The 123,817-nt window shown below is 42.4% G+C and overlaps 2 protein-coding genes and 1 long non-coding RNA gene across 5 annotated transcripts; all 3 read left to right on the forward strand.

Annotated features, from left to right (window-relative positions):
* The first annotated feature begins 11,891 nt into the window (after window positions 1–11,891).
* Window positions 11,892–14,661, forward strand: LOC117353682. The gene is made up of 2 exons (XR_004538000.1): window positions 11,892–12,026; window positions 13,385–14,661. It is a non-coding gene; the product is annotated as an uncharacterized LOC117353682 (long non-coding RNA).
* Window positions 14,662–49,286: 34,625 nt separating this feature from the next.
* Window positions 49,287–100,141, forward strand: DNAJC19 (DnaJ heat shock protein family (Hsp40) member C19). 3 transcript variants are annotated; one of them, XM_033931762.1, is made up of 7 exons: window positions 49,287–49,382; window positions 52,174–52,242; window positions 62,327–62,378; window positions 80,231–80,304; window positions 91,207–91,283; window positions 92,448–92,518; window positions 99,662–100,141. In XM_033931762.1, exons 2-7 carry the CDS (start codon window positions 52,240–52,242, stop codon window positions 99,730–99,732), a joined length of 348 nt encoding a protein of 115 aa, XP_033787653.1. In that variant the 5' UTR covers window positions 49,287–49,382; window positions 52,174–52,239; the 3' UTR covers window positions 99,733–100,141. The 3 variants fall into 3 exon arrangements, with proteins under 3 accessions (XP_033787653.1, XP_033787654.1, XP_033787651.1); XM_033931763.1 differs by having other exon boundaries at window positions 49,353–49,432; XM_033931760.1 differs by lacking the exon at window positions 49,287–49,382 and adding an exon at window positions 49,506–49,656.
* A 9,148-nt stretch (window positions 100,142–109,289) lies between these two features.
* Window positions 109,290–121,448, forward strand: SELENON (selenoprotein N). Its single transcript, XM_033931764.1, has 2 exons — window positions 109,290–109,420; window positions 116,865–121,448. Exon 2 carries the CDS (start codon window positions 116,867–116,869, stop codon window positions 118,562–118,564), a length of 1,698 nt encoding a protein of 565 aa, XP_033787655.1. The 5' UTR covers window positions 109,290–109,420; window positions 116,865–116,866; the 3' UTR covers window positions 118,565–121,448.
* Window positions 121,449–123,817: the final 2,369 nt, after the last annotated feature.

The following is a 123,817-nucleotide window of genomic DNA, read 5'->3' on the forward strand; positions in this document are numbered from 1 at the left end:
TTCTGAAGCCTATAATACTCCCGTGGAAGCATCAAGTCCTGTTATAACACCGTGACATACTACACTTCCTGAGAAGCATCTACATGATATCATTTATTTATGATGGACTTTTTATTAGTTTCTTGCTCTGTGGGAAAGAAGTTGAAGAGGGAAAGTTCTCAGCTGCTCACACTGAGATTCCAATTATGTGAATTTAGCATTCTCGCCTATGAAAAAAAGAAAACCCAGTTTTGCAATTCAAATGGGGTGAACACGTTGAAGAAAAATGACGACAATAACATTTTTTTGAGAGCTGACACAGAGTAAATACAATGCTGCATCACTACCATTTCCTTGTGTCTTTCTGGATCTTTATGAATTCATAACTGTTTTGTCATAAGAACTTGCGTAATGTTTCCTAAAATAAAAAAAGTGCTTCATATGAAAGTGTTCGGTCTGGCTGGAATAAATAATTCATCGGACAAAAATTGCTTTTAAAATTTAATTTCCACATAAAGCTAGGTTTGCACTTTGTCCCAAGGTTCAGATCTGAATTCTGTATAGTGAGTGTGGCAACCTGATGCATGGATTTCTCCTTCTTTTTTTTTGTTTACACTGCAGACAAAGCCACGCAGCTAAGTTTCCATAAACTAGAAAAGATCACAAAAAGAGGAAGACAGGCAAAAATATCTGGAAAAGTTAAGAGAGGCTGGTTGTGTAGTCAGAAAAGCCACGATGCAAATGGAAGAGAAAATAGCTAAAACGGTAAAATGGGAGACAAGACATTAGTGATAGGAAGAAGTGCAAAAACGGCATTGTGAGACTCGAAGGTGAAAGGGAGAAATATGTAGAAGCTGATAAAGAAAAGGCCGGGTTGCTTAACAAGTTTATCAAGTTTATTAGGATTTTTTTTTATATACCGCCTATCAAGGTTATCTAAGCGGTTTTACAATCAGGTACTCAAGCATTTTCCCTATCTGTCCCGGTGGGCTCACAATCTATCTAACGTACCTGGGGCTATGGAGGATTAAGTGACTTGCCCAGGGTCACAAGGAGCAGCGTGGGGTTTGAACCCACAACCCCAGGGTGCTGAGGCTGTAGCTTCAACCACTGCGCCACACACTCCTCCTGTTCGGTGTTCACGGCTGAAGTGCTGGGAGCGGGACCGCAGAAGACAAACATGAATAGGGATCGATTTTCAAAGGGCTGTGTTCGTGAGGAGCTAGCTAAAATATAAGTACACAAAGCGATGGGGCCAGATGGTGTACATCCGAGGGTGCTGAAGGAACTTAGGGAAGTTCTGGTAGCTCCACTGACTGACCTTTTCAATGAGTCTCTAGAGTCGGGAGTGGTACCAGAGGACTGGAGAAGGGCAGATGTGGTCCCTCTCCACAAAAGTGGAAGTAAGGAAGAAGTAGGGAATTACAGGCCAGTAAGTCTGACTTCTGTGGTAAGCAAATTAATGGAAATATTTTTAAAACAGAGAATGATGATGTTTCTGGAATCCTATGGATTACAGGACCGGAGGTAACATGGATTCACTAGAGGTAGGTCTTGTCAGACAAATCTGATCAATTTCTTTGACTGGGTGACCAAGAATTGGTTAGAGGATGTGCGCTAGATGTGGTGTATTTGGAATTTAGCAAAGCCTTTGACAGTGTTACGCACAGACGTCTAATAAATAAACTGAGTTCCCTCGGGATGGATACCAAAGTGACAGGTTGAATCAAGAACTGGTTGAGTGGAAGGCGACAGAGGGTAGTGATCAATGGAGATCACTCTGAGGAAAGGGATGTTACTAGTGGTGTGCCTCAAGGTTCTGTTCTTGGTCCTGTTCATTTTAACAGTTTTATAAACGATATTGCTACAGGGCTGACGGGTAAGATTTGCCTCTTTGCGGATGAAACCAAAATCTGCAATAGAATAGACACCCAGGATGGTGTGAATAACATGAGGAAATACTTGGCCAAGCTTAAAAAATGGTCTGAAATTTGGCAGCTAAAATTTAATGCTAAGAAAGGCCATGCATCCAAGGGAACGGTACAGTTTAGGGGGTGAAGAACTTATGTGCATGACAGAAGAGCGGGACGTGGGTGTGATTGTATGTGATGATCTTAAGGTGGCCAAACAAGTTGAAAAGGTGATGGCGAAAGCTAGAAGGATGCTGGATTGCATAGGGAGAGGTATGGCCAGTAAGAAAAAGGAGGTATTGATGCCCCTGTATAAGACTTTGGTGAGACCTCATTTAGAATATTGTGTACAATTCTGGAGGCCACACCTTCAAAAAGATAGAAAAAGGACGGAATCGGTTCAGAGGAAGGCTACTAAAATGGTGTGTGGTCTTCATCATAAGGCGTATGGGGACAGACTTAAAGATCTCAATCTGTATACTTTGGAGGAAAGGCAGGAGAGGGGAGATATGATAGAGATGTTTAAATACCTACGTGGAGATAAAGAAATGTTGGCCTCTACCAGTGTATCTCAAACTGTGTGCCTCCTGAGATTTCAAGTATGCTGCGACACACTGAGGAGGAAGAGAGGCGCCTGCCAGCTGACTTCCCTACCCGGTACAGCACCAGTGCTGCCCGATTCGCAAAAGGCCTGCATGTTTCCCCCTTCTCTCTAGCGTCTTCCGGCTTCCTCCCTGGCATCCCAGTCTCACCTTTAAAGCTAATTACAGCAGTCTGCAGAGGATCACCGGTAAGTAAGATTATTTTATTTTCAATATAGTGATTGAAATGTGTCAGTTTTGAGAATTTATATCTGCTGTGTATATTGTGTGTACATGAAAAATGAATGAAAAAAATTGCATTACAATTAGTAAAGGGGACGGGATCTGGGGCAGAGCTTGGGTGGGCCTAGGGAGGTCTGCGGTTGGGGTACTCAGTTGATATTTGTTGGACTTTGGGGGTACTTAGCTTGAAGTAGTTGAGAAACACTGCTGTAGGCAATCAGCTGGCACTAGTGCCTCTCCTTCTCTCCTGCCTTCTTCCCTGCTGGCACCCCCTACTGGTATCTCAGGGCTCATCTGGAGGGCCTCTACACATGCGTGGACATCGCCGTGATGATGTCATGCATATGCGTGATGTCATCATGGCAACATCCACGCACTTCTGGGTGCCTCATGCCATGGCCACTATCTTTAGTGTGCCCTGGCTCGAGAAAGTTTTTTAAAATTTAATTTTATTTATTTATTAGTTTTCAAAATAATTTACAAATACAAAATTTAAAAAATTAAAACCACAATTCATGGTTTTAATTTTTTAATTTTGTATTTGGTTTTAGTTTGCCCCTGATGCAGCCACATAGGTGAAACATGGCCACATTGTGCATATCTTCTGTTCCTGGGAGTTTTTGAAAGAAAGACTTGGAAATTTGGATTTTATTTGGTCTCTATGTTTTCTTCTCAAGGTGGATCTAGTGGACCAGCTGCCTTCTTGTTTTACCTATACCTTCCCAATCTTTTTTCTAGACAGACAGATCAAGTTTAGAGAATGACACAGGGACAAATTTTTTCCCATCCCCGCGGGAACTCATTTCCCGTCCCCATGAGTTCTTTTCCTGTCCCTACCCTGTTCCTGCAAGCTCTGTCATCTAAGCAAGCCTCAAACACTTTAAAATCATAAGTATTTGTGGCTTGTGCGGTTAAGGCAGAGCTTACAGGAATGGGGCAGGGATAGCAACAAAACTCGTGGGACGGGACAGGGAAATTGAGTTCTTGCGGGGATGTGTAATTCTATAATAAGAACATAAGAAGTTGCCTCCGCTGAGGCAGACCAGAGGTCCATCTCGCCCAGCGGTCCGCTCCCGCGGCGGCCCATCAGGCCCATTGCCTGAGCAATGGTCCCAGACTATCCCTATAACCTACCGCTACTCTTATCTGTACCCCTCAATTCCTTTATCCTCTAGGAACCTATCCAAACCTTCTTTGAAGCCTTGTAACGTGCTCCGGCCTATCACAGCCTCCGGAAGCGCGTTCCATGTGTCCACCACCCTCTGAGTGAAAAAGAACTTTCTGGCATTTGTTTTAAACCTGTCTCCTTTTAATTTTTCCGAGTGCCCCCTTGTACTTGTGGTTCCCCGTAATCTGAAAAATCTGTCCCTGTCTACTTTTTCTATACCCTTCAGGATCTTGAAGGTTTCTATCATGTCTCCTCTAAGTCTCCGCTTTTCCAGGGAGAACAGCCCCAGCTTTTTCAGTCTGTCAGTATATGAGAGGTTTTCCCTACCTCTTATCAGTTTAGTTGCTCTTCTCTGGACTCCCTCAAGTACCGCCATGTCCTTTTTGAGGTACGGCAACCAATACTGGACATAGTACTCCAGATGCGGTCGCACCATTGCACGATACAGTGGCAGGATGACCTCCTTTGTCCTGGTCGTGATACCCTTCTTAATGATACCCAACATTTTGTTTGCTTTTCTTGAGGCTGTGGCGCACTGTACCGACGCCTTCAAAGACGTGTCCACCATCACTCCCAGGTCTCTTTCAAGGTTACTTACCCCTAGCAGTGATCCTCCCATTTTGTAGCTGAACATCGGGTTCTTTTTCCCTACATGCATGACCTTGCATTTCCCTACGTTAAAGTTCATTTGCCATTTTTTGGCCCATTCTTCTAGCGTCGTTAGGTCCCTTTGCAGATCTTCGCAGTCTTCCATGGTTTCAACCCTGCGGTAGAGTTTGGTGTCATCCGCAAATTTAATAACTTCGCAATTTGTTCCCGCCTCCAGGTCATTTATAAATATATTGAACAGGAGCGGTCCCAGCACATAATCCAGTACTTGTTTTACTCCTGTTCTTGCACTGAATTGCTCCGATTTCCCTATTTATCCATGTAGAGCTCCATTCTTTCAAAATCTAGGGCTTCAGGAAATTGCTCAGCACATGATTACTCACCAAGTTAATTGAATAAGAATAATCAAATCCTGTGTTAACAACAGCATGACTCGGAGTCCTTCACATACTTGAAAACCGAGTACATTCCACTTATGCTTTTTGCAGGACGGCTCATGCTTGGAATAGAATAATATATCATCAAACTCATTATGTTGATTGGACAGAGTTAATGTATTGAACATGCTCTGAAAAATAACATAAATAAATAATTCACATCATAGTAAATCAAAGACAAAAAGGAGTGATGGAAAACAATGTTATAAAATCATGGACAGAAGAAACCATAGGTTTGGTAATAGACACTGCATATTCTGTATATGTATGATTGGACCTGATAAATCATGCGTTTGATCTCAAGAGCTCATTTATAGAATTTTCTTATCATTGGTCCAACATTCAGAGCCAGTCTTCCAGTCTTATTAATTAAAATGTTGCTAGGAGTAGAACCTTCACCATTTTGGTTGGCTTTTTCTGGATTGCCTCAGATTATTTTTTGGATTGGAACTGGGACCTCTTTTGTTTAACTTATTCATTAATAGTTTAGAAAAGGAACCACAAGTAGTTTAAACACAGATTCCTGAAGACTTCTGTTCTGTGTTCACAGAAGAAAATCTCGGAGAAGGACCGAGATTGTGTGGCAAAGTTACATGAGAAAATGGAGTAGATTCTGCGCCGTTCACGAAGGAGAGTGTTTATGAGCAAGCTGAAAAACTGAAGGTGGACAAAGCGATCCATCCCAGGATACTGAGGGAGCTCAGAGATGTTCTGGTGGGTTCTATTAAAAACTTATTCAACAAATCTCTGGAAACGGGAGTGGTTCCCGGAGATTGGAGGAGAGCGGATGTGGTCCCTATTCACAAAAGTGGTCACAGGGATGAAGCGGGAAACTACAGGCTGGTGAACCTCACTCGGTTGTTGGAAAAATAATGGAAGTGTTACTGAAAGAAAAGATGTGTACTTCCTTGAATCTAATGGGCTACAGGAACCGAGGCAACATGGTTTTACAAAAGGTAAATTGTGCCAAACGAACCTGATTTAATTTTTTGATTGGGTGACCAGAAAGCTGGATCAAGGACATATGCTAGATGTAATTTACTTAGATTTCAGCAAAGCCTTTGATACGGTTCCTCATAGGAGGCTGTTGAACAAACCTGAAGGGCTGAAGTTAGGACCCAAAGTGGTGAACTGGGTTAAAAACTGGCTGTCAGATAGATGCCAGAGGGTGGTGGTTAATGGAAGTCGCACAGAGGAAGGAAAGGTAAGTAGTGGAGTCCCTCAGGGTTCGGTGCTGGGGCAAATACTGTTCAATATGTTCAATAAATTGAATCAGGTTGGGCAGACTGGATAGACCATTCGGGTCTTTATCTGCCGTCATCTACTATGTTACTATGACCTTGTAAAATTAGGGGACTGTGCATCTAACTGGCAGATGTAATTTAATATGTATGAATGCAAAGTGATGTAAATTTAGGAACACATAGGTAAATTCTATAAGAGATGCATAAATGTAGGTGCCTTCATTAATTAATAGATTGGCCTAATTGGCTTCAATTATGAGCTTTGTTGTTGTTGTTAGGACTCATGCTCGAGTCCTAGCAACTTGATGAATTATGGATCTAAAAAGAAATCAGCTTTATGCTAGTCTAGAAAGATCCTCCAGTGTCATCCCTATAGTTGTTTTCAACATGTCCAGTCATCTGATTGTAGGTCACCTCCTTCGATCTTCCCAAACATGATGTCCTTCTCTTCTGATGGTGTGACCAAAATAACACAGCTGTAACTTCATCAATTGGGCTTCTAGTGACATAGCCGGTTTGATCTCTTCCAGAACTGATTTGTTAGTTCTTCTGGCAGTCCACGGCACGCCTAAAATCCTTCTCCAGCATCATAGCTCAAATAAGTCAATCTTCTTTCTGTCTTGTTTCTGTAGTGTCCAGCTTTCGCATCTGTAACTGACTGCTGAAAAAATGAGTGCATGGACATGTCTGATCTTCGTTTGGAGTGTTACCTCCTTGCCTTTGAATACTTTGTTGAGAGCCTTCATTGAAGAGTGACCAAGTGCTATTCTGCGGAGTATCTCCTCCCTCCTCCCTTCTTTGTTTACAAAAGAGCCCAGGAGACTGAAATCCGTAGATGCCTATCTCTAGGTACCTACCACCAAGTAAGTGTGGTTATGGGCGGATCAGGGGCATTTTTGAAAGTTAGGCATTGCTAAGTGTCTTTAGGCATCTAATATAGGCACCTCTATTAAGGCCAAGAAAAGCCTAGTCTAAAATAGGAACACCTAAATTACGGACGCCTAACAGTGCCAAAGCACGGTGTAGGCATCGCTAGGCATGATTCTGTTAGCGACACCTACCGTAATGTATGATTGACACATCTAGGTGCCTGCAAACGTAGGCATCGTTAACAGAATCTGGCCCACAATGCTGGACTCCATTTTAGGAGTTACCATTCAGAAAAAATCCTTGAAGTCATTAGGAATAATACGTTGAAATCCTCCTCTTAGGATGTTTAGCAGAGGTCAAATACACAAACTAAATGTTAGGAATTATTCAGATAGAAATAGAGGATAAGTCTGAGGATTACATTATGTTTCTGTGTAAATGAAGCTGTAGACATAGTAGGCATTTCAGAGACCTAATGGAAAGAGGATAACCAATGGGACACTATTATACTAAGGTACAAAGCAATAACATTCACAGTGGGATGCCTCGGTGAGAGTAATTCTGCAACAGAGTATAGTATCTACTAAAGGTGCTGGTTTTGGCACCTATTTAAAGCCTAATCTATAAAGGAAAGCAGGCACTTTTATGTACCTTTCTTTATAGAATTTTAGCACAACTCAAGGAGATCATAAGATGTAACATTTACTTATTTAAAAATTTATATACCGCATATTGGCTATGTGGTTTACAGATTACCTGCAAATCAACTTATGCTCCATATACAAACAATAGTAAAACAGAGTAACAGGAAGGCATTAATATATGTACAGGCAACTTATCCAAGTGTTCATTGAAGTTCTTTATTATCAAGCCAGAGGCACCCAAAATGATAGGAAGTATTTTTGATCCTTTCTGCCACATTTTCGTAGTCTTAGACTGCATTTCTTGGAACTTCAGAATCTTCTCTATCTCTGCACTATGCTCCGAGTAATCGCTTGAGATCGACCCCCTCCCTATAATCAATGTCGTTTTCATGTTTCTCTCTTTTACCACTATATAATAATAATAATAATAATAACTTTATTCTTCTATACCGCCATAATATTGCGACTTCTAGGCGGTTTACCACTGAAGAGAGCTGGACAATCAGCGATTTACAGTATGCAGAAAAAGAAATTACAGTATACAGAATCTTAGAAATGCAGCAATTATCATATACAGTTTGTTTAGAAATTCAGAGAGGTCCTTTTTGATAAAGTGGTGAATTACATAATACTGTTTGTTTAGAATTTTTTCAGGGAGGACATATTAGGTAAAAGAAAAAGGAAAAAGAGAGAGGTGTAGTTGAAGTTTAGTTGACATATTTGTTAAATAAGGCAGTTTTTATGGTTTTTCTAAAGGCGATGTAGGTCAGTCTAGCTCCATTTATGTAGTTGTCCAGCCAGTGTTGTTGTTTGTTTGCTTGGTACTTAAAAGTTCTGTCCAGGAAGGTTTTGTATTTACAGCCGGTAATGCTTGGATATGCGAATAGATTGCAATTTCTGGTTTGTCTCGTGGAACTGTATAGTACGAAGTGTGATAATAGGTATGTGGGGGCTAGTCCCCATACTAGCTTGAAGCATATGCAAGTGAACTTGAATATTGTTCGTGCTTCGAATGGCAGCCAGTGTAGTAGTCTGTATTAGGGGCTGACATGGTCACTCTTATTTAATCCAAATAGACCGAACATTCAACGCCGGTCACTGGCAACGGCCTGGCATTGACTATCCGGGCTCAGTACTGACCACAGGAGTCAGTCCGGCTAACTCCAGCAGTCTGATCGGTCTCTTAGTGGCTAAATTTAGATCCTACGATTGAAAGGTTTCAGGAGTCCCGGTTCATGGGCTTACTGCAGTGGAGTGAATACCAAAATAGTAGAAAAATCCCCGGGTGGATGCACATGAAGCTAGTTACTCTCTGACTTCTGTGGTGATTATACGAATGAAAATACCACTATCAATCAGTTAGGAGTTGAAAACATCTTTGAAAAAATGGGTTTGTAGCTTGGATTTGAATACTGCTAGAGACGGAGCTTGACGTATTGACTCAGGCAGTCTGTTCCAGGTATGCAGTGCAGCAAGATAGAAGGGACGGAGTCTGGAGTTGGCAGTGGAGAAGAAGGGTACAGATAAGATCTGATTTTCGCATTGTGACATTTTCTAAAGTGTTATGTATGCCTGTACAAGTTTGGTAAAACTAAGCCACGTACCTTCTCAGATCCCTTTGAATATCCCCTGGCTTGCATAGCCGTCATAATCTGTCAACAAAACTAGCAATGCTCAACAGAGCAGGTAATGCTATGCTGGGAAAGTGCTGACAGAGAGAATAAATTATGACAGGAATCAAAAGGAATGCTTAGTAGAAGTGACTGTGTGGACACCAAAAACATATATTCCGTCTTCCATTGCTGATCACTAGTTGGCATTATTGTCTTATCGTTCCATCCCAAAATGGAATTTTGCAGCAACCACACATGTCTCCTGTATCATCCAATAAGCACTGAATCAGTCAAGGAACATCCTAGAGACATTCACACGGCTCTCACTGTATCTCAAAACAATATAATACTGTTCTTTAAACAACAGAATAGTGAATACCTAATTTTTAAGGTTAAAGCTTAGATGGCATTTGAATGTCATTCGTTCAGATTTGGCTCACTTATCTGCTACCTCATTGAAGGACATATTTCACTAAGGAACATAAGGTTCAGCCAACATTTAACTTCCATCAAAAGGTTTCAACAGTAGAACATCATTCCATTTGTGTTTCAAACACATTAATACAAAAGGAGTGTGAATGAGGCTCGTCTAAGGATAAGATAAATAAGTTCAGCAACAGCAATCCAACCAGATGTACAGTGAAATGATGCAAACAAGAAGCAAGAAGAGAAAACTGCAGAGTTGATGTTCGTGATGCCAGATTTACTATATCACACAACAATATAGATCTCTATATGATCAGCATAACATAACATAAATCTTTATTAATATACCGTGAAAGCCTTTCAGTTCAAGGCGGTTTACAGGAAAAATGCCTGAGGAGAATTAGTGAGCTACAGAAAAGGAGAGGAATGAAAATTGTATAGATTGGATAGAGCAGTGTCTCTCAATCTTTCTCGAGCCAGGGCACACTAAAGGTAGTGGCCATGGCTTGAGGCACCCAGAGGTGCGTGATCATCACCGTGATGACATCACACATATGCATGACATCATCATGTCAACATCCGCGCATGTGCAGAGGCCCTCCAGATGCGCCTTGAGTCGCCAGTAGGGGGTGCCAGCAGGGAAGAGGGCCAGAGAGAAGGAGAGGCACTGGCGCCAGCTTATTGCCTACAGCAGTGTTTCTCAACTACTTCAAGCTAGGTACCCCCTAAGTGTAACAACTGCAACTGCAGACCTCCCTAGGCCCACCCAAGCTCTGCCCCAGATCCTGTCCCCTTTATTAATTGTAATGCAATTTTTTCCATTCATTTTTTATAAACACACAATATACACAGCAGATATAAATTCTCAAAACTGACACATTTCAATCACTATATTGAAAATAAAATAATTTTACCTAGTAGCGATCCTCTGCAGGCTGCGGTAATTAGCTTTAAAGGTGAGTCCGGGAAGCCAAGGGGGAAGCCGTAGGATGCTAGAGAGAAGGGGGAATCTCAGGAGGCACACTAGTGTGCCTCAGCACACAGTTTGAGATACACTGGCATAGAGGGAGTTTAAGCAAGGTTTTATAAGGAGGAAGATAAATAAATAAGTAGGAATGTTCATAATCTTAGAGCAACAACACGGAATAGAGAGTCAGTGGGTCAGAGTCTAGGTTCATAGACATAATCGCGGAAAACAAAGGCGCGCACCGACAACTGAGCACAAGACGGAGGCACGCGCCAAAGAAAATTACTGTTTTTAGGGTCTCCGACTGGGGGGGGGGGGTTTGTTGGGGAGCCCCCCCACTTTACTTAATACAGATCGCGGCGGCATTGTGGGGGGTTGTAACCCCCCACATTTTACTGGAAACTTAACTTTTTCCCGAAAAACAGGGAAAAATTGAAGTTTTCAGAAAAATGTGGGGGGTTACAACCCCCCAAACCCCCCAAAACGTGGCACGATCTGTATTAAGTAAAGTGGGGAGGTTCCCCCCCATGCCCCCCCATTGGAGCCCCTAAAAACAGTAATTTTCTTCGGCGCGCACCTCCACACTGCGCTCAATTGTCTGCGCGCGCCTTTGTTCCGGCATGTTTTTTGACCTGACACCGAATCAGTGTTTTGATAAGTTTTAAATGGTTTTCTTTTATGATCTGGGTCATAAGATAACATATGGACACATAAGCTTGTCTGGTTAGCAGGACTGGTTGCACAAGCAGCAGAAGCAGATGCTGAGGAAGAGAAACTGAATTTGCTAGTTTTATAATCCATGTTAAGTATTTTTTTATATATTGTCACAGGGCTGCTCCTGTTAGTAGTAAGGAATCAAGGCCAGAGGAGGAACCTAATATTAAAAACAGTAAAAGTATTCCTAAGTCTGTTAGCCTAAAGCTCAAAGCAGCTCCCAGGAATATTCAGAAGTAAAGTCTTCCTTTATTGAAACCTTCTCAAACATTGCCCAAGACTAGGACTGGTTTAGCTTTTCCCAAACCAGCTATAAAAAATCACCAGGAGAAACTACATGTCCTAACAGTACAAGGGCTAGGGAAAGGGAAAAGCAGGGCTAGAACACACACCAATCCTAATCAGCCTGAGACTGGTTTTAACCAGACTAGAAGGTCCCAGAAACCAGGTTTCTCAAACTCACCTGCAGTGAGAACTAATCAGCTCACTGCAGGGAAAGAAAAAGGTGTAACCCTCATGAATAAGCAGTTCCAGCAACCCAGAGCACTGCAATGGGAAGGGAGCAGGCTACAGCCACTGAAAGCCCAAAAGTAGCAATCTCCTTCATGGCAGCAAGTTCAGGTAAAAGCTGCTAATGAAGAAGGTATAGAAGATAGTTTTGACTCATCTGTAAATGAAATGGCAGATGATATGAGTTCCTATGACATGGACACAGAAGTGGCTGGATTACCCAGTATTGAAACTGAAGCTATGGAAGTGAGCTAAAGGCAATTGCAGATAAGGGGCTGGATTTAAAGTAAAGGTCTGCTCGTGTCTGGTATAAAGCAAAAGGAAGTTTTGTTTTTGAACCTTAAGACATATGCCATTTGAAGGAAGTGGTTTATGCAAGAGAGCAACTAGGGCAATATAAAGCCTATTTACCAAAGAGAGAATATCTGATGCCTATTTTTCTTTTCTCCTTTTTTTTGGGCCATTCTGTTATGGTTTATGTATTGTAGGGAAGATACTGTTGGAAATGAATTCCCTCACACTACTAGGAGAATAAGGAGCACCAGGAACAGCCAAAGGCAGCCATTTTTGTCGGGATCTTGGGAGGGGATCTTTCATGCTGATCCATTGGGAAAAAATATAGGAGTAGATCCCACTCTTAGGGGATTTAATGCTGTGACCCCCCCCCCCCCCCCCATGAAGTTTTTCCTTTGAAGAAACTTTGATTGTGTGTAAAAGGCTTTTTGAGTTTTTGCTTGGATTGGATTTGTGAAGCTTATGTGAGTTGAAACATAAGGACTAGGGCGATACAAACCTGGAAGCCACTCTGGAAGTTTCTATGGGTGGTGTTTGTGAACAATAAACTGTACAAAGAATTGCGCCAGAGGTTTTGGAACGCTACCAAACAACCTCGCTCACGCTCGGCCGAGGTTTGTGTGCACTGGGTCAGGTCACTTGCTGTGTCCGGCTTGGCCGCGCCCGGTCACAATATACAGTATGCTCTTACTTAGATCCTGTTCCTTTTCTGTTACACATCTTTTAGAATGTTTGTATCTGGATACTCCTGTCTGGATATCTAATGAGTGATTGGTTTTATTAACCTGTTGGTGCCCTTGTATTTTATTTTAATTAATAGCCTTTCATATACACTTCCTGTTAACTTTTATGCACTCTAGTTTTCTTTCATTTGAAGTTTTATATATGTATACATTTATAATTTGATAATTTATTCAGAGCATGATTTTATCCGTTGTTTGAATTATATTTTAAATTCTATTGATGTTTTATTTATTATCAAAATAACTGATACCTGCTTTATCCTAACAATATTGCTTGCCCCAATGCATGCTTGTCCCTAAGCACCCCAGGAAAGGATGAAACTTGGCCAAGTCGAGCAATTGTTTTGCTATATCCCATCTGTGTTGTTATTGGAATACATTTTTATTCTTGTACTATATCGGATCACTTTTGTCTTCCTCTTATTTGCCGAGGTGCCAGTGGGTACAAAGAACTCCAGACCTGAGGAAGAGGAGCTGCAAGATGTGGCAGTATAGCTTCTTCACCCACCATCTCCGCTCTATGATGCATCTGGTGACGATGTGGAGGCTGGAGCCAATGGGCTCGGGTAGCAGCAGCCTTCAAGTAGGAGGAATCAATCAGTGGAAGCCTCCAGCAGACAGATGTAGCAAAGGAAATGAAAAATGCTGCAGCTGAGAAGCTTGATACTGCAGGAAGTGCACCGAGGTTGCCTGTGAGATCAAAATAACACTGCAGGATTTAGCACAGAATGCATCGGGCATAAGGCAGAATATATCAGGAATGATGCAACATATGTCAGGACTGCACCAGGCCCTGACAGCTGTTCTCCTGCAAAACCTGAGATCTGAGAGGGCTTTCCCCATCAATCGGCACTATCACTACCACCACAGCTCCAGCCCATTCAACAAGAGACTGCTGCATCAGGTCCAGGAGACACCGTGGCTGCTCCTACTGGGCCCACGTTCTGTATGCCAGCTACCATCAGTGGCACCTGTGGCTTCCAATGATCAAATGCAATCCCCTCAGTTTTCTGACTTCTTTAACACAGTGTGGCTGGCAGGTGTGCAGGTTGATGGCTCTGGACCCAGCACAGACACAAGTGACACAACATACAGTAGCCCTGAGCACCCTGCCACCCATGTGGTACAACAGAAGGGATGGAAAAGCCTGTAGGGGAAGGGGACAAGGTTGGGGAAATTGTGATAAGTAGGAAGCAGAAGGGAGGGAGGCGAGAGAGTGGATGTGTATCATTGTGAAGGGGTAGGGAAGTATGCATGGGCCTCTGTTTGGGGGGAGTGCATGCATGTATGTATGTGAATGTGTGTGCCATTGTGAGGGGAAAGTGTGTGAATGCCATTGTGAAGGGTAAAGAGGGGGGGGCAGTGATGTATAGCTCTGTTCTTGGCAGTATTCAAATCTAGGCAAAAAGCCCACTTTTTCAAGGTTGCTTATAACTCTTAACCTCCACTTGCTTATGAAGTACCCATATCTGAGAAAGTCCCCCTACTTTTCCTGTTTGTTTGTTTGATTAGATTGTAAGCTCTACTGAGCAGGGACTGTGTCTTGAATGTTTTAATGTACAGCGCTGCGTATGTCTAGCAGTGCTATAGAAGTAGTAGTAGTAGTAGTAAACATTTATCTAGCACAAGTATATGCACATATTTTCAGTGAAAATATGTATACCGTATAGTGGTATAGAAATATTTTTAATAAACAAACATTTCTTGCATTCAGTCCTGCATGATGGGGGTGTGATTTGTCACTGACAGTTGGCTCAGCTTCCTTTCCTTTGTGTCCCAGTAGTCTGATACTTTCACCTCTGGCATGGGCTGCCTACACCTGCCTCAAGTCCTTTCAATGAAGGACCTTGTAAGGTGGTAAGCCCTGTTAAACTGCTCCTCTGCCTCAGTCTGTGGGTCAACAATGCCCTCCTTTGCTTGTTTCCCCTCTCTCCTGTGTGGGATGAAGCAAAACATACTTCAGACAAGTGCAGCACAATCTGTCAGCTAAGGTGGATAATGAAAATAAGTGTCAATATGTGCGTACACTGTGTGTGAATGGAGAAGGAAGAAGGCCCCATGTGGAGAAACACAGGAACCAGCAACGTGAGGCAACAAACACGATGATTATTGGAACCAAAATGTTTATTACAGCCAGCGTCTAGTGGCACGTACAAGAGGACCCAATACAGCTGTGTTTCAGCAACGATGTACCTGTGTCAGGGGTCAAAACTCTCAAGATGTGTCAGTGACGAACAACACCGAAAGTGTGTCACTATATATGAACACCAATGAGTACGAACCATCAAATATGAAACCATAACCTAATGAGGTGTACAATAGCTTCTAAATAACAGCAGCAGGAGTCCTCTTACACATGGCATGTGGGGACGAGGAAAAATTTGTCCCCATGTCATTCTCTATTCTCCAACTGCATTGCTGCCAATGGGGGGAGGAGGGGGGCCTCAATACTGTGTTTTTAATTAGGGGCAGATAGGTTCCCTAAAGTCCATCAGAGGCTGGTTATAATAAGCTTATTTTGGTTCCAATGACTCATGTTCATCACCTCACAGATAATGAATGTCAGCAAGCAGTAACATTTAGAAATAAAATGTGTGCTAGAGGTTATCCATATAAGATGGTAAACAAAACTTTAAGTAGTATAGTTAAATCCTGTCTCTATAGGCTGTGAATGGTCCGCTCAATTTCTAAATTTCTGGAGCCAAAATCATTAAATATATTAATACACTCATTAATTATCACAAAACTCGATTACTGTAATTCCCTACTAACAGGCATCACATCAAATTCAGAACACTGCCATCAAACTGATCCATAATGGTAAAAAATATGACTACGTAACACCCTTTTTAGTTAAATCTCACTGGCTTCCAATAAACCGTCGAATCACTTTCAAAGTTTTACTTTTATCATTTAAAACCCTCTCTACAACTGAACCACAATTCATTGCTAAATTACTCATCCCTTACGTTCACTTCGGTCTATAATTCAAAAGCTCCTAACAGTCCCCTCTTTGAAAGTTATCGGGACACGACGACACAATATATTCTCAGTGATGGCGCCACAGCGCCATAGAGAGGAAAACAATTTGGCCCGTTTTAAAAGTAATTTAAAAAGCTTCCTTTTTAAAGATGCTTTTAATCTTTAAAAATATGTTCAGTTTTTATATAAAATTCCTTTTCTAATTGCACTTATTTTTTTCTCTCTCTTTCCTGCAGGCATAAGGGCTATTGGTGTGGTGTATATTTGGGCTTAGTAAATTTTGGGTGGGTTGTGGAGGGATCCCCCATACATTGTAAGGGAGTTATGGTGAAATGTGTACACATTTTCCCATCCTGGAGAGTTTGTTTCTTGTCCCTGTCCTATTCCAGCAAGCTCCGTCCTCATCTGCACAAGCCTCAAACACTTTAAAATCATAAGTGTTCAAGGCTTGTGCAGTTATGCAGAGCTTACAGGACAGGGACAAAACTTGTGGGAACGGGACGGGGAAAAATTTGTCCCTATATCATTCTCAATTGGAGAACTCCCGCTCAGCGGAAATGGTGACAGAAGGTGAAAGTGATGGGCACGTGGCATGTCTTCTGTAGAATATGTTGATCATTATGGTTTGGTGCAGGGGTTGTTGCTTCTCTTTTTGTGGATCATTATGTTCCAAGCACAGTAATTCTAGTATGGAGCATGAATATGATCAAAAGCGTATTTCATCTTGGCGGCCATGAACTGCTGTCAGGATCATTATGTTCCAAGCACAGTAATTCTAGTATGGAGCATGAATATGATCAAAAGCGTATTTCATCTTGGCGGCCATGAACTGCTGTCATTTTCAGTAGTTCACTTTTGGTCCCTGGACTTTGTGGCAAAGAGGAGCATCAATCGAGTGCATAGCCAGGCTCAACCCCTTTTCTTCTGCTGTTCCTAGGAAAATATGAAATCAATGGAATTCAGTGAAGTTGCTGAATCAATCATGATGATGGCTTGTTGTTCAACTTCCTTCCAATACCACTGAGTTAGATTTGTCACGTGGGAAGTTTGAGTTCCCAATACTGCAGGTGATTGTTCCTATTTTTACTTGTCCCAAACTCCCTCTCCCAGAGTTTGGACACATTTGCCTAACATAAGATTCTAAATATATTAAATATATGTTCTTAGCAATGCAGCTTCCTGTCAGTTTTCTCCTTCTTCTATAAAGTATGTACATTATTAGCTAGAAATATTTTCCTTGACTTTTTAGTTTTATTCGAATTGCAGTATGAATTATTGTTGTCCTTTGTGAACATCTTAGATAATAAATGCAGCCCTGTATAACCTTGATACACTCAAAATTCAGAAAAGACCTTGGCCAGGCCACATCTTTTCAAAGGCCTCTGAACACAAAGCTTACCAACACTGAAACATATGGCACCATGCCATTCATATCCAAGGTTTGATTTATCGCACATATTGGCAGACAATAATAAAGCCCATTGAAATGTTTCGGCATATTTTATATAGTTTTATTTGCAGATGATGTACAAACATGAATAAATTCTGAAATGATAAACAGATGTACTCCACAGAATACATTTGACCCTGACAGAAATGCAATGCCAAGGTGAAAGCTAAAACTGTTAAAAAGAAGAACAGTATCCCTTATATTCCATTTTCATTCAAAAATTCCTTAAACATTTTTTCCCCATCCCTGATGTCAGCAATGTATTTTTCACTGTTGTTCTCAGCATCCTATTAACTTTCCAGCCAATGAAACTGTACTTTTTGTTTATTCTGGAATGTTCACTTACATTTTTATCTTTAACTAGAGCACTGCTACAGGTGCGGTACCACGCTGTAGATATGGTCTAAGCCGGCACTTTTTTATTTTTAGTATTTATATACCACTTATAGCAGGGATCTCAAAGTCCCTCCTTGAGGGCTGCAATCCAGTCGGGTTTTCAGGATTTCCCCAATGAATATGCATTGAAAGCACTGCATGCCCATAGATCTCATGCATATTCATTGGGGAAATCCTGAAAACCCGACCGGATTGCAGCCCTCAAGGAGGGACTTTGAAACCCCTGACTTATAGCTAAGTTGTTTACATTCAGGTACTCGAGCATTTTTCCCTTTCTGTCCCAAAGGGCGCACACTCTACCTAATGTACCTGCTGTAATGCACTTGCGCCTATATTTGAATAGGGGAGAATTCATTAACACACAAGGGTAAAGGTGTGTGGGGGGGGGGCAATGGGAGGGAGGAAGGTGGTGCACAGCATTTTCGTCAAGCTCTGTCCTTAGCAGTGTTCAAATCCAGGCAAAAAGTCCACTTTTTCAAGGTTGCTTTTAACGCCTAACCCCATTGTATTCCTATGGGCATCTTAGCATTTAGCACATGCTAAATTGGTTAGCTAGCGCCTTTTGATGAATTCTGCCCTTAATTTTCATAATGTTTTTCCAAAGGATAGTTTGCCATCTACTAGTGAAGATGCTCAACATACATTTGGAAAATCCTCTTCCTTTTCCAAAAGGTTCTATTTATAAAGAAACATAGAAATAGAAAGAGTAACTAACGGAGAACATAAAAAGGATTCCTAAAAGCAGACTCAAAAGTTTTGTTAATTGTTCTGTTCTTGGGTACATTTGCCACTAGGGCTGTCTTTCAGAGAAATGGAAAAAGACAAATAAAGCATACAAATCAGAACTTGGGAGGTACAGAGGGGCATTTTCGGTCTACTTTAATCCAAGTTTAGACGTTTTGCGGAACACGCTCAAAAATCATAAGAACATAAGAATTGCTGCTGCTGGGTCGAGGCCCTGCATGCTCCTATTACTGCCTTGGAAATACGGCAGGTCATTCGGGATTCTCTGCTTTCTAAGGCTCCGGGACCCGATGGTCTCTCCTCTGAATTTTACAAAATCTTACAGGACCATATCGTCGGGTCTTTGGAGGCTTACTTTACTGGGGTGGGTTCCTCGGGGGCCTTCCCTGCCCACGTTAATCGGGCACATGTTGCGTTGATTCCCAAACCCGATAGGAACCTGGCTTTCGTGGACTCTTATCGTCCCATTTCCTTGATTAATTTTGAGCCTAAACTCTTGGCAAAAATTCTGGCTAATCGTCTGGCTGACTTTTTGTCGGAGCTTATTTATGTTGTTCAGGTGGGGTTTGTTCGGGGTAGGCAGGCGGTTTGGAATGTCCGGAAAATTATGGCTGCTTTGGTTCATAGCGCTACCCACTCCCTCCCTGGTCTACTGATTAGTCTGGATGCCAGTAAAGCGTTTGATTGTGTGGATTGGGAGTATTTGTTTGCGGTGCTTGAGGGCTATGGGTTGGGGGTGATTTTTTGACTATGGTTCGTCTTCTGTATCATCTTCCTAATTCGGCCATTATGGTTAATGGTGCGGTTTCTGGCTATTTTCCGTTGGAGCGGGGCATTCGTCAGGGCTGTCCCCTTTCCCCTTTCTTGTTTATTTTATCTTTGGAGCCCTTATTGCGGTGGATTTGGGAGGATGGCTTGGTATTCGGGCTGACCGTGGGGCAGGAGGAGGTGCGTTGTTTGGCCTTTGCAGACGATATATTGTTGTTGTTGACCCAGCCGGGTCGGTCTCTCACCCAGGTATTGCAATTGGTTGGTGACCATGGTAGGGTGTCTGGTTTGGAGCTGAACTTGGATAAGTCTGAGGCTATGGCTGTGGGGGGATATGCTTACGGGGATTGGCCGGATTCTTTCCCTTTGAGACAGGTGGCGCACAGACTCAAATATTTGGGGGTAAACATCACTGGCAGTCTGTCCCAGGCCTACAGGGAGAATTTTACAGTGCTTTTGAACAAGTCCAGGGACCTTTTAAGTCTTTGGGCTTGTTTTCCACTGTCCTTACGGGGTCGCATTGCCCTTTACAAAATGGTTTTGTTCCCTAAGTGGGTCTATGTGATGCAGACTTTTCCATTGTATATGACTAATAAGGATATTAATACGTTTCACACTGTACTACGTAAGTTTCTTTGGAATAATAGAAAATCTAGAATGACTCTTGCACAATTATCTTTGCCTGTGGGTCAGGGTGGACTGGCACTTCCGGACTTGAGGAGATACAATGTTGCCTGTCTCCTTCAGCATTTGGTGGATTGGATTCAGAACACACAGTTTTACACCCCTGTCACTCTTGAACAGCAGTTGATGGCTCCTACTCATCTGCTCTTTTATCTTCATGCCAAGCGTCCACACCAGATTTTTCCTACCAGGGCTCATCCTTTGCTGCGTTCAATGAGACAATGTTGGCAGTGGTTGTGTAAACACATGCAAATTGCCTTTTACTTCCACGGTTCTGTTGCCCCTGTGGGGTAACCGCGACCTGGATCCTGATGCATCTAAACTATATCTACAGCGCTGGCGGGGTTGTGGTCTCTGCTATGTGCGAGATGTTGTGTCGGAGGAGGGAGTGCCACGTTCTTTCCAGGATCTACAGGCGTCGGGTCTCTTGGAGGCTCGGGATGGCTTTTTTATCGCCATAGGTGTCTCATTATATCCGCTCCTTGGATGCTGCTATCTTGAATGAAGATCGGGCGGATATGGTGAATGAGACATTGACTTTGTCCCGTCAGACTCGGATTAGTTTATCCTTCCACCAGGTCAGTCTGGGTTGCTTCGTGGCCCCTTGGGACCCTGAGGTGGTGGCGGCTGTGTGGAATCAGGATCTCTCCCCCTCTGAACATATCACGGGCCGGGGGATTCGTCTTCTGATGAAACATCTTCCTCGACTGACCCGTTCTGTGGTGCTGCAGGAGCAGCACTTCAAGTTTCTTTTGCGGCTACATGTCTCTCCATTCCGGGCTTATGTTTCTGGATACGCTTCTCATGCACAGTGTCCTTGGTGCCAGTCTACCCCTGCAGGCTTGCTTCATATGTTCTGGTCCTGTGATCGTATCCAAGCCTTTTGGTCTTTTGTAGCATTGTACTTGCAGTCTGCTCTGCGCAAGCGGATTACCTTGCGGGCAGACATTCTGCTTTTTTCTCAGGGAGCTGCTTTGGGATTGTCCAGAGGGGTACCTGTTATTGCAGAAGGTCTCCTTGTTGGCCCGGAAATGCATTCTTTTGTTGTGGCGCCAAGCTGAAGTGCCTACCTTAACTATGTGGAGAAATGAATTGTTTACTTTGTTAAAATTTGAATATCTGGATGTTCGGAAGGGGGGGGGGAGTTTAGGAGAATATGGGATCCTGTTTGGGAGGGATTGTCCCTGAGAGCTCATAGTTCTTTACTGAACTTTTGACACTGGAGTGTGTAGGAAGGGGGTGGGGGATCTGGTGGGTTTCGGGGGGTTGATTTCTGAGGGTCTTCGTGAAGGAACATGCGAATGACCTGACTGTTTCTGCTTTTGTCTTGTTCATTTTGGTTGGTATGTTTGCACTGCTTGATTTTGTAAATTTGAAAACATTAATAAAAATGATTATAAAAAAAAACAAAACTTGGACATTTTGACTAGTGGGAAACGTAAAGTTAAAGGATATGAAATACAATTGTAAAAGAAAAGAAGACCATTAAAGGGAAGGACAAAAAGGGCCGGGAACCAGCATGTGTTTCCTTGATAGTTGGTGAACGGAGTCTGGAAATGAAGGACGTCATAGTGTAAATGCTTCTTTAAACAAATGACTTTTAAATAAACCCTTAAAACAATCAAGATTTTTTTCAGTTCTCTGTATGGGAAGCGAATTCCAGTATTGTGGTAGGACAACAGAAAAGATGGGTATTACAACCAGAACAAAGAAAGTCATCATGCCGCTGTATCGTGCGATGGTACACCTGGAGTACTGTGTCCAACATTGGTCACCGTACCTTAAGAAGGACATGGCGATACTTGAGAGGGTTCAGACGAAAATGATAAAAGGTATGGAAAATCTTTCATACGCAGACAGGTTAGAAAGGCTGGGGCTCTTCTCCCTGGAAAAGCAGAGACTCAGAGGAGACATGATAGAGACTTACAAGATCATAAAGGGCATAGAGAAGGTGGAGAGGGACAGATTCTTCAACTTATCGGGAACCACAAGAACAAGGGGGCACTCAGAGAAATTGAAAGGGGACAGGTTTAGAACCAATGCTAGGAAGTACTTTTTCACTCAGAGGGTGGACCTCTGGAATGCACTTCCGGAGGTTGTGATAGGACAGAGTACATTACGAGGTTTCAAAGAAGGATTGGATAAATTCCTGATGGATGCGGGGATTGAGGGATGCAGATAAGAGGTATAGATAGGATTATGTAAGGGCATACATAGAGGGATAAAGGGGATGAAGGGTTTTAGGCAAAGGATCACCTTACAGGTCATGGACCTGATGTGCCGCCGCGGGAGCGGACTGCTGGGCGTGATGGACCTATGGTCTGACCCAGCGGAGACAAACTTCTTATGTTCTTATGTCTTGGCGTTTGGTACTAATTATTCTTAATGGAAGGAATGGTTAGTAATCCAAGATCAGATGATCTAGGTGTTCGGGATGGTTCATAAGGAATGAGAAGTTTATCAATGAATTGGGGAGACCTTTGTTGTTAAAGTTTTTAAATGTTAATAGTGAACTTTTATAAGTCCTCTGCCTGAAGTTATGTATATGGCTTCAGTTGAGACTCTGGTGGTGGTTCAGGCTTTTCTGCCTCTGTAGGTGCGTCAAAAATGACAGTGTGAGTGTGACTATGTATGTGTGTGGGAGGGGTATGCATGATGAAAATGGACAGTAGACCTTCCAAGGATACAGCTTCCTCTAACATTTCCTTTTTAATTTTATTTCATCAGCCTTCTGTCCCATACATCCTTCAAGCACCTTCCCTAATTCTTTTGGCAACTCTTACTTATTTCAGTCAGTGGGAAATATTTCTGCCACCCAGCTCATAAGAAAATGATTACACAGAGCAATAGACTGCTGAAAAAAAGGCTGATTTCATTTATCATGGACTAGTAGTTTTGCCTCTGACATACAAATAACGTAAGTGAGGCTGCCAGCACTCATATGACCCTACTTCTGTACAATGTATATAACCCAGCAATCTCATCCTTCCAGTTACTGCTAGTAATCCATCAGCCATGCCAGTAATTTTGTTAGGTTCCCCTCAGGGATCTAAAACAATAGCACACTATGTTCAATACAGGCATTGAAAGTCATGATAATATAGCCAATGGGATGGAAGAAAATGAATGGCAGGAAAATCTGTGGGAGAGGTAGAAGAGAAAAGCAGGAGTTATTTTGCAAAGATGGAGAGAAACAAATTGGAAAGAGTAAAAATAATCGTAGAAAAGAAAAAAAAAAACCAACACAGCGGCAAAAGTAAAAGTTAGGAGAAAAACTGAGTCAACTTTCTAGTTTTCCAGTTCTTGACATTCTTAGCAATTTGGCATACAGAAAAAAAAAAAAAATCCTTAAAAAAAGGGTTAATAATAGGGTTAAACATAAAAAAATGAAGGTAGGTAAAGATCATATGACCTATCTAATCTGCCCAACCATGCCATCCACTAACCCCTTCTCTCCTTAGAGATCCAACATACTTATCAAGCTGTCTCGAATTCACATACACTCTTCGCTGTGAACAAGGCTGCCCTGTGAACTTCTAAAAGCTAAGTTAATCAGCATTTCATATTCTGCTCTTTTCACTGTTTTCAGCATTATATCTGCTTAATTTCTCTTCTCCTCCTCCCTGTTTCTTACTTTAAAAAAAAATCACACAAAAAACCCTTCTCTTTCTTTTGTTAAATCTTATTTTCTCTTTCCCTTCATAGGAATAAAGGTAAGACTTATAGTCCCACCCACCCCAGGGACCACTTTTCATATATCCCAGAGTAAAACCTATTTTATACTGCTTATCCTATCATGATCTACTCCCTTCCCACACTTTTAAGGTTTTCCCTCCCTGGTATCTTCCACCCCATGATCCCTTTCTTTAGGTCAAAGTTGGGTCTCTCTGGTCCCAGCACCCAAACTGTGCTGGAGGGAGATGACCAGGGCTGGCTAGGATAAGCAGTATAAAATAGGTTTTACTCTGAGATATTGTGACCTGGGTCAGCCACTGTTGGAAACAAGATACTGGGCTTGATAGACCTGCGATCTGTCCCAGTATGGCAGTTCTTATGCTTGCATAGGGTGGAAGCTCTGTCCTACAGAGGGATGACTAATGTTCCTCTGGTTTGGTATTATCATCTGCACTGTGAATACGAGATCGGACAATTAAGTTCATGAATTTGCCACCATGTGCTTACGTTGGCAGCACTGTACAAGCATCTCGGTAAAGTTTCATAACCTTGGTATATCAGTATCTCACAGCTGTATTCGTGTCAACATGTGGCGGTATCTTGCTGAATGGTGACCAGAGAGACCCAATTTTGACCTAAAGAAAGGGATCATGGGGTGGAAGATACCAGGGAGGGAAAACCTTAAAAGTGGGGGTAGGGAGTAGATCATGATAGGGGTAGTAGAAAGGGACAGCTCATTTTTAAAAAGGCTTCAGTGAGTAGAAGTCTTAAAGGGAAGCAGAATTATTTTTTTTTACAGGAATCGGAGAATGAAGGGTAACAAGAGGGGCCTTTTGACTTTCTTTTTAAAATATCAAGAAATGGTGGAGGAAGGAAGGAATTCTCTTATTGTGCTAGCAGCTTAAACTGGCTTCCTACGAGCACTGACTCTCATGTTTGTGGATTAATGCTCCTGAGAGAAAATTATCATCTCCCGAAGTGTTGTTAACCTGCACTCAATAATGCAGCTTTCAAAGTTTACCATAAACTGCATTATTAATTTTGTATGATAAAACATTTTGCATGCATTTGCATGTATCAGAGCTCATTAGTATTTAGCTTCCATGTTAAGCTGCATTTTTGGCAAGTAATGTATGCTTTTGCCAAGTAGCATCCATTATTGCTGCTTAATAGAAGGTTAAATGACTTGTCTAAAAGGTGTTAAGGAGTGCTGGTTGGGAAGCTGGCTTTGAACTCTCATTCCACTATTCCTCCACACATGTAATTTTATGTATTCAAATGCTGGTGTAACAAAATTGACAGGAAAGGGTGGCACCTCATATACTAAGCAAAAGAATAACAGACAAAAACTCTACAAACTGTGATCAGAAGATTAAACACCAAAAATAGAACTGCAAAAGATCCCAATCTCAAATAATTATATCTATGATGTTAAAAATATCAAAAACTAAATATCCTGGTTGTAGGTTTATATGCATACAGAGGGAAAAGACCTCAGATATCCTTCAAATCATTTTAAACAGCCAAGGCTGGTCAATTGAATGGGACATCCATTTAATCATCAGTCATTAGAAAAAAAAATACCTCTTTTTATTATATGAATAGCAAAATATAGTGCAATTTGAAAATCAAAAGACTTAGCTTGGTTGGAGGAATTCTGATTCCAATGGGACTTGTTTCACCCTAGGCTTCTTCAGGGGATCAGTAAAAGTGTTTAATTATAGAGACTGGTGTCAGGACCAGTTCCTCCTCCATCACCAACCAAATAAAGCTTCATCTAATGTGATGGAATGGCGTGGTTCAAACCTCAATGCAAACACATAATCATTATGATTAGAACAATATGAAACCTCCATTATTTGTGATGTTATACTGAGCCAATCAGGGCCAAAGGCCCCCTCCCATTGCATCCCAAGAAGCATTGGGAGGGGGAAGGCCCATCATTCTGAGCATACAGCCCTATAGACAGGAGGGAGTGAGCTTCCCTTCTGCAATTTGTCATCCGAAGATATGGGGGATGTCGGGCGGATGTCCTATTTGGGTGGTGGAGGGTGTCATGATCACTGGGGAGTAAGGGAGGGTCCAGTGGTCTTTTTGTCAGTTTGGGCATCTTTGGGGAACTTAAGATGCAACAAAAAAGGTCTGATTCCCTGTGTCTAAGTTCTGTCTAGGAAAGCTTCCGTAATTCCCTCAGGACGTCCAAGTCTATACATGCCCATAACACACCTCCCAACGTGCCCCTTTAAGCTCTGGATACATAGCAGCTTAGAAGTGCTGCTGAATGTCCAGAAAGTTACTTTTGATCAGTGTTCCCTCTAAGCGGGCGGGTGTTGTGAGCAAACTTTTTTCACCGTGAGCCAAAAATATCGGGCGCCAGCAAGTTATGAGCCAACTCGCCCGATTCTCCTCTCGCCGCCCTGCCATCTGCCGTACGCCTCTTCCGATCGTGCGCTGTGACGAGAAACGTGTGCGCTGCGATTTAATATTTTGTGCGCCAGCGCACGCCAGCGCAGCTTAGCGGGAACACTGGTTCAAATGGTTTTATTTATTTCCCCAAATTTATTTTTGTTATACGCATTGAAAATATTTGATATTGCGTTTAAATCAAAATCTCAATAAACTTGAAACGAGTGCCCGTGAGATTGTGGGAGGGTTAAATACTCAAAACTTAGAAGTTTTTGCTACGCCAGCTTTCTGGTATCTTTACATACAGTGGCGTACCTAGCATATGTAACATCCGGGGCCCATCATTTTTGGCACCCCCCCCCCATCTGTAAGAAAAACATGATTTTTAGTAACAAACCACACGTCACACATGAGTACCTAGGAAAAGGCAGCATCTTACATATTGCAGTGAGCAGTACATCAATACACCCATTGTAAAACTAAACAAGCCAGACCAGCACAGATCAATCCTACACCGTCAATCCTAACAGAAAACCATGTCTTTCGAACACACAGAACACAGAAAACACCTTCGCCTAGTAAGGAATATGTAATCACAAACTAACCCCTCCCTCTTTTACAAAACTGTAGTGTGGATTTTAGCTACGGAGGTAACAGCTCTGATGCTCATAAAATTCTGAGCATCAGAGCTGCTACCACCAAGGCTGGTGCTAAAAACGCTTCACAGTTTTGTAAAAGGGGGGATAAAATAAAAATACATAGACAAAGGTTAAATTGAACCAGCAAGAAGCTGGACTCTGCATACAATGCTTCACAGAAACAGTGACACATGTCTCCTAAAGCAATAAATAAATAGAAATTTTTTTCTACCTTTGTCTTCTGTGGTTTCTCCTTTCCTCATCTTCTTGTAACTCTCTTCCTTCCATCCACTGTCTGCCGTCTCTCTTCCCCTATATGGCATCTTCTCTCCTTCTATGCCCCTTCCAGAAACTGTATGCCTCCCCCTTCCATCTCTCCTTTCACCCCATTGGTCTGGCATCTCTCTCCTCGCCTTCCCTCTCCCACACCTCTCCTCATAGTCTGGTATCTCCCCTTACCTGATTCTCTGGCATCTCTCTCCTTTCCTTTTCTTCCATCTTTCGCTCCCCCTCCATGCTCTCACATCTCCCCCTTCCTTTTCCCTTAGACTGGCATACCTTCCTCCTACGCTCCAAGCCCTGGCATCTCCTTTAATTCCCTCCCTCATCTTCCTTCTCCCTCCAGCTGGGTACCGCAACACTCTTCCCTGCAGCTCTGCACTTCCCCACAATTGCCATGCTTCGGTTCCTCTTCTTCCTTCCTTCCTCCCCCCCCCCCGCGGGACCCTGCGGCACCATCAACTCTTACTCCCTCTAATGTCGGCCCTGCAGCTCCAGACTTCCTCGCACCTTCTCCCCTCCCCCTTTGGATCGCTATTATTTTAAATGTTATAGCCGCGGAGCTGTATCCATCAGTGGAGATGTCTAACCTCGGCCTGCCCCGGAACTCTTACTGCAACAGTGACTTCCTGTTCCTGCCTAGACGGGCGGCTGCTGCAGTAAGAGTTCCGGGGCAGGCCGAGGTTAGACATCTCCACTGATGGATACAGCTCCGCGGCTATAACATTTAAAATAATAGCGATCCAAAGGGGGAGGGGAGAAGGTGCGAGGAAGTCTGGAGCTGCAGGGCCGACATTAGAGGGAGTAAGAGTTGATGGTGCCGCAGGGTCCCGCGGGGGGGGGGGGGGGGGGGGAGGAAGGAAGGAAGAAGAGGAACCGAAGCATGGCAATTGTGGGGAAGTGCAATCCCCCCAATGCGTCCCCTTACCTTACCGACGCGTGTGTGCGCTGTGAAGAGAAACTTTGCGCTGCGATGTAATATTTTGTGCGTGAGCGCAGGCCAACGCAGCTTAGCGGGAACACTGCTTTTGATTATCAGCACTTGAACGTCCCTGCTATTAAAACACCCAAGTGCTAATTTAGGCGGGATTTTGTACGTTTCAAAGTTTTGATTATGCCCCCCACATGTTTCCATAAATTGGTTAGTCTATAAGTTGCAACCTGCCTTCCTCAACTTATTCAAAATACTATTCTTTTCTCCTTTTTTTGGCTTATATGTTGTCTCATTTCTTCACAAAAGGACTCAAAGCAGTTTTCTATGATATACAGTACAATAAAATACATCAACACAACGAAGGATAGTATCTGCCTTTAATTACTTCTTTCATGGAAAATTGAGGCTTTTACCCCCAGTAGATGAAAAAAGGGTTCTAAAAACAAGATTCCTTTTAATTGCTTGTTTAATAGACTTCCCAGCAATGAACAGATTAAAAATCAAAAAGCATTCATTCATTACCACATAATCACGTGACAAAACTGCATATTTCTAAAGAAAAATAGAGTGCTGCTCAGAAAATACAGACATACCAGCTCAAAAATGTAACAGAAATGTAGAGATATAAAAATGGAAAATTACTGTAAAGTCAGGATTATACTATACTGTATAAAGAAAAATCTAAGAAACTGAAAATATTCAACAATGGGAATCTGAAAATTTTCTGCTCTCTTTCATCGGGTTATCAATATAATTTAAATTTATTTTTCAGTTTCTCTCACTATCATCCCAAAAGCAGAGGAGAGAGTCCTAATACAAAATGAGGTTCCTGAACAAATATAGCTGTATATTGCCACCTACTGTTTTTGCAAAATACTGCTACAAAAATTCCTAAAAGTTAAGTCAAAGGAGTCCTTTTACTAGGATGTGCTAATAATTAGCATGCGCTAAATGCTAAGACACCTATTTTATCCTTATGGATGTCTTAGCATTTGGCATGTGCTAAATCAGTTACCGCACCTTAGTAACAAACCCTAAAATGTGGTATGAAATGTCTGGTTTTAAAAAATATATATCTCATTTACCAATAACATGCAACAAGGCAAAATAAGGAAATAATTAGTTAACTTCGGGTCTGGGGACTGAGACAAGCGGGTGTGATAAGCACGTGCCACAAAGGAAGACTTGATTACAGCCTTAATCCCTAAGGCCAAAGCTTCAAATTGCTGCTCGAGGAGCAAGTCCACTTTACGGTCCTGAGTATCTTTTAACATCACCAATCCTTCACTAGGCAGGGACGTTTGTTTGGTAACCTGCGCCACCAGCAAATCCACTTTTGGCTGAAACAAACAGCTGCTGGAAATCTGGCACCATCAGATACAGCTTGGCCATAGAGTTAGACACTCAAAGGAATCCCTCTGGTGACTCCCAGTGGCAGTGACCAGCTTTGTCCGGATGTGAGGGGGAAAAAAACGCAGTCGGCACCACAGATCTGCTCAGCAGAGAAGATGCAACTGGAGGAACGTCCAGCTTTAACTCTTGCAACAAGGTAAAAATAAATGTGCGAAAGCACAGAGGCCTTGAACAGCCAGCATACTGTGGAGTAGAGAATAACACAGTGACTGTTACCCGTGGCTAGCCACGGGTAACCCACAGGAACGGGGAGGAAAAAAGACTGATTGTCGCAGTACGGGGACAAGACTATTCACTGCTCCATGGAACAGTGAATGGCTTTGTCCCTGCAGTAAAGTATCTGTCCCCGCAGTAAAGTATCTCCCTTCCCACCCCTCCCGGTCAGTAGCCCTCCACACAATCACGCATCCAACATTCCCCTCTCACGATCACGTCACTTCCTCCCTCCCGATTGCCGGTGGCAAAACCCCCCAACAAATCTGTGACTAACCTGGGATGTTGGCCCCTTCATGGCTCACAGGGCGGGCCTACCAGCCTCTTCGAAGCTTCCTACAGGCAGGACTGCTACGACGGAGCAGCCCTGCCTTTAGAAGCTTTGAAGAGGTTTGTAGGCCCACCCTGGGAGTCGTGAAGAGGCCAACATAGGCAAGGTCGGCATTAGGGGAGGGCAGACAGGGCAGCTGCCCTGTACCCCATGGTCTGGGTATCTCTTCTCCTCGTGGGGCCATCTCCCTCCCTCCCTTCCCCTCACCTTCATGTGTGCTTTTCAGAGTTTTTCTCTTTCTTAGGTGTCCAGACAAGGCAACCATTCCCACAAGTCCTGCATGACTGCCCCGAAACCTCTTCTCAGACGCACCTTTCCTGTTTCCGCCTAGGCGGCTCACGTCAGAGAAGATATTTCGGGGCAGTCATGCAGGACATGTAGAAACTGTTGCCATATCCAGACACCTCAGAAAGAGAAAAACTCTGAAAAGTGCCCGCGAAGGTGAGAGAATGAGAGAGATGGCCCGATGAGGGAAAGAGGTTGAGTGGCACTGAAGATAAATGGAGAGGCGGGAGGGGAACAGACACTGAAGGGAAGTGAGGGGAGAGAGGGACGCAGATGCTAAAGGGAAGTGGAGAGAGAAGGAGGAGCAAACGCTGGATAGAAATGGGGAGGGGAGAGGGGAAAAGACACAGAAGGTAAGTGGGGAGGGGAGAGAGGGGAGCAGATGCTGGATGAGAGTGATAGAGGGGAACAGATGCTGAAGGTAAGTGGGGAGGACAAGTGGAGAGGGAGCAGGTGCTAGAAGGAAGTGGGGAAGAAAGAGAAGCAGACACTGGATGGGAGGGGATAGAGAGAAGACACTGGATGGGAGAGGGGAGCAGACATTTGAAGGAAGTGGAGAGGATAGCATATACTGGATGAAAGGAGGGGATAAAGAAAAAAAGGGCATATGCTGGATTGGGGGGGAAGAGGATAGAGTTAGCAGATACTGGAAGGGGTGAGGGAAAGAAGTGGTGAGCTGTAGGCAGACATAATGAAAGGGAAATTGAGGCCTGGAAAGTAAGAAACTAGACAAGAGGTAGAAAACAAATTGAGAAGGAAGAGAAGGAAAGGGAAAGGGAGAAGAGAGATACCGGATCATTGGGGGACGTGAAGGAGACAGATACCAGATCTGAAGGGAGGAAAGGAGATGCTAAAAACCACCTGGTGGTGGGCGTGAGAGATGGAAGAAAACATAATGCCAGTCCATGGGGGGAGTGGATGGAAGAAGGGTGCCAGACCAATGGGGGGAGGGGTATGGAAGGGAAAGTCAGACAGTTTCTGGTAGAGGAATAGAAACAGAGCAGATGCTATATGGAAGAGGCAGAGAGAAGGCAGACAGTGGATGGAAGAGAATGACAAGAAGATGAGGAAACCAGAAACCAGACAACAAAAGGTAGAAAAAAATTTCTATTTCTTTATTTTGCTTTAGGATAAAGTAGTATTGTAGCTGTGCTGATAAATGTTTATAAACAAAGCCCTACCAGCTGAAGATCTCTTCCTCTAATTCTACAGGCAGAACTCTGATTTATAAAATGACAATTGTACAGAATATTGTTTCTTTTTATACTTTTGGGTCAGACCAAATGTTCATCAAGCCCAGTAATCCGTTCTCACGGTGGCCAATCCAGGTCACTAGTACCTGGCCAAAACCCAAAGAGTAGCAACTTTCCAAGCTACTGATCCAGGGCAAGCAGAGGATTGCCCCATATTTTTCTCAATAATGGAAAAGTCCATAGGCTGTTATTGAGAAAGACATGGGGCAAGCCACTGCTTGCCCTGGATCGGTAGCATTGAATGTTGCTACTCTTTGGGTTTTGGGCAAGTACTAGTGACCTTAATTGTCCACTGTGAGTATGGGTTACTTGCCTTGATGGACCTTTGATCTGACCCAGTAAGGCCATTCTTATGAAATAAGTTCAGTATAAAACTAATCCAGGCTTGTGCGGATGGGATCAGAAAGTTTGCAGGGAGGGGACGGGGACTGATCTCACTGGGATGGGGAGGTGATAGGGATCGAGTTTGTTGGGATGGGGCAGAGACAGGGACCATGTCATTCTCTACTGTGGAGTGTTCCCCCTGATCCAGGGTCGCTACCACCTCTTGACCACTGTCCTCCTGCAAGGAAGTAGAGTTGGCCAGAGATTTCATTCTAGGAAAAAAGTGGCATGGAATTGGTCTTGTCCTAAGGCAGGGGTGTCAAACTCAAACACATAAGGGGACGAAATCTGAAAAAAAGGCTAAGTCGCGGGCTAAATTTTTTTTTTTTTTAACATACTTAGGGGTCCTTGTCTTAAGGTATGCTAACCGATTTAGCGCGCACTAAATGCATACCTTAATAAAAGAACCCCTTAGTCTTAGTAGAAGTATAGGATTACAACCTAGTTCATGCTCGCTGTCTAACCCAAGCTCTGGCGAGATACACATTTCAAATCTGACATATTGTACTGTATTTCCCCATATATAGGCCGCAGCCTATACTTGGGTTTTACAAACCTGTGTATAGGGCTGCCTATATCAAAATTTTTAAACATCCCCCCACCCTGGTACCGTTTTCAGAGCCCCCTGGACGGCGTACGGTGAATCTCCAGCGGTGCAGGGCAGCCACAATCTCTTCAGCATCTGGCCTGCCCCCACACTGCTTGCTGAGTGATTGACATCAGTTCTCGCGACCGGAAGTTAAGCTGCAGCTAATACCATGGGACAGCTTATCTTCCAGTTTTTAAACATAGGCCACCCTTTTCTGTAGCCTATATATAGATTTGGCCTATGCAGAGGGGTGGCCTATATGCGAGGAAATACGGTAATCACAAAACAGACCATAAAATTATTGACAGGGTCTCCTTTTCTCATTCTTTTCTGGAGTCCAAGGGATGGATTGAGCAGACCTGGGCTCATTTCTTCTTCTTCTTGCCCCGTGCAGCAGTGTGTGTATATAAGAGCTTCCCAGCACTGGGGATCAGCAGAGCAGTGGAAGATATTTCTGTGTCTATATAGTTCTTACTTCCAGAACAGAATTACAGCAACTAGAAACAAGTTATAAATAGAATCTGAGACACCAATTTTCTCTTTGTGGGCCTCCTTGTTCTCTCTCCTTCCCTTTAGGAAAGCCCCAAAATACCTTTCCTCAGCTGCAGGTCTGCTTGGGACCTGACTGCAGGTTCACGTCTCATCATCTGTAGGTTCACGCGGCCTGCAGAGGATCGCTGGTTGGCAGTAGCAATCCTAGCAGGCCGCCGTAACCTCAGCTGAATGTTCCCTCTGGCGTGGTCCCGTACATCAGAGGAGGGGCGGGACTACGCCAGAGGGAATGTGCAGCTGGGCTACGGCAGCCTGCTAGGATCGTTACTGCCGACCAGCAATCCTCTACAGGCTGCATGAAGCTACAGATGCAGCATGAACCTACAAACGATGCAGCACTTGTACCGGTGGGCCAGCTTTAGGGGAAATTTGAAACTGTCTGGCAGGCCAAATTTCAGTACCCCACGGGCCAGAGTTTGACATGTCTGTCCTAAGGAGATGCTGAGTGAGGATCTGCTAAGGGGAAGAAAAACTCCACTGAAATATCTTACCTGCTGGCATTCAAACTTGGGAAGAGGTAAAACTTGGGCTTCAGTAGGTTTTCATTGTCCTCTTACTTTTTAGTTCAGTCCTCTGCTTTTTCAGCAGTCAGTTTAGGCAATAGTGTAGCCTTTAGAGCAGTGATTCTTAACCTTTTTTGAGTCACAGACCTCTTTAAGAATCTGATGAAAGCTAAGGACCCCCTTCCCCAGAAATATTCACATAAACACAACTTTCCATGCAATGAATATAATGTACAGTACTTTTATTTATTGAGATTTGATTGTCTCATATATATGTGACGTATACAAAGTATTATTAAACTTTTAAACACTTTTTAAACACAATTTATAATTCTGAAATACAATCCTCTTGTGCAAATTAAAACAGATCTACTACTATGTTTTCTACTACCATTATTACATCTACTCTCTTGTTATCTGCAAGAAAATCAACAGTACCGAACTGTATAGTGAATATAAATGTTCATTTTTATCTGACCCTCAGGGAACCCCTCAAACCTATCCATGGACCCCCTAAGGGTCCACAGACCCCAGGTTAAGAACTCCTGTGTTTTTATATGAAAAGTGTTTAGTCTAGATTAGTATTTTAGGTTGCATTTCAGAGCATAAGATAGGATCTGATTAGGGCACAGATAGCAGTTAAGGAAAGTCTTTCTTTGGTGTTTTAATTCCCACCCACCCCTGGCCTGGTCTCTGCTTTATAGGCCCTTGAACCAATTAAAAGACTAAAAAAGTAATCTCTATTAGACAGTAGTAAGCTCTTAAGAAATAGTCTAAGAAATTGTGGGAGGGTAACCTACCAATTAGAACATTACAAAATAAAAATGAAACACTGCCAAGAGTCTAACATAAAAGTAGCAATCTTAGGGGACCTTAGCGCACATTTTCCATCTCTAGCAGCAACTTAACAAAGAAATCACTAATATTAAGATGCAGGCAGCAGTCCAGCAGCGAGAAGAGGGTTATCTAGTCTTTTGCACTGAGTGTCACATGTTTGATTATCTCCCAGATGATGAGAGGTCTTATGTGTGTGCTCGGTGCAAACGGCTCCTAGCACTCGGGGAATGGGTCCGATCTCTTGAACTTAGAGTAGCAGACTTGGAGGAGCTGAGGGAGACAGAGCGGTACATAGAAGAGACCTAAAGGGACACTGCACAAAAGTTCCAACTCCAGTCTGGCAGGAGGTCTTCTTAAAGGAGAGCATCACCCTAGTGAAGTAGGAGACAATCCTTTAGCCAGAACTTGCCCACCAGGGAATGCAATGTCCTCTCCGCACCAAGGATGCATCTCCAGGAGATTCTGCCCAGGAGGGAAGAGTTAGGATGGCCATTATAGTAGGAGATTTGATCATTAGGCATGTAGATAACTGGGTGGCTGGTGGGCATGAGGGTTCCTTGGTCACTTGCCTGCCTGGTGTGAAGGTGGAGAACCTCACGCATCACCCAGATAAGATTTTTGACAGTGCTGGGGAGGGCTTTGCTGTCTCGGTATATGTGGGTACCGATGACATAGAGAAATGTAGTACAGAGGTTCTGGAAGCCAAATTTAGGCTCTTAGGTAGGAAGTTAAAATCCAGAACCTACAAGGTAGTATTTTCAGAAGTGTTCCCTGTTCCACACGCAGGACCCAAGAGACAGGCAGAGCTCCGGAGTCTCAATGTGTGGATGAGGCATTGGTGCAGGGAGGAGGGTTTTAGATTAGCTAGGAACTGGGCAACATACTGGAAAAGGGGGAACCTATTTTGCAAAGATGGACTCCATCTTAACCAGGCTGCTGGCATCAACATTTAAAAAGGAGATAGAACAGCTTTTAAACTAGAAACTGGGGGAAGGCCAACAGTCGCTCAAAAGAACATGGTTTGGAAAAAGGCATCTTTAAAAGATGTTAGCATAAAAGGGAATTTGACAAAGTTGATGGAACACTAATAGTGTATACAACGTGATTATAATCAAGGGAAAAAAGACCTCAAAATACCCCTAAATTGTGATCAATGAAGTCACAAATATTTTGGGGTTAGGTATCATCACCGGTCAAAAACCCTTGAATTTTTAATGTTTTTAATTTTCATTGTTTTTAGTTATTTAAAACATTTTTTCTTTTATTGTAAATATAGTATATGTCATTTCATACTTAAATTTTTCCTTTTAAATAATTGAGCATTCAAATGACCAGCAACTGTTGGTTCAATGCCATAATAATAATTCTGCTTATATTTAAAAGATAGTAAGCACTTATCTTTGATAACCCAACGGAGGCCCGGTCCGTTTCGCTCTAATGGGCTTCTTCAGGGGTAATGAAAAGGCTTATTAAATTGCCAGTTGAACTTCCATTTTGCTCAAAGATCTTTAAACAGAAGGAAAAATGAAAAAATACATTATATACCATATTTTACTGAATAAATCATTAATAAACTACAAAAAGCACCCAGTGTACTATAATTGAAACCATGATTAAATATATGATGTTCTGCATAAATTTTCTTTGATTTGTCATGTTTAACAGTAAGATGTTATCTCATTAAATTTGTGTGTCTAAGTTGAATCAATATATCCATTGATTGAAATGTAATTTAAATGTTACAACTATGGCTGCAAGCTCAATATCTTTTTTTGTAGCAATTTAATTAAATGTATCTCAGTTAAATAAATGTATCCATTGAATGAATGTATTTTGAATGTTACAAATATGGCTGCAAGCTCAATCTCTTGTTTGCAACATTCGGGTATGTTAAAGTTTACTATCCACAGTGAATGCTGAAAATGTCTAAAAGCTTGATAATATTTATACAAACGGCAGTGATCTGAAATCTAACCACTATTACAATTAAATAATACTTGCCGTTAGTGAGACTTTCATCGACTGCACACCGAATTGTAAAAAACAAAATGGCGCTCGTGTTTAAACAGAACGCTATGAACTTGTTAACCAATCGGGACACTAATACATGAATTACCATGAAGCCGACTTAAAATTTGTCGGCGAAAAATACTACAAATATGGCTACAAGCTCAATCTTTTAGTTACAACATTCGGGTGTGTTAAAGTCTACTGTCCACAGTGAATGTTGAAAATATCTTAAAGTTTAATGATATAAACGGCAGTGATCTCAAATCTAACCATTTAACAACTGAATAATACTTGCCGCTAATGAGACTTTCATCGACTCTGCACCGAATTGTTAAAAACAAACAAAATGGCGCTCGTATTTAAACTGAATGCTGTGAACTTGTTAGCCAATCAGAACACTAATGCATGATCAATGTGTTTCTGAATATTGAATTACTTTTAGAAAATTTCTTGATAAAAATATTGATGGATATATCAAAACTTATGTTGTATACAGCAATGTCACTTAAATTGTATGCCTTGCAAAAAAGTTAAAATATACCTACAATGATGTATGCCGTCATTGAAAACGTTGCTCGATCCAAAAAAACATAAAGTTTAATTTAAAAATGGCACTGCATTTAAAGAGAAACTGCAGATCTCACAGCCAATCGGATCTGAACATATTAAATAACAAGTATTTAAACTTTGTGATTTGACTATATAAAACAATATGTTCATATTGAGTTCCGATGATATATCTGGCTGAATATGAATACACGAGACTGTGGACTTAACAATCCCATATAGAATTGAAATAATGCTTTTTTTAAAAGAAAACATGCCATTCTATTTGGCTGTTCAGTCCACAAGGTTCTAATGAATGAAGTCTCGAGATCCAAAGTTGTTCTCTTCTCAATAGAAGCTGATTGCGATCGCCCCCTCTGTTGGATTTGGGAACTTGATCAATAACCCAGCATTTAAGTTGTTGAAATTTATGTTGAAATTCATTGCAATGGGCTACCATGGGCGCTTCAATTTTTGTTCTTTTGAGATTGGACCGATGTTCATTTAATCTAATTTTCAAACTTCTGATAGTTTTACCAACATACATCTTGTTGCATGGGCATACAATGAGATAAACAACATAAGTGCTATTACAATTACTAAAGAAATTAATCTTATATTGTTTAGAATCAAACGGATTTATGAAATTATCTGATTGTATCATGATTTCACAGTTGGAACAATGTCCGCATTTGAAATGACCTTTTAATATTGGAGACTTCTTAGTACAAGATTTAAGCTCAGATGGACTTAAAAGTTCTTTAAGATTCTTGCCACGGGAATAAGCATTTCTTAGATTGATGTCTTTGAAAATATCTAAGGTCTGTATTATTTTCCAATGTTTCTTCATTACATACGAAATTCTGGAACTTGCATTGTTGTACTTGGAGACAAAGGTGCAAACATTGTCATTATGATGATGATTTTGAACTGGATTTAGCAAATATTGTCTGTTATTGAATTTTGCTCTTGTGTATGCTAAGTTGATGTTTTTTCTGTTGTACCCTCTGTTTAGGAACTTTTCTTTTAATGATTTAGATTGATGTTTGAAATCTTTCTCATCACTACATATACGTTTATATCGTAGAAATTGAGAATATGGTAAACTCGTTTTACATCCTAATGGATGACAACTAGTAGAATGTAGTAGAGTATTCCGATCTGTACTTTTGTGATGAACTCTAGTTGTAAATCCATTTGTTGTTTGCATGACTTCAACATCCAAAAAATTTATCTTGTGATAAGAATGTGTATATGTGAAGATAATATTATCATTACATGTATTTAACCATTTAAAGAAAAGAGCAAATTCCTCAGTGGTACCAGACCATAAAAGAAAAACATCATCTATGAATCTATGCCATGATTTAATTCTGCTGTTGAATGGTGATGATAATATCCATTCTTTTTCAAATAGATTCATAAAAATACAGGCAATGGAAGGAGCAAACGTCGCACCCATAGCAACTCCAGACAACTGAATATACAATTTGTCCAAAAACAAAAAATAATTTTCTTGCATCGCTAATCTTGTAAGTTGTATTAAAAAGTCAGTGGGAACGAAATGCGGACGTGGCCTAGATTCCAAAATTTGACGAATAGCTTCAATAGCTTCTGATTGAGGGATGGATGTATACAGAGAACTGATGTCAAGAGTTACCATCAAAAATAAGGTACCATCTACCATCTGTTCAGATATTGTATTCAAGATGTTCAAAAAATGCGTAGTGTCTTTAATGTATGAAAAATGACTTTCAACATGAATTCTTAGAAATTTATCGACATATGAAGATAATGCTTCTAATAAAGATCCTTTTGCAGAAATAATCGGTCTGCCCGGTGGTTTCTTCATATTTTTGTGAATTTTTGGTAGCAAATATAGAACTGGAATGGTTGGATTGACTACATTCAAATATTGATGTTCACGTTTTGTTAAATAACCATTAGATAAAGCAATTTTGGTAATTTTTGAAATGACAGTTTTTAATCTATAAGTTGGATCGAGATGTATCTCTTTGTAGATAGATGGATTGCGTAATTGGGAAAGTGCTTCTTCAATGTAGTCGGATCTGTTCATGACGACTACGGCACCCCCTTTATCTGCATTTTTAATTACTAGCTGATCATTTCTACGTAGATTCTGTAAAGCGTTGCGTTCAATCTTGGTTAAATTGTTGTTTCTGAAGGAAAACTTCATCTGGTCTATCTCTTGCAAAACTAACTCTTTAAACACAGTTAAAGTAGAATCAATGGGACCAGGTGGAACCCAACTTGATTTATTGTAAACTACTGAACGGTCAGAAATACCTTTGTCTTTGAAAAAAATTTTTAGTTGTAATGAACGTATAAATTTTTCAAAGTCTATACGGAATTGAAAAGCATTGTAATGATTTGACGGTACAAAAGATAAACCTAAAGACAAAACGTGTTCTTCTATAGAGTTAAGTTGATATGAAGATAAATTCACTACGGTCGATACAGATTCCTGTGTTGTCGTCCTTGTCGGTTGTTCCTGCCACCTCTTTGTCTTCGATAATTTTGTCTTCTTGTAGCTAAAAAATCAGCTGAAGAATCACTGCTGATAGAAGAGCTTTGTGTGGTTTGGGCACCTGGAGGTATAGAGACGGTGTTGACATCATTTTTTCTGTACATCCAAGGATATACCCGACCTGTTTCGTAATCTTTCTGATCTCTTGCTAGTTTTCTCATCTTTTGTTTTCTTACAGATTCTTTGTGTTTGTCAACTTGACTAGAAATATCTTTGAATTTAATGTCAAACTCCTGTTCTCCTAATTTTGATTTTAAATTAACAAGATCAGTGTCAAGTGAAGCTTTTTGTGTGTTAATCACTCTTTTACTACGTTCAATCACTAATAACATAATGTCCAATGAACATTTGTTCAAGATTTTGTTCCAACAGTCAATAAAATCAGTGTCGTCTTTAAACATCTGTGGTTCAAGATGAACCCTCAATCCACGTGGAATGTGTTCCTTCCTGCAGTATTCAACTAAAGCTGAACTGTTAAGTTCCAATCTGACTATCCATTTGTATTTGATAATAATGTCATTAATATCTGATGTCTCAATAGAACAAGCAGTGGTGCTCAATGTTTCAAATTCATTCATAAGTGAATTCGCTTTATCTGATGTAAAGCTAAGACCAGAAGTCCATGATTTTTTCATTTTTCCTTCTGTTTAAAGATCTTTGAGCAAAATGGAAGTTCAACTGGCAATTTAATAAGCCTTTTCATTACCCCTGAAGAAGCCCATTAGAGCGAAACGGACCGGGCCTCCGTTGGGTTATCAAAGATAAGTGCTTACTATCTTTTAAATATAAGCAGAATTATTATTATGGCATTGAACCAACAGTTGCTGGTCATTTGAATGCTCAATTATTTAAAAGGAAAAATTTAAGTATGAAATGACATATACTATATTTACAATAAAAGAAAAAATGTTTTAAATAACTAAAAATCAATGAAAATTAAAAACATTAAAAATTCAAGGGTTTTTGACCGGTGATGATACCTAACCCCAAAATATTTGTGACTTCATTGATCACAATTTAGGGGTATTTTGAGGTCTTTTTTCCCTTAATTATAATCACGTTGTATACACTATTAGTGTTCCATCAACTTTGTCAAATCATATTATTATTTGGACACTATTTTGTTTTCCATTCCTTTATTCAGCATAAAAGGGAAGACAGAGCATCCCGATAGCGAGATTGTAATACCGACCATGGCACACCAAGTTTCCTAAATACAGAGCAAGCTGACTTTAAAGATTGCAAATTATCCATGCCAACTACTAAGCAAATTGTAAACAGATATGATAAACATTGTTTGGAAATGTCTGTATGCAAATGCCAGAAGCCTAAGAAACAAAATGGAAGAGTTAGAATATATTCCACTAAATGAAGTTAGATATCTTAGGCATCTCTGAGACCTGGTGGAAAGAAGATAACCAAAGGGGCACTGTTATATCAGGACAAACTATATTGTAGTGATAGGGCGGATCGAATTGGTGGAGGCGTAGCATTATATATTAAGGAGGGCCTTGAATCAAATGGATTGAAAATTCTATAGGAGCAGAAGCACATGTGTAAAGGGGTAAAGGATAGTGATAGGAGTGTACTAATGTCTGCCTGACCAGGCTGAACGGACAGATACTGAAATGTTATCAGAAATTAGTGAAGCTTACAAATTTGGTAACACAATAATAATGGATGATTTCAACTATCCCAATATTGACCGGGTAAATGTAACATCAGGGCATGCTAGGGAGATAAAATTCCTTGATGAAATCAAGGACTGCTTTATGGAGCAGCTGGTTCAGAAACCAACAAGAGACAAAGCAATTCTAGACCTAGTTCTTAGTGGAGCGCATGAATTGGTGCAGAAGATAACAGTGCTGGGGCCACTGATAACAGTGATTATAACATGGTATAAGTTCACACAGGAAATCCAATACAACAGCATTTAATTTTAAAAAAGGAGATTATAACATGAGAAGAATGGTAAAAAAGAAACTTAAGACGAGCAGCTGCAAAAGTCAAAAATTTACATCAGGCGTGGATGTTATTCAAAAATACCATCCTGGAAGTCCAGACTAGATGTATTCCATGTATTAAAAAAGGAGGAAGGAAGACCAAATGTATGGTTAAGGAGTGAGGTGAAAAGAAAATCCTTCTAAAAATAATTGTAACAGCACAACGAATGGCAAGTTAAATGCAAGGTGCTAATAAGAAAGGCAAAGAGAGACCTTAATAAGAAGATTGTGCAGGAAGCAAAAACACACAGTAAAATATTTTTTAGGTACATTAAAAGCGAGAAAGCCGGGAAGAAAATCAGTTGGGCTGCTACACGACCGAGGGATAAAGGAGGCTATTAGGGAAGACAAGGCCATAGTGGAGAGATTAACTCCTCCTTTTACTAAGCTGCAGTAGAAGTTTGTACCATGGCCCGAAGCGCTAAATGCTTTGACGCTCATAGGAATTCTATGAGTGTCGAAACATTTAGCGCCCTGGGCCTCCATTGGTGCGCTGCTAACAGACGCTGAGGACCCTCAGCAGTTCAAATAGGCAGTGTACATAAGGCTCACAAAATCCAGGGAGAAGCCTTGTGCTGGGAGTTGCATCGATCCTTAAAGGGACCCCCTCTGCCAGTTCTCTTGGGCTCTGTGGCACCCACGCAATTGCACTTGGCCAAAACAGATTTGGAGAGTCCCGGAAAGGGTCATTTCCCTTGTAAGTAAATGCACCTCCTGAATATCCAAAGCCCTGGAGGACTCAGAGGAGGCTCAGCCCGAGACTCCAGCCCCTCCCCCACACACTACATCGAACACAGGGCATGGATGCTTCTAAGACAGCTATCCAGCAAAAACCTGGCATGATATAGGGCAGCGGTCTCAAACACGTGGCCCGCGGGCCACATGCAGCCTCCCAGGGACTATTTTGCGGCCCGCGATCTGTCCTTTCCACTTCACAAGTTTTCCGATTGTGGAGAGGACAATTGCAAACAGACCGCAACTACGACTCGCCTAAAGCAGGGGTCCCCAATCTGCTTCCCTTCCCTTCTCACTGCCCTCCCTCAAGACACCCAATTGAGGAACAGGCCAACATCGAGGTCTTAGCTTTCCCTGTTTATCTTCCCCAGCTCAGAGCCGACCAATTCTCGCCACCCAATGTCAATTCTAACGTCGGGGAGGAAGTTCCGAGCAATGGCGAGAATGTCGGCCCCACGCTGGGGAAGATAAGCAGGAAGAGCTAAGACCTCGGCGCTGGCCTGTTCCCCAATAGTGGTGGCTTGGGGGAGGGCAAGGAGAAATAAAGAAAGAAAGGGGGAGGGGACAGGGAGACAGAAAGAAAGAAGGGAGACGGGACACAGACAGAAAGGGGCATGGAGAGAGAAAGACAGAAAGGGCGGGCATGGAGAAATAAAAAAAGAAAGAAAGGGGGCACGGAGAGAGAGAGAGAGAGAGAAAGAAAGAAGGGGACAGGGTGAAAGAAATAAAAAGTTGGGGGAGGGAAGGAGACAGATGCCAGACCAGGGGAAAGGAAGGAAGGAGGGAGGGAGAGAAAGGAAAGAAAGAGATGTCAGACCATGGAAATAGGGACGGAAGAAGAGAGAGATAGAAGGGAAGGTAAGACATGGAAACGTAGATTTTGAAAAGAAAGCAGAAAAATTGAATATTAAGTTAATGCCAAAGATGGATGCAAGGCAGAAAGTGAAGACGGAGAGAAAAACAAGAAGGCCCTGGAAACAATTAAAAGCACAGAAAAATAAAGTTACCAGCCAACAAAGGTAGGGAAAATGATTTTATTTTCAATATAGTGATTGAAATGTGTCAGTTTTGAGAAAGGAAAGATATTAAACTTTAAATGTGAGGGCTGCAGAAAAAGTAGGGTACTTGGAGGACTGCAGAAAAAATAGTTAATGACAATTTTGCATAAGGTAAAACTCTTTATAGTTTATAAATCTTTCCTTTAACTGTGAAAGGAAAGATTTATAAACTATAGAGTTTTACCTCATGCAAAGTTGTCATTTTTTTAATAAGACATTAACAATTTTTTCTGCGGCCCTCCAAGTACCTACAAATCCAAAATGTGGCCCCACTAAGGGTTTGAGTTTGAGACCACTGATATAGGGATAAAAAGTCCCGAGTCCATCCTAGTTGAATTTGAGCAAAATTGAGGGGTTTTGAAGCAGATGGAGGCTAGAGAAAAAAAAGATCATTTAAAATCCAAGATGGCCACCATAAAAAAATTTGCACCAAAAACGGCCTGTGAAAACCTCCCTAAAGAAAAAGAAATGAACAGGGAAATAGGTTTTAGAGGTGGGAGCCTAGGCTCAGTGGTCAGAAACCTTCAAATTTGACTTTTGAAGACCCCCCCTCTCGATTTTCTCCAAAGACTATAATAACCTTACTTACTGTGCCATGTGATGCCTGTCTGCTTCAGCATAGAAATTCAGCTAGAACAAATGGAGAACTCTACCTCACAGATTTGCTTGACAAACCTAGTCTTCGGGCTGCCAGTTGGACTGAAGTCAGACTGAACTTCAACCCCCGGAAAACCGCACCACGAAAGGGGGTAGAATCACACAGCCGGCCCATTGTTAGTCCCAGCCAAGCCAGGAAGGAGCCAAACAGCCCATGCTCAAGCTCCTGATTAAATTAGGAATGCAAGCAGCTACGCAGGGGGATGGCCCCTGAGCTATAAAAATATAAAAGCTGGATAGCTAGGTGTCCCCAAGGACTGAGCCTGCTAGCAGCAGACTTCCGCCATGCAAGTCTGGGTCTTCTCCCAGGCAGAGATCCCACTAAGTGGGAATCTCTGGGCACCGAGCCTTCATAGAAAACTGAGAAAAAAATACCTGAAAATAATAAAACAGCAGAGCAGATTAAAAACACTTCTGAAAACCTTGCTTTCAGAAAACAAACTGAGGGAGCAGGAGCATCTTCCTGGGGAAGAAGGTGGAGCGGACATGATTGATGATTTTTTGTAAGCAACTTGCTAGTTCAGATACAATACCTAACGTTCAGGACCATTAGATACATTGCACTAGAAAAGATGGTTATTGTACAATGAATCTGTGCTCCTTTCTTCACCCAAGCCTTTAATACATAGGGTCATTGACTATACACTCATTCTGCACCAGGACTAGCTTGCCACACTAAGACTAAGGTCTCCTTTTACAAAACTGCGGTAGAGGTTTGTACTGTGGGCCGACAAGGTAAATGCTATAACACTCATATGAGAACAACCTATATTAGACAAATTTAAGAGTTCCTTGAAAACCTTTCTGTACAAGGATGCATTTGAAACCTAAAATCATTAGGCTTGGTTTATCCAATTGACAGAACGCTTAATCATCGAGTCTTATCTACTCTGCATTTGACCTGTTGCTCTTGTCCTTCCCCCATCCTATGATTTTATCCCTCATTGTTTTCCTTTCTTAAAACCATTGTAGTTCTGTCCCCTATCCCCTCGTCTCTGTTTGTCTGCTGTTTAAGTTTGTCCTTTATAGTTTTATAACATTCTTGTTTCCCTCTAATTTATTATGTACGCTGCTTAGAAATTTTTATAAGCGTTTGTATCAAATTTTAAACAAACTTTAAAAACTTGACACGTCGGAGCATTTACCTTGCCAGCCCGTGGTAAAATCCTCTACCAAGGCTTTGTAAAAGCCAAAGCAAATCAATTCCTTATACCTTGTTTAACAGTAAAAAACAACTTGCCTTAAGTTTTGCCTCCCATCTGTTTATCCCAAAGCACAAACTCTTTCATGGTAGTCCTATTATTTTCCATTAACTGATTTTAACTCTGCCTCATTCATTGTATTTATGTTTGTTTATATTTGGTCATTTTACTTCTGTTATGCTGTTAAACAAAATTTTAAGTTTTATATTGAATTATGATGTACACCGCCTTGGGTGAATCACTTCAAAAGGTGGTTAAATACATCTCATTAAATAAATAAATTTAGGGCTCCTTTTACAAAACCATGTTAAGCTTTTTTATTGCCGGCCACAACGGTATTAGCTTCAACACTCATAGAATTTCTATAAGGATCATAGCTAATAGTGCTGCAGCTGGCGATAAAAAAGTCTAAAATGACTTCGAAAAGGGGGGTTGGGGGGGGTTAAATTGCTATACATGGATAAACTGGTGTGATTATCTAGTCTATTTTAGAACATAGAACCTGATGTTAATAATTAAAAACAAACAAACAGAATAAAGTGATACCTTTTTTAATGGACTAACATAATCCATATAAGTAGCAATTTTGTCACCATTCGTGCACATGAGGTCTGTTCAAAAAGTTCCAGGACTGATATTATAAAAGTGTATTCAACAATCTTACAACTTATTCTATTAGGTTCCCTTCAAAGTACTCCACTTTCCTAAGTATATGTTTTCTCAACGTCATTTCCACTTCTGGAAACAGTCTTTAAATGCATCTTCAGGAATCGTCAAAATTTGCTGCGTCAAATTTTGCTTTGTCTTCAATGATGTCAAATCGCTTTCCTTTCAGTGTGGATTTAAGTTTAGGAAAGAAGAAAAAGTCAGCAGAGGCCAAGTCAGGAGAGTAAGGGGGCTGGGGAAGAACTGCCATCACGTTTTTTGCGGTTGTTCTTCTGGTCGCCCGTCATTAACCGTGGAACAAACTTTGCCGCCAACACAAAGACATCCCTGACTTATCTGTTAGAATGTTGTGTTACTTCGAGAATCTCACTGGTTACCTGTCTCCCATCGAACTACATATAAAATACTTCTGCTCATCTTCAAAATTAAACTTACCCACTCCCCAGCTTTTCTTGACAAACTTCTTATTCCCTACATCTCATCTAGGGCCCTCAGATCCGCAGATCAGAACTTATTGATCGTTCCCCCAATTAAAGAACTCTTTTACACCAGAAATACCATCTTCTCTGCCACAGCCCCTGCCCTCTGGAATGCCATGCCATCACATCTTTGCCATGAAAATTCTCTTGATAAATTTAAAACCAAACTCAGGGGAGCAATTTACCGGACTGGAGGAGAGTGTGGGGTGTCCTGTTGCTGGTCCTGGATTGAACAGCGGCGGCTTTCTTTCTCCTTTTTCCTGGTCGGCGGCGCTGACAGGCACTCGCAGAGACGGACCCCTGACGTCACTGGGTCCGTCTCCGACAGCATTGAAAAGCAGCCGCTGCTGAAGCCATACTGGGAGCAGTTTACCGGACTGGAGGAGAGTGTGGGGTGTCCCGTTGCTGGTCCTGGATTGAACAGCGGCGGCTTTCTTTCTCCTTTTTCCTGGTCGGCGGCGCTGACAGGCACTCGCAGAGACGGACCCCTGACGTCACTGGGTCCGTCTCCGACAGCATTGAAAAGCAGCCGCTGCTGAAGCCATACTGGGAGCAGTTTACCGGACTGGAGGAGAGTGTGGGGTGTCCCGTTGCTGGTCCTGGATTGAACAGCGGCGGCTTTCTTTCTCCTTTTTCCTGGTCGGCGGCGCTGACAGGCACTCGCAGAGACGGACCCCTGACGTCACTGAGTCCGTCTCCGACAGCATTGAAAAGCAGCCGCTGCTGCGGTTGCAGCCGCAGGGCGTGGCCGAAGGGGCGTGCCCTAAGGGGCACGCAAGGCCCCTTGGGAGCCCCTTAGGAGCCACGTGGAGTCCGGGAGCCGGCAGTGGGCAATTTCATTCGGGGCACATAGACCCGGATCGGATCCTGCTCCCTATTATTGGATCTAAGATGTTTATTCCATGTCGGCTGAAGTGAGGACATCGTTGAAGTTTTTTCTTTTCTAATAATGCCGAAAAGACGAGGAAGGAACACCGGAGGAGCCTCCCGGCGACCCTTGGCCCCAGTGGTCACTATTGATGATTTTCTCCGACGCCTACAAAGGGAACAAGAAGGATCGGGTGCTAGCTCGTTGGGGACACCGCCGGAGAGTAGTGCGGTGGGTTCCCCTGAGCATGATGTCACTCTTAGCCCCGACGTTAGGACGCCACCCCTCCAACCGACGCCACAAGCTGCCAGCTCCCCACGGGACCAGAAGCCACCTGAGGAGGTGGTTTCTTCTCTGTCCACAGAGGCTAGTATGGAGGGCTCGCTGAATATGACAACGGGACTTGCGACCGGGACAACAGAGGTTGGAGGAATACAAGACGTCACTGAGGTAAAGCTAATTTCAGAACATTTAGATACTACACCATTACAACTTTTCTCACCTACAAAACCTCCTACAGTCACACTCGAAGCATTATGGGACTTGGTAGTGAATTTGGGGAATTCCTTAAATCCTCAAATAAAAAATTTGGATAAAGAATTAAAAGAACAAAAGGAAGAAATAAAAGTTTTAAAACAGGACATGTCACAATTTAAAACAGAGACAAAAAATACAAATAAGGAGCTAATGTTATTGAAACAAAATCAAGATATGTTGGTTAAAGATAATATATTACTCAGGAAGAAGTTGGAAGTGCAGGAGAATAATGGTCGAATAAATAACTTGAGATTTATAAATTTTCCAAGGATCCTGTCAACTTCTCCTAGAGAAATGGTGAAAAGGTATTTTATGGAAATTTTGGAAATTCCTGAAAACTCCTTACCTCCTCTTACAAGAGTGTATTACCTACCTACTAAGCCCCAATTCAAAGAAGAAGAAAAAATTGAGGAACCCCGGGAGAGGTCATTGGACATTTCGGCAATACTGGAACAATCAGATAGAGAATTGGCTGTTCCAGCTACTCTCTTGTTGTCTGTTGCTTTGGCTCCAGACAAGGATTGGATATTAAAACTTTTTTTTAAAAATAGATCCAAAGACTTCCTGGGGCAGCATATTCAGATTTTCCCTGATGTCTCTAGAGAGACTCAAAAAAGAAGGAAAGAATTTTTAATTCTAAAACCTGGAGTGACTCAAATAGGGGGTATTTTTACAGAGCCATCTCAACTGATTAGTTTTCTCTCAATGAAACGTCTAGAAAAAGGAATAACACCATAAGAACGTCCATGGAAAGTTAGCTCCCTGCACTTTAGCCAGATAAGGAATTTTTTCTTATTTAATTAATTTGAATTATATATGTTCTACTCTTAATTATGGATCCAATAATATTGAGGACTAGTGTGAGATTAACTAGTTTAGTATTTCCTTGTAGTAAATGTTAATTTTGGAATTTTTAATATGTTGTTTGATCTCACTTTACTGTACAAGATGTATAAGCTTGGAAATATTGTAAAACTCTATAAACAAAAAAAAAAAAAAAAAACCAAACTCAAAACCTTTCTATTTCAAGACACATATCAAAACATCAGATAACATTCCCTCTCCAACCACATCATACTAGCCATAAGAACCGCTTCTGTGAAGCGACCTCCTTCTGTCTGTTTTTCACCTTCCCCTCGTACCTCCCTTTTATTTTTTTATGTATTTTCAAAACTTCCCCTACTCAAACACCTCTCTTGTCTATCTGTGCCAATGACCTTGTCCTCCCAACCATTTTAATTTTACATTTTATTATCTAAATTTTTAGCATTGTAAACTGACCGGGCACATAGATGGTCGGTATAACAAATTATAAATAAGCTTGGAAACTTGGAGAGGTTGCATTCCTCTGCCAATTCTTTAACAGTTAATCACCGAAGCAGGGCACAAGAACCCTCACTTGATCAGTTGACGTTGATGGTCTTCCAGTTCGCAAAGCGTCTTCCACTGATTCACAACCACTTTTGGAAGCATGAATACCATTCAAAACACCTTCTATGACTCATTGTTCCCCCATAAGGCCATTTTCCAACATTTCATAAGTTTCTGCAGTGGTTTTACCCAATTTAAAACAGGTTAATTAGCACAGCTGTAGCAAATCTTGCCTTCAATAAGACATCATCGGTCATCCCCCCGATCTGCCGGTATGTGGGCGTGGCAACCTCCACGTGCGGCGCTCTAGCTGCATATAAGGGTCGCCACACGCATGCGCCGTTTACATCAATTGGGCCTGTAGTGTGCACGTGTCAGCATCAGCCCCCGACAGAGTATCTACACTGAAATGAATGGCGTGAAGGGGGTGCCGGGTACGTGGTTGATCTCTGAGAGGCTGCAGCAAGTACCTCTAACCCCGCAGGTCTCTTGTTTTCCAACCTGGCTTTGGGATCGCCCGTAAGGCGCCCCGCGGCTTTTCTTCTCCGGCGTCTCGCGTTCCTCTGCTTGCAAAAGCGTCTCTGGCGGGCCTCGGACGCAATTTCCGGTTTCCGGAAAGGCGGGACGCGCCGGAGGGAGAGAGTTGGTGTCAGAGGGGACAGTCACCGCAGAAGGGCATGCTGCGGGGTAGATGGTGGGCGATCTCAGGTACCCGTTGGCGGGCAGGGAGGAGTCTTAGGGTGCTGGATCGCGGGGCCGGGAGGAGAGGGCGAAACGCTTTAGACCTGAGAGGGAGAGGTGGCGGATTAAGCGGGGGGAAGCGATCCTCCGGTCTCCGAATGCGCGTGAGAGCGTGACTGGTTATCTCTGTGGGTTTTGGGAAAATAACCCCTTCTTAGGCTGTCTAAACGAAACCAGACTTGAGGGTATGATTGGTTTCCTAAGACCTACATGATGGTAGGTAGCCGCCGCCTCTAGAAAAGCATTGCCAAATATGTGGGCTAGGGAGAGATTTTAGATATCGGATAGCTCCTGTTTGTATTTTAGAATTTGGAAATCTAGGCGTCCTTTTAAGATTTTAGGGTTTTCGGGATTTTATAGGCATCGCATGTAGTAAAGCTAACAAAATTGTGCACTGGTATCTCACGCCTAGCAAAGTGTGCAGCAGGAGAAATGTTTGCTTTATTTACTGCTGCCTGTTAATCATCTGAGGTCTGGGAAGACGATATAAAACTTTAAGAAAGTTAAAAAAGACAACTGACTTTATAGTCTGCCCTATTATTAGTTCTTGCACCCTTTGGTAGAAATGGGTTTTCCTTCGCATTAAAAGTAGAGCATTTGCATAATGAGCAACCTATAATGTCTTATCTTAAGACACACACACAAAACTATGGCTCACCCCTGTGTATTCTGGGATAAAGCATATACAGGTCAGTTAAAGAATTTCCACAGGTAAATAGTGCTGCTGGTTTTCAGATAAACTTTTTCAATTTGATTCAGCCTATTGAATCCTTTTTGTCCAATTTTCTTGCCCAATTGTGTGTGTGTTCCCCCCCCCCCCAAAAAAAAAAATATATATATATTCTGGTGGGTTTATTTTATAGTCTCTTCACCCACCCCACCCTTTGCCCTCTCCTACCCACTCTGGCATTGTGGTATAAACAAAAAAAGACTGTTCCTCTCTGTCCTAGCCCATGTTCACGGTCTAACACTAGCTCTGGCAGAATACACCTTTCAAATCTGACATATTGTAGTCACGAAACAGAAAATAAAATGATTTTTTTCTACCTTTTGTTGTCTGGTCATTATTCAAATCATGTTGGTCCCAGGCTCTGGTTTCTGTTTGTCTTCTGATAACTCGCTTGCCAGGGTCACCTGCCCATTTGTTGTTTTCTTCTTTCTCTGTGCTAATCATTCATCTTCCATCTCTGGCCTCCCCTTCCGTTCTCCTTCCCTTCCCCTGGAGACCTGGCATCTTTCCTTTTTTTCATCTCCATCCCCACAGTCCAGCATTTCTCCAACGCCCCTCCCCCCGGTGTGATCCTCCAACGACACCCCCCTACCTTGCACTTCTCTTCTCCATGGGATCTGATAAGGCAGTACAGTTGCACTCTTCGGGCCACCGGCTGCGTGAGTGACGCTTTCCCTCTACTACTGCTCCACACCTAAGCGGAACCAGGAAGCAGAGCAGAGGGAAGGTTGTGGAAGCTGTGGAAGGCTGCATGTTTACTTCAATCATTCTGCCTGTGGCCCGAAGAATGAAAGAGCAGCTGCAGCAATGGATCCCACTATCCCCAGATTCACCATCTATTCTTTTCTCAGCTACCCTTTCATCCACCATCTCTCCCTTTCTCTTCCCAACTACCCTCCTATCCAATATCTCTATCCCCCTCTCCACACCATCCCTTGGGACCAATCTCTCCCTTTCTGTTCCTTCCCTCCTTCCAGCCCATTGACCACCATCTCTCTTCCTCTCCTGTTTTTAGACCCATTATTTCTTTCCCTCCCCCACATCCTCAGTCTGGCATATGCTTGTCTCTTTGGACCCTCCCTCCCTCTGTGTACTTTTACACTGGGGGGGGGGTCCCCATGTTTCCCTCTTCTCTAGTGTTGTCCAGCTACCCTCCTGGCCTTCCGGTCTCATCTTCAAAACTAATTTCGGCCTTCAGAGGATCGCCAGTCCTGTAGTGATCCTAGCAGGCTGCCATCATCCTCTGCAGTACGTTCCCTTTGTCGTGGTCCTGCCCCTCTAGTGTCGCATCCTATTTTGGTCTGGGACATGATGTCAGAGGAGGGATGGGACCACAGCAGAGGGAATGTGCTGCGGAGGTTGATGGCAGCCTGCTAGGATCACTACTGGACCGGCGCTCCTCTGCAGGCTGTAATTAGTTTTGAAGGTGAGACCGGGAGGCCAGGGGGGTAGCCAGATGACCCTAGAGAGAAGGAGGAAACATGCCAGCCTTCAGGGGACCCTCTGGTGTAGAAGTACTTGGAGAGAGGGGGGTCAAATTCTGACAACACACTTACCCACAGGGAAATCAGTAGGACTAGAGATGAAGCTGTGGATTCCCCGATTCCTGCTGCTTTTTTACCTGCATATTTTGTATCCCTTTTAAAATTTGCAAGCCAGCCCATTGGAGCCAAGTGCCCATGGGCTTGCAAGCTCGGTATGATGCCTAAAAATAACCCTTGTAATACACTAGCTGCTTCTTTATTTCTTTTCAGCTGTACAATTTCTCTTCTGACATCAACATTTGAAATTTTGCAGTAGAAGAAGAATGAGCTTACATCATGGTATGTTCAAGTGTAAACTAAGAGCAAGAATCGATGTACAATCTCCTACTCTTCATGATGAAACCAAGCTTATAGGTGGAAGGAAGCTAAGCTGAAAACTATACAGGAGTTTAGGGAGATGAAGTATTTTAACAAGAAAAAATACATCAAACTGTTTGCATTCTCTATCTTTCCCTCACGCTCCCTTCATAAATAGCACTGGATGTCAAATAAAAATACCATTTCCTATACAAATAACACCATTCCGTAATTCAAATTAAAGTCAAAGCAGTCTGTTTTACCAAGCCTTTTATAGGGTTGCTTTAATGGATATGTGGGGTTATATTAATTTTGAACTCTTTCATGTTCATATTTTGAACTAAGGGTCCAATTCTATAACCGGCGCCCAAGTTGGTGGCCGCCTTAAAAGCGGCCTTAAAATCCCTCCTGCCACCAACTCCCATTAACAACCCTGACAGAAGGGATGCCCCCACTCCCCATACCTCTTTATTGAAGGCCGACTGGAGGGATGCTCACTCCCTCTGGCCAGCAGGCCTGCTCTTCCGAATGGCAGGCCTTTCCCTTCCCGCTGGGAGTGGCCTTGGGGCATCCCTCCTACTGAGGATGTTGTCGGGGGTGGGGGGGAGGGCTGATGGCCAGAGGGATTGGCCATTTCTCCTGCCGGGTGTATTGCGGTGGTGGTGGTAGAAGAGATTGGGCGTCCCTCCTGCTGGGGTTAGTGTGTGTGTGGGGGGGGGGAGTGCTGGCAGGAGGTAGTGGGCATGTCTCCTGCTGTCTGATTTGCAGTGGGGTTCCTACCGTGGTTCCCGTCAGCTGAGCGACAGGGACTCCCGAAAGCTGTGATTCTGTTAACAGTGCCAAGAACTTAAGTTCCGGTTACAGAATCACGGCATCCATTGACGCCTAAATTTAGGCACTGGTTATAAAATTTCCCTTAAGGGGCCCCATGTAAGGTTGTTTTGAGGGGTTTTTTGCACTTAATTTTCACTGCAAATGTGTGGTAAATATAAGGGCTGTTTGGGGCTTGCCAAGAATGTCCTTTACAGTTACCATGCTGAAATATTCTTTATGGCATTTAAAGACTGTTTGTAGTTAGCATATATGTTCTTGAAACCTTTGTGTGAGGAAGCATGACATGCACCTGTGTTAACTGCAGAAATGACAGTATTCAGTAAGAACTAGATTCCCAATCAAATTACTGGATAAAAATTTAACAAAAAGTCCCCAAAGTGTACAATAACTCAACTAACTATAAAAAGGAACTGTGGAAAATATGTAAAGCCGGAGAAGAGGGGCGGAGCGTAACTAAGATGGTGGCCTGATGCTACCACAGAGAAGCCATTGTCCCTGTAATAAGCTTTTTTCCTGATACCGGATGGTAAAACGTAAATCTAAAGTCCGGGTGGTCCTGGACAAAATTATTTTACCTACAGGCCCGATGGATGCCTTTGTGGAGCGCAGCTCTGGAACGCGGCAGTCGGAGATATCCATGGTTGGAGAGAACGTGTGAACTGAGGCATGGGATTTCTCATTCAAAGGTGTCACACTATCCTCTAGTCCACCCAGCTGTCCTGGTGCGATGGGAGGATCCTTTTTGGATGAGCCGGCCCGGGAATCCTTCTTGCTGGTCCCACAGAGTGGGAGGACCGACTGGCAAGGGGGCAAGAGGAGGTACTAACTTCTTCCCAGTTAGAGAAGGGAACACAGCAAACTCAGGAATAATTTTCTACAGCTGAGGCAGTTCTTGATCTTTTGGGCGCTGCACGGAACTCTCGAGCAGAAGAAGTTCCCTTAGAGAGGCCTAAAGTCTTCACAATGGAAACTATATGGGATGTGATATCCAATATGCTATCTTCTCTAGGGAATCAAATCCAGCAACTTTCCACAAGATGTACTACAGTACTTTCAGAAAATCTGGAACTTAAGACCAAGGTAACTTCTTTAGATAGTAAAGTGACTGAATTGGAGATTAAAACAAAATCCTTGGAATTACAAGCTTAACTTGGACTAAGGACAGTGCTAGTTTGCACTTCAAGCAAGAAATGATGGAAAACTCTATTAGGAGATGTAATATCCGGGTTATTAATTTTCCTAAAGTCCATACTGTAACTGCCTTAGCAATGTTTAAAAGATACTTAAGTGAAATTCTGAAAGTGCCTGAAACCTCATACCCACCCCTCTCAAAAATTTATTACCTATTTACGAAAGTTAAATCTCAAAATCCTAACAAGCAGAATGTATCTGCTGATAGTTTGGATCTGACAAATTTCCTAGAGAGGTCGGATATTGAGGTCCAGGTCTCAGCCACATTAATTGTACAGTTTGACTCTGATAGAGAATGGATGCTTAAGATGTTTTTTAAATATAAAGATGTTTCTTTCATGACGAATACCATAAGAATGTATCCAGATGTCTCTCGTTCCACCCAAAAGAGAAGGAAACAATTTCTCATTTTGAGACCTCAGGTAGTTCATTTAGGGGCAACTTTTGCTCCAAGATACCCCTGCAAGTGCGTATTGGTAAAATAGAAATGTTTGCTATGAGCTGCAACAGCTGTCTAAATTTATTTTGGCTAGAGAACAGCATGTATCTAACTTATAAGAATTGCTGTTTTTCAAGATAGCTCAGGAAAAGAATTGTTCTAAGAGCAGTCAGACCTCCATTTGATTTCTTTTGATTTAATTTCCTATGTTCTATTTCAGTTTTATTTTAGCTACGCCCTTCAAATATTGTGGACTAATTATACTTTGTATTAATAAGGAAATGTCTTTGAACAATTTGGTATACTATAATCATACTTTACATTGTATTTTTCTTGTTTGACTGGTAAGAATGTCAATTATTAAAATTATAAATAAAGAAATAGTAAAGCCTTAAAACTGAGGCGGTGCTCAGAACCATAGAATGGTAAGAAAATCATGAATCGGAGACACTTCCCCTGTATGTGTTTTCAGTTCTCTATCATTGCACCATCTTCATTTGGTAGAAAGGTAAATAAACTTTGTCTTAAAAAACTTAGTGTTCATTTGTATTAAAAGATGTAATCATCAATTGTTTTGATTCTTAATTCAACTTGTGAAAGAACTTGACTTAACTTAAATAGGGTGGTTAGGAAGTTGTCTCATTCCAGTGGGTCCTGACGCATTTTGCCAGTGGCTTCCTCAGAGAACCTCCACTTGCTGGCTGTGATTAATGAGTAAAACTTCTTCCTAGCAAAAGAAGATAGAAAGCTATTTAATATGTAAAACATACCGATGTTTCACACAAACTCACGTCACTGTCAATGGATACCTTGCTCTTCACTTGTGATTACATCACTTCCTGGTAATGTCACTTTCAGCTGGTCTCCTGGTGGAAATACTATTCCAAATGTCAATCTTAGTGAGGCGCTGGAACAATTTCCTATTTTTGCGTTTTCCAGAGGGAAGAATCTACGAGATTGCATAACCTCCTCTCAGTTTTAAGCCCTGATCAAAGTCTCTCTATGTGGAAGGGGCAACATTTGCTCACATGCTGTTGAAACGCAGCAGGTTACTCATTCTCGTCTGCACAAAACTTTCACTTTGAAACATCACACAAACTGCAATACTGAAGGGGTTGTATATCTGATTTTAGGCCCATGTCAATTATTGTACATAGGTCATACCACCAGGACTATTCGGGTACGGATCACAGAACATCTTAATAAGATCCGTCAGGGTGACATGGGGGCTTCTATCACTCAACATTGGCAAGCACAGTCTCATACTCTGGATGAGTTGAAATTTGTAGTATTAGAAGCCCCTATGCTAAAAAGAGGTGGGAATAAACAAGCTCTGTTATGGAAGAAGGAACAGTCATGGCATGGATTTTCCATTGGCAGACAGTGACCCCAGAAGGTTTAAACCGGGAGGTAGAGTGGTGGGCGTTCCTTCACTAAGATTGACATTTGGAGTAGTATTTCCACCAGGAGACCAGCTGAAAGTGACTTTACCAGGAAGTGATGTAATCACGGGTGAAGAGTAAGGTATCTACCGACAGCGATGTGAGTGTGTGTGAAACATCAGTATGTTTTACATATTAAATGGATTTCTATCTATCTTTGCTATCAGCCAGCAAGTGGGGGTTCTCTGAGGAAGCCACTGGTGAAATGCGTCAGGACCCGCTGGAGTGAGACAACTTCCTAACCACCCTATTTAAGTTAAGTCAAGTTCTTTCACAAGTTGAATTAAGAATCAAAACAATTGATGATTATATCTTAATACAAATGAACACTCTAAGTTTTTTGAGACACAGTTTATTTACCTTTCTACCGAATGAAGATAGTGCAATGATAGAGCACTGAAAACACTTACTAGGGAGTGTCTCCGATTCATGATTTTCTTACCATTCTATGGTTCTGAGCACCACCTCGGTTTTAGGGCTTTTCCACAGTTCCTCTTTATAGTTAGTTGAGTATTAAGTAAGTACCATGTGCTAACCTCTACTGTATGTGTGGTCTATAGCTATTCTCAGATTGAAACTAGGTAACCCACCTAGTTTCCATTCCTAATATGACATGCTGTTAACAAGTGAAGTTAAGACCACCTTTAAGTCGGTACTTCCTAGGGCCCTGTCCTTTTGGGAGGTGGGGGTCATGTTCCTAAATAGGAGTGACATCTTACTGAACAGAAACTGTAGTACTAGCCACAGGTGCATAACCTAAAGGGCAAAGCCTGGAGGAAGTGGGAGACTGTTGGCTTATGATCAATTGTGGGTAAGAGGAAAGCCAAATTTAAGCATTGTGGATCTTCTGAGCTAATTGGTTAAATGTGGTTTAGAAGGCATTATTAGTAAGTGATGGTGAACAAGAAGTGATCTCATTTTCTTTCGTGCCTGGCAGACATGGGTCTTTGGTATCATTTCACAAGACTATTGTCTCTTTTTTTTTTTCCTTTCAAGAGTCCAAATTTCCCAGATGCTTTGGCTGTCACGTGAAACTGACCCTTCTCATCCAGAGCACCGTAGAAAGTGTCTGAATAGAAATAAAACTAGGGTATCTACTCAAACTTTTTTTATCTCCAAGAAGACTCAGGGCTTTTGCCTCTATCAAGATCTCCATTCACTAAATGTTTTTCTCACAAGAAATGTTCAGCATATTACTTCCAGCCATACTCCCTCTTCTGAGACCCAGTGACTGGCTGGCCACTCTAGATCTCAAGGATGTTTGCACCCACATCCCCATTCATCCCACCCTTTGGCATTTCCTCCACTTCAAATTCATCAGCCACCATTACCAGTACTAGGTACTATCCTTTGGTCTTTCTTATCTTTCCTGCTGTAGAGAAAGATAACATCCTGAGACATCTAGGTTTGTCCTTAAAAAGTCAAAATTATAGGAAAGCACAGTTGTTAAGAGTACTACATGATAGGTGTGCTGGAGTCTGATTATGCAGTCTTCCTACGTCTGAAAGCTTTCCAGGTAGCTATGTGCAATTTCTCCATGAACAGAGCCCTTCCAGATCAGGGTCGGCATTCCTTAGAGGAGGAATGATTTAGACTGGTGATGCTTCATAGGAATTGGGGCTCAGTAAGGGGCTCCAAGTCCCCTTAATTTTGAGACTTCATCCAGATAGTAGTCTTTTCAGGTAGCCTCCTGCATTGGTTGCACAAGGATAGACCCTTAAGGGTCCTGACACACATTTCTTGGGTAGGATTCCTGGATTCTTCACAGCTGGCTTTAGGCACTTCCCCCTCAGAAATCCCTTGGTCTGGTCACTTGAGTAGCCTATGCAGGTGTCTGGCTATTTAGGACTTAGGGTGTTTGCTCTGAATAACTACATGAACAGATTTCATACCGATCAGCCCTTTCTTCCATCTCTGGAGGAGAACAAGGAAATAATTACTAAACACAAAAGTGTAGTTTAAACATCAAGGCCTTGGGAGTTCTTGGGTACCCTACTAACTGATAGGGTACCAACCAAGAATATCCCTGAATTACAAGTGACTGGCCATTTTATGGGTTTATGATGTCACTTAATTCATTATTAAACATAAAGTACTTAGTACATCTTCCAATTGAATTAACAATTGCTTCATAAGATCCAATGATAAATTGCATGCTCCAGCAATGTTCTTTTAGTTAGTTTCAAGTCATATGGTGTCTTGTTAATCTTATTTCATTAGTAATTTTCCCAAGCAATAATGACTTGTCACATGCTAGGGGGGTGCTCCATTTCAGTGCATTGCTCATCTTGTAACAATGTGTTCAAGTTTCAAGTTTATTAGTTTGCTTGTTGAATCGCTTAATCAAATTTCTAAGCGATGTACAATAAAATATACATGTAAGAAAACGAAAACATTACATACAGTTAATTAATTATAACGTAAACAAAAGGTAAGAGGGAGTGAAATACATTTTTTTATAGTAAAGAAAGAACTTACAGGGAAAACACATAAGGAAATTAAAAAAAAAAAAAAAAAACGGGTAAAAAATAATTAACTTGAGTTCATTTAGGGCACACTGATCTTGTTCACATGCTCTAGGACAGTTTCTCAACTTCTTCAAGCCAAGTACCCCTTAAGTCAGGGGTCTCAAAGACTCTTCTTGAGGGCCGCAATCCAGTTGGGTTTTCAGGATTTCCCCAATGAATATGCATGAGATCTATTAATGCATTTTCATTGGGGAAATCCTGAAAACCTGACTGGATTGCGGCCCTCAAGGAGGGACTTTGAGATCCCTGCTTTAATTCTTAACAAATATCAACAGAGTTCTAGGTGGCTGGGAAACTTTTTAAATAATGGCATGGAATTCGAACTGGAGATACAGGAAGAAAAAATGACTGAATGTCTGTGAAGGTGTCACTGCGGCAACAATCTGAAGGTGATGTTCCAGGAAAGTAAGTAAAATTTGGCCTAAATTGGAAGGAACAAATCATTATTCACAGCTTGAAAATATAACCTCGAGTTAACAGATCAGGAAGGACCGGGTTACTGTCATGGTTTGTGCTAACACCAGTGGAACTCGCAGAATGCCACTCATTGGGAAGTCTAAAAATCCCTGATGTGTTTGAAAACCAAGATTCCCTTAACCTATACCCATCAGAAGAAGGCGTGGATGAACACCAAAATCTTTCTGGATTGGTAAGACAACTCATTTATTCCAGAAGTCAAGACGTTTTAGAAATACATCTGGAAAGAAGGAAAGGTCTTACTTTTTGCCCAATAATGAAGCCTCAACACCCCCCCTGCCCCATGGAATTGCTAGAGCAGGAAAATGGAATGTTTACAGTCTTTGCCTTCCAATGATAAATCGATTTGCAGTCATTGAAACATTAAAGCGCTTGTACAGGAAGTAGAATTCAACATAACATTTTTCACAAGATAAAGTGACACTGAGAACAGTGTTAATGTTTTTCAAGCAAATAAATTTTAAGACTGCTGCTACATGTTGGTGGACACATGGAGTTCTCTTGAATGAAAAATATTTTAAAAACTTGGAAAAAAAATACTTAGCCTCTTCAAATGAAAAACTTAATGAAAAATAAAAGAAATAACAGATTTAATGAAGAGCACCAAGATCTGCAAACAATGTGACATTGAGAATGTGAGAGTGGCTAAACTGACATTAGTGACCCAAGATTTCATATCTTGATGGACAAAGAGATCGAGGACAGATAAGGAAGAAAAGGGCGATAAAGAAGGAGATCACGAACAGATCAGAAAAGGTTATCATGCCGCTGTACTGGGCTATGGTGCGCCCTCACCTGGAGTACTGCGTCCAGCACTGGTCACTAATTGAAGGAGGACACGGTACTACTCAAAAAGGTCCAGAGAAGAGCGACTAAAATGGTTAAGGGGCTGGAGGAGTTGCCGTATAGCGAGAAATTAGAGAAACTGGGCCTCTTATTCCTCGAAAAGAGGAGATTGAGAGGGGCCATGTTCGAAACATTCAAGATACTGAAGGGAATAGACTTAGTAGATAAAGACAGATTGTTCACCCTCTCCAAGGTAGAGAGAACGAGAGGGCACTCTCTAAATTTGAAAGGGGATAGATTCCGTACAAACGTAAGGAAGTTCTTTTTCACCCAGAGAGTGTGTAGAAAATTGGAACACCCTTCTGGAGTCTGTCGTAGGGGAAAACACCCTCCAGGGATTCAAGACAAAGTTGGACAAGTTCCTGCTCAACTGGAAAGTACACAGGTGAGGTTGGGCTCATTTAGAGCACCAGTCTTTGACCTAGGGGCCACCGCGTGAGCGGATTGCTGGGCACAATGGACCACTGGTCTGACCCAGCAGCAGCAATTCTTATGTTCTAAATGGAAAGTGTTCTGTGACATCTCATGCAAAAGCTTTTCAGGTGCTCAAAACAGCATTCAATTGGCTTGAGAGGCAGGAAGAATCAGATTCGGTACAGCTGCTACAACTGAAACAGATCAGTGATTTAGTTGCTACGAAACAAAACAATTGTTTACGTCGAATGTCAATTAAAATTTATTTTTAGCCAAACTGCAGTACTGTAAGTTGTAATGTATGTAGAACATCTAAGTTCCTAATGATTTGCTACAAATATTTACATTTTGTAAGTTCAAGTTATTCTGTGTGGCACTTTGTTTTCAGTAGAGTTTCTATATTCATGTAAAAACTTTTTACATATTTTATTCCAGTCTGTTTTCTCATGTTCTCTGTACAGCCTAAAAAACAAGCTATCTATTTGTTCCCAACCGCAGTTATCAATGCTGTGCAATTATAACACTGCCCCCTTCTTTTCATTGGTTTGGTGAAGGGGTGTTTTTTTTTTTTTTTTTTTTTAAAGTTATCGTAGATTAAGTATAGATCTGATCGTTAGACTTTTTTTTTCATTCCAGGAGTGGTGGCCTGAGTGTTTTTCCAATAGAACTTGGCGCTGCTTACAGCTTGTCATCGATTATCCAGATTATGCAGTATTATAGATCACCATTAGAGATGATGCATCAGACTCGCAGTCCTCTCAGAACCAGAGCTGGTATAAAAGCCTGAGAAGTCTCCTCAGACGGTAGATGAAACCAAGAGGACATATCTCCAGATGCCAATTTTTTGGGTGTGTTCTGGACTGGTCTAGCAGGATTCATGAAAAATAATACAGTAGAAACGCGATTATCTGGACTGTGACCAGGTGTAGTTGATTATACAAACTACACCGGAACACACCCAAAAAATTGGCATCTGGAGATATGTCCTCTTGGTTTCATCTACCGTCTGAGGAGACTTCTCAGGCTTTTATACCAGCTCTGGTTCTGAGAGGACTGTGAGTCTGATGCATCATCTCTAATGGTGATCTATAATACTGATCAAGTTTCAGTTCTGCTTCATCAACAATAAACTTACAAGTGCTAGGGCTTCACCACCCTTTATATGTATGAGGATGTAACTGAAATGTCGGTGTTCTCTGCCTCCATTTCTCTGGAGCAGTTGTAACAGGACTTGAGGAAATTAGCAGGTAAGAATAAACATCACCATTAATTGTGATACCATATCCTATTAGTGAAGCATAAAAACAGGAGTATATAGTATGTATTAAGGTCATAAAAACAAGCATTTTGAAAAATCCATAATGACACCTAAACCATAGGTAAATATCAGATAAAATCAGAGCACAATACTTTAAAAACATTGATAAAGTAACCCTGCAAGAGTAAATATATATACTTCAGTTCCAAAGGTAATGAATGTCAAAAGAGTGGAGTGAAATAGGAAAATACACTGGCACCTGCTAATATTGAATATAGCTCCAGGCAAAGAAAGCAATCCATTTAGGATCATGCCTGTACTTCTTCCCTAATAACTTCTGAACCTCTCAACCATGTGGCTGCTGCTCATGCTTTCTATGTAACTTTGATACCCACAGGAAAAAAGAGGAAATGGGATTGACAGACAACATTGGTGGGTGGTTACAGCAGTTCATGTCGAAAGCTCCCTTGCCATTCATTAGTTCTTGTGATTTAAAGAAGGAAACTGGCAATATGAGAGGTTCACTTTTTTTATTAACTGCTGACTTCAACTGCATTTGTGCCCCAGTTTCACAGGAAAAATAACACTTATTCAATGTCATTTTATTTGTATTCTCTTTTTTTCTTTTTCTTTCTAGGCTAGTACTGTGATAGCAGTTGGACTGGCTTTGGCTGCTGCAGGATTTGCAGGTTAGTTTTGAGAAAGGGATTTTTAAATTAATACATTTCTTTTTTTTTTTTTAATTTCTTTATTGATATTTTGAACTTGACAATGTATACATTTGAAAAATAAAAAAAAAAAAAACTATATGAAAATACACTATTAACATCAGAAATATTACAATAAAAATTTTAAATCCCTTCTTAACCTATAACAGTAATGATATTATATTATACTCATCAATATTATAGAATATTATGAAATTTATACCTCTAAATAAATAATGCACCCCCCCCCCCCACCCACCCTGGATGTGCAAAGGAATCTAACATAAAGAAAAAGGAATCACTTTAATTATAATGTGACAAAATTAGTTAATGGACCCCAAATCCCCTTAAAGGATTTAACAAACCCTAAACGCTCTGCCATAATCTTTTCATATTTATATGTTGCACATACAGTTGCCCACCAAAAACTAAAATTAATCCTATCATGATTTTTCCAATTAGATGTGATCATTTGAACCCCTATTCCTGATAAGATCATGAAAAGGCGACTATTATTTCTATCCAAAGTGGGTTTATCATGCAGAATCGTTCCAAAAATTATTGCTTCATATGTCAAAGGAATAGAGGATTGAAGAATATTATTAATTTGCCCCCAAATCGACTTCCAAAAGCCAAGTATCAATGGACAAAAAAATAAAAGATGATCCAAAGTCCCAATATCAATATGACAATGCCAACATCTATTAGATTTAGAACTATCTACTTTATTCAACCGAACTGGAGTCCAAAAAATTCTATGTAATAAAAACAACCATGTTTGTCTCATAGATGCTGACATTGTACATCTTAATCTCCAAGTCCAGATTCGTGGCCAACGAGAAACAGAAATATGCTGTTTTAACTCGATACTCCAAATATCTCTAAGACTATTTTTTGGTTTTTTATTTAAAAATCCAGAAATCAATTTATACCACTGGGCAGCCTGATGTCCTATTAAATCTGTTTGGTAGCAAAAGATTTGCAAGCTAAAATAAGTTTTCAAATTTTTCCATTCAGGGAACCCCATCTGAATAGCCTGCTTCAACTGCAAGCACCTATATTGTTGAGTGTTTGAAATACCAAATGAATGCTGCAGTTGTGAAAACTCAAGCAGATTACCATTAGAAATAAGATCATAATGTCCTAATATTTGCCTGCATCTAATTCTTCCAAGCGATTCCAGCACCGCCTATTTGAATCTTGGAGTTTAACCATAAGGACTGTAAAGTAGATTTCATTATTGGTACCTCTGTTAATTTATCAATAAATTTAATAGTTTTCCAAGTATCCAATAAAATTATATTGTCCTTAGCATATTTATGAAATCTGAAACTTAATACATGTGGAAGTCTCATAGGGGACACCAAATTCCGTTCCAAATATAACCAATCTGGTTGATGATCAATAAGCTCAGGGAGGATCCAATACATACCTTAACGCAATATATAGGCTTGATGGTACCTATAAAAGTTTGGAAAATTTACCCCACCCTCCACAATTGATTTTTGCAACGATACTAAAGCAATTCTTGGTTTTTTCCCAATCCAAACAAATTTTGTCAAAATATTATTTAATTTTTTGTAAAAGGACTCTTGAAAATAAACTGGTAACATACTCATTTGGTAACAAACTATAGGCAAAATCATCATCTTTACTGTTTGCACTCTCCCCCACCAAGAAATATGCAAAGGATTCCATTGCTCACACAATTCTGTAACTTTTAGTAATAAGGATTTTTCATTTACCTTCATTGTTTCTTCCAATGTACTTTTTATCCAAATTCCTAAATATTTTATTCCATCTTTCTTCCAACTAAACTGAAATGAATCAAATAAATATTTCTGATTTATTCCAATTTATTTTATAACCTGAGAATTTTCCAAATTTATCAATCAAATCCAATAAATGTGGAATGGTTGACTCCGGATTTCTCAAATGAATCAAAATATCATCTGCATAAACAGAAATTTTATATTCCCGACCTGCATAAGGAATACCTTCTATCTCCTTTGATTGTTGAATAGCTAAAAGTAGAGGTTCCAAAACAATATCAAATAACAAAGGAGATAATGGACAACCCTGTCTAACTCCCCTTTCTAAAAAGAACCTTTCTGAAAAAATATTATTTATATATAATCTTGCAGATGGGGAGCTATACAGGGATTGAATCATTTGTATAAATCGAGAACCAATACCAAACCAATCCATTGCTTGATACATGAAAGTCCATTCTACCCGATCAAATGCTTTCTCTGCATCTAAAGAAACAGAGAAAGCCGGATCTTTCATATCCTTTGTTAAATGTAAAATATGAAAAGCTAATCTGGTGTTATTTGAAGAATGTCTTTGAGCAACAAAACCTGTTTGATGCATACCAATAATATAAGGGAGAGCCTTATTCAAACGCAAAGCCAATATTTTAGCTAACAATTTCCCATCAACATTAATCAAAGAAATAGGCCTATAGTTTGAAACCAACATGGGATCTCTGTTTGGCTTAGGCAAAACTATTGTTAAAGCTTCTGCCATAGTACCTGAAATACAACCTTTATTTAGTTGAAACTGATATAATTTGAAAAGATGGGGTAACAAGATAGTTTGAAAAGAGTTAAAAAATTCTACCGTATATCCATCACTTCCTGGAGCGGATCCAACTCTAAGGGACTTTAAAGCCCTCTGAATTTCTTTTTGTGTTATAGGTGCTTCGAGATTTTCTTTCATATGATCAGGAACTTTAGGCCCATTAATCAACTTTAAAAATTCAAAACCATCTTTCTCTTTATTAAAATAATGTTCAGAAGAATACAAGCTTTCATAAAATTTCAAAAATTGTTGTAAAATATTTTTAATTTGAGAATGAATTATTCCATTATCATCTGAAATAGCCATTATATTAGCTTTCCTTTTTTTTGCTTTTAAATAGTTAGCTAGTAATCTTCTCGCCTTATTTGAGGTTTCATAATACAATGCCTTATAGGACACAAACTCCTTTCTAGCCAATTGTGATGATATCTCATTGTATCTAAATTTTACTTTTAGCAAATTCTGATAAATACTTTGTTCCCATTTTTCCTTTAATTTAATTTCCAATTCTCTAATATTTTGTTCTAAAATTAAAAAATCTTTATTTAGTTGTTTTCTAACATATGCTGAGTACGAAATTATGTGTCCTCTCAAGGTAGCTTTTAAAGGCATCCCATAAAATTTCCTGAGACATTTCTTCTGATTCATTAAACTGAAAAAATTCACTTATTTTTAACTTAAATTTTTCTATAAAATTGGAATCTGCTAGCAATGTATTATTAAACCTCCAAGCAGGTCTATTATTTTCTTGTTCATCTATCTCAAAATCAATCCAAATACCCCCATGATCTGAAAGTATAATTGAATCTATATTCGCCTTCTTAACCTTCTGTACTAAATTATCTGAAACGAAAAAATAATCAATTCTAGAAAATGATTTGTGAACATGGGAATAAAATGAAAATTCCTGATCATTGAAATGAAAAATCCTCCAAATATCTTTTAAACCACAAGAATTTATCAAATTATCTAATCCTAAAGATTTTAACATTTTACTAGGTTTTTTATCTAAAATAGGGCCCATTACTGCATTAAAGTCCCCTGCCAAAATTAAATTGGAGGAAGATGATGGTAAAATTATTTGTTGAAGGTTTTTAAAAAACTCAGATTGATTCAAATTAGGTGCATAGATATTGAACAGTATCAAGGTATCTTTCCCTGAGCTCATTTTTACTTGGACCCATCTTCCGAAAGGATCCATAGATATCATAGTAAAAGTAGCCATACATTTTTTATGTATCAAGATAGCCACACCAGCTTTTTTGCCTACAGCAGGGGCAAAAAAACACTGTTTAACCCAACCCCCTTCCAGCTTACTTGATTCTAATTCAGATAAATGAGTTTCTTGCAGGAAATAAATATCTGCCCCCTGTCTTAAGAAAAGATAAGGCTTTCTTTTTCTTTATAGGGTGATTGAGTCCATTAACATTCAACGAATACATTTTAAAATACATTTATATTTATTTTAAGGAACCAAAGAAAATGACCTGAAAAGATTTTAATTCTTATATATAAATTATCCCAATTACACATCCAATTACCCTCCCTTAAAACCCCTATATACCCTCCCACACCCATCCCCCATAACAAATATAAGTGAATGACAGCACACATAAAGACCAGGAAATCGAAAGAAATCCCCAACCAGCAAACTATCAATTCATACTATAATAAAATCTTAAAATAATAAATTAAATTAAAATCATTACTTAAAATTACCATAAAATGAAATCTTGAAAATAATAAATTATATTATATAACTAATATCATTTTTCATTATAGACATTAAAACTTATTATATAAAATTTCCAACTTATCCAAACAAAACAAAAATCACAAAAATTAATAAATACCAAATATAAAAAACTAAATGAATAAATAAATTAATGTTTATGATTAATAGATACCCAATAAAATATTAAAATAATAAATATTGAAATATGAAATGTTAAAATTAATATATTAAATTATATAATTTATATTATCTAAAATTAGAGACAGTAGAAATTATTATATAAAATTATCATCCTATTCAACCAAAACATGTAACAAATTTAGAAAAATTAATAAATATTAAAAATGAAGACTAAATGATTAAATAAAATGATTATTACTAGATATCCAGAATATAAATGAACATTAAAATAATAAAAATTCCAAATCTTCCCAACCTTTAAAATTCATATCCATTCATTCCCTCATTATAAATTTATAATAAAATAAAAACCTAAAATCAGCAAACAAAGAACATATAAGAATAAATATATATAAATACTAAATACTTGTCACACTAGAAGAAAATCATATCTAAAGATAAAAGTAATCCATTTCTCAACTTATAAAAGATTCAAATCATCTTTACTAAACACTAATGTTACAGCTAGAGGATAAAAAAAAATAAAATAAAAATAAAACTCATATCTCTATATTATTTATGTTGTTATGGAAGTATCTGCCATAATATTAAAAAAGATATATAAATTATAATTAATAAATCAAATAAACATCTATCATCTGTTAATCCATAACATCAGAAAAAATAGAATTAGATTTCAAAAAATTGATGACCAGAACAAAATTTCCAGGACAAGCTTGTCAAATCAATATTAGGTTTCATAAGAAGTTGCAAAACCACAGAACCAGTCGACCTCAAAGACTTGTTATATCCCCAGGAAAGTCAGTCTTGTTAAAACCACAGGAAAGACAACAGAAAAAATGCTCAAAAAATTAATAGAACTTTGTAAAAAGTCTTTCTTCAGGACTCTTCCTTTGAATGTTAAAATGCTTCAATGAAATTACAATTCAGGCAAATTAAAAGTCTCGTATTATATGATGAAGTTGGAATAGCAGTTAAAACATTTCTGCTATAAACTAGTTTGGATTGAACTAGTTTGGATTCAAACAAATTGAAGAAGTTAGTAACAAATCATAGCAGTTTTTGTTTAAATCTTGGATAGTATCCTATTCCATACGATTTTCACAGCCTTCAATATATTGTTGAAGTTTAACAGGATCATCATATTTTATAGTATGATTATCATGAGTTACCCTCATGTAAGCAGGATAAAAGAGACCATATCTTGCCCCTAATTGCTGTAATTGCGGTCTCAATAATAAAAACTGTTTTCTTTTTTCAGCTGTTTTTGGGGCAAAATCAGGAAGAAACATAAGAGCTGAATTTTTATATTCTATTTTCTTTTTTTCTTTGGCAAGCCGCAAAATTTCAATTGCATGCTGAAATCTGAGAAGTTTTAATATTATAGGTCTTGGTCTAGGCTGCCCATTTAACTGCCTCACAGGAATTCTGTGTGCACGTTCTATTTCAAACGGAAACTTTGTTGAAATTGAAAATAAATTTGGCAGCAAATTTTCTAAAAAGGTGACACAGTCTTTTCCTTCCGATCCTTCAGCCATCCCAAGGATCCTAACATTACATCTACGAGAGTAATTCTCATAAGCTTCCATACGTTTTTGCAGGTCTTTAAGCTCAGCGTGATCTTTTTTGCACTGCCTCTGGTCCACTTCCGTTTTCTCAATGTGGGACTCTAACTGATCCATCCTTCGATTAGATATCTCCAGCTGCTTAGTAACAGTAGAAATCTCCTCTCTCATAGCTGCCATATTTTCTGCGTTATCTTTTAACATTGATTTAATCACCCGAAGTTCCTCCAGAATATCCACCGATACAGGATCTACACTCTCTTTCGGTAAGGGAACTTGAGCAGCTATTACCGACTCAGGCTTCAATCTCTTTGCTTTAACTCCGGTAGAAAAAGAATTTTCTAGTTTTGTTTGTTTTAATGAAGCCATTTCAGCACTTTCTTTAAAAATTTTTTTTAAAATAAACTAATAATATAGAGTGGTGCCTCGCATAACGGACGCCTCGCACAGCGAACGCTGCGCACAACGAACTTCTTGTCTTGATTCGTACAACGGACTTCGTTTCACACAACGAAGTCGCCCGAGCTGCATCGTTCAGTGGCGCTACATATTTTAAACCTCCCCCCGCCGCCACCGCATATTTTTAAACCTCCCCCCGCCGCCACCGCATATTTTTAAACCTCCCCCCGCCGCCACCGCATATTTTTAAACCTCCCCCCCGCCGCCTGGGCCTGCGCTGATCTCTGAATGGCTGCAGTCAGCTCTCGCGGGACTCACAAGAACTAACTGCAGCCAGCTCTCGCGGGACTCACAAGAACTAACTGCAGCCATTCGGAGATCGGCATGGGCCCACACAGGCGTGCAGAGGAATTGCTCCTGATCTCTGCGCTTCTGGCCTGTACGCCACTGGCTGGGAAAGATGGGAGGAATTAAAAAAGGTACTGGGGAGTATGTGGGGGGTGATTATAATACACAGCAAGGATCAACAAAACCCCTGTCTCCCCTCCCCTTCACATATATCCCCTCTATATCATGCTAACAACTCTAACAAGATAAATTTATCTTTTTTTATGTCATCTTAGCATATTTTATGCTACAGAACGAATTATTTTTTTTTACATGTATTGTTATGGGAAAACGCGTTTCACATAACGAACTTTTCGCATAACAAACTTGCTCCTGGAACGAATTAAGTTCATTGTGTGAGGCACCACTGTATTCAAAAAATAACTGCTGAGTATGAGGAGCTCTTCAATCAGCCAGCCATTCTATTGCACTGACATTCCAGAACCCAATTAATACATTTCTACAGATTGATAGAAACATCACACTTTCTACAGTGAAGCTGTATGCCAAGGGATTTGGATTTAGCTCACACTTTTAAGAGCGAGCTAAATTCAGGTACAGTAGATATTTTCCTGCGTCTGGAGGGCTTGCGATCTAATGGGTCCTTTTTACAAAGCTGCAGTAGAAGGTGGCTTGGCTGATTTTCCAGGTTATTGATGTGCTAATGTTGCCATTAGTGCATGGCCCATTACCAAAACTTAGCTCATGATCCCTATTTGGTAGGTGGCAAGGGCTCATGCGCTAGTTAGTGTACAGCGGTGTAAATGTGTTAACTGATTAATGTAGAAACACCCACTCTCTGCTCCCCCAGGCCCCCCCCCTTAGAAACATAGAAACATAGAAAAAGACGGCAGATAAGGGCCGCGGCCCATCTAGTCTGCCCACCCCAATGACCCTACCCTATTTATCTCTGTGCAGAGATCCCACGTGACAATCCCATTTCTTCTTAAAATCAGGCACGCTGCTTGCCTCGATCACCTGAAGTGGAAGTCTATTCCAGCGATCAACCACTCTTTCGGTGAAAAAGTATTTCCTGGTGTCTCCGTGCAATTTCCCGCCCCTGATTTTCCATGGATGTCCTCTTGTCGCCGTCGGACCTTTGAAAAAGAAGATATCTTCTTCTGCCTCGATACGGCCCGTGAGGTATTTGAACGTCTCGATCATGTCTCCCCTCTTTCTGCGTTCCTCGAGTGAGTATAGCCGTAATTTATCCAGCCGTTCCTCGTACGGGAGATCCTTGAGTCCCGAGACCATCCGGGTGGCCATTCGCTGGACTGACTCAAGCCTCAGTACATCCTTGCGGTAATGAGGCCTCCAGAATTGTACGTAGTATTCCAGATGAGGCCTCACCATGGATCTATACAATGGCATAATGACTTCAGGCTTGCGGCTGATGAAACTCCTATGTATTCATCCTATGATCTGCCTAGCCTTAGATCCGCTCCACTTGATTGGCAGTCTTCATGTCTTCACTGATGATTACCCCCAAGTCCCGTTCTGCAACAGTCCTTGCTAGGATCTCGCCATTTAGGGTGTAAGTCTCGCATGGATTTTGGCTGCCAAGGTGCATAACTTTGCATTTCTTGGCATTGAAGCTCAGTTGCCAGGTCCTAGACCATTGCTCCAATAGGAGTAGGTCGTGTTTCATATTGTCCGTTGTGCTCTTGCTTGTTATGTTACACAGTTTGGCGTCATCGGCGAATAACGTTATTTTACCGCGAAGCCCCTCAGCCAAGTCTCTTATAAAGATATTGAAAAGGATCGGGCCCAAGACCGAGCCCTGCGGCACTCCGCTGATCACTGCCATCGTTTCGGAGGGGGTGCCGTTCACCACCACCCTCTGAAGCCTACCCTTGGCCCAAAAATATATTTTCCCATGTAGTAGCATGTGCATGTCAGGATTTTTTCATGGGACACCTGAACACATCCTATGGTAAGCCCTTTTAAGTTGTGGTAAGCACGAGTTAGTGCTTACTGCAGCTTAAATGATCTTTAAGTTTGTGCCTGAGGCAATGGAGAGATGAATTTAAATTTGTAGTAATCCAAACTATATTTGTGGATCGCAAACTATAAACAAGATGTTGCATGCGTTAATTTGTTTGACAGCAGTGTGAACAAAGTACATTGTCCTTCACCTTGTCCCACTGCTCTCTGCGATACTATCACCTTTTAACGAAGGACAGATGAGAGACACTTGTCTTGCCACTGGGTTCTTATTGGATATATACTGACTTGTAAGTTTGATCTTTATGGTACACTTTAAATAATATTAACTATATGTTGGTTTAGGGCTACCTTTTAAGGATTTTCAGAAGGTACAATGGAAAAGGGCACTAGTAATGTAGTATTTAGTTATTTAACCCATTCAGCAAAGGCTCAAATTATGGAAATGGAGCAAAGAAGCTGCCTGCAGAGTAGTACAGTATTACTAATGGAAAGGTAAAATAACACTATTCGCCGATGACGCCAAACTATGTAATATAGTAAGTGAATGCAATTTACAGAATTATATGGCGCAGAACCTGCTTACATTGGAAAGTTGGTCTTCAACCTGGCAGCTAGGCTTCAATGCTAAGAAATGTAAGGCCATGCACCTCGGAAGCAGAAATCCATGCAGGACGTACTTCTTGAACGGAGAAACTTTAACTAGGACTTCAGCAGAACGAGATTTAGGAGTAATCATCAGTGCAGACATGAAAACTGCCAATCAAGTGGAGAAGGCTTCATCTAAGGCAAGGCAGATATTGGGTTGTATCAATAGAAGTTTCGTCAGCCGAAAGCCTGAAGTCATAATGCCGTTGTACAGGGCCATGGTGAGACCTCATCTGGAGCAGTGTTCCCTCTAAGCGGGCGGGTGTTGTGAGCAAACTTTTTTCACCGTGAGCCAAAAATATCGGGCGCCAGCAAGTTATGAGCCAACTCGCCCGATTCTCCTCTCGCCGCCCTGCCATCTGCCGTACGCCTCTTCCGATCGTGCGCTGTGACGAGAAACGTGTGCGCTGCGATGTAATATTTTGTGCGCCAGCGCACGCCAGCGCAGCTTAGCGGGAACACTGGTTCAAATGGTTTTATTTATTTCCCCAAATTTATTTTTGTTATACGCATTGAAAATATTTGATATTGCGTTTAAATCAAAATCTCAATAAACTTGAAACGAGTGCCCGTGAGATTGTGGGAGGGTTAAATACTCAAAACTTAGAAGTTTTTGCTACGCCAGCTTTCTGGTATCTTTACATACAGTGGCGTACCTAGCATATGTAACATCCGGGGCCCATCATTTTTTGGCACCCCCCCCCATCTGTAAGAAAAACATGATTTTTAGTAACAAACCACACGTCACACATGAGTACCTAGGAAAAGGCAGCATCTTACATATTGCAGTGAGCAGTACATCAATACACCCATTGTAAAACTAAACAAGCCAGACCAGCACAGATCAATCCTACACCGTCAATCCTAACAGAAAACCATGTCTTTCGAACACACAGAACACAGAAAACACCTTCGCCTAGTAAGGAATATGTAATCACAAACTAACCCCTCCCTCTTTTACAAAACTGTAGTGTGGATTTTAGCTACGGAGGTAACAGCTCTGATGCTCATAAAATTCTGAGCATCAGAGCTGCTACCACCAAGGCTGGTGCTAAAAACGCTTCACAGTTTTGTAAAAGGGGGGATAAAATAAAAATACATAGACAAAGGTTAAATTGAACCAGCAAGAAGCTGGACTCTGCATACAATGCTTCACAGAAACAGTGACACATGTCTCCTAAAGCAATAAATAAATAGAAATTTTTTTCTACCTTTGTCTTCTGTGGTTTCTCCTTTCCTCATCTTCTTGTAACTCTCTTCCTTCCATTCACTGTCTGCCGTCTCTCTTCCCCTATATGGCATCTTCTCTCCTTCTATGCCCCTTCCAGAAACTGTATGCCTCCCCCTTCCATCTCTCCTTTCACCCCATTGGTCTGGCATCTCTCTCCTCGCCTTCCCTCTCCCACACCTCTCCTCATAGTCTGGTATCTCCCCTTCCCTGATTCTCTGGCATCTCTCTCCTTTCCTTTTCTTCCATCTTTCGTTCCCCCTCCATGCTCTCACATCTCCCCCTTCCTTTTCCCTTAGACTGGCATACCTTCCTCCTACGCTCCAAGCCCTGGCATCTCCTTTAATTCCCTCCCTCATCTTCCTTCTCCCTCCAGCTGGGTACCGCAACACTCTTCCCTGCAGCTCTGCACTTCCCCACAATTGCCATGCTTCGGTTCCTCTTCTTCCTTCCTTCCTCCCCCCCCCCCCCCCGCGGGACCCTGCGGCACCATCAACTCTTACTCCCTCTAATGTCGGCCCTGCAGCTCCAGACTTCCTCGCACCTTCTCCCCTCCCCCTTTGGATCGCTATTATTTTAAATGTTATAGCCGCGGAGCTGTATCCATCAGTGGAGATGTCTAACCTCGGCCTGCCCCGGAACTCTTACTGCAGCAGCCGCCCGTCTAGGCAGGAACAGGAAGTCACTGTTGCAGTAAGAGTTCCGGGGCAGGCCGAGGTTAGACATCTCCACTGATGGATACAGCTCCGCGGCTATAACATTTAAAATAATAGCGATCCAAAGGGGGAGGGGAGAAGGTGCGAGGAAGTCTGGAGCTGCAGGGCCGACATTAGAGGGAGTAAGAGTTGATGGTGCCGCAGGGTCCCGCGGGGGGGGGGGGGGGGAGGAAGGAAGGAAGAAGAGGAACCGAAGCATGGCAATTGTGGGGAAGTGCAATCCCCCCAATGCGTCCCCTTACCTTACCTCCCCTTACCTTTGCGACGCGTGTGTGCGCTGTGAAGAGAAACTTTGCGCTGCGATGTAATATTTTGTGCGCGCGCGCAGGCCAACGCACCTTAGCGGGAACACTGATCTGGAGTACTGTGTGCAATTCTGGAGGCCACATTACAGTAAAGATGTGCGCAGAATTGAATCGGTTCAACGGACGGCCACCAGGATGATCTCGGGGCTCAAGGGTCTCTCGTACGAAGAGAGACTGAACAAATTGCAGCTCTACACTCTTGAGGAACGTAGGGAGAGGAGAGACATGATCGAAACATTTAAGTACCTCACGGGACGTGTCGAAGTGGAAGATGATATTTTCTTTCTCAAGGGACCCTCAGCCACAAGAGGGCACCCGCTCAAACTCAGGGGCGGAAAATTTCATGGCAACACCAGAAAGTATTTCTTCACAGAGAGAGTGGTTGATCATTGGAACAAGCTTCCAGTGCAGGTGATCGAGGCAGACAGCGTGCCAGACTTTAAGAATAAATGGGATACCCATGTGGGATCCCTACGAGGGTCAAGATAAGGAAATTGGGTCATTAGGGCATAGACAGGGGGTGGGTAAGCAGAGTGGGCAGACTTGATGGGCTGTAGCCCTTTTCTGCCGTCATCTTCTATGTTTCTATGTTTCATATGTGTGGTAGTGGCTGAGGAGTGTGCATGTGTTTTTTATATGAAACTTAAAATGAGTTGGAGTATTGAGTTTGGTTTCAGAGTAGAACGTGATTGCAGCATTTAGATGAGTACTCGTATCCCAAATCCCAACGAAAGGTTTCCACATTCTTCAGCCTTAGCCAAGCTGCTCTGCCTGCAGACAAATACTTCCAGGCCATCTTTCAATCCTGCCAGGTACCATCTAAGGAAATCATTGCTCTTCCCATGCATCAGATCCTCCAGGACCTGCAACTTTCAAATTTGGCAAAATCTCAAAACAGTTTCTATGGTCTCAAGCACTTAGAACTCAAAATACAGAGTGAAGAAGGTCCCTGGACATGACCTGCAATAGTTGCCATATTCCATGGGTTCAGAATTGGCTATTAAAAAGTCTTAAGACTAAAATCCAATTTAAGCTCCCACCTGGAAAGGACTGACGACTCCAAGACTTAGTCAGCTGGAATGTCTACCAGGGAGCTGTGCCCTTCCAAGATTGTAGCCCATCAGCTCCAAATTTATTATCGAAATCAGTTCTGCAGCAGCTTGATGGTGCATCTCCAGATATTAACTACTCTTCAGAAATCCATATAATTTTTTTAAAACTACGATGCCTACGATATGATCTCCAGAATGGCAATAGATCTTGGGGATGATCTGCATGGCAGATGCTCCCTGCCTTGGAGACGGCTTATTTGGTAAAAAGGTAAAGGATAGTCTTACAGCTAAAGGAGGATTCCAGAGCTTTATGTGCTTTCAGCTCGCCTTCCAGATCACTCGGCAGTATCACAGACCTTCTTCCACCAATTACTGCTGATTTTATCAGCAGTTCTTTCAGCAATATTATCCTAGAAGGCATTTCCTCCCTTAAAATAGATCTAACATTAACAATCTCTTCCCTCTTCCTAGTCACAAAAGCAATGCTAGAGGGATTGAAAGCAGGTCCCCAGTACCCAGATGCCTGCTCTCAAAATCTTTTTGACAGCTTACCAGTGGGTGGATGGCTCAGTCACTTCCCACACGGCAGGCCATTACAGTGGAAAAAATTGGGCTTGAATATAATCTCAAGAAGCCAAATTCCATGATCACCCCATACCCCTCATTTTCACTTTCCACTTCTAGCAGCAGAACCGACTCTTCTCATTCAAAATAAAACAGCGGAAAAGGTACCCAACTGACAGCAGAACATGGGCGTCTACTTAAATTTTTCCTTATTCCCAAGAAGACATGGGCTACGTTCCATTCTAGATCTCCATTCGCTCAATACCTACTTCAAACAGGAGAAATTAGAATGAACTCCAACCATCCCTCTTTTAAGGCCCAGCAACTGGCTGGCCACTTTGGGAATGTGGGTATAAGCATCTAGAGATCCATTCATCTCGATTACTGTTAATTCCTCAGATTCAAATTCCTCAACTACCACTACCAGTACAAAGTACTGCTCTTTGGTCTCTCTTCAGCACCATGTATCTTCACAAAGTACTTTGCAATAGTGGTAGCCCACCAACTTCCTTACCTAGACAACTGGCTCTTGGTGGCTCGAACAAGAGAACACCTCACTTATTAGGACAATATTCACTGTACAATCCCTGGGGCTTATTCAAACTACAAGAAGTCATCACTAATCCCAGCTCACTCCCTCACTTTTATAGGAGCTCCCATAAACACCATCACCGCATGTGCCTGCCTGCCTTAGGAGAGGCACTACACCATCATAGCTCTCTGCAACCAACTGAGATAGTCGTCTCACCTACCTGCTCCTTGCATTTTATACTACTTAAGTCACATGAAGGCCTCTCTTCCTTGTAGCAATGCTCCAAATGAGACCTTTATAATGGCATCTCAATTTGCACTGGAATCATCAAACCCAGCCACTCTCATGTCAGATTCCCCCTGCTGGAATCCATCAAGACCTATTCTATGGGGGATCAGATCTCCTTCACTTCAGAAAGGCTGTTTATTCCAACCGTCTCTGCCTCAAATTACCATCACAACAGATTCCTCCAGTACATGCTGGGGAGTGCATCTGGGCCACCTAAAGACGAAAGGTTATTGGAGCTCAGCAGAGCTATGTCTACACATCGATTACCTAGAGCTCCATGCAGGCTTGTATATCTTACAAACTTTTCATGGATACGCCACGAGAGTTCTCATAACAGACAAATCAGGTAACAATGTTTTACATCAATAAACGGGGGTTCAGACTCTCTACATCTCTGCAGGGAAGTCTACCACCTCTGGTGCTTTGCCCTGTCCCTCTAGGCAGTCCTGTAAGCACTCAGTTACAAACTAGAGCCTCATCAAGCCATCACAAGGGCACCTTCTCCATTTCTTGGAAGGGATCACTACTTTATGCTTTTTCTCTGATTCTACTCCTTTCTAGGGTCTTTCAGAAGGTCATCGGACTCTACACAGGTCATTCTGATCGCTCCCCAATGGACCCAGACAAATCTGTTACCCTCTTCCTCTAGATATTCTCAATGTTCCACAAATTCCCCTGGGAACTTAACTTTCCCTCATGGAATAGAGCAGTCAGGTTCTGTACCCCAACCTAATTGGCCTCAGTCTGATTGCTTGGAAATTAAAGGGAAAATCCTGGCAAAAGTTCCTGTGTCTCAAGTCAATGAAGAATGTTCTTGCTGCTAGGTGACCCTCAACCAGAAAATCTTATCTAAATGGTTGTGTTTTTTCAAAGTGGGCATCTTCCCAACACCAAGATCCCCCTTGTCTGATCAGTATATACTAACTGACCACCTCCACTTATCGGATTCAGGACTTAAGATAAACTCAGTACATCTTCATCTATCAGCAATATCTGCCTATCATACTCCAAAAGATGACAAGCCAATATCTCAAACCCTAGTAACATGCTTCCTCAGAGGCCTCAACAATCTCAGTGTTCCACTTTGAGCTCCACCTCCAGCATGGGATCTCAAAATTGTCTTTGACCAACTCATGATGGAGCCCTTTGAACCACTAGGTACAACTTCTCTTACCTTCCTTCATGTGGAAAACAGCCTTTCTTACAGCCATCACCTCAGCGCAAAGAGAGCTTCAAGGTATAATCAAGAAGAGTAGTACAACCAGAACGAAATAAGTTATCCTGCTGTTGTATCGGGCGATGGTGCGTCCGCATCGGGAGCACTGCGTCCAATACTGGTCGCCATACCTTAAGAAGGTTATGGCGATACTCAAGAGGGTTCAGAGGAGAGCGACACGTTTGATAAAGGGTATGGAGAACCTTTCATACACTGAGAGACTGGAGAAACTGGGGCTCTTTTCCCTGGCGAAGAGGACAATTAGAGGGGATATGATAGAGACTTACAAGATAGAAACATAGAAAGATGACGGCAGAAAAGGGCTATAGCCCATCAAGTCTGCCCACTCCACTGTCCCACCCCATTAAGTCAGAGTGCTGCTCGACCCACGTAGAGATCCCACGTGGATGTCCCATTTAGTCTTAAAGTCGAGCACGCTAGTGGCCTTGATCACCTGCACCGGTAGTTTGTTCCAGTGATCCACCACCCTTTCTGTAAAGAAATACTTCCTGGTGTCACCACCAAATCTCCCTCCTCTGAGTTTGAGCGGGTGCCCCCTTGTGACTGAAGGTCCCTTAGGAAAGAATATGTCGTTTTCCACCTCGACACGACCTGTGACGTACTTAAATGTCTCAATCATGTCACCCCTCTTCCTGCGCTCCTCTAGAGAGTAGAGCTGCAACTTGCCCAGTCTTTCCTCGTATGAGAGACCCTTGAGTCCGGAGACCATCCTAGTGGCCATTCGCTGGACCGACTCAGCTCGAAGAACATCTTTACGGTAATGTGGCCTCCAGAATTGCACACAGTACTCCAGATGAGGTCTCACCATGGTTCTGTACAGTGGCATTATGACTTCAGGTTTACGACTGACGAAGCTTCTATTGATACATCCCATCATCCGCCTTGCCTTGGATGAGGCCTTCTCTACTTGTTTGGCAGCCTTCATGTCTGCACTGATGATTACTCCCAAGTCCCGTTCTTCTGAGGTCGTAGCTAGTGTTTCTCCATTCAAGGTGTATGTTCTGCATGGATTTCTGCTGCCGAGATGCATCACCTTACACTTCTTTGCGTTGAAGCCCAGCTGCCATGTCGAGGACCAGTTTTCCAACTTGATCAGATCCTGCGCCATACCATCCGTGAGATCGCTTTCACCTACTATATTGCACAGTTTGGCATCGTCGGCAAACAGCGCTACTTTTCCCTGAAGCCCTCGGGTCAAGTCCCTTATGAATATGTTAAAAAGGGATGGTCCCAGGACTGAGCCCTGCGGCACTCCGCTAGTCACCTCCGATGTCTTAGAGAGGGTGCCATTGACCACTACCCTCTGAAGTCTTCCACTCAGCCAATCATTGACCCATGCCGTTAGTTTCTCACCTAACCCCATCGATTTCATCTTGTTTAATAGTCTACGGTGTGGGACACTGTCAAACGCTTTACTGAAATCCAAGTACACTATGTCCAGAGACTCTCCCGAGTCTAGCTTTCCTGTCACCCAGTCAAAGAAGCTGATAAGATTGGATTGGCATACACTTTATCTAGCAGTTTCCCTGCAATATTTGCTCTGCTAGGTGGACTGTATCCTGGTTTCAGTAATTTGAACCATATTTAATGAAATGTGGAATTTGACAGAAAGGTGTTTGTTGCATAAACAAACTGGGACATTTTTCTCATCAATTACTTCCCTTTTTTTTTTTTTCTAATCAGCTGGTTTTTATCACAAACCTGGTTCCTGGATGGTTGGATTTTTTTTATTTTTTTTTTAGGTGATTATACCATGAATGTGTGATGTATAGGATATGATTGAAGTACTATGCTGGACAGATAACTGAAATTGTAAAACAGGAGGAGGATGATCTTGAAGGTGGATAGTTTACAGAATCCTTTAGGTCAGGGGTGTCAAACTCAATCACATAAGGGGCCAAATTCTAAAACACAGGCTGTCACGGACCAAATATGCACATTTCTTTGGACCCCTCTTCCCTCCCTCCATGTACTTCTATACCAGGGCTCCCTCACCCGATGGCCCGCATGTTTTCTCCCTTCTTTCTAGCATCCTCCGGCATCCCGGTCTCACCTTCAAAGCAGCCTGCAGAGGATCCGCGGTCAGCTTTAGTGATCCTAGCGGGCTGCCATTGGCCTCTGCAACATGTTCTCTCTGCCGCAGTCCCGTACGTCAGAGGAGGGGGTGGGACCGCAGCAGAGAGAACGTGCTGCGGAGGCCGACAGCAGCCTGCTAGGATCATTACAGCCGACCGGAGATCCTCTGCAGGCTGCTTTGAAGGTGAGACTGGGAAGCCGGGAGAGAGAAGGAATAGAAAGGGTATCTTCTAGTGGGCCAAATCTAATTACACTGTGGGCCAGATGTGGTCCGCAGGCCTGAGTTTGACACCCCTGCTTTAGGTTGATAGATTCTCCTAAACAAAAAGTCAATGCTGTTTTATTGATACCATTTCTGCTTATTCAGTATTACTCATTGTATTCACTCCATATATAATTTCATTATTGGTGACTGACCCTTTTCCCCCTGAAAGGTCGTTATGCCATCCTAGCCATGAAGCAGATGGAGCCTCAAGTAAAGCAAGTATTGCAGAGCCTGCCAAAATCTGTAAGCCATCTCCTTAGTACTACTTGATCTTCATGGATGTTGCTGGTGTGGTTTTTGGGGTTTTGGGTTTTTTTTTTTTCCATTGTGTGCACAAGTCACTTTGCTGGGGTTGTTGTTTGTTTTTTTCCAGACTACGCAAATGTTAAACAACCTTACACTGTTTCATAAGAACATAAAATTGCCATACTGGGAAAGACCGAAGGTACATCAAGCCCAGTATCCTGTTTCCAACAGTGGCCAACCCAGGTCCCAAATACCTAGCTAGATCCCAAGTAATAAAGACCATATGGCCTATCTGGTCTGCCTAACCATACCATCTACTAAATAATTACATTAGGGATTTCTATTCCGCCATTACCTTACAGTTCAAGGCAGATTACAAAAGAATTATCAAGGAAGTATTACAAAAAGATCTTACCAAAAAGAGATTTGGTCATTTTCAAAGAGAGTAAGAAATGAGTATGGTTATTTGTTTAGGGTTGTGGCTTTAGTGAGAGGCGGTGTTTGATACTTGCGGTGTTAATGAGAAAGGAAGTCAATAAATGTTAATTGGATAAAGAGTAATGTCTTATAGAGCAGTGTTCTTCAACCTTTTTACACCTATGGACAGGCAGAAATAAAATAATTTATTTTGTGGACCTGCAAACTACTAAGACTGAAATTTTAAAAACCCGTTTCCGCCCCATCTCCGCGTACTCGGCCCCTGCAAACCATCTGATCCCATCCGCACAATCCTCAGTTATGATTTTATATTGAACGTATTTTATTAAAGTATAAAAAGAAACAATATTCTGTACAATTTGTCATTTTATAAATACAAATAATACAGAGCAAGGATCAACAAAACCCCTGTCTTCCCTCCCCTTCACATATATCCCATCTACTATCAAGAAAACTGAATAAGCCAAATTATTACAGAATGCTACACAGAAATATCTTGCTAACAGAATACCGCAGTCACACATGACAGGAATAGTGTTAGGGGAGTGCAACTAGGGCAACTGCCCCCTGGTCAGAGAGATCCCTAAGCCAGCTGAAAGCTAAAAAAGTACTACCTGGGCTTTGCAGTCTCCAGTTATGTCTAACACCAGCTCTAGCAGGATATATATTTCAAATCTGATATATTCTAATAACAAAATAGAAATAAAATATTTTTTTCTACCTTTTGTCGTTTCTGGTTTCATCTTCCTCTCTTCCTTCCATCTGTCTTCAATTCAGCATCTGCCCCTTCCATCCACTGTTTGCCTTCTCTCCCTTCCATATGGTATCTCCTCTCCGCTTTCCATCCAGCCTGTGCTCCCTCTCTCCTTTTTACATGATTAATTCCAGCTTCACTGCTCTCTTCATTTTTTATCTCTCCTACACCAGATCTAGCATCTTTGTCCTTCTCTGCTGACTCCCTGTCAAGCATCAGTCTCTCTCTACTTTCTCATTCCTGTCTCCCCTTTCCCTCATCTGATCTCTCAATTCCACCCTGATCCCTCTCACTCCTCTAATCTCCCTGCCAGCTGTTTTCTTCCTTTTTTCCTTCTCCTTTCCCTCCTCCCCCTATCGAACAGTAACTCTCTTCCCTTTCCCTCCTCCCCTCCCAGCAGCATCTCTCCTGCTCCCTTTCTCCAGGTCCAGTAGCAGCTCTCCCTTTATCCAGCAGCTTCCCAGCCTCCAACAGTGGCTTCCTCCCCTTCCCTCCGCTCCTCTCTCAGCAGCTCTCAATACTTGCCTGCAGCAGCGATTCACTTAGGCAGCCTTGGGTCCTTTGATGGGTTGCGCTGCCTCTGAGGAAAGAGGAAGTTGCATCATCAAAGGCAGGCCGTGACTCAGCAAAAGCCCCAAGGCTGCCTAAGTGAATCACTGCACTGGCAAGTACTGAGAGCTGCTGGGAGGGGAGAAAGTCACTGTTGGAGGCTCCCCATGATCTCACTGGCCCTGTGCGGACCGGCAGGAATTTTCTGTGGACCAGTGGTTGAAGAACACTTATAGAGAATGACAGGGGAAAAAATTTGTCCCTGTCCCCGCAAACCATTTGATCCCATCCACCCAAGCCTCGAATAGCTTTATACTGAATTTATTTTATTAAAGTAGAAAAAGAAATAATATTCTGTACAATTATCATTTTATAAATCAAAGTTCTGGCTGCTGAACTAGAGAAAGAGATGTTCAGCTGGCAGGACTTTGTTTATAAATGTTTATCAACACAACTAATATACTACTTTATCCTAAGGCAAAAAGAAAGAAAATAGATAGAAATTTTTTTTCTACCTTTGTTGTCTGGTTTCTGCTTTCCTCATCTCATTCAATTCCTTCCATCCACTGTCTGCCTTCTCTCTGCCACTTCCATATGCTGTGTTAATGTGCCTCTCCCTTCCATCTCTCCCTCCACCCCCCCACCCCAATTGGTCTGGCACCCATCTTCTTCCCTCTGCTCCCCCCATAGTCTGGCATCTGTCTTCTTCCCTTTCAGCGTCTTCTCCCTTCTCTCTCTTCCCCATTTCCTTTCAGCGTCTTCTCTCCTCACTCTCTCCCCCAGTTCCCTTCAGCACCCTTTGTGCGGTCCAGCAGCCCCCTCCCTTCTGCAGCGGTCCAAGCATTTCCTTCCCTTCCTTCCTCTTACCTTCATGGCAGTTTTTAATTTTCTACAAGCAGCTGGAGCCTTGAAGTTGCATGCGTCTACCAGAAACTTCTTCTCTGACACTCTCAACCATGTGAAAACTTTTTTTTATCCCAGGACAAGCAGGCAGCATATTCTCAACATGTGGGTGACGTCACCGACGGAGCCCCCTAGTGGACGTTTTCGCAAGCAGACTTGCTCGAAGACCTTCAGGCTTGCGATTGGCCCACGCATGCGTGCGTGCCCCTCCCACCCTGCCTAAGGCATGCGTCTCCTCAGCGTGTCCTCAGTTCAATGTTTTCCGCGGAGCCAGAAGCACTGCTCCCTTACTTCGCGCGTTCTCTTTGTCCCTCTTGCACCGCGGCTTATTTGGTTTGTTTCCTTTGAGTCGCTGTGCTCGCGTCTTATTTTCTTTATTTTCACTGTTTTCCATTCGTATACTTTTGACCGGGTTCCCGGTCTTCCTGTGGCCGCCTGGCTTCGCGGGGCTGCGGCTTTCTTTTTCTTATGTCCCGGCCTCGTTCCGACTTTAAAAACTGCACTAAGTGCAACCGGGTTATCTCCATCACTGATCCACATCATTGGTGTGTGTGGAGTGCCTGGGTGCAGAGCACCGCGCTGAGTCGTGTCCCCGTTGTACGACCTTGCAACCGCGGGCTCTTCGTTGGAGGGTGGCCAAGATTCTCCAACTCTTTGGCCACATAGATCCTGCGGGACAGGCCTCGAGCTCGGCCTCGAAGTCCCCGTTGGCCTCGAAGGCTCCGGCCTCGGCCCCTCCTGCTACTCCGGCCTCGAGTAAGTCTCCACTTTCCTCCTCAGGTGTGCCGGCAAAGAAGCCTTCCTCGGAGTCTCATGTCAGTGCCGCCTCGTCGGTGTCTTCGAGACATCACTCTAAGAGTACCTCCTCATGTAGGGAATACTCTACTTTCAGGTCGCCCCCAAAGGAGTGCACTGCTGCACCTCCAACCCACCTGCCTTTGGTCTAGGTGCCTATGTTCGAGGACATGCTTAAGGCTATTATTACCACGCAGTTTTCCTCGGTGGTCAGCCTACTTGTCCCGACCTTGACGCCTTTGACCTCGGTCTCAATCCAGTTGCGGTATGACCAGCCTGAGCATCCTCTCGTCTCTCGACCTTCTTCGTAAGACCCGTCGGGTTCCCTCGAGCGAGTCATCCTCCCCTGAGTCACCGGTGACTCAGGGTTCCAGGCCGGGGACCACTGTTGCCCCTGCTACTGCAGCAAGGCTCGCCTCTTCTAAAAAGCCCCGGTCTTCTCCGCCCTGTTGGGGCAGGTCTCCGACCTCAAGACCCTTTCGACACACGCTTGTCCTCGAATTGGACTCTAGTGTCTGTTCCCTTTCGAGGCGCTTACCGGCTTCTCGAGGGCCTCCTTCGAAACCGGGTGGGAATTTTACCTATACCCCGTCTTCTCCAAGGCTTCCCCAGCGATTTCTTCGGACTCCGGGGTCTTCCCCGATCCACCTGGCACGGGGCCGTTTCTTGACGCCCCCTACGCGCCTTAGTCGAACCTCTTCGATCTCCCGTTCGCGGGACTCGGATGCCCTGGCTTACTATTCCAGGGAGGTTTCTCCCTCGTTCTCAGCTGCACCCTGATCTTGGTCGGAGTCTCCCTCAGAAGATGAGTCTTCTTCTCGGACCTCCTCTTTTCTCGTTTCATCTCTGACATGGGCAGAACTCTGAACCTAGATCTTCAGTCCGACTCCCGCTTTACTCAGGAATACCTGGTGGAATTGGGAGTTGACAATACGCCTCGTGAGGCGCTTCACCTCCCGTTGCATCAGGTTCTCTGGCAGACGTTTCTCCGGAACCTGGAAACAACGTATGCTGATACGGCTATTCCCTCTAAGTTGGAGTCCTGTTACAGGACTGTCCCGGTGAAGGGGTTTGAGGGTGCTCAGCTTTCCCACCAATCCTTGGTGGTTGAGTCTTCCTTGAAGAAATCGAACCCCTCGAAGGTTTACGCTGCTGTCCCTCTGGGCAGGGAGGGCCGCACGATGGACAAGTTTGGTCGCCGCCTTTATCGGAATTCGATGATGGCGAACCGTGTCCTTAATTACAACTTCGTCTTCACTTCCTACCTCCGGTTCTGTGTCAATGTCCTCTGCTCGTTCCGGGAGGTTATCCCAGAATCTCGGCGTCAGGAGTTTTGTCTCCTTGAGGAGACCCTCTCTCAACTCCGCCTGTATATGTTCCAGGCCTCTTACGATGCCTTTGAATTGTCCTCGAGAGTTACAGCCTTTGCCATCGCCATGCGTCGCCTTGCTTGGCACCGGATTGTGGACATGGATCCGAATCTGCAGGATCGCCTTGCCAATCTCCTGTGTGTGGGTCATGAGCTCTTCGATGATTCCATCAAAGCTGCCACTAAGCGCCTCTCGGATCACGAGCGGTCCTTCACGTCTCTGGTGAAACTTAAGCCAAAAGCTCCTCCGGCTCGCCAATATAAAATTCCTCTCCGGAGGTACCTGCAAAAATCCACTCCTGCTGTCTCCAGGCCTCCTGCAAAATGGCCCCTGCAGCAGCAACCCCGTCAACCTAAGACTCAGCCACCGGCCCTGGCAAAGACCGGGCCGTCCTTTTGACAATTCCAGTCCGAGCTTTCGGGCTCCCTATCTGGAGTCTTCCCTCTTCCCCATTGGGGGTCGTCTCCACCATTTCTATGCCCAGTGAGAGAGTTTTACCAACGACAGTTGGGTGCTGTCTATCATCCGGGAGGGGTACTCCCTCCACTTCAGTCGCGTACCCCCGGACATGCCTCCAAGAGAGTTTCCTTCTGCTCAATCTCAGCTCTCTCTCCTTCTGCAGGAAGCTCGGGCCCTGCTTCACCTTCGAGCAGTCGAGGAGGTTCCCCCGGATCAGTGGAACTCTGGGTTTTATTCCTGGTACTTTCTGGTGCCCAAGAAGACGGGGATCTACGTCCGATCCTGGACCTCCGTGCTCTGAGCAAATTTCTGGTACGGGAACATTTCAGAATGCTCACCCTTCCCACGTTGTATCCCCTCTTGGACAAGGGGGATTGGCTGTGCTCGTTGGACCTTAAGGAGGCGTACACACACATACTGATTCACCCGGCCTCTTGCCGGTATTTGAGATTCCAGGTGGGGGATCTCCATCTCCAGTATCGTGTTCTTCCCTTCGGCCTAGAGGCCTCTCCGAGGGTTTTCACGAAATGTCTGGTTGTGGTAGCTGCGTCTCCGCGGCCTGCAGGTGTTTCCCTACCTTGACGACTGATTAATCAAAGCATCCTCTCGCACCGAAGTCCTGCGAGCGATGAATCAAACCATCGTGCTCCTTCGGCTTCGAGGTGAATTTTCCCAAGTTCACCTGTACACGTCTCAGTCTCTCGAGTTCATTGGAGTGGTCCTGGACACGGTTCGTCTCCGCTCCTTCTGACCTCGGCCTCGTCAGGAGGCCCTTATCCGTTTGTGTCAAGTGGTGACCCATCTGCCCATGGCGCATGCTCGACTCATGATGGTCCTTCTAGGTCACATGGCCTCTACGGTTCACGTGACTCCTTTTGCCAGACTTCACCTACGTATTCCTCAATGGACTCTGACGTCCCAATGGAATCAGGTTCGAGATTCTCTCTCTCGACGCATTGTCGTGACTCCTTTATTGAAGAGGTCTCTCCGTTGGTGGATGCTCTCTTCCAATCTTTCCAGAGGTTTTCTGTTTCAGGCTCCTCCCCCACAAAAGGTCCTCATGATGGACTCGTCAACCTATGCTTGGGGGGCTCATCTGGATGGGCTGCGCACCCAGGGCCTATGGTCCCGAACAGACCGCCTTCATCATATCAATCTTTTGGAGCTTCATGTGATTTTCCTCGCTCTGAAGGCCTTTTGTCACCTGCTTCATGACCAGGTGGTGCTGGTCCGCACAGACAAACAGGTCACCATGTATTATATCAACAAACAGGGGGGCACAGGGTCCATGTCCCTGAGCCTGGAGGCGGTACGGCTCTGGGATTGGGCCATCCGCTGCAACATATTCATTCGAGCTGTCTACATTCAGGACCAGTGGAACTGTCTGGCGGACAAGTTGAGTGATCTGCTGCAGCCTCACGAGTGTTCGCTCCATTCCGGGACCCTGCGTCAGGTGTTTGCTCGTTGGGGGACTCTGGACGTCAATCTGTTAGCGTCCCCCCTCAATAACAAGTTGCCCCGCTTCTGCTCCAGGGTTTACACCCCTCTCAGGATCGAGGCGGATGCCTTCCTTCTGGATTGGACGAACGAGTTCCTGTATGCGTTCCCTCCATTCCGTCTGATTCTCGTCCTCAAGTCCACGAGGGCCACCATGATTCTGATAGCTCCTCGGTGGCCCCGTCAACCTTGATTCTCCCTTCTGTTGCACCTCAGTTCTAGGAAGCCTCTTCCTCTGCCTATTTTTCCTTCTCTGCTTACGCAGAGTCGGGGTTCTCTGCTTCATCCCAACCTCCAGTCTCTGCACTTAACAGCTTGGTTCCTCGAGAGTTAATGCCCTCGTTCCAGTTCTCCCAGCCGGTGCTGGATGTCCTGGCAGCATCCCATAAGGAGTCCACTCGCCAGTGTTACCATCAGAAGTGGACCCGCTTTTCTTCCTGGTGTGCTACTCGGCAGCTGGAGCTGCTGTCTGCCTCGTCGGCTGTCCTGGATTATCTGTTGCACTTGTCTGGCGCTGGGCTCAAGTCTTCTTCGGTTCGAGTCCACCTTAGTACCATTGCTGCTTTTCATCAGCCGATTGACGGGAAGTCTATCTCTGTTCATCCTGTGGTTTCCCGCTTCATGAAAGGACTTTTCCACTTTCATCTCCCCCTCAAACCTCTTCCGGTGGTTTGGGATCTTAATGTGGTCCTTGCCTAATTGATGAAACCCCCGTTCGAGCCGCTGGTGCGGGTTCACTTAAAGTATCTTACTTGGAAAGTTGTGTTTCTTATTGCTCTCACTTCTGCCCATTGGGTCAGTGAGCTTCAAGCCTTGGTAGCGGACCCACCTTTCACTGTCTTCCATCACAATAAGTTAGTCCTCCGTACCCATCTTAAGTTCTTGCCTAAGATTGTTTCTGATTTTCACATTAACCAATCCATCGTTCTTCCTGTGCTTTTTCCAAAGCCCCATTCTCACCCTAGTGAAGGTGCTCTGCATTCTCTTGATTGTAAGCGTGCGCTGGCCTTCTGCTTGAAGCGCTCCGCTCCTCATCGTTCTGATCCCCAGCTGTTCCTCTCTTTCAATCCAAATCGCTTGGGTCGCTCGGTTTCTAAGCGGACCATTTCTAACTGGTTGGCCGCTTGTATCTCTTTCTGTTACACTCAGGCTGGTCTCTCCCTGACGGGTCGAGCCACAGGCCATAAGGTCCGAGTGATGGCGACGTCTGTTGCTTTCCTCCGCTCCACTCCCATTGAGGAAATTTGTAAGGCTGCCACTTGGTCCTCGGCTCATACGTTCACCTCGCATTACTGTCTGGATGCTTTCTCCAGGCATGATGGCCATTTCGGCTAATCTGTTTTGCAAAATCTTTTCTCCTAAATTTGCCAACTTTCCCTCCATCCCCTTTTTGGTAAGCTTGGAGGTCTCCCACATGTTGAGAATATGCTGCCTGCTTGTCCTGGGATAAAGCACAGTTACTTACCGTAACAGGTCTTATCCAGGGACAGCAGGCAGATATTCTCGCAACCCACCCACCTCCCCGTGGTTGGCTTCTTTGCTTGCTATCTGAACTGAGGACATGCTGAGGAGACGCATGCCCTAGGCAGGGTGGGAGGGGCACGCGCGCATGCGCAGGCCAATCGCAAGCCTGAAGGTCTTTGAGCAAGTCTGCTTGCGAAAACGTCCGCTAGGGGGCTCCGTCGGTGATGTCACCCACATGTTGAGAATATCTGCCTGCTGTCCCTGGATAACACCTGTTAACGGTAAGTAACTGTGCTTTTTCTTTTTCAAAAAATATTTAAGGTGATATTTTGGCTTTATATTGACTGAGTTATATAAAATTTAGTATTGTATTTATCTTTTTCCTTGTAAACTACTTTGAACTAGTGTATTTGGGATCCAGCAGGCTGACATGCCTGAGATTGAGGATTGTTTCTCTGTGGCAGACATGGTGGAAGGATATGCATGAGCACATGAACACACCTGTTTCTGTGGTTCACAAGCCATGTTAATCTAAAATCAACAAGCAAAACAAATTGCTCAGGTATGCTGAAATTAACCTTCTGAGCTCCATATCCTTCCTCCATTAAAAAAAAAAGATTTAGGACTAGTGTGCATGTACCTCATAAATATGGACTGGGAAAATTCTTTCAGTGCACGATGCCCTTAATCTGTTAAGACTTTTAGAGTAATATTTGTATTCAGAAGCAAATCATTTACCCTAATTAAGACTTTAGCTTTGGACTTTTAAAAACAAAATAGTGAATCTGTTTGTGTTTTGAACTGTAGAACTTGTAATATTTGTACAACATGGTATTTATTTCCTAGGAAATCATAGCATCTACATAGGACACACCATTAATATTTTGAGCACCTTTTGAGATTTTCCAATCCTAAAGGTAATGCTAATTGATGCTAGTAAATGGAGCCATCCTGACAATGTGTTTTAGTATTATATATTAATATAATATTTACCCCCCCACACACACACTTTTACAAATCCGTGCAAGAGGTTTTTAGTGTCAGCCAGCATACTGAATGATCTGTGTGGCTCCGATGTTCATAGGAACTCTGTCAGAGCAGCACAGAGAATTCAGCGCTCTGTCTGGCACTAAAAACTTTTTGTGTGGTTTTGTAAAAGGAGGGGTTAGTTGAGAATGTGTATTTTTCACACCTTTCTACACTTTTTTCACATTCTGCTGTTTCAAAAAAAATGCAATTCAAAGCGCTTTTTAAAGGAGTTTTTCCATTGACATACACAACATACTGGGTACTTCCAACATGAAAGAGCAATTATAGAAATATTTTTTTAAAGTAAGAAAATAAGAAGCCAGTGTCTTGATTGCATAGATCTTCATGCGCCTTGCCTCAGTACTTGGTGAAAACCCATTTGCAGCAGTAACAGCTATGAATCCTTTTAGGATAAGTGTGTCTCAACTTGCCCAGTTCAAAGGTGTGTTTTTTTTGGGTTCTTTATAAACCATTCTTAGCAGAATAGCTTGTGCTCTTTTCAAGTTGGATGAAGCTTGCCATGAATTTTCTCTTGTATTCAAGAATAGGCTTTGGCAGGTCTGCTTGAGGATATTCATTCTTTTTACTGAACCATTCTGTTGTTGCATTTGCTTTGCTTAGAATTATTGTCCTGCTGAAGTTGAATCTTCTCAGCCCTAGGCATAGAATAGAGCTTTCTCCAGGATCTGCCTGCACTTTCCTCTATCTTCAAAAGTCAACGTCCCTCTACATCTACTACAAAGTACCATACAATATAATAGTAACATAGTAAATGACGGTAGATAAAGACCTGAACGGTCCATCCAGTCTGCCCATTAGTTATACCCATTAAAAATATATGATTAAATTAACCTATCTCTTCTTTTATATTTCTGGGTCATAGACTGTAAAGTCCACCTAGTATTGTCCTAGATTCCAGTGCTGCCACTATGTTGTACTTTTGGGTTAGTGCTAGCAAGGCCGGTACTGGACAGACTTGCACGGTCTGTGTCCCATGTGTGATGATTTGGTGTACGATTGGGCTGGGGAGGGCATCAATGGGAACTCCAGTAACTTGGAACATAAGGATGATACTGGCCAGACTTTATAGGAGATATCTTGGAAACAAGATAGTTGGATAGGCTGGAGTGAGCAAGGACGACAACTTCAGCATTTGGAACCTAGGACAGTACTAGTTGGACTTTACAGTCTGTGACCAAGAAATATCAAAGAAGAGACAAATTAATTTAATCATGTATTTTTAATGGGTATAACTAATGGGCAGACTGGATGGACCATTCAGGTCTTTATTTGCCATCATTTACTATGTTACAAACTATAGGCTTCTTTTACAAAGCCACAGTAGAGGTTTCTACTGAGGGCTGGTGAGGTAAATGTTCCAACGCTCCTAGGAATTCTACGAGCGTCGGAGCACTTACCTCGCCAGCCTGTGGTAGAAACCTCTTGCTGCAGCTTTGTAAAAAGCCATTGTAAACTTGGTGTTACTTTTCTCAAATTTGGGGGGGAAGGCCTTTCACAGAAAGAAAATATTGAAACAGACTTAAAACACTACCAAGGAAGTGTACCTTATGTCTCTCGCTCTCTGAATGTTAAATGCTTACTGTTTTCTGCAAATGGTTTATTTCACCATTTTCTTTTTAGGCATTTAGTGGTTATTACAGAGGTGGATTTGAGCCCAAAATGTCCAAGCGGGAAGCAGCTTTAGTATTAGGAGTGAGGTACAAAACATTTTTCATCTTCCCATGTTACATCTGTAAGTTGGATACTGTATACACTCTTAATAGAAACAGACCGGAATATAAACAGAGGTAATCTCCCCCTCCAAAAAAGAAAAAAAATGGTTGACTCGAATATAAACTTGGGGGGAGGGGGGGTTAATATTCAATTTCTGTGCCTTGGCTTGCTTTGCATCCAGCCCCCTCACTCACTCACTTCCCTGCCCTGCCAGGCTCTGCACCCAGCTCCACTCCCTCCCTGCCAGATCCTGTACCCTGTCTGCCCTCCCTCTGACTTTGCAGGCCTCCACAGCAGAGGCCAGGACAAGAAGGATCCCTCCTGCCCCTGCCGATTCTAAGAATTTTTACCTCCCTCCCATGTACCTTTTAGTATCCCTGGAGGCCTAGTAGTGAATCGCAGCAGGAGCAACCTTCCTTCGTTCCTGCTTGTGCAGAGCAAGAAACTCAGGAGGAGGAAGCAGTGCCTTTGAATGTTCACCAACTCAAGGCCTCATTCTCAACTGCCGCTAGAGGATGTGGGTCACAGTGGCAGTCCAGAAAGAGGAGGGAATAGCCCTGTTTGTGTGGCCCTATCCACTGATGTGGCCCACATTTGGAGTCTTGAACCCCCAGTTTAGTAACCAGGACATTTGGTAATCATTTAGGTTTAAGAAGTTAATTTTGGAATGACTGAAAAATGTTTTCTTGGTTCTTTGAAAAGTTGAGCACTGCTGCATGAGCCTTTTGATTTGGTGAGAAGAGGGTGCCTGAGGTTTGATTTAATGTGGATGGTGCAATTAAGTGGTAATATGGGAAGGGCCTGGGGTTTCAGGGGAGAAGGGATATACAGACATCTAAGATCTTGTCCTATTTTGTTGTAGACCACCTTGTCCTTGAATTACTTGTACAGTTCAGATTATTAGTACTGTAAATTAAATATGATAATCTTTAGCTCCTTTGCACCTCTTGGAAGTTTATTTGAGGGGGGAAAACATTTTAATGTAATGAGATAATATTTACTAAATTTAGAAAAGCAATATCTGTCTACTACTAAGCCATGTATGTATGCCTATATTTTATAAGCTGAAAGAAGTCTGTAGTCACTTTGAATCTGAAAACATAGATTTTGTGATGCTTTTTTATTATTATTTTAATTTTCTGATCCAGCCCCACTGCCAGTAAAACAAAGATCAGAGAAGCCCACCGGCGAATTATGATTTTAAACCATCCAGATAAAGGTAGGTAAATTCAACTTGGGCCTCTTCTTATTAAAAGTAACAAAAAAAAACAATCTAGTTTAAATCAATCATTTTAGGAACAGGATGAGAGTTTAATAGGCTGAATATGGTAACTGTACTCCAAGACTAATCTGAAATGGTTTGTACCAGAGTGCAAGATTTTTGTGCTCCCGGATAGTCACAAGCAGTTCATTGGAGTAGCCCAAAGAACATATGAGTTGTCTAGCATTTCTTTCCAGCACTGTTTAATGCTCATTTCTAAATGCAGACTTGGGAAGGACCAGTCCCAGGAGATAGAAATATGCTTAGACTTGGGAAGGTCAGCTAGGGAACAGATCAAGCCTTTGTGGGAAGAAGAATCACAAACTGAGGTGAGCTGATTCTGCCAATGAAGGGAGTCTCACCTACTGAGGAAGGGTAAGGAGCAATGTTCCCTCTAAGCTGTGCGCTTGTGCGCGCGCACACAACTTGCCGAACTCGCGCACACAAATTAAAATAGCGCGCACAAAAAAATAAATTTTTGCCTAAAATGATTTTCACTGCTAAAATGAAATGTTGCAGAAGACCAGCTGTTCCGATTTCCCATTTATCACATTTATTGAAGCGCTATAATATAAATTTTAAGTCATTCACGTGATTCCGTTATCTTTGGCAGTTGAACTTGACATGTCACGTGCCCCATAGGGCCATAGCCTATGGCTCATAGGATATGAAACACTTCCGATTCGTTGACTTCCTGAAGTTCCGCCATATTGTTTATTTCGTGGAATCGTAGTGTGCAGCGTGGTACTGCGGTTGTATAACTGTATTCGTTTATTAAATTGCAACCAGAAATAACTCTCAAAATGTCTAAACCGCGAATGGTGAAAAGTGTAAAACGCAAGAGAGCTGCAACAGCTTTTAGGTCTGAATGGCTTGAAGAAATTGTTGAAACGGAGACACCGGAATCTCGAAATACAATGCGTGTTCGACTGTGTGAAATATTTACCTATGACAAAGACGATGGAGTTGTGTGTTGTTATTGTCAAAATGCCAAAGCAACTGGAAATTTCTCTACTGGAAAAATATGGGATGATGTTTGGAAACTGGACTTTCTGAAACGCCATCTATCAAGTAAATCTCATACCGACAGTATTAGGAAACTCAGAAGTAAAAATCCGAATTTAAGAGGGGGACTGGTTAACATGTTGCTTGAAAGCCCAACCAAAAAAGAAAACAGGCAAATTAGTAATGAACGGAAGCGTTCCAGTCCTGATGAAATTAAGGTTCTTGTCGACAGTATTGTGCTTGCCATTAAGATGAATATCTCGATGCTCTCTGTTCAAGATATCAATGAGCACATGGCGAAGTATATTAGTATACCTGATAGATGGAGAAGCAAAAACTATGCGTTTGAATTTCTTGGAATTATCAATGGCATCGTGCAAGATGATCGTGTGCAGACATTAAATTAGCAAAGTATCATACGTTAACTGTTGATGAAAGCACAGACATTTCTGTCAACAAGTACTTAATACTCTACTTTAAGTATCGGCCAGTCAATTCAAATGAATATAGGACAGGGATCTCAAAGTCCCTCCTTGAGGGCCGCAATCCAGTCGGGTTTTCAAGATTTCTCTAATGAATATGCATTGAAAGCAGTGCATGCACATAGATCTCATGCATATTCATTGGGGAAATCCTGAAAACCTGACTGGATTGCGGCCCTCAAGGAGGGACTTTGAGTCCCCTGGTATAGGACATCATTTGGTGGGATGCTACAGTTGGAAGCATGTGATGCTACATCAATAGTAACAGCAATTAGGGAATTCTATAAGAAACATGAACTTGACCTGAATAAAATGGTTATGTTCACCTCTGATGGTGCCTCTGTTATGTTGGACAAAATAGATGGTATTGCAGCACAGCTGAGAAAAGACATTCCACATTTAGTGCAGCAACATTGTGTTGCACATTGGGAAGATTTGGGACTTTCTGATTCATGGAAAGAAGTAAAATTGATGAAAGAAGTAGAAACTAATGAGAACTGTGTACACTGTGTTCTGTCGGTCTTCTACTAAACAATGCAAATTTCAATGTGAATGTGAATCAATTGCTTTCAGACCTCTGAATGAAGTGTGCTGGTTATCTAGACACTTTGCACTTAAAGCAATTATTCAAAATTATGATCCCCTGTTAAAATATTTATTCAAAATTATGATCCCCTGTTAAAATATTTTGAAGAAGACAAAGATAATGATCCTATTGCAAAGTACTGCTATAAGAAGCTGAACAGTGAACAATTTCATATTACACTTGAAGTTTTGAATGATGTCTTATCAGAATTGGCTTCCTTAACCATGGCATTGCATTTCAAAAATGTGGTTTGACACCATTGGAAACTTATCATCTTGCACAGGGTAAATTGAACAAACTTCGAATGCAATACTTAGGTGACAAGGTTAAGTGGAGTGATAAAGTCAACAGTCTTCTTGACAACAGGATGAGGTCTGGAGAAAAAGTTTCAGTGGATACTAATTCCATATTAACCTTCATCAACATCCTATGTTTGCATCTGGGTGAAAGATTTCCTGAAAATGAAGTTGAGGAATGGTCTGCTTTTGATTGTACAGCAATATCACAATGCGACTTTGACTTTGGAAATGGACATATCAGATCTCTTTGTTTAAAGTATAAACAATTTCTTCCGGAGGAAAGTGTTATTATTCAGCAATACAATGACTTTAAATTCCTTGTTGCAGAAAAAATCAAAAGCAATCTGATAAACAGCTTTCCAGATATGACGAAATTTGCATTTCAGAATGATCAATTTGCAGATTTAGCAAAATTGATAGACATTGGTGCCATATTCTTAGCATCTAGTTCAGATTGTGAGCGTGGTTTTAGTTTAATGAACAATTTGAAGACTAAACAAAGGAATCGTTTACATTTAGAGCATTTGGAAATGCTGATGCGTGTTAAGAGTCACTTTCAAGCTGGAGGCTCAACAGATCTTGACAGAATTTATTTGGACTGGATAAATATGAAAAATCGCATGGAAAAACTTTGAAAACTAAATTGCTGTTATTTTCTAAATTTTAAGTATAAAGTACAATGATACCTTATTTATAAGTAGTGCTCAATGAAACATTTCAATGAAACATAATTTATGTTTATTGAAATGAGACTTTATGTTACATAAAGTGTAACTAACAAAGTGTAACTAAAATTACATTGTGTTTTCGTTAATTCAGACTAAACTCAAAGACCTGCCCATAAATGCCCATAATTGAACTCCGGGCCCTCTGGCAATCATTTTTATAGCGCACACAAATTTAGTTTTTCTTTAAAATGCGCACAGATGAAATTTTTTGCGCACACAGCCTATGAAAAATTAGAGGGAACATTGGTAAGGAGTAGTAAAGGAATGTGTATGGAAGCCTGCAGAGAAGGGAAACTGACCAAGGAGAAATGAGGGTGATAAGAACAACATAAGAATTGCTGCTGCTGGGTCAGATTAGTGGTCCACTCACACGGTGGCCCTTAGGTCCAAAGACCAGTGCCCTAACTGAGACTAGCTTTACCTGCGTACATTCTGGTTCAGCAGGAACTTGCCTAACTTTGTCTTGAATCCCTGGAGGATGTTTTCCCCTATAACACGTGAGTGGATGGGAGCAAAAAGCTGGCTCAAAAAGTGAAGAGCGTGGTATACACTTAGAATACAGATGTTTCCAGAATGGGTATATTTTTTCCAAATGCCAATTAGCTTAACACCTGGCTTTGGTCGTGAGGGGGGTTAGCCAATTTGTTCTCAATGGGCAGGATCAGGGTTGCGTACCTTAGGCCAAATGTCGAAAGGATTGGGTATAGTTTCCTTTGAGAACTGCAGGAAGAATTTGGCTTATGTAAAGATGCTTGCTTCTACATTCCAGTTATGTATGTTTTTATACAAGAGAGCATTCTGGGATCTTAGTTTGGAGGAAACAAATTTGGAAAGAGCCCTAAAGAAGGGAGTGAGTTTGGGGGGTGGGGTAGGGGGGAGAGTTTTCTGCTTTTATCGAGCCCTGTTAAACAGAGAAGCCCTATATAATCCTTATAGAGTATAGTATGATTCACTCCTAGCTGTCTATCCCAACAAAGTACATCTTTAAGTTGCCATTGTCCTCACATCTTATAGAAAATGGATATAAAATGTACTATTGCCAGTACCTTACTCTTTATCGGTTGATAAGGATTATGGTACTGGTTCAGGCCTATGCTGGAAACATTGTGGTCAAACTGGGGATTTTCGTCATGTTTGGGATGAACATTGTCCCATTATGATAGAATATTCCTGCTGAATGCTAGAATACTGGGATATACTGTATTGGAACATAAATTTGCAGTCTGTTTTTACAGAAGCTCGCTTGGCATTGTTGTTGCAGTGACGCTCTGATAAACTTCCTGAGCGACAATTTATTCTAAATAAACTGGACTATTTACAACTTTGTTTAAACTGACTGCTATATGGCGTAATACAATGAAAACATATCATCAAATTTGGGACTTCTATGATAACACAGAAAGCATGTAATTAAGGCTATTGATTGAAGCCTCTTCTTGCTCTCACTGTTCATTGGTGGGGGATAGCAGTGCTGTGCCTGTGGATAGATAGGGGGGAAGGGAGTGATTTTTTGTTCTCTTGTTGTATAATGTACTATTTTGTATGTGATCAATAATGAAATGTTAAACAGGAGGAGAGCAGGCTCTGGGAGTGTGGGAAGTTGGGCTAATGTTAAGACTTGCTGAGATCAAGGCAGAATCTTGCAAGGGGAATCCAAAATCTGCCAGTAAACTCATTCAGGTTTGGACAAGCTTATAAATTTGATTATGGTTTGTTATAGTGACTGGGGTCAAATACCCCTAGTTATACTCCCCTTCCTTTTTCGATGCTGGCCCTGGTGTGGAGTGGAGTTGTCAGAGCTTATTAAATCAACCACCTCTAAATATGAGCATTGTCAAACAATTCTCCTGCTGGAGGGAATAATTAAAAGGTGCAAAAGGAGGGGGAGAGAAAAAAAAGATGAGGAGGATATCAAACTGATAGTCACATCGGACCAGAATTCCCAAACTGCTCTTTAATCACAAGTGCAAAGTAAAATACATAAAGCAAACAAACAAAACCTATAGCATAATAAATACCCAGGATACCTAAGGAATTGTATTGACTGTCAAGAATACTCTACAGTTGAGCCACACTGTGGGCCATAGCATAAATAAACAGAGTTGGGCTTCATTTACCAACTCAACCTATCAATCCTAGAACATGCGCATCTATGAACAAGGCTATATAAAACAAGACAATGCTAAATCATTAATGACTTCCATCTTGGGCAGCCATCTCCAATTCCGCAAATGTACCCTGTGGCGTACCCCCAAGGATTGCCATTATCTCCAACACTCTTCAATCTCTACATTGCATCCCTCGGCTGCCTAGACAAAATAGGCTTAACCTCCTCTAGCTATGCAGACGACATCACCATTCTCCTTCCTTTTGATCAGCCAATGCCCACCATGACAGACACACTACACAGAACTCTAGAAACAGTGGCAACATGGATGAAAGACCACAAACTAAAACTGAACCCGGACAAAACAAAATTCATACTTCTTGAAAAAAATAAAACCCCAACCATAACAAACCTAGTAATAAACTCAATCACATACCCCATTCAACCAACTCTAAAACTTCTGGGAATGACGATAGACAGATGCTGCACCATGCAACCACAAATCAACAAAACAATACAGAAATCATTTGCGGTCATGAGAAACCTAAGGCAAGTTCGATAATTCTTCAACAGAAAACAATTTCAGCTCATGGTCCAGTCCCTAGTCCTAGATCTCCTTGACTACTGCAACATCCTATATCTCCCCTGCCTCGCAACAATGATAAAACAACTACAAACAGTACAAAACACAGCCCTGAGACTAATCTATTCACTAAGAAAACACAACCACATCACCGAGGCATACCTCGACTCTCACTGGCTACAAAGAACGCCTCGGAAAACTAGGACTGTTCACCCTCGAAAAGTGAAGACTGCGAGGGGATATGATAGAGACTTTTAAAATATTAAAAGGATTTGACAAAATAGACCAGGAAGCAGCATTACTGACTTTTTCAGATGTGACACGGACAAGAGGTCATAGCCTGAAACTGAGTGGTAGCAGGTTCAGGACAAATGTCAGGAGGTTCTGTTTCGCACAGAGAGTGGTGGACGCTTGGAATGCTCTCCCGGAGGAGGTTGTGACGGAGACTACTGTTCTGGTTTCAAACGCAAGTTGGATGCACACCTTCTTGCAAATCATATCGGGGGATACGGGAAACCCTGGTCTCCATAAGGGAGCACCTAACTGGGCCTCCGTGTGTGCGGGTCGCCGGATTAGATGGACCTAGGTCTGATCTGGTGAAGGCTTTTCTTATGTTCTTAAATCCATAATTGGTAACAGCCCAGCCTACTTGAACAACAGCCTAATCCAAATTACCACAACCAGACACAAGAGAACCCAGACACCATTCACATACCCTCCAATCAGAGACATCAAACGGAAAAAACTATACGATGGTCTTCTAGCCACACAGGCAGCAAAACTAGACCACCAACTCTCCAATCTACTAATCGTGACCCCAGATTACAAAACTTTCAGAAAAAGAATAAAAACCCTGCTATTCAAGAAATCCATGAAGACTAACACTGTATGAAACATTTCATTCCTCTGAAGCAACCCGTAACTGTTCTGGACATGTCCAGAAATCCTCTTCTGTAATCTGCCTTAAATCGCAAAGTAATGGCGGAATAAAAATCACTAATGTAATGTAATGTGGCTTCCTAATGAGCAGAGATCACAAGGAGGAGTGGAAGAGTATAGAATAAATGCTTTTGTAGGTTTTCTCTCCATTTTGTGTCCATTGGGAGAAAAGCTTAGTATGTAAGTCCCTTGTTATGTTAAGAGATTTTTCTCCAATTTATATTCCTGTGTTGCAAATGAAGGTTTAAGAGGCCAGATCCCAGCTGCTGTTCCAGTTTAGCTGGACATATACAGAAACAGGAGAAAACTGCCAGTTCAAAAAGTGTTTTGGGGTCTTCTGTCATACATCCATAATTTTGCTTTATATTGTAGGTGGATCCCCCTATTTGGCAGCCAAAATTAATGAAGCTAAAGATCTACTGGAAGGTCAAGCTAAGAAATAAAACTCTGAAGAATACTTTAGGAGCCATTTGCAGAAGAAAGTGATTTTTTTTTTCTCATTTTACCATGTGTCTAAGGTTAAATAATTTTGATAAATCATTCTAAAATTAAAATAAAGAGCATATTTATATGACCCTTGTATCTGCTAATTGGCATGCTATATGGTTTTATACATAATTAGACTGTACGCTTTGTCTTAGAATCAGTATGAGTCATTAGATAATGTAGACTTCCAAATTCTAATCCTAGTTAGCTACTTGGAACATCAGTATACTATTTGATTCTGCTTTTGTAAAACATGTCACTTGTTATATTGGAAAAAGGCTTTTGCAACATCAAGGAGAGAACATGTTTCCCCGTGTTTCCCTTCCCCTACTCCCAAAAATAAATGCAGTATTATATTTTATCACACATGTAGCAGAAAGTATGTATTGTTCAAGGCAGGGATCTCTGATGGGCTCTTTTATTATTCGCAGCGATAGGTGACCTTAGCATGCACTCCACCTGCCAAGGTTGCTTTTGCTACAGTCAGAAATAGACAGATTTTCTATTTCTAGAATTAATGGCCATGGGCTAATTGTGCAATTAGCACACAGCCATTAAAAATATTACCACATAAGCCCTTACTGCCACCCATTTTGTAGGCAGAAAGGGCTTCAGTCTACTCAGTGTGCAGCACTGCCCCACAAGCTAATTATCAGGTAGGTGTGTATTTTATAATTCATTTGCATATTTCATGACAGACTGCATCCATGAATTGACTATTGCCACGTCACATAAGTATCTGCATTCTTGACACTTTGCTTGTATATATGTACAGAAAAGCCTTCTCAAAATTATCCCCATAGCTTTCTAAGTAGATATTTATAGAATTGTATGGGCACTAAACATGCAGAAAAGTGTGAGCCAGCATTCATAGTCCATACTCTGGCACATATATGTAGGCATTCCAGGAACAGAGAATAAACTAAGTTGGGGTGGGATTATCAGTTGTTACAAATTGTATACAGTGTTCCCCCAGTGGTTCGTGGTCCCGGTCATTTGCGGTATTTTCCGACTGCGAACCACCGACAAGGAGAGGGCAGCGGGAGAGGCAGGAGAAAGCAGCCGGAGCACTGCGAGTGCAGGAAATCACTCGCGGTACGCTCCGACCGCCTCTTCCTGCAATAAGTCAGGCCATAGCCAATCAGGAGCTCCTTTGACACGCAGCTCCTGATTGGATAAGGCCCGACTTAGTGCAGGAAGAGGCGGTCGGAGCATACCGCGATTGATGTCCTGCACTTGCGGCGCTCCGGCTGCTCTCCTGCCCTCTCCCGCTGCCCTCTTCAGGTTCCCCCATAAAAAACCGTATTCGCAGTTTTTCGAGATTCTCAGGGGTTCCTGGAATGGAACCCCTGCGAATATCGGGGGGAGTACTGTACACACATGCTGGTTCTTACTGGTACAAATGTTTCAAGTTTTTATTACAATTTGATGTGCACGCATTGTCAAATATTTCAAAGCGTATTACAAGTTTAAAAATGGGGGTAAAACAATATAAAATTAGACTTACCTTGGAGCTGGTGGCCACTGTTCAGGATCTTCCTCGTATTTTATAAAACCATAAAATGTGTTGTCTTTTATAAATTAGATGCAAGATATGCATTTATGTGCCTTTAGAGTGTAGGTGACCTGTTATAAAATCACTTCCATATAGAGCAATTTTTCATTTAGCTTGCATACCTGAGAAATTGGGGGGGGGGGGGGATTTTCAAACTTGAGTATTTTTAAAACTAAACTTCACACATACTTTAGGCATATTTGCAACTCTCACCCCCAGTATCTTTTTATGGCTAAAGCTAAATGTGTTGAAAGCAAGAGACTGACTGAAACAGTAGCTGAAACATGTCACTTGGGGGATGCACTAAAGTCAGCGATCGTCTTTAAACCTGTTTTCACAGGTTTGGTGATGATCACTGATAACCAACCCGATACACTAAATGGCCCCCTGCGTGTGATCGCTTATTTTCCGATCCAACCCATGGCAAATTAGTAAAATCCAATGCAAAATAGCCAAGCGATTGATTCATTAACATCACTTGGCTATTTAACATCTGGTTTTACCGATCATAAAACCCGATTGCTCTAGACCACAGTTCTTCAACCGCCGGTCCGTGAAAAAATCTTGCCGGTCCGTGAAGGATTCGGGTCCCCACTGCAACAAAAGGTGCCAGAGTCAGCTGACATGCAACTTCCTGTTGCCGTCACTATGCCGGGACTCCTGCCTTCCACCAACGGGACTCCTGCCGCGTATGTCTCCTGCTCCTGCCTTTGTCTCCGCACCCCAGACCAGCAGCGACAGCTCTGTGTTCTTTTAACTTCGGCACACAGCTGCCCCTAAGCAGTATTTTAACTGTGGTTTCATGAGACAGCCTCGGGGCCTTTGCTAGGTTGGCCGCTTCGATGATGCGATGTGGGCTGGCCTACCAAAGGGCCTGAGGCTGTCTCATGAAACCGCGGCTAAAATACTGCTTAGGAGCAGCTGTGTGCCAAAGTTAAAAGCACACAGAGCTGCCGCTAGCCTACATAGAAGAAACATTTGCTGGAGAGGGAAGGGAGAAGGGGTACTCCTAGACAAGGGAGGGGAAGGGGGTACTGCTGATAGGGGAGAAGGGAAAGGGAAGGGACGAGAGTTACTGTTGGATAAGGGGAGGAAGAAAGGGAGAAGGTACTGCTGGACAGAGGAGGAGGAAAATTGGAAACAAACAGCTGGCAGGGAGATTAGAGGAGGGGAAGGAGTCATGATGGCATGGAGAGATCAGATGAGGGAAAGGGGAGAGACAAAGGAATGACAAAGTAGAGAGAGATTGATGCTGGGAAGGGGGGGTCAGATGAGAAATAAGGAAAGAGGGACAAAGATGCTAGATCTTTGTAGGAGAGAGGGGCATAGAAATAACGCAGATACCATATAGGAAGGGGAGAGGGCAGACAGTGGATGGAAGGGGCAGATGCTGGATTGAAGAGACAGAAGGCAGACGCTGGATGGAAGAGAGTGAAAAGACGATGATAGCAGAAACCAGAGACGACAAAAGGTAGAAAAAAATAATTTTATTTCTATCTTGTGAGTAGAATATATCAGATTTAAAATATGTATCCTGCTAGAGCTGATGTTAGACATAACTGGGGAGTGCAAAGCCCAGGCAGTGCTTCTTTAGCTTCCAGCTGGCTTAGGGCTCTCTCTGACCAGGAGGCAGTTACCCTAGTTGCACTCCTCCTAACACCATTCCTTCCATGTGTGACTGTGGTTTTCTGTTAGCATGATATTTGAGTAGCATTCTGTAATAATTTGGCTTATTCAATTTTCTTGATAGTAGAGGGGATATATGTGAAGGGGAGGGGAGACGGGGGTTTTGTTGATCCTTGCCCTGTATTATTTATATTTATAAATTGACAATTGTACAGAATATCGTTTCTTTTTATACTTTAATAAAATATGTTCAATATAAAATCATAACTATTTGAGGCTTCTACGGATGGGATAAGATGGTTAACAGGACCGAGCTTGCGGCGATGGGGTTTTAAAAAATTTCAGTTTTATTAGTTTGCCGGTCCGTGAAATAATTATTTTATTTCCACCAGTCCATAGGTGTAAAACCAAATAGCCATGTACCGACACAGACAGTGCAAGTCTGCCCGGTGTTTCAATATTTACTATTATTTTCTGATTTTAGATCCATCCCACACTTTTTTGAACTCCATCTCTACCACCTTTCTCGGGTGCGCATTCCAGGCATCCACTACCCTGTCCATAAAGAAGAATTTCCTTACATTGCTCTCGAGTCTCCCACCCCTCAGCCTCAAATTATGCCCTTTGGTTTTACCATTTTCCTTTCTCTGGAAAGATTTTGTTCTACGTTAATACCTTTCAAGTACTTAAATGTCTGAATCGTATCTCCCCTGTCCCTCCTTTCCTCTAGGGTATACATATTCAGGGCTTCCAGTCTCTCTTTATAGGTCTTTTAGTGCAAACTAGTGCTGCCCGATTCGCGATTTGAATTGATTCTCCGATTCACTTTGGGTGAATCGATTCAAATCGGTTTATTATTGCATAAAATCGGACATACCGATTCGTTGGCCCCTTGCTACCACCGCAGACCCGTTCGGGATTTCCTTCTGCCACCGGAGTCCTTGCTTCGATGTAACTTCCGGTTTTGCAAAAACTGGAAGTTACATCAAAGCAAGGACTCCGGCAGAAGGAAATCCCGAATGGGTCTCTGCGTATAGATCGGGGCAGCAAGGCTCTCTCCTTTCCTCCCTGGCCAGGCAAAAGCGGCGACTCACTACCCTGCCTCTACTCCGGGCGTCTTTTCTCCATTCGGCCGTCCAAGCGGAAACAGGAAGTTTTCACTGAGGGCGGGCCGCAGTGGAGAGAAGATGCGAGGAGTGCTGGCAGGAGTGGATCGCTACCACCAGGGCAAACCTCTTACCAGATGCATCTCTCCTGCTGGACTCTCTTTGGGAAAGGTGCGGGGGTGTGGTGGTGGTGGGGGCTTAGGAGTGCCATAAAAAAAATAAAAAAGGCAGATGGAGGGAGATGGGGAGAAGATAGATTGGAGAAATGAACTTGGTGGAGGGGGAGATGAACTTGGGGGAGATCATGGAGAGGGGAGATGAGGGGAAGGATAGAAGAAATAAAGATCTAAAAACAGGAGAGGGAGAGAGATGGTGAACAATGGGATTTAGGGAGGGAAGGAACAGAAAGGAAGAGAAGTTGGACACAAGGGATGGTGTGGAGGGGAGGCATAGATATACTGGATAGGAGGGTAGTTGGGAAGAGAAAGGGAGATATGGTGGACCCTGAGGAAGGAGAGAAAGATGAAGGATGAAAGGATAATTCAGAAAAGGTGGATGGAGATGAAAAAAAGGAAAGATACCAGACCTCCAGGGGAGGGAAAAGAAATGGAAGGGGAGAACAGAGACAGAAGATGGATGGTTAGCACGGAGAAAGAAGGAGACCCTGGCAAGCAAGTTATCAGAAGACAACTGGAGCCGGGGACCGATAAGATCTGAATAATGATCAGACAACAAAAGGTAGAAAAAATAATTTTATTTTCTATTTTGTGGTGTTGGACCACGAACGTGAGCTAGGATTTAAGAGAGAGAGGAAAAGTCTTTTTTGTTCATTTTATTTTGTTTACACCACAGCGCAAGTGTGGGTACAAGAGGGCAAAGTGGGTGAAGAGGCTATAAAACGGGTGAAGAGACTATAAAATAAACCCACCAGGATATTTGAAAAAAACATCCACTTGGGCAGGAAAATCGATTCAATAGGCTGAATCGAATCAAATTTTTTTTCCCTGAATCAGGCAGCACTAGTGCAAACCTCCTATCACTTTTGTCGCCCTCCTCTGGACCTCTTCAAGTCTTCTTACGTCTTATGCCAGATACGGTCTCCAAAACTGAACACAATACTCCAAGTGGTGCTTCACCAACAACCTATACAGGGGCATCAACAACTTCTTTCTTCTACTGGTTACGTCTCTATACAGCACAGCATCCTTCTAGCAGCAGCCACCGCCTTGTCACACTGTTTTTTTGCCTTTAGATCTTTGGACACTATCAACCCAAGGTCCCTCTCCCCTTCTTCATATTAGCCTCTCCCCTCCCAGCATATACAGTTCCTGCCGGTTATTAATCCCCAAATGAATTACTCTGCATTTCTTTGCATTGAATTTTACTTGCCAGATATTAGACCATCCCTCTAACTTTTGCAGATCTTTTTTCATGTTTTCCACTCCCTCCACGGAGTCTCTGTTACAAATCTTAGTATCATCTGCAAAAAGGCAAACCTTACTTTCTATCCCTTCAGTAATGTCGCTCACAAATATATTGAACAGGATCGGCCCCATCACTGAACCCTGAGGGACTTCACTACTCACCGTTCCTTCCTCCAAGCGACTTCCATTAACCACCACCCTCTGGCGTCTGTCCGACAGCCAGTTTCTAACCCAGTTCACCACTTTGGGCCCTAACTTCAGCCCATCAAGTTTGTTCAAGAGCCTCCTATGAGGAACCGTGTCAAAGGCTTTGCTGAAATCTAAGTAAATGACATCTAGCATATATCCTCGATCTAGTTCTCTGGTCACCCAATCAAAAAATTCAATCAGGTTCATTTGGCACAATTTACCTTTAGTTAAAGCTATGTTGCCTCAGATCCTGTAACCCATTAAATTCTAGGAAATTCACTATCCTTTCTTTCAGTAACTTCCATTATTTTTCCAACAACCGAAGTGAAGCTTACCAGCCTGTATTTTCCCGCTTCATCTCTGTGACCACTTTTGTGAATAGGGACCAAATCCGCTCTTCTCCAATCCCCAGGAACCACTCCCATCTCCAGAGATTTGTTGAATAAGTTTTTAATAGGACCTGCCAGAACCTCTCTGAGCTTCCTCAGTCTCCTGAGATGGATCCCGTCCGGTCCCATCGCTTTGTCCATCTTCAGTTTTTCAAGTTGCTCATAAACACTTTCCTCCGTGAACGGTGCAGAATCTACTCCATTTTCTTGCGTAACTTTGCCAGACAATCTCAGTACTTCTCTGGGATTTTCTTCTGTGACTACAGAACAGAAGTATTAGTTTAGCATGTTTGCTCGTTCCTTATCACTCTCCACATATCAGTTCCCAGCATATTTTAGTTTAGCAATTCCATTTTTCATTTTCCTCCTTTCACTAATATATCTGAAATTTTTTGTCTCCCTTTTTTACATTTTTAGCCATATGCTCTTCTGTCTGCGGTTTCGCCAGACGCATCTCTCTCTTGGCTTCTTTCAGTTTCACCCGGTAATGCTTTCTATACTCCTTCTTGTTTTTTTATTTTTTAATTTTTCAGGAATGCCAACTCTTGCCTTTATTTTCTCTGCCACTAGTTTGGAGAACCATATTGGTTTTCTTTTTCTCTTATTTTTATTTATTTTCTTTACATAAAGGTCCGAAGCCATTTTTATCACTCCTTTCAACTTAGACCACTGTTTTTCCATTTCTCTTAAGTCTTTCCATCCTAAGAACTCTTTCTTCATGTACTCTCTCATTTTATTAAAGTCCGTTCGTTTGAAATCTAGGACTTAGGGATAGATTCACTAAGCAAACCGATCATGTACCGATCTGTTTGTGAGCCCTTTGCAACCAAATTTTCCTCCAACCCCATTCACTAACGCCTATAGCGATCAGACCCCGATCCTCCCATGCAAATTAGCAAATCCCTATGCAAAATAGCCAAGTGATTGATTCACTAAATTGCTTGGCTACTTTGAATCGGGTTTTACTATTGGCAAACCCGACTGCTGCAGACCTGTCGGTAACTGAGTTACCGACAGGTCTGCAGGTTTTTTGACAGGCCTGCCTGTCTTTTTTTTAATTCTTTTTTTTTTCCATGGCACAGATATTTTGCGTCTGTAGACTACACCCATGTAGATAGAAGTTCCATCTTTTTTTTTTTTTTCAGAGCAATCCATTTCGCTTCTTCCTCTCCCTAGGTCCCTTGCATTTCAGTTGCTTGGATATCAATCATTACATAGAGAGCTACTCCACCTTTTTGGCCATCTCTGTCCTTCCTAAAAAGATGATATCCCGGTATGTTTGCATCTCATCCATGGGATTCACTGAACTATGTCTCAGTGATAGCAACAGTATCCAGGTCTGCCTCCAACATCAGGGCTGGCAACTTTGTTGCTTAGACTGCGAGCGTTTGTGGTCATCGCTTTCCAACTATTTTTCAGCGGTAATCTGCTTTTTCGTATAGTTTTTTTTTGTTGTTTCGTTTCACTTCCCGTTGCATTGCTAAGAACTGAGTTGCTAATATTTATGTTGCAATCTTTACTACCATCACATCTTGTCTTTTGCCGGGGGTGGCCTCTATCATTGTCCTTCATACATACGCCACCCCCACCTTCTAGTTTAAATACCTAGAAACATATTGCCTGAATTTCTCAGCTACGATTCTTTTTCCTGCCATGGTAAGGTGCAGCCCATCATTATAATACAGTATACAATATAATGAAAAAAGTCCCCCGTTGACCCTCCCCCCCCCACCCAACACAAATGGCAGGAGGGAAGCCCCCTCCCCCCTAAAAAAAGGCAGGAGGGATGGAAGTAAAACCTGGATGTCTCAATCGATCCTCCTTTTTCTGGAGCCATATGGTAACTCTAGTACTGTTTGTTGTGTAAAATTTGATTCCCATGCTAAACCATAGTAACTACAAATTTTACTGTGCTGTATTAACCTGTCCTGTATACTTTGGAGGAAAGGTGGGAGAGGGGAGATATGATAGAGACGTTTAAATACCTATGTAATATAAATGTGCATGAGTCAAGTCTCTCATTTGAAAGGAAACTGCAATGAGAGGGCATAGGATGAAGTTAAGAGGTGATAGGCTCTGGAGTAATCTGAGGAAATACTTTTTTACAGAAAGGATGGTAGATGTGTGGAACAGTCTCCCAGAAGCGGTGGTAGAAATAGAGACTGTCTGAATTTACGAGGGTCTGGGATGGGCACGTGTGATCTCTCGGAGCGAGAAAGAGATAATGACCTCACTTGGACCATAGGCAGAGCCATCCTAGAGGGCCATTTGGCCTTTATCTGCCGTCTTGTTTCTATGCCCTTAGAATTTACCTGGACTTGTCACTTTTTTAGAGGACTGTCTGGGTGTTTGTACAGATATTTAAAATGCAGCAGTTTGGGTTTTCAAATTTGGGACCCATGTCTGGAGGGCCTCCGAGATGCACCGGTGTGATGTGATGATGTCATGCCTATGTATAATGTCATTACATCACATCTGCGCATGCTCAGATGTGGCTTAGAAGTTTGGTGGTGGAGCTGGGCCAGAATGGGGCATGACTTGGGCAGAACAGGGTGGAGCTAGGTGGGGATGGGGGCCACATGTCCGAATTTTAGTGTTACAAAATCTGGTAACCCTACCTGCCTCCCAGGTTTGATTAGTAAAACTATATAATCTTTTAAAGCCCAGACAGATGGAAGAAAATGTATGCTGCTGAAAACAAAGAGGTAAGGAAATAATATTGATGTGAATCACTTGCAGGGGAAGAGCAGCTACAGTATTTCAGACTTAGTGATCAATGGGCCACTGAAAAATGTTTTAAGTTACTTAAATTAGTACAAGGGGCAAAAACCTGGAGCAAAGTTGTATCTTTTGTTTACAGGACAAAAGCATAACAGCTTTTTAATTGTTTCCCTTGCTAAGTGGTATATACATACTTACATTATAACAATTTTATGTACTGTATAAGCATAGGAACTAAAATGCTTTATGTACTGTATAAGCATAGGAACTAAAATGCCAGAACAATTTGTTTCCCCCTAGCTCTCTGTTTTATCAGCTGGTCCAATGAGGTTACAAAAGAGTTAAACCCTCTCCCGGCTGAGACCGTACCATTCCACACCATTTGCAAGGGGGAGAATCATAAGCTACTTTTACTTTAAAAATCTAGTTGGAGTTTTAAAATGTGCTATTTTCTGTTAGTGTAACAGTTATTTCAGAAGTATATGAAGGAAAAAGAAATCTGATGAAAGCTGGGTTAATAAGAGACTGAGACAGTCCTCCTCCTTCCCTTGCTGCCTAGTTTTGGGAGATCTCTGAGCTGACCAGGCTCCTGTTCCTTTTCTCCTGTGCTACCGAAGCTGCTGCGGGTGTTCCAGGTGAGGGTGGCAGACTTTTTGCCTGTCTCTCGGGCCAGAGGGGTGAAAGAATGCTAGCAGAGTTTTAGGCGGACTGCAGCGGCCCTTTTTCTTTACCATTCCAGCTGCTTCTTTTGCTCTTCTGCGTTCAGCTCTTCCCCCACCCACCGGCTTTCACTTCTATATCCCCCCTTTTCTCTTTCTTGCCCCTACCTTTTTTTACTTCTCTGTCCTCCCCCCCTAGGTCTTCGATTTTTTTTTCTCTCCTTTAGTTCTGGATTAACTGTATGTTGGGGCCTAAGGGAAACATGTTTGTGGGGTCCCTTCCATGAACCACCCCCTCCCTTTCTGCAGAGCCACATTCACTCTTTCCCTGTCTAGGCACTGCTTTTCTATTGATTCTTTTTTCCCTAAAGTGCCCTACCCTGTAGTTCACGTCTCCTGAGCTGGCCTGAAATGAAGATAAGCCTGGTTTCCTGGTTTTCACCCCACTGTTGTAACTATTAGGCTACAAGTCCTGCTTTTCATTCTAGCCGTCCTTGCAACATTGGATAAGTTATTTTCTTCCTCTGTTGCCTTGGGTCAACATAGATTGTAAACCCATGGACTTTCAAACTGTAGCTGAATTTGTTATATATAGTAACATAGTACATGAGGCCACATAAAGATCAGTGTAGCCCATCCTCTGTGCAGGATACAGGACCAGCTCAAGGAATTTTGGTGCCCGAAATAAACTTTTGAATCACTGCTCCCCCCCCCCCCCCCCCAATGATTCAGTACCTCCCCTTCTATCTCCAGTTTCCCTCCCCCGCCCTTACTGGTGATAATGATGATAACAAGTGCCAAAAATCAGAATCTGCCATCTCTATCGCTTTGCTCAGAGAGAGGAAAGAAGAGAGATGCCTCACCTACTGCTGCTACTACTGAATATCACTTATATAACGCTGATAGGTGTATGCAGCGCTGTACATTTTGGCATTTAGTAGAGGGTCCCTGCTCGGAAGAGCTTACAATCTTACTTGAATAGACAGGCATGACATATAGGGTTGGGGATGCAAAACCCAAGGTAAGAGGAGTTAGGAGTTGAAAGCGCTCTTGTAGGGATTTGGGCAGTTTGTTCCAGGCATAAGGCGTAGCAAGATAGAATAATAATTTAATAATAATAATTTATTTCTTATATACCGCTATACCGTGAAGTTCGAAGCGGTTTGAAGGGACAGTCTAGTCCATAGGTTGAGCCAGCCCTGGCAGGATACCTTCCCTATCCCTTTTTTATGAGCTTCCATCCTCTTGGACATTTAATACAAATGCTCACAGAACCTGAGAGGGGAGGGGTCTCTAGGCATATCCTGCTCACTTGTATCTTGCTGCCATTCTCAGGACTATAAAGCTGAAAGGGAATGGGGGATCACAGGAATCCTGCAGAATTCACAGGGATGGAAGAAATTGCTGTGGGATTCCTGTAAGAATGTAGCTAAAAGGCCGGATTCAGTACATGGTGCTCAAATTTGGGCGCCAGAAAAAAAAAATCTGTACCTAGCGCTATTCTATAAAGCAGTGTCCCGCAAACTTTTTAAACCCGTGACACACTAAACTCAGGGCTGTGGCTGGAGGGCATCCGGAAGTGCATGAATATCGATATGTCATGCGCATGTGCAATGTCATCACTTCGATGTCCGTGCATGTGCAGAGGCCCTCCAGATAGGGCTCTGAGCCTGCAATTACTACGCCAAGGAGAGGTGCAGGGATGAGGAAGGTTGCTGGCGCTGGGCCGGCTGACTGCCTACGGGACATGCCTCTTGCTACAAGAAGCATATCCTGTAAGCAGCCAGCACCTCAACTCACCAGTGTCTCACGGCACACAGTTTGCAATGCACTGCTATAAAGGGTGCTCTGGGATGAGTGCACTTTATGGATTAGTATGAGTGCAAGGACTTAAACACCTGGCTTGTATTTGCGGTATTCTATAAAACCTTCCAATTTTCTGGAATGCTCCTGCCTCTCCCATGGCCATGCCCCTTTGCAGTTATGCACGAAAACACTTAGGCACATAGGTGTACTTGCATGCTGATCAGCCATTTCAGTCCTATTTTGGCACCTTGCGTCCATTAGAATGTATTTCTGTGCTGAACTTTGGGCACCATTTATAGAATTCCCCAGAAAATCTCTAATAATACCAAAATGGGACTCAGAATGCACTGAGAGAAACAATTGGAGCACCAGAATGAAGCTTGGAATGCCAAAAGAGGCTTGAAATGGTAATTGGTTGAATAGTGAGTACTGTCCCCTCCAAAGAAAGCACAAAAGAATGTTGGAGTTGGGAGGAAATGGATTGTTGCAAGAGAGTAAGATTGAGAGCCCACCAGGACAGATAGGAAAAATGCTTGAAGGGAGAGAGTGTGGTGCAGTGGTTAAAGCTACAACCTCAGCACCCTGAGGTTGTGGGTTCAATCCCACGCTGCTCCTTGTGACACTGGGCAAGTCACTTAATCCTCCCATTGCCCCAGGTACATTAGATAGATTGTGAGCCCACCGGGACAGACAGGGAAAAATGCTTGAGTACCTGAATAAATGCATGTAAACCGTTCTGAGCTCCCCTGGGAGAACGGTATAGAAAATTTAATAAATAAATAAATAAGTACCTGAATGTAAACCCCTTTGAATGTGGTTGTAAAACTACAAAAAGGCGTTATACAAGTCCCAACCCCTTTTTCTAGGCTGCTCTGGAGATATCTTTGAGGAGGGTCTGGAGGTTCCTGCAAGAAGAGAGGGAGGGAGAGGGGAATAGAGACAGACAGGTACCGAGGAAAGGGACTGGGAAGAGATTGGAGCCATACAGGGGGAAGGGGGGAGTACTGCATGCCTACAGTTGGAAATGCAGACAGCCTGCTGACTAATGACAATCTAATTATTTTGCTTCTATTTCACCAGCTTCCCCTCAAGGGCCCAGAACAGATCCCAAATAAAGTGAATTGGAACAAAGTCTGGGAGCAAGAAATAGAGGCGTATATACTAGAGCAGTGGTTCCCAAACCTGTCCTGACGAACCACCAGCCAGTCGGGCTTTGAGGATATCCCTAATGAATATGCATGAGAGAGATTTGCATACTTGTCACTTCCATTATATGCAAATCTCTCTCATGCATATTTATTAGGGATATCCTCAAAGCCCGACTGGCAGGTGGTCCCCCAGGACAGGGTTGGGAACCACTGCACTAGAGAATGACACGGGGACAAAGTTTTTCCCTGTCCCCACAGGAAAACACTGAAAATCTAGATCAGTGATTCCCAACCCTGTCCTGGAGGAACACCAGGCCAATCGGGTTTTCAGGCTAGCCCTAATGAATATGCATGAGAGAGATTTGCATATGATGGAAGTGATAGGCATGCAAATTTGCTTCATGCATATTCATTAGGGCTAGCCTGAAAACCCAATTGGCCTGGTGTTCCTCCAGGACAGGGTTGGGAACCACTGATCTAGATCATCATACATCTGTTCTTTTGATTTCCATCGACCTCTCATCTGCTTTTGATACTATTGATCACAACATTTTACTAAATAGACTTCATTCTACTGGTATCACAGACCAGGTTTTGCTTTGGTTTAAATCTTACTTTGATAATCGTTCTTCTACTGTTTTCTTCAACAAATCTTTTTCAGAAAGCTTTTCTGTACCCTATGGCATTCCGGAGGGTTCTATTCTTTCTCCTCTTCTTTTCAATATCTTCCTTGCACCCTTTATGACACTCTGTCAATCTATTGGCTTCTCTGTATTTGCTTACGCGGACGACATACAACTATTACATCCTCTTGACCCCAATAATTCTTGTGAAATATCAGTCATAAATGGTAAACGAGCAAATTCACCAATGGCTTGACACAAACAGATTAGCCCTTAACATTAATAAAACAAATATCATGCTCTTTCCTTGGAAAGACTGTCATAAACTTTCTTTCCCAATCACTATTAAGGGCATTTCCTTGAAGTTGATTCACAAAATCAGGATTCTTGGGATTATTTTCGATGATAAATTATCATATCATGACCATATCAGTCATGTTGTAAAATCAACTTTCTATAGACTCCGTCAAATTCATTCAATATCCAAATTCTTATGTTCAAAATCTCTGAATATTCTAATTCGTTCTCTGGTTATTTCTAAAATTGACTACTGTAATGCCCTCTTTATAAGACTGGCTCAAAGAAATTAGACGTCTGTAAATTATTCAGAATGCCTCAATCAAACTTATTATGAAAGCCAAAAAATTTGATCATGTTACTCCCTTACTTGAAAAAGCTCATTGGCTTCCAGTTGCTCATCGCATTAGGTACAAACTATGCCTGCTTACTTTTAAATCTTTGATATTTAAAACCCCAGCTTTTATTTATAGAGTTTTAATTCCTTATATCTCATCTAGACTTTTGCGATCAAATGACCAACATTTATTGGTCATTCCCTCTCTTAAAATTATTAATATGCAGCGGCAGTCAATTTTTTCTGTTACGGCTCCCCAATCCTGGAATGCCCTTCCAATTTATCTAAGAGAGGAAAAGAATCTTGGAAAATTTAAGAGCAAACTAAAGAGTCTTATTTTTAAAGATGCATTCAATGATTGACTGAATTGCTTATGGCTCTTAGCCCATTTTTAATTAGTTTTACTTATTTATTCCCTTCCCTATTGTTTTTAACCCTAATTGTATTACTTTATAACCAGATTGTAATTCATTCCTAGCTTTCCCTGTGTTTTTGATTGTATGTGTAATTCGACTTACTATTATGTTTTAGTAGATTTGGTACTTGTCATTTATGTTTGTCTTCCTTTACTTTGTAATTTTTATCACTTTGTACATCGCCTAGAATTCGGATTAGGCGATTAATCAAATGTCATAATAAACTTGAAACTTACTTACCGTAACAAGTGTTATCCAGGGACAGCAGGCAGATATTCTCACTGATGGGTGACGGCACTGACGGAGCCCCGGTATGGACACTTCAAGAACTTGAAAAAAGTTATTGACGTCTGCACTGCGCATATGCGAGTGCCTTCCCGCCCGACGCAGGCGTGTGGTCCCTCAGTTAAGATAAGCCAGCTAAGAAGCCAACCCGGGGAGGTGGGTGGGTTGTGAGAATATCTGCCTGTTGTCCCTGGATAAAGCACAGTTACTTACCGTAACAGGTGTTATCCAGGGACAGCAGGCAGCTATTCTCACATATGGGTGACGTCATCCAACAGAGCCCCGATGTGGACGTCTCACAAGCAGACATGCTTGAAGAAACTAGAAGTTTCGAGTCGCCCGCACCGCGCATGAGCAAGTGCCTTCCCGCCCAGCACAGGGCACGTCTCCTCAGTTCTTAGTTTTCCGCGGAGCTGAGAAGTCCGTCTTTAACTCTCTGCATTCAACTTCGTTCACTTTTTGCCTTCTCTTCAACTGCGGTTGGTGTATTTTCTTCATGAATCGCTGTTTTATTTTGTTTTATTTCTTTTAGTTTAAAAAAATAAAAAAAAAATTTTTGTCTTCTTCCGTCCGTTCTCTGGGATGGGCCGCTCGGCCGCAGCCCGCAAGCTTCAACTTTGCGGCGGCTATTTTTCGGCCTATGTCCTGGTCTGCTAAAGGCTTTAAGAGGTGTAGCAAGTGTCAGCGCGCGATCTCCCTCATGGACCCTCACAGACGCTGCCTCAAGTGCCTTGGGCCGAAACATCATCCAAGGTCGTGCCTGCCTTCACTTCAGCCTGGTAGACAAGCTCTTCGAGATGGAGTCTCCGACTGATCCCTCGACTTCGAAGGCGTCTTCGGCCTTGACTTCCATCGAGGCTCCTTCTGCGCCTCCTGCTTCCACCTCGAGCCTCATCAAACCTTCATCATTTGCAGCGGCTCTTGCTTCGACGTCATCTGCTGTATCTTCCCCTGTTTCCTCAGGTCAGATAGCTCAGCAGTCGGTTCCACCAGTGGTGATTAAAGTGTCCAAGACTACTAAGTTGAAACACACTCACACTGCCTCGAAGGAACCTCCAGCCAAGGCAGGTGGTCCGGTTTCAGACGCGGATCCATCCTTGTCAGCTACTAATGATTGGTGCGTCAATTCAGAGTGGTTTACATGAGCATCTGGTGTTACAATGCAGAGCTTCTGTAGTGGTGTTATAATACATTTACACATCTTTTACATTTAGTCTTTTACAGTAATTACCCTATATATACACTTCTGTTTGGGCAGGTGGGGATGTCAGTGTGGGCGGGGGGGGGAGGAGCGATGCCGGTTCTCGTGGGGGGGGGGGGGATGGAGCAGCGCCAGTGGCCTCAGGGGGGTGGGAACCAATCAAGCGAGTTTCCCTTATTTCCTATGGGGAAACTCACTTTGATATACGAGCAATTTGGTTTACAAGCATGCTTCTGGAATGAATTATGCTCGAAACCAAGGTTCCACTGTATTGTATAATTACACACATATTGGTAATCTTGTCTCCTGTACTTTATTCAACATATCCTCTGCTTCTTGGTATGTCTACTCTGTTCACCCTGTCGTGTTCCTGTACTTTATTTATCTATTGTGTTCAACCTATTGCGTTCATAATGGGAAGTGGCCAGCTTTTCCTTTATAGTGGTATTCCCCCTATTGCATTATTAGTTAATGTAGTCAATGAGAAGGATGGTCTTGAACTTTCCAGTATCCTTTTTTAGTTTTAATTCCTTCGGAAAGGAATTCCACCACTTTGGCGCCATCACTTAGAACATTCTTGTCCTGACGTTTTTATATTTGATGTCTCTGAAGGAGGGTATTTCTAGCAGGTGTTCATGGCTTGAACTCAGTGCGTGTGCTGGTGTATGTTTATATAACCTGGCTGCTAGATACATTAATTCTTCCTTGTTATGTTCCTCTTCCTTCCACCTCTCTCACCTTTTTCTATCTGTGCTTTCACCCCTGCTATAACTGGGGGAACCAGGAGGAAGGAGTGGGGGAACCAGTGGTTAAAGCTACAGCCTTGGCATCCTAAGGTTGTGGGTTCAAATCCCATATGACCCTGGGCAAGTCACTCAATCCTCCATTACCCCAGGTACATTAGATAGATTGTGAGCCTGCCAGGACAGATAGGGAAAATGCTTGAGTACCTAGCTATAAACTGCTTAGATAACCTTGATAGGTGGTATACAAATACCTAAAATAAATATATTTCTGGACACTTGTTGCTTCTCCAGTTCTCCATTTTATTGGTCTGGAAGCAAAATGATCGTCACCTTCACTGATAGCCTCTCTCTCCTCAGGACAGTGTTCCTAGATCCTCTTGCCAACCCTGTGGGTTGTCCATGATAATATAATAACATTATCTTTATTCGTTCCGTTTAGTGTTTTGCCTATTTTACTCCTCCCCATCTTATATTGTATTCATATCTGTTTTAGAAAGTAATTGATTACTTCTACGAATAAGACAAAGTTAATGCTTCTGTTTCCAAATTTTACTTTTGCAGAAATGCCAGATGATCTGAGAAAAAGGAGAAAAAATATTGAGCAAAATAATGCAGCATCAGAACAGGCTGTGGGCAAAGAGAAAAGCCAGGACAAGATGGCACTCAGAACTGCTTATTTGTGCAGATTCCCTAAGTTATTTCTCACTTTCCTCCTCCTTCCTGTGATCATGGGGGTGAAGTATTATTGGGATCAAGAGATGGTAAAACAGCAGGAGGCAGCCTTGAGCTCCTTGGGAACTGAAGGCTTTTTTCTCTTTTCTTCCCTGGACACTGACAAGGACATGTACATCAGCCCTGAGGAGTTCAGGCCAATAGCAGAAAAGTTGACGGGTGTCTCCCCTACTTCTGCCTACAAAGAAGAGGAGCTCTCGGATCCCAGTGGAGAAACACTCTCTGTGACTGCTAAATTCCAACCCCTCCTCATGGAAACGATGACAAAGAGCAAAGATGGTTTTCTAGGAATTGCCCGTACAGTTCTTTCAGGGCTGCGAAACTGGACAACTCCAGCGATCTCTACCAGTGTGTTCTGTGCCAAAGAGTTTAAAGCTTTTCTGCCCCCAAAAGACATAATTAAATTGGGCCATCCATGGTGGGTTATCCCCAGTGAACTGAATATCTTCACAGGATTTCTGTCAAATAACCGGTTCTACCCTCCAACTCCCAAAGGGAAAGAAATGATCATCCATAAACTGCTGAGCATGTTCCACCCCCGGCCTTTTGTAAAGACCAGGTTTGCCCCTCAGGGAGCGGTAGCATGCATCAGAGCTGTTGGCGAATTCTACTATGACATTGCATTCAGGATCCATGCTGAATTTCAGCTAAATGAGCCTCCAGATTTCCCTTTCTGGTTCTCACCTGGGCAGTTCACAGGTCATGTTGTTCTTTCAAAAGATGCCTCCCATGTCAGATACTTTCAGCTTTTTGTTCCAAACAACAGGTCCTTAAATGTGGACATGGAATGGTTATATGGAGCCAGTGAAAGCAGCAATATGGAGGTTGACATTGGCTATCTTCCTCAGATGGAATTAGAAGCTTTGGGCCCATCCATCCCCTCTGTGATTTATGATGAGAGTGGCAATGTGATTGATAGCAGAGACCCTTTGGGAGAACCAATCCAGTTTGTGTTTGAAGAGATAAACTGGCAGGCAGAAATAACTTGGGCTCAGGCTGCCGAAAAACTGGAGGTTTCTATGTATCCATTCAAGAAGGTAGCATACCTTCCCTTTACAGAAGTCTTTGACAAGGCAGCGGCTGAAAATAAATTGGTGCATTCCATTTTGCTATGGGGTGCCTTGGATGATCAGTCATGCTGAGGTTCTGGGCGAACTCTCCGGGAGACAGTCCTGGAGAGTTTGCCCGTTCTTGCTCTGCTGAACGAGAGCTTTATCAGCACCTGGTCTTTGGTGAAAGAGCTGGAGGAGCTGCAGAGCAGTAAAGATGAGAAATGTTGTGCCAAGTTAGCAACTCTTCATTTGGAAAAATATAACTTTCCTGTGGAGATGATGATATGTCTTCCTAATGGAACAGTAGTTCACCATATCAATGCCAATGACTTTCTAGATATTACATCCATGAAACCCGAAGAAGTAGAGAGCAATCTGTTTAGTTTCTCAACAAGCTTTGAGGACCCTTCCACTGTCACGTACATCAAATTCCTGAAGGAAGGACTGGAGAAAGCAAAACCATTTTTTCAGCCTTAAATTGTTTTTGAGACCAAGAAATCAGGCCAATGCCTAGTGAAGGCCAAAAATATCAGTATTTTTCTATTTTTAGACAAGGCATGTTTTGCACAGCCAGAATTTCATCCAATATGTGTGTCACTATTTTGAGAAACCATTCTTAGAAGTCAAAATGACACTGCATGTGATTTTTATTTAATTATTAACTATTAATTAAATGGGGACAAGCCTCAGATTATGGAGTAATTTTCACAAATCTGGGAACTCTTCCGAGGGAAATTAATGGTTTTAGTTATGGTAGGGAGGAGGGGTTCAAGCCAGTGATGTAAATATGAGTAAGAGAAAATAATTTCTTTCTCTTAGAAGAGATCCCAGAATTGGGAAAATTACTCCATAATCTAAGGCTTGTCCCCATTTAATTAATAGTTAATAATTACTTAAAAATCACATGCTGTGTCATTCTGACTTCTAAGAATGGTTTCCCTTTTTGTATTTAATCAATAGATAACCAATAAGTTTTATTTAGTTTATTGTCGATATTTTGAGAGCCATTTAATGTTCAAAAAAATATTAACTAATTTTTTTATTTACCTTCTTGTAGACAGGCCTAGTCTGAAGTTAGTGACATGGTAGCTATAAAAGTGTTTACTGAAAGTCTCAGATATGAAGTTTTAAGATTTAAAAGAAAGCCTTGACTAGTGACCAAGCACAAACCTTTTACACTTCCAGTTTGGTTTTAGTTAAAACATCAAGTTAACCATGTTGTTAAGGTGCCTGATTTGACTAGGGAGAGCTTCCCATACTGTGGATCAGGATCCCAAGTGGAGTCATGACCTTGTGGGATCTCTATAGGTGCATCATTGTGCTACACTTCTGGGGTCACACTGGTTGTGATCATGTTGTTATGGCCACAAAAAGGTTGATAAGCCTTAATCTGGTGCTCTTCTTCCTTTGTCTATTTTAGGGGTTCATCGCCAGTGGTGCCTGTACCCGCAAGGAGTATGGGAAGAGGTCACATGGAGTATAGACAAAGGTCTTGAAATCTGAGACAATTTATCGAAACTTTCTGGTTCAAGTAAAGGTAGCTATTAGGACATTTCGTAGGGTTGCCATTTGGCTCCGGAAAAAGGACAACAGATTGAGACATCTGGGTTTTACTTCCATTGAAAGCAATGTAAAAGCAAGTAAAACCCGGATGTCTCAATCCATCCTCCTTTTTCTGGAGCCATATGGCAACCCTAGAACTGTGAAGTACTGTAATTTTAGCAGTGTTAGCTGTAAGTGATGTGTATGTAGCATTCAGGGGTTTATTGAACATTTAAAGGGATGTAGGAACCAAAAACGCTAAGAATCCCTGGTTTATGGGAAAACAGTTTGATAAAGGGAAAAAATGATATGCAGCTTTGCTTCCAGGTCTAGTTCTCCTGGGTTCCCTTTCAGGCTCTCAGAAGGGAGACTAGAACTCTGATGAAGCTAATGCCATATCAGCTGTTTTGTAGTTTTTGTCAGGATGAGAGCTGCCAGGTGCCTCTGTATTGGCTAGTTTTGGTTTTCTTCGTTCATGTCCCAGTGTATTGTGGTATAGGTAGTCCTGCTTCTTACTTCTGCAGTCAGCCTTGGTGACATCAGAATATACAATGAGTGGGGGAGGTCAAAAGCAAGGTTTGGCCTAATGTAAAGAAAGGTAATATGGCAACTTTACCAGGGAAACAAAACAAAGGAGTTCCACGGGATGTCAACAAATGAACAAACAAAGCGGAACACTATGTCCAAAGCACCTATATTAAAGCATAGAACAGTCCAAATCATAACAAGTTGTAGGGCATTTGATAATTTGTGTTCCAGAATGCTTCCGATTCTTTGAAGTGGTATGGAAAATGCAAGACTTGGCTCTTCTCCAAAACGTAACCCGTCCCCTCCCTATTATTATCACACCTAACCTCTCTCTTACTTACTTTTATAAATCCACTGGAGTTCCGTTGCTTCCTAACCATGTAAACCGTGTCGAGCTCCACCTGTGGAGATGATGCGGTATATAAACCCAAGATTTAGATTAGATTAGATTAAATGTATAAACTAGTGTATCAAAAACTGTGTGCTGCGGCACACTAGTGTACCACAGCTGATTCCAGGTGTGTCATGAGACGCCGGTGGGGAGGAGAGGCGCCGGCTGACTGCCTCTCCTTCTCCAGCACCCCCCCCCCCCCAGTGGTAATTGGAGGTTTAGGGTCGCGGCTGGAGGGCATCCGCGCATGGATGTTGACATGATGATGTCACGCATGTGCATGATATCATCACGTTGACTTCCGCGCATTTCCAGATGCCCTTCAACCATGGCCCAATGTTTAGTGTGCCGAGGCTTCAAAAAGTTTTCGGCACACTGGTATAAACAAACACGAGTAAGCTTTTGTCCCATCACGTTAAGCTTTTGCCAGAATTTATATAAATTTCAAGCAAGTGACTATTTGAAAAGTAAATAGAAACAGTCCTAGTGAGTATGCCTAGAGAAATGTAGGGTTTCTAGAGGGCCCCACGTTATGAGGGGGAGCCAAAGCACATCTTAATTTTACTTCAGCATGAATGTGGATTTGGAGCTCCAATTTCTCTGAAAAATGTGTACAAGTTTATATGCATGAAGTCAAAACCAAGAGGGCCAAGTCTGGTTCTGAAGACATGGTAAACCTGGAAGGAATCGGACTTTGAAATCAATACTTCTGCTTGTTAGGAAATGAAAATATTAGTAAGTTGGAGAGCAGGTGTTATGTAGACAGGTGATGGAGCGAATAAAACAGGGGAAACAAAACCACAAACTCAAATACACAAAAACAGAGTGGAATTGTCCCAATCAGAATGATGCGCACAAATAGTGTCCTTCAACTCATCTGATAGTTCAAATGCTTTTATTCATCCAAAGTCCTTAATTCATCCAATGACTCGACATGTACATGTTTCGGCCAAACCGGCCTGCCTCAGGAGTCTTGAGAGTCTTCAGCGGGTGTGTCAGATAACGTGATACATAAAGATGCAAACACCGTAATAGCGGCTGCTAAATCGGAACTTGTAGAGCAGTGCTAAAAACCGGAACCACATACCGAACGTTCTGCAGCTATTAGGGTGTTTGCTTCTTTATGCATCACGTTATCTGACACACCCGCTGGAGACTCTCAAGACTGCTGAGGCAGGCCGGTTTGGCTGAAACTTGGACATGTCGAGCCATTGGATGAATTAATGAGACTTTGGATGAATAAAGGCATTTGAACCATCAGATGAGTTGAAGGACACTTTATTTGTGTGCATCGTTCTGATTGGGACAATTCCACTCTGTTTTTGTGGACAGGTGAAAGTCTAGGAAAATTACCGAGGCTCTCTGAGGGAGAGGGAAGGATTGTAGACTTATTAGTTGGATGAGTAACCTGGATAGGTCATATGGAATTTATCTGTTTCCATTTTCTATTACTACTACTATTAATTATTTTTATAGTGCTACTAGACATACGCAACGCTGTACAGAGTCGCAAAGAACATAAGAACATAAGCGTTGCCTCTGCCGGGTCAGACCAGGGGTCCATCGTGCCCGGCAGTCCGCTCCCGCCGCGGCCCCCCAGGTCCATGACCTGAAAGTGTTCCCTACCTAACCTGAAATATCCATACCCTATTCGCTCAATGTCCTGTACGGTAAACCTCTATCTGTACCCTGTTATCCCCTTCGCTTCCAGGAAGTCATCCAGTCCCTTTTTGAACCCCAGAATTGTACTCTGTCTTATTACCTCTCCGGGAAGCGCGTTCCAGGTGTCCACCACCCTCTGAGTGAAGAAGAACCTCCTTGCATTCGTTATGAATCTGTCTCCTCTCAGTTTTTCTGAATGACCTCTTGTTTTAGTTGTCCCTGCTAGTCTAAAGAATCTGTCCCTCTCCACCTTCTCTATGCCTTTCATGATTTTATAAGTTTCTATCATGTCCCCTCTCAGTCTCCGCTTCTCCAGGGTAAAGAGCCCCAGCCTGTCTAACCGTTCGGCATATGAAAGGTTCTCTACTTATTTCTATATAATTTTCTCTTTTTCTGTCCTGAAGGCACACCTAGCCAGTTAGATTTTCAGGATTACTACAATAAATGAGAAATTTCCATACTGCAAACTTGCGGTATGCAAATCTGTCCTGCATATTTATTATGGTAATCCTGAAAAACCAGCTGGTTTGGTGTGGCTCAGAGAGGGCGGAGAAGCCTAATCTAAAAGATGGCTAGTTGGCACTCTACAGTTAAAGACTGAGCACCCCTTTTACAAAGCCACGGTAGTGAATAATATCGGTGCAGCAAATGTGATGCAGCCCATAGGAAATGAATGGGCTGCATCGCATTTGCTGCCCAGGAATCGCTATCGTGGCTTTGTAAAAGGGGCCCAGAGTTAGTTGCTGTATTTGAATAATGCTTTTGAGACTCTCTTATTTCTCTCATGTAGTTTAATAATTAGATACATACCAGATTGTGAGCTCACTAGGGACAGAAAAAGTACCTGCATCTAAACCGCTTGTCTGTACCCACAGAAAAGCAGTACACTTCTCCCTCCGTATTCGCGGGGGTTAGGGGCAGAGCCGGCCCGCGAATATGGAAAAACCATGAATAATATTCGGGCCGGTTCTGCCCTTATCCCCCACTTCCCCCGGCTATTTTTAGCTCTATAAGCCCCCCCCCTTAAGCCTTACCTGGCAGTCTAGTGGGTTTTCAGGCAGGAGCGATCTTCCCACGTTCCTGCCCCGTGCAGATCGTTCACAGGAAATGGCTGCCTTGAGCTCCTGTAGTCTCTCGAGCCATTTCCTGTGAGCGATCTGCATGGGGCAGGAGTGTGGGAAGATTGCTCCTGCCTGAAAACCCGCTAGACCACCAGGTAAGGTTTAGGGGGGGGGGGGCTTACAGGGCTAAAAATAGCCCAAAAACTTTTTTGGTCAAAAATCGCAAATAACCAAATCCATAGGAGCACTTTTTTGGTCTGCTACTTGTTTCCCTTTGTAGAGATGATGTACAAGCTGGAGACTATGTTGGGCAACTAGCTTCCTCACCAAAGTACTCTAATCTCTCTCTGTTTGAGGGAGAGATGCTGCAAGGGCTGAACTGGGAGCAAGTGCTTACCACAGCTTAGTAAAAGGACCTCAGTTACCAAAATAACTAATTTCGAGATTAGACATGCGTGTGCACTGTTTTGCCTTGCCACATTTTTGAAACAAATATAGAAACATGATGGCAAATAAAGGCAAAGTGGCCCATCCAGTCGGCCCATC

The sequence above is a fragment of the Geotrypetes seraphini genome, chromosome 2 (genome assembly GCF_902459505.1).
Source record: "Geotrypetes seraphini chromosome 2, aGeoSer1.1, whole genome shotgun sequence".
Classification (NCBI taxonomy): domain Eukaryota; kingdom Metazoa; phylum Chordata; class Amphibia; order Gymnophiona; family Dermophiidae; genus Geotrypetes; species Geotrypetes seraphini.

What these genes read in the sequence shown, in the direction of transcription:
- DNAJC19 (XM_033931762.1), top strand. An exon ending in GGCTGCTGCAGGATTTGCAG is followed by an intron (nt 62,379 to 80,230) that starts GTTAGTTTTGAG and finishes TCCCCCTGAAAG; the next exon opens with GTCGTTATGCCATCCTAGCC. An exon ending in TGCAGAGCCTGCCAAAATCT is followed by an intron (nt 80,305 to 91,206) that starts GTAAGCCATCTC and finishes TTTTCTTTTTAG; the next exon opens with GCATTTAGTGGTTATTACAG.